Here is a 144,179-nt window from a genome sequence, read left to right as displayed (position 1 = left end):
CGTTGATTTTGTCAAAAAGATGCAATGCTTGGGTATTTTTAAGTTTGTTTTAAATATCTAGTAAAACCTATCTTCCAACTTCAGGCTGAAGAAAATTCTCTTGATAGGTTTTTAATTATGAAACTGGGAAAAGGTGAGCATAAAATGTTTTCTTTGAGCTTGGGCTAGAATAGTGTAGAAAGCTGCAGACCCTAGGCAAATTATTCTGCTTCTCTAAGTGTGTTGAGAAGCCTGCATTTAATTAAGAACTGATGGAGTGAGCAGCACTATTTTATAGCAGGGTGATTTAAAAAATATTCCTTGTGAAAACAGTACACAAAAAAATTTAGTTTTACTTCTTTTTCAAATAAGATCTTACTGGCTTTCTTTCAGAAGGGTGTGAGGAGCAGGGCAGCAGCTTCTTTGAAGAGCCTTCCAACAGTAGTGCCTTTGAAACAATATTTAAAAGATGATATGTTGACATGACTGTTAAGACTATTATGAGAAGACTGAGAGGAAGCCGCATGAAAGCAAGAATGGCAGACTTGCAGAGAGGGAAAGGCCAGGTAGGTTCTTTGTGACAAGCTCACTTTGTATTGTTCTCCACTGGTTTGTACTCATTGTTAGAATATAGTTACACTTTTGCTTTCTGTGCATTTTTGTATCAAGACTTCAGCATGCTTTAGAAATACACAAACTGCCTTTAAGAATCTTACTAGATAAATGTGCTTTGTCTCAGCTGCAGACTGCCTGGATAATGGGACATCAAAATTCAATAATTTTTTATGGACTTGTCTTTCTTCTCTCTTTGTATGGTGCAAGGATGGGCCTCTGGTTTGGGTCCATGCTAGCTAGTTACCAATGAAATGCTAATTGTCCAGCTCTTCTGAACATTCTCATGTGGGTAACTCCACGGGCTCCTCTGTGCTAAGCTTGGCCATCAGCACCTTCACTGTATGAGATGAGGGTGCTTTGTGGTTTTATTTCAGTTCTAGGCAGCCATTCCATTCAGAGGTCTGGCAATTTACAGGGTTCTTCACTGGGTAGGACCCATAAGTCTGTTTCTTATGGAAACTGCTGCCTGTTCACTCTTCTACACTCAAGGAATACGACTCTCTTCTGGAGTAAGATCAGACTTCCCCTTGACCTCAAAGCCCAACACCAACCACTACTAGGACAGTTTATTTTATTCCTACTTTAGCCTGGAACTCCACAAACTATTAACATCTCTGAGGGCAAGAGAACCCAGCATTCAGGAAAGAGAGGCCAGGCATTATTTCTGTTTGAGGAAATGACCTTTTCATTCTTTTGCCAAAGAGTTATTTAGCAGGAGGAGAAATTCATTAAGAGTTTATTTTATTTTATTGCTTTACTATTCATCAATGGTGGTAGATTATCAGAAACATAAGATAGTACTGCCAGGTATAGTTGCAGTTCTGGGTGTGGTACTTCCCTGACGCAGCAGATGAACAAGCCCCTGGCCTGGCTTAGAGCTGCTGGTCCAGGAGAGGCTTGTTGACACCTCTACCAGCTAAATGAGCCGGATGCAATTTGCTTTCAGGGAGCAGGGAGAGCAGCACACTGACTTGCCTGAGGTCTATTTCTGTCAACTCATTTCATCTCTATTACAATTTGGTTTGGAGGGAACTTACTCATCTTTATCCTCTTACAGCACATTATGCCTGTGCATTACTTTTATTAAATTATGTTAATTGGACCTCGTGAGCAGGAACTATCAAGTAGTGAATTGCCTTGCTAAGGCCCACAGGTGCCAGTGGATGAGTGAAAAGCTCTGTGAATTCAAAGATCTGTTACATAGGTGAAGTTTCCAGTCATCTTAGTCCATTTCTGGTTTGGAAATGAATTGTTTCCTAGATATTAAGTTACATTTCCCAAAAAATGTTCTGCTCAACAATTCAGTAAAATGTTAGAAGTGTTCCATGATATAGTGGCCAAAATAATTTTGTTAAATGCTGAGGTGTGTGTCTGTACTGTAGGAATTCCCCAGGCATTTAATATGTACATTATGAATTTCCAAGAGGCAGATGTACTATATATAGCCATCCAAACTGATTAGGATAGAAAATACTTCTATGGGAATCCCCTTAACATCTCAGAGAATATATATTTCCTGGAACACAGTGGGTAAACATTGACTTAAATCTTTAGTGACAGACATCTTGTGTCAGAACAATTTTATTATAAAGATTAACTTATTAATGGATTATTTTGGGTGCAGAGAAGAAAGAGTGGGTGAGTTTGTATAGGCATCTTCTGAATTTTGTTCTTTTGTGTGCCTTATTCAGTTTTGTGAGAGTCTTATTATTTCTTTCAAGTATGTGTCTACCAATTTTCCATTTCTCTTGTCAAACCATATATTACCTCTGACAGTCTGACTATTCTGGTAGAAGTGTTGAAACATTTTAAAGCCTGTTATGGATGTCTTCTGTCTGGGGCCAGACAGTTTCCAAAGGAGTCTGGGTCAGTTGTCTCAGCGCTGCCCTGCGATAGGGTGCAGTCTATTCTGCTATAATATGAGTACATCCCTAAGAAGCCTCAAAGTATAACAAAATTCAGTAATACAGATGTTTTCAATGAGAAAAAGGTACTTAGGACTAGAATGTTAGAATAGCAAGAGTAAAGTTATTTTCCTCACAGAAATTTTAACAGTAAAGTGTTTTTCAAGCTATAAGATGACTGTTATTACATGCTAAAATAAGTTGACATCAGAACTGACAGAAACAGACTTAGGAACATCCTCCTTTACCTTTCCATTGATGCAGTTAGCAGCCTCTCAGTTTCCTGTCACCTCTAGCTTTGCTCCTGTGATCCTGCTTGCAGCACCATTTACAATTAGCACAAACTCTAAACAGAAGAGCAACAACAGCAAAAAGGCATGGATAAAGAACAGGTGAGAATTGAATAGCATGACAGTTGCATAGTTCTTTGTATTTGAATCCTATTGTCATCCAGAAGTCTTTGTTGCCTTCAGTATTTTAAAAAGGCTGCCCTGAGGATGTCCAAAGTTCTCCCCAAGATTTCTGTGGATTCTCAGGGCTTCTTCTGCATCCTGGCCTCTTGTTTTCTCATGCTGTGCTCCATGATAACCCAGATGTAAAAGTTAGACCTTTTGCCAGTTTCCACTCCCTTCTTCCATACATACACATACCATATATGAAGGTTTTTAAGTTAATATTAAATATACCTCAGGTATATTTGTATATTAAGCATTTATTAAGTAGTTATCTATGGGACTTCTACTTCTGGAAGTGGCAGAATAATTAGTTTGTGTCAATCCATCCACTGAGAACAGTTAGGTTATCTAAACAAAATATTAAAAAAATAAAATGAGCAGTTTGCAAGCATTGGAGGGCTAAAATAGCAGTGAAGAGCTAAATACTGTTAGGAGATTCTTCTTCAGATGTGCTGATTGCTAGACAGGCAATTATGAAACAAAGGGCCTGGGAAGTACTTTTGGCAGCATTATAAAAGTGAGGGGACCAAATTAAATCTAGGTCTTGCTAAATGGGAAAAGGGACATTGCTAAAACTCATGTTTTTTTAATGAGACTCAAAATTTTCTCAATTGTTTTGTAATTAAGAAATTAATTTTGAAATTACTTATGTGTTAAAAAGGAATCACCAGTGAAATTAGAAACTATTTTGACTGAATAACAATGAAAAACTACTTATCAAAACTTGTGAGATGCCAAACATAAGACCTAAAATTATAAAACTCCTAGAAGACAATATAGGAGAAAAGTTTAATGACATTGGTCTTAGCAATGAAATTTTGGTTATGACACCAAAAGCACAGGCAGCAAAAGCAAAAACAGACAATAGGACTACATCAAACAAAAAATTTTCTGCATAGCAAAGGAAATAATCAACAGATGAAAGGCAACCTATGGAATGGGACAAAATATTTACAAGCCATATATTTGATGAGGGATTGATATCCAGATTATATGAAGAACTCCTACAATTCAACAACAACAACAAAATGACTGGATTAAAAATGCACGAGGATTTGATAGGCATTTCTCCAAAGATTATTTATAAATGGCCAATAAACATATGAAAATAACAAGTGCTAGGTAGGATGAAGAGAAATTAGAAGCTTTGTGTATTGATGGTGGAAATCTAAAATGGTGCAGCTGCTATGGAAAACAGTATGGATATTTCCCCAAAGTTAAAAATACAGTTGCCACATAATCCCACTCACTGTCCAACTTCTAGGTATATATCCAAAAGAATTGAAAAACATGATCTAAAAGAGATATTTCCATATTCACATTCACTGCGGCACTAATCACAATAACCAAGATGTAGAAGCAACCTAAATGTCCATCAATGGATGAATGGATAAAGAAAATGTGGTATACACATATAGCGGAATATTATGCAGCCTTAAAAAAGAAGGGAATCCTATAAAATGGATGGACCTTTAAGACATCATGTTAAATGAAATAACCCGATTACAAAAAGAAATACTATAAGATTTTACTCATATGAGGTATATCTAAAGTAATCAAACTCATAGAAACAAAGTAGAATTTGGTTACTATGTGGTAATCATTTTGCAACATATACATACATCAAATCATGTGGAACATCTTAAAATTATACAGTGTTTATGTCAATTATATCTCAATAAAACTGGGAGAAAAAAACAAACAAAAATTTACTCTTAAAAAAAGAGTATGTGGTTCAAAAAAAAGTATGGTCACCAGAGACAATAGGGGGAAAAGGGGAGTTCAACTGGTACAGAGTTTCAGTTTTGCAAGATCAAAGAGTTCTAGAGATCTGTTGCATAACAGTGTACATATAGCTAATGTTATTGTACTGTACACTTAAAAATGGTTAAGATGGTAAATTTTATGTTATGTGCTTTTACCACAGTTAATAACCTTGGCACAAAACTTAAGACACTAAAAGTTTCGCAGAGCAAATCTAAAGGGTGCTGCCAAGAAATATACTCTTTAAGAGTTAAACAGATATGTCTTGTTTGTGTAATGATATATACCAATCTTCAGATTATTGAAATAAAGCCTTTTACCAAAAAATAAAAAAATAAAAAAAATAACCTTGGGATGCAGCTAAAGCTATGGCAAGTAGAAATTTACAGCATTAAATGCTTACATTAAAAAAGAAGAAAGACTGAAATTTAATAATCTAGGCATCTAAAGATACTAGAAAAAAGACAGTGAAAACAACACATAAACAAGAAAAAAATCAAAAAGAAAGAAATGATAAGAGCAGAAATTAATGAAATTATAAAAATCACAAAGTAAATAGGAGCCACAAAGGCAAACATTTGGTAAAGACTAGTAAAATTGATAAAGCCCTGGAAAAAAGAGAGATAATATAAATTACTAAATTACCAATTATCAGGAATAAAAAAAGAGGACATTACTATAGATCTGCAAATACTAATAAGAGGGTGTTATGAACAAGTATACGTAAATAGATTGGAAAATGTGGATCAAATGCACAAACTCTTTCAAAAACACAAACACATATAAAAACAAACATAACAAAAGAGAGAAAGTCTGAATAGCTATGTAACTATTAAGGTACTGAAGCCAGGCAGTTCTGCCTGGGGTTTCTGCAGCATGTTTATCTTTTCAAGGGTGTTTGCATGGAAAACAGCTTTGGGAGCTAGGGATAGTTCCTCTTTCTTGGTCAGAGGGTATATTTACTTCCTGACCAGGAAAATAAGATAACATCTACCTGCAGAGTGAAGGTAGGTCAGGTGGCTAGCGAAGATTGGGGGTTTCCTAAACTCAGTATTCCTCAGCTGTGACACAAGACATCCTGTGCATAGTGTCACCCTCTGTATCACCCTTTTGGAACTGGGGGCAAGGGGCCCATGCTGCCTACTGTGCTGTGATAATAAACTGTCTGAATCCATCTGGGCTTGTTGTTTGCTCACCAAACAGTGATTTGCTTGCCAAACAACAGTGCATCTAAAGACGTATTGCTTAGGGACTGCTTGACTTGACAGAAACCTTCCCACAAAGCAAATGCAGGTCCAGTTGCTTTCATGGAGTGAATCTTCCAAACATTTAAGGAAGAATTAATGCTAGTATTAACCAAAATCTTCCAAAGAATACATACAGAAGAAACATTGCCCCTCTTGTTTAATGAGGATGTCTTAACTTTTATATCAAAGCCTGAAAGGACCTCATGGGAAAGGTAAATTATAGGCCAACCACACTCATAACCATAGATACACAAACCAAATGCTACAAACTAAATCCAGTAATACACACTAATGATAGTATACCACAACCCATTAGAATTTAATTCAGAAGTGCAAATTTAAAACTCAGTTACTATAATTCACCAAAATAAGGTCAAAAAGAAAAATGGTACGATCATTTTACCAGAAGTAGAAAAATCATCTGATTCAATTCAAAATCTATTTAAAATAAAAATACTTAGCAAGCTTGAAAGGCAGGTAACTTCCTTAATATGATTAAAGTTGTTTTCAAAGAGCCTATAACAAACATCAGACTATCTTTAAAGAGCATACCCTTTTAAATATAACCACAATAACATTTTCTTACCCAGAAAATGAATAATCTTTCCTTATATCATCAAATATTCTAACAGCATTCAAATTTCTCAAGTGTTTCTTGAATGATTTTCCTTACAGGGTTCAAATTAGGTCTGTCCATTTCAGTTGATGGAGCCAAAAAACTGTGCAGAGTCTGAGATGTTCCCCTAGCTGTAACCTTAAAAATTAGCTGGCCACAATTTCATACATCTGGCAGAAGACACAAGAGTCAGAGACAAAGGATTTTGTTCCTTATGGCACAGTAAGCAATATATGCTTCATTTTAGTGTTGGTTTATTTTGCCTCCTTGTCCTGCAGGGCTGAGTGGAGTGGCCATGTGGATGCTACACAGGGTGGGTTTGGGTCACAGGTGAAGAGCCCTAAGCTTAGGAAAACTCCAATCTTTAGTAATGGGCTATAAGCAAACCTGCCAGGCTGTGCCATGGATGGAGACATTGTCTTTATCACAGTAAGCAACCTGTTCTCTGCTTCGGAGGGACAGACTGTCTCTAGCTGCCAAATCAGTTCACTATAACAACATCCTTGAAAGAGTCTAGAACCAAAAAATGGTTAATGTCTCTGCTCACAAGACATGCAGAAACACAAGAGACACACGGGGAACTGTCTCTCCATAGGGAGTCTCTTGAGTATCTTGTGACTTACAAGTTCTTCTTCTCTCTCATTTGCCTCCCCACGCACTGGCCCCACTTGCGCATCTCCTTTCCCTCAATTTATTTGTTGAAGACACTGGTCCAATAGAAGGTTAACAACCTGGATTTTGCTAATTGGATCCCTGTGATGTCTTTTAATAGTCCAACGCCTCCTCCTATATTTCCTGTAAAATCCTGACCATTTCTGTTGTTTAAGGCACCCTGTCCATGTGTTCCATCACAGCAGCCCGAGGAACCTCATACGGTGGGCATGGGATGCTCTGCAGGACTGTGTGCACTCAGCTTCGAGTAAGGAGCACTCTGTATGACCGAAAGTGGCTTCAAAGTTAGTTCTGGAGACTAGTAGTTCCAGGGTTGTCTCAGGGTCTTGATGATGTTGTCAAGGACCCAGCCTCTTGATTTCTCTTAAGTTGTCTTCAGTGTGACAGTAATGGTTATGAAATGGCAGCAGTTGCTCCAAGTGTTACGTCCTCTTGTGACAGAGTGCAAAAGGAGGAAAGGAAGGCATGGAGTTCTACTTAGGGTTCGCTCAGCAGTCTTCCTTTGTTTCATTGGTCAGAACTAGGTCACGCAGCCATTCTGAGCTGCAAAGAAGGCTAGAAGAGTGAGTACAGTCTGTTCTGCCTGCAACGCCCATTTCCAGGAAATGAATTAGTGCATGCACATTGCTAAGCAGGAAAATAATGTCTGTATAATGTGGAAGTTGTGTTGCTATAGCAAGAGAGCAGTACTTAGCAACATAGCAGGAGAGAATAACCTTCAGCAAGAATGGTAAAAGCCTTTAGGTGTATAGACAGGAGCCCTTTTAACTATTTTTAAAGAAAATTAAAAATGACTGCCTCCACCAAGGGCTTTCTTTCCAGAGAGTCACCCTTATCCCCAGGTTTATTCTTCTCTAAGCTTGTGGCAGGTTTTACTTCTATGCCCATTTTATCAGCAGTCGCACTGGCTCAGCACTTCACAATGTTTTCCACATTGTTTTTTCTTTCTTTTTTTGAAGTACTTTTTTATTGAAGCATGACATATATTTAGAAATGAACCATAAGTGAATAGTCCATGTTATTTTAATACATTTTTATTATATTTTCAGTAGCTCCAGCTATGCTAATCTGCCTGCCTAGGGCTGTTCAAATTATATTCTGAAATACCATTATTATTTTTGTTAGCATTCTTGCAAAAAGTTGCATAGGATTTGAATCATCTACCTTTAACCCCATTTTTCCTCTAAGTTCTATTTACTAAAAGTAATCTTGCTGAAAACAAGTATTTCCAGCAATGATGTTACAGTAGAAACAGCTGAATCTGACATTTTCAGCCTCTGTCACAGGAATAAGGCTCTGCCAGCTGAAAGAAGGGGGAGGCAATGATTTTGAGGCTGGGGACAGGGATGTCTGTCTAGAGCACATATGAACATAATTAACTTTGCTGCCACAGGTTGAATGTTTAACATGATGCAAACAGTTTAGAAGAAAAGTAAAAATTGCCATAGCCAAATGTGGAGACTGGCAAAAGTTAATTGGTATTAGATAATCTTCTAAATGGAATTTGTATTGTGGCTAATAAATTTGTGTAAGAGACCTGTGGAGGCTTTGCAGCTCTTCCTTGGCGTCAGGTGGGCATGGCATGGGGAATGAGAGGCTGGTAGAGCAGTTAGCAAAGTTTTTTTGTCTATAGACAACAGAACTTTGAGAAGGCCCAGACTACTAAAGCTGCCTGGAAATGTGGACATGGGCATCCACTGGTTAACAGTTATGCATGCTAGGGCAATTTTTGGAGTGCAGAATAACTGCTAATACCCAGGCATGCCACAGACTTCCAGAAGTAGCTTTCCTTGCAGGAACCTAGAACATACTGACAAACTGGACCAGCCAGGGAAACATGACTCACACAACCCCCTCTGTCTGATTGCCCCATGCCCCAGAACCCACACTGCTGAGCCACAGAGAAATGATTATAAGGTGCTCACACAGTGCTTCTGCATATACAGCGTACTGCGAGGACGTAACAAAGAGGATCAATTATCTTTTAAATAGCAAAATATCTTTCACATCTCCCTCACTGGCAGTCACCTGGATTCTTAAATATCACCAGTGACAGGTAACTCACTCTATATAGAATCTATCATATGTAGTTAAGAGAATGGATTCGGGAGTCAGGCTGCCTGGGTTCAAATCTCAGTTATTTTACTCCGACAAGTCTCTGGCCTTGACCAAATTATTTAGCATCCTGTACCTCAGTCCCTTCATTTGTAAAACAGAGGTGATAGTAATATCCAGCATCAGGTTGTTGAAAGGTATATAAATAGAGAGCAGCCTAATACCTTACACGTGCTAGACTTATTTTATTATTACTACACTGCAACTATCATTATTATGACCAAAGATCACCCAAATCAGAGCACATGGTCTAACCAATTTTGCTCCACTTGTGGTGAACCTAAGAAACTATGTTGGATATCAAAATATTTGTGGGAATCATCTGTCACTTTTGCCTCCTTATCCTTTCATTCATTCACTCTTCTGGAAACTAACTACCACCTTCTGTCTGGGAACTACATCTTCTCTGCTCTCAGAACAAACACTTCAAATGCTTCACTTCCAGCTCCAGAGGAGAGCATGTGATCCAGAGCCAGCCCATCAAAGCTGCATGTACCCCGGACCATGTGGTTCGGAGTTGGGCATGAAACATCATCATAGCCAGTGGGCCAAAAGTGTTCTGTGAGGTCTACTGGGGATAGCCCAGGCATTTCCTCTGAAGGACCTGATCCTGAGGAGATGTTAATTCTGGAGTTGTTGGCAGCCATTGGCAGCATATAGGGTCTATGAAAGAAGGGTGTGGTGTATATTTTTTATTATTTTTGGCCACTCAGCATCTTGGAACAACTTTCCTATGTTGAAGCATTTCCCCAATTTATGAGACCAGCTTGCTCTATAAAACCTGGGTTCTTGCCTTCCTATTCTTTCTTGTCCTAGGATGTATGTGTTTTAGGCTCTGACAGTCAGACCCACTCTTGCCAGACTTTTAATCAGAAGTCAGTAAAGCAAGAAGGATTCCATTCTAAGAAGGCAGTGTCAGCTTTACCCCATCTCTAGAAGTACCACTAGCAATGGTTCTAACAGGAGTATTCAGTGCCTGGGATTAGAACTCTTAGGTCCAGCTGTGCTGGCAGCGGTGTCTCCCGTGGGCTGGGTCTTAATGTGATTTGGGGTTGTGTTTCTGGCTACAAGTCTCCAAATCTGGTTCTCAAGTCTCTTAGTTATGCTGTGAGCTAGCTAAAATCTTTTAATAAATTAATTTTTCTGTTAAACTAGCCAATGTTGGTTTCTGTTGTTTGGAATTGAGAACTTTGAGTAATAGAACTAAAAATGGAGAACTGCAGATTCAGGAGATGTAGAGAGGCCAGGTCTTTGTAACTTCCTATGTGTTCCTAGATCCAGCCACAATTAAAGACAGCATTCCCCTTGATTTTTCAGTTACTTGAACCAATGAATTCTCCTTTTCCTTAAGCCAGTTTGGGTTGAGTTTATGAAATTTACAACACAAATAATCCCAACTGTTACAATATTTACTCTTCTTCTCTGTTTTTATGTCCTTAATCTTTTTTTGATTTTGTGATGAAATTTAAAATGAATAATACTTTAAAAATCCCAACCCATATAATCCTCATGGAGTCTGTTCATAACTGTGATCCCAAGTTCTATTAACAAGGCCAAGTATCTCTTTGCTCTTTAATATCACATGTAGTCAGAACAGAATTTGACCGTGTTAATTTCATTTTTCTCTCCTATAAAATTCTTCATTGTTTTAGCTTTTCCTTTTTTTAAAAAACTAACAGGAAGTGAAATAAATGCATGATTTTTCTATCCGATTTCTAAGTTTTACCATTAAAAACAAGCATGATACTTATTTTTTTCTTTTTTCTTTTTTCTTTTGGTATCATTAATCTACAGTTACATGAAGGACATTATGTTTACTAGGCTCCCCCCTTCACCAAGTCACTTGTTCACTTCACCCACATACTTGTTCAGAGTCACTTCACCCACATACTTGTTCAGAGTCACTGTCCATCAACATAGTAAGATGTTGTAAAATCACTACTTGTCTTCTCTGTGTTGCACAGCCCTCCCCGTGCCCCCCCACACTATACATGTTAATCGTAATGCCCCCTTTCTTTTTTCCCACCCTTATCCCTCCTTTCCCACCCATCCTCCCCAGTCCCTTTCCCTTTGCTAACTGTTAGTCCATTCCTGGGTTCTGTGCTTCTGCTGCTGTTTTGTTCCTTCAGTTTTCTTTTTTTCTTATACTCCACATATGAGTGAAATCATTTGGTACTTGTCTTTCTCTGCCTGGCTTATTTCACTGAGCATAATACCCTCTAGCTCCATCCATGTTGTTGCAAATGGTAGGATCTGTGTTTTTCTTATAGCTGAGTAATATTCCATCATGTATATGTACCACATCTTCTTTATCCATTCATCTACTGATGGACATTTAGGTTGCTTCCATATCTTGGCTATTGTAAATAGTGCAGCGATAAACATAGGGGTGCATCTGTCTTTTTCAAACTGGAGTGCTGCATTCTTAGGGTAAATTCCCAGAAGTGGAATTCCTGGGTCAAATGGTATTTCTATTTTGAACATTTTGAGGAACCTCCATACTGCTTTCCACAATGGTTGAACTAATTTACATTCCCAGCAGCAGTGTAGGAGGGTTCCCCTTTCTCCACAACCTCGCCAACATTTGTTGTTGTTTGTCTTTTGGATGGTAGCCATCCTTACTGGTGTAAGATGATATCTCATTGTGGTTTTAATTGGCATTTCTCTGATCACAAGCGATGTGGAGCATCTTTTCATGTGTCTGTTGGCCATCTGAATTTCTTCTTTAGAGAACTGTCTATTCAGCTCCTCTGCCCATTTTTTAATTGGATTATTTGCTTTTTGTTTGTTGAGATGTGTGAGCTCTTTATATATTTTGGATGTCAACCCTTTATCGTATCTTTCATTTATGAATGTATTCTCCCATAATGTAGGATACCTTTTTGTTCTATTGATGGTGTCCTTTGCTATACGGAAGATTTTCAGCTTGATATAGTCCCATTTGTTCATTTTTGCTTTTGTTTCCCTTGCCCGGTTAGATATGTTCAAGAAGAGGTCACTCATGTTTATGTCTAATAAATTTTATCTATTTCTTCTCTGATCTTTATTATGTCCCTCCTTCTGCTGACCTTAGGCCTCATTTGTTCTTCTTTTTACAATTTCAATAATTGTGACATTAGACTATTCATTTGGGATTGTTCTTCCTTCTTTAAATATGCCTGGATTGCTATATACTTCCCTCTTTAGACTGCTTTTGCTGCGTTCCACAGAAGTTGGGGCTTTGTGTTGTTGTTGTCATTTGTTTCCATATATTGCTGGATCTCTATTTTAATTTGGTCATTGATCCATTGATTATTTTGGAGCATGTTGTTAAGCCTCCATGTGTTTGTGAGCCTTTTTGCTTTCTTTGTACAATTTATTTCCAGTTTTATGCCTTTGTGGTCTGAAAAGTTGGTTGGTACGATTTCAATCTTTTGGAATTTACTGAGGCTCTTTTTGTGGCCTAGTATGTGGTATATTCTGGAGAATGTACCATGTAGACTTGAAAATAATGTGTATCCTGTTGCTTTTGGATGTGGAGTTCTATAGATGTCTATTAGGTCCATCTGTTCTAGTGTGTTGTTCAGTGCCTCTGTGTCCTTACTTATTTTCTGTCTGGTGGATCTGTCCTTTGGAGTGAGTGGTGTGTTGAAGTCTCCCAAAATGAATGCATTGCATTCTATTTCCTCCTTTAATTCTGTTAGTATTTGTTTCACATATGTTGGTGCTCCTGTATTGGGTGCATATATATAATGGTTATATCCTCTTGTTGGACTGAGCCCTTTATCATTATGTAATGTCCTTCTTTATCTTTTGTTACTTTCTTTATTTTGAAGTCTATTTTGTCTGATACTAGTATTGCAACACCTGCTTTTTTCTCTCTGTTGTTTGCATGAAATATCTTTTTCCATCCCTTGACTTTACATCTGTGCATGTCTTTGCATTTGAGGTGAGTCTCTTGTAAGCAGCATATGGATGGGCCTTGCTTTTTTATCCATTCTATTACTCTGTGTCTTTTGATTGGTGCATTCAGTCCATTTACATTTAGGGTGATTATTGAAAGGTATGTACTTATTGCCATTGCAGGCTTTAAGTTTGTGGTTACCAAAGGTTCAAGGTTAGCTTCTTAACTATCTTACTGTCTAACTTAACTCACTTATTGAGCTATTATAAACACGGTCTGATGATTCTTTGTTTCTCTCCCTTCTTATTCCTCCTCCTCCATTCTTCATATGTTGGGTGTTTTGTTCTGTGCTCTTTTTAGGAGTGCTCCCATCTAGAGCAGTCCCTGTAAGATGCCCTGTAGAGGTGGTTTGTGGGAGGCAAATTCCCTCAACTTTTGCTTGTCTGGGAATTGTTTAATCCCTCCTTCATATTTAAATGATAATCGTGCTGGATACAGTATTCTTGGTTCAAGGCCCTTCTGTTTCATTGCGTTAAGTATATCATGCCATTCTCTTCTGGCCTGTAGGGTTTCTGTCGAGAAGTCTGATGTTAGCCTTATGGGTTTTCCTTTGTAGGTGACCTTTTCTCTCTCTCTGGCTGCCTTTAATACTCTGTCCTTGTCTTTGATTTTTGCCATTTTAATTATTGTGTGTCTTGGTGTTGCCCTCCTTGGATCCCTTGTTATGGGAGTTCTGTGTACCTCTGTTGTCTGAGAGGCCATTTCCTCCCCTAGTTTGGGGAAGTTTTCAGCAATTATTTCTTCAAAGACACTTTCTATCCCTTTTTCTCTCTCTTCTTCTTCTGGTACCCCTATAATTCGGATATTGTTCCATTTAGATTGGTCACACAGTTCTCTTAATATTCTTTCTTTCCTGGAGATCCTTTTATCTCTCTCTGCATCAGCTTCTCTGCGTTCCTGTTCTCTGTTTTCTAGTCAATTAATGGTCTCTTGCATCTCGTCCATTCTGCTTTGAAGTCATTCCAGAGATTGTTTTATTTCTGTATTCTCCCTCCTTAGTTCTTGCATATTTCTCTGCAAGTCCTTCAGCATGGTTATGACTTTTGTTTTGAATTCTTTTTCAGGAAGATTGGTTAACTCTATCTCCCCAGGTTCCTTCTCGGGGGAAGATGTAGAAGATGTTGAAGATGTCTGGGTCAGTCTTGTCTGGGTCAAATTTTTTTGCTTTTCATGTTGATAGGTGCAGTGATATGCTACTGACTCTCTGTCAGCTGGGAGAGCCAAGACTCTTTCAACTTGCTCCTGGCCTTTCTTTACTGGGACAACTGTGACCCCTAGTGGCTTGTGTTGGGCAATTGCGTGTAGACTGGGTCTCTGTATCTTGCCCGGCCTGTATGGAGGAAGCTCCCTTGCTGTGGGCGTGGCCAGCCTCAGGCTCCTGCTCTGCTATGGCGGGGCCCGGGAGGGGTAATGGATGGGGGGCTGTTTGGCTATTTACCTCCATGAGGGGTCTCAGAGCTGTTGCCCAGGGGGTTAGTGCGCCCGGAGTTCCCTGGAATTTCCAGCTGCTGGACTGTGACCCAGGATGCTTCCGTCCAGCTGTGGGGTCCCTGTCCCTTTAAGACTTTCAAAAAGCACTCGCTTTTCTTTGTCCTAGAGGCGCTGGCTGCAGGACCCGCTCACAGGTCTTACTGTCCTGCTTCCCTAGTTTCCAGCACCCCACGCATGCACTGTGTGTCTGCGCTCTGGTGCGGGTGGCTAGGGCTGGGTGTTTAGCAGTCCTGGGCTCCCTCTCCCTCCCCGCTCCGACTCCTCTCCTCCTGCCAGGAGCTGGGATGAGGGGCCTCGGGTCCCGCAGGGCTGCAGCTTGTATCTTACCCCTTTCACCAGGCGCTGGGTTCTCGCAGGTGTGGATGTAGTCTGGCTGTTGTCCTGTGTCTTCTGGTCTCTCTTTTAGGGTTAGTTGTATTTGTTGTATTTTCAAAAGTATATATGGTTTTGGGAGGAGATTCCCACTGTCCTACTCATGCCACCATCTTGGCTCTGCCCCTGATACTTACTTTTTATATTTAAACATTAAAGATCACATATTGCATATACTTTTATAATAATCTGCATACACTGCATTGCAAGAAAAGAAAATATACATCCACTCAATGATGGTCTTGTCCCAGCAGAAGTGTTCTAGAGTACAGAGTGTAATTTATTGAAATGTTTGACATTAGGTTCCTTTTTTTGTCATTATAATTTCTGGCACATACATTTTACACAAATGTTGCTCCCCACCTTCCCAAAGTTATTGCTTCTCAATGTTTGTGAAACACAATTACGCACTTAAAAAAAATGTTTTTCAAAAGAAGATCATGTGGGTCAGTGAGTTTACTCACTGGCATGTGATTTGGATATTTATCAAACCAGTCAACCAAGATGAAACCAAAATGAAAATATTAGTTTATTTGAATGTGTACAACTGTGTTATTTCAAAAAAATTTAAGAGCATGTTGGCATAACATACACAAATATAATGTTGGACTTATTTTTTTCTTTAGGTTTAAAAATGTAGTTGATTCTTATGATTACAAAAACTAAACATGTGAACATTGTTAAAAAGACTAAAAACTACATGAAAAAATTTAAAGGAAAAGAGTATCCATGTTACCATCAGATATAATTGTTATTTTGGAATTGAGTCTTTAAGTCTTTTAAGTAGACATAGGTATTTTGATATATTTTTTCCTTTTGAGATAATTATGCTGATGTGATTTTGCATAATGATTATTAATTAACTACATTATAAAATTATTTACAACATTGATTTTGTATCATCTGCAATTTTGATAAAATTAGTTCATTGCCTGACTTTGTTACTTTGCTTTAGAATATGAGAATGTACAAAATGGTGGAACTACAATCCTAATTAATAATCTTTACAGATCTAGGGTAAAGTGTTAGTTCTTTTAGTTTTATATGTTGAGTATAGTCAGATAAAAAAATTTAATCAATCTCATTTAATCCTCCAAATTAATGGTATATAAAACAAGTAGTATTGGCTTAATTGGTGCAGGTGGGGGTAGAGAAGTAGGATAGAGTACCTACTCTAGGAAGTCAGGATACCTGGCCACCCAAAACTAGTCAACTCTGATTGTGATGATTGCTTTTGTGTCAACTTAGCTAGAGTACAGTGCCCAAGTGTTTGGGCAAATACCAGTCTAGATGTTGTTGTAAAGGTATTGTTTTATTTGTGATTAACATTTACAATAAGTTGATTTTAAGCAAAGCAGATTACCCTTCATAATATGGGGGAACCTCATCCAAGCAGTTGAAAACTTTAAGAGCAAACGCTGAGGTTTCCTGAAGGAGCAAATTCTACCTCAAGACTGCAGCATAAAAATTCAAGCTGAGCTTTGAACCTTTGACTCGAACTTGCTGGCTTACCCTACAGATTTTGTACTTTCCATATATATATATATATCCTACTGGTTCTGTTTCTCTGGAGAACCCTAATACAGTATTCTGACTAAGTGACCCTGAGTTTTAATTTTTCAGCTGAAGGTTAGGAGATGGAATTAGATCAGTGTTTCTCAAAACAATAGTCTGTGGATCAGTGTTCATTTTTGACAAAGTTCTAGCTAGTCTGTGATAAAAAAGAAAACAAATTGCTAAGTTTTTCAGATAGCTAAATTTATTCAGATATATTTTGCTCTCTCTTTTGCTGCTGAAGATTATAAGCCTTCTGCTTTCTTTTGGAGTGAAAGTATCCTTTCTTTTATGAAATTATGATGATGGTAGTTGGTAATTGTTCTTTTTTTTTTTCATGTACCAGACAAAATACAAAGGTAGCAACTTTAAATAAGTTACCAAATTTGGCAACTTGTTACTGGTTAACATAATTAAAAAATTAGGGAGTCACTGCCTTAGATGATCACCTCCCACTCTAAAATTCTAAACCTCTAAAATGAGGTATTAGGGACTCAAAGAAGTAAAATAACCATCTAATTAGAGAGTCAGAAATAAAAAATTAAAAACAAAACAAAGAACCTTATGAAGACCAAAGACATTATTTGTGGATTTTTAGCCGTTTGGGATTATTAATGCCACCCAGTATTCCACAAACATGATAGAGGCCAGTGACATGGATTCATAAAATACAACTTCCTGTTCTGCTAGTGAGCCTTTCAGCTTCAATTCCTGATAGAAGTTAATATTTAACACAAATTTAGTTGAGCCTTCCAATTTCTTTCATGGTTTAATGAAAGAGATGATCGAAATCAGCTACTAATGTCAGTTATTTATTTTAATACGTTGGAATAAGGTATCCAGCAGGTCAGACCCTGTGAAAGGAGGGGACATTTCATTTTCCTTTTGAGTAGCATAATGTCTCATGTATGGACAGCACAAATAGCTGTTTTCTCTGTTCATCCTTGCAGCTCACCAAGTAGTAAAAACCAATCAGTCCTTTGATAGATGACTCTTCAGTGGGTGTAGAGGTGAAATTATAACTATAGTGACTTACTTGTAAGCAAGTAATAGGTGAGCTTAAAGAGCTGTGCATCCAGGATTCAAATCAGAGCTCATCTGTCATAACTCTTTATGGATTCTCCTCTTTCATGAAGAATTCAGATTAACTTTATTTTAGATATAATCTGAGGAGACTCGTTAAAAGCTTTGTCTCCCTACCAAACATTAAAGAAAAGATCTTTAAACCTTAAATAGATTTTAAGATATTTTCCAAACTAAATATAATTTACTTTTAACTATAGTGTTATGTTTTTGGGGTCTTCCAGATATTTCCCTCTATTGCATTTGGGCTGAATTCTTCACTTTTATTGATCTGATTCAATTTCAAATAAATGGTATAGCTTATCATTATAGATCTAGATATATCTTGATAAAATATATTCGATCTTCATTTAAAAGCTCCAAGTTTAATTTCCTCATTCATGAAGAACATCTCATCTTCTTACACTGCTTCTGGTTTTGCATATACATAGTATAAACAGGTTTTCAATTTCTACCTTCTCTCTCTCTTTAAAACTATGGGCAGCAGACGATGTGTATTTAATTCTTTCTTGTCTCCATTCCCTTACCTTGTCCAGGGTTTCCATTCATATTGTTGCTCATAAGCATTTAGGCATATCTGGTATCAGGGTATAAATGTATTCATTACTTAGCAATAGAAATAACTTTTCGCTCAACTGGGCCTGTAGAATCAATGGCTAAATGAGGTTCTTGAATCTTGCTTTTTAATGTTTACCTCAGTTACATTTCCATTAACTTAGGGTAACTTGCAGGGCACGTTCGCCCAAGGACACTCACTTATGTAGAGGTAAACAAAGTTGGTTGGAGGTTGCTGGTTGGATGTGTTATCACAGTGAGTCACATGTCTGGTGCTCCAGCTGTTGAGACATTCATGGCATAAATTCCCTGACTGGGTCAATTTTATCAGTATTTAAGAGAATAAAGAAATGTTGTAAGACTCACAGAAAATGTATTTCAATCTCCTTTGTTTATGCAAGGGGCATTCTAGAAACAGATAAGACAAGAAAATGGTGAAGCAATTAGCTATAAATAGTAGAGCCTGTGTTTGTTCAGCAATGTGTTCTGTAAAGAACTGTGAATATTTGTATTCTTGCAAAGAACTGTATCTAGTTTAACCCAAATTTGCAAGTGCAGATGGAAAAGAAAAAATAAAAATAACCAAGAGAACATAGCACATCAGACTGGTGTTTATGGAGTTCTGTTTTGTTTTGGTTCTAGTGACAGGATGGGAAATTTCCAGTTTGCCTAGATTGTCTGCTGTTGCGGGGCTGCTCCATTAACATTCATTCATGTGGGGAGCATCTGCTCTGTGCCAGAAACTGAGCATGAGGATCTGCAGGAAAGAAGCATATTTCTGCCCATAGTCTAGCAAAAAGAATGACAAGATAACTGATTTTACATATTAAAATTCAATGTGATGAGGGATTCACAGTGTGATATAGAAAGAAAGGTGAGGTCTTGGGTACCTGATTCACCCTGATCTGCTGGGCAGTTTTGATTTTAGCGCAAGAAGTCCTATGTCCTGGGAACCCCCTCAGTCCCAGCCAGACACAGACAGTTGGTCATCTTAGTGAGGTACCCAGTTGGGGGTAATTGGGGGTAGTAATGAAGAGCAATAGTATGTTATGGAATTTCCCAGAGGAGAGAAATTGTTTAAGCTGTGTCTGCAAAGGCTGAGGTATGAAAAGGTAGATGTGATAAGCTGAATAATGGCCCCAAAGATACCAGGTCCTAGTCCTTGGAACCTGCGAGAATTACCCTAAATGGCAAAAGGGATTTTGCAGATGGGATTAAGTATTTTGAGATGGAGAGAGTATTCTGGATTATCTAGGTGGTTCCAAAGTATAATCTTAAATGTCCTAAAAGGGAGGCAGAGAGAGATTTGACAACAAAAGAAATTGAAGGCTGGGAGCAAGAGGTTGGAGTAGTGCAAGGAAGGGGCCAGGAATGCACGTGATCTCCAGAAGCTGGAAAAATAAAGAAAATGAACTCTTTTCTAGACCTTCCAGAAGGAACCAGCCCTGCTAACACCTTGATTTTAGCCCACTGAGACTGAGTTCAGTTTCTGGTCTCCAGATTATAAGAGAAAAATATTGGTGGTGTTTTTAGCCACTAAGTTTGCAATAATTTATTAGAGTAGCAAGAAGAAACTAATAGCATGGGGAACACAGGGAGGAGCATTCTAGGCAAGGGAAGAGCATGACAAAGGCGGTTAGCAAGGGCTGTTCAGGATACTTAGTACAAGGTGCCAGTTTGGCAACACAGCGTACACAGGGGATAGTAGAAGATGAAGCTCCATGGGTAGGCTGGGGCTGGATCCTGAAGGACCATGTAACTCACATTAAGGAGGTTTTCCTCCATCTTGGAGTCAGTGAAAATACATTCAATGATACAAAGCGGGACTGTAATGAGATCATATTTGCATTATAGAAATGTCTTTTTCTGTGGCAGGATGGAAAATGGGTTATTGAGAGGAGGAAGAAGATCCAAATAAGCAGGGAATCTATACAGAATGATCATCTTGTCCAGGCAAGAACAGGTAAGAGTTTTAACTACCAACAGAGATGTAGAGGTCAGGAGGTTTCTAGAGAGTCTTGGAGGGTGGATTATACAGGACTTGGTGACACCTGGTAAGGCAAAAGGAAGGTTGAATATTTCACTTGGGTTCTGTTGGGGAGCAGGCCATCACAGCAAGATGGGGAATACAGGACAGTGGCATGTGGACTAGCTGTGGGTAGGAGTGGTGGGTTAACTTTTAGGTATGTTGAATTTAAGAAACCAGTGATTTATGCCAGTAAAAATTCAAGGGGAGAGTTCATTCAATAATTTAAAACAATGTATATGAAAAGGGAATCTGGGGCACGAGGGCAGGGAGGGAAGTAGAAATGGACCAAACATGAGGTCACTGGTGATGCAGACTTGCCCTCGTGCCCAGCCTTCTCTTCCCCAGGATGCCCAGTCCATTTCTTGGCCTCACTAGCCCATGCATGACTGGTTATGATTCGGAAAAAGTCACAGTTCAGTTGATCTACTCCTTGGTCTCTGCATCTCTTACTTGCTGCTCTCTAGTTCCGCCTTATGACACCATCCCTTGAGCTCTTATCAGGCTACACTTCTGTGCAGAGTTCCCCCGCAGCGTCTCTTTGTGACTTTTCTAGTTAGGCTCCAACCTGTCTTTCAGCCTGGTTACCACTCCACTCCTCCCACTCTATGTATCAACAGACAAAAAATTATTAAAATGAATTATTGTGTAAAAAGCTAACACCAAATAAAAATAATTATAAAATTTGGAAGTAGATATTTGATGTCTAAAAAACATTACAGTCTTTAAGAGTACAGTCCCTTAATTGTACTAACATTGATTGTATGTATAAAGCTCTTTCTGACTGCATTCATGAGGAAATGGGCAGACTAGTTATGTGCTACCTTCAAATAGAAGTTGTTGCTGACACCATTTCTTGTTTGATAATTTTAAAGACAGCCTTGTGAACTTTTGTATGTATGAGAATGTATGATAGTGTGTGTTTAAAGGTATTTCAGTTGATAACAAACTTGAGTTTTAGTTTCAAAGGAGGTTTTCAGGTTTGTCTTTATCCTCTTGAGTTCATTATGTTTAGATAGAAATTCTGATTCATAATTAAATAAATTTAAATACTACCATATTTACATTCTGGTTCTTGAACTAGAGTGAAAATCATCTTGTAATAGAAGCTTTGCTTTGTCTATTGTTATTTTCTTTGTCCTCTGAAGATTATGGGCGAATGAAAATGCTTTAAATATTAGTGAATCTATAAAAACAAACAAAATCAGTGCATCTCTGTTCAATTCAAAATTTTAATGCTATCTACTATCATTTGGGTACAACTCAAGACATAAAAGATTAAGATTTCAGTTAAAGAAATTGAAGTCACAGTATTATACCATAAAAGTACTATTTCAATACTTAAGAACAGCATTAATACTTAAAGCAGGTGTTTTAATCACCTTTATTCCACTTTTGATTGTTGGAAATACATTTCTATTGCAAAGTTCTACTTTACTTTCCGCTTTTCTCATCTGGAATCAATCTTTGCCACCTCTGTTTTTAAGTATGTTCTGTAATAGGTATTTTAATATTTATCTTATTTTTATTTTAAGGAAATAAACTCCTTAAAGGCAGGCCTACCTCATGTTTCCATTCTCATACTGTCTAGTATGATAGATACACATACCTTGCACTTGATAAATATTTGTTGAATTCAAGGATTTACTCTTATTCTTCCTCATAATACAGTCGGCTGCAGACTTCCCAGTGTTTCACTGTGCCTTTCTTATCATATCTAACTGCTCAATCACTTGGATATAAAGGCATAATGTCATAAGAAAAGACTATGTCATAATAAAAGAGCTATGGCACATAGCTCTGTGCCATAATAATGTTTCTTTATGAATTTTCCTTTATTGTTAGGTTCTTTTCAAAGTGATGGAAATCTCCACAATTAAAAAAAAATTGACCTAAGGATTCTTATTTACTCTCTTAAAGACTCTTCTTCATGAAAAATGGAGAAAAACTACATTTGTAGAAAAGATAACACATAGCCTTCTTTAACTTGTAGACTGACTAAAAAAATTCCTGAAAACTTTCTGCTAAAAATAAAAGTGATTTATACAGTGCAGAATGGAGTAGTTCAGTCTATTTATTTAATACAATCATCAATAAAAATTGTATCATTTTTCAGGGGGCTGTTATGGGTTGAAATGTCATGTTGAAATCCTAGCCTCCATTACTTTACAACGTGACCTTTTTTGGAGATAGGGTCTTTGTAGAGGTGATTGAGTGAAAAGGAGGACATTAGGGTAGGCCCTAATCTAAAATGACTGGTGTCCTTAGAAAAAGGGGAAATTTGGACACAGAGACAAATATTTACTGAAGAAGATGCTACATGAAGATGGAGGATTGGAATGATAAATCTCTAAGCCAGGGAATACCAAAGATTGCCAGCAAACCACCAAAATCTAGGAAGAAGCAAGGAAAAATCCTTTCCTACAGGTTTCAGAGGGAAAATGGCCTTGCCAACACCTTAATTTCTGACTCCTTGCCTTTGAACTGTAAGGTAATAAATTTCTGTTTTTCTAAGTCACCCAGTTTGTGGCAGTCCTAGGAAACTAATACAGGGGCTTATATAATATATACTGGTACCTCAGTCTACCAAATTTTTTTGACTTGAAATATTTCAGGATAAAAGTATATGTTACAGTTTCAAATTTAAAGAAAATTAGTAAAATTTATATGTTTCTGGTTTGAGCAGAAAAAGGATCAGTTTGGCTCTTAAAAGAATAAAGATTCAAAAATAAAAACTTTTGTCAGACTAAACTAGCGCAGTCATGCTAATAGTCATGCCTATAATACTGGATTACAGCTATGAGAAATTTTCTGGATGTGATTGGCATCATTAGATGCCACCTCAGAAAAGATGGGATTTTATATATAAGGTGCAGAGACTGACAATCTGAATAATCAAATAATAAAATTAAGATTACTTATGGTCATTTGTGTCAAAAATAGATTTTTCTGCTTCTGCTTTCATCAGAATATTCAGACTTCAAACTAGTTGTTTAATAGGTCTTCCCAGCAATATGAAAGTTTCCAAGAGATCAAAGCCTATATCTGACTTGTTCCTGGCTGTATCTCAGTACCAGGAAGTGTACTAGACATCCAATCATTGATGGAGGCAAGGAGGAGAATGGGAAAGACAGAAGAGAATGGCAGTTTATGTTTGACCACAATATATGGGGAGCATTTTAATTCAAATTCCTTTTAAAAGGGGGTTATGATAATGTGAGGTGACCCCTTCTTTAGCATATTAGTTATTCATGACATTAGTGTTTTTATCTTTAAAAAATCGTGTTCCATCCCTATTCTCTCTCCTACTCAACTATTTTGCAAGTGTCACCCCAAGGGAGATATGATTGAAAAATTATTATAACAAAAGTAATTGTAAACAGATCCTTCGTGGGTCAATAATAATCTTTTTGTCATATTTAAGGGACATGTTGCAGCAATCTATTTCAATTTGGGAATCAGAAAACTTATTTGCATTCTGCCTCTGTTCAGGCCTTAACACTGAATAAGGCTTTCGGCAAGGTTTTTTCTTTGGAAGCAAAAATTTTCAGTAACTATTTTTCACAGATTACTTGATAACTATTCTTAAATGTTAAAAATTCTGTTTGCAAAGTGCTATATTGCTTACATTTCTATATGAAAACTTATTCATGCAGTTGTTTCTTTTTATCATTAAAAGAATAAAGCAGGTGTTAATCCCCACTGGAGATTATGAATTTAAGATAACAAAGGACTACATATTTTGTGATTCCATGTGTAAGAAATGTCCAGATAGGGCAAGTCAAACAGCCAGAAAGCATGTAAGTGGTCGCTGGGACTGAGGGTGGGGGAAGTGGGGAATACATGCTCATAAGTGTGGGTTTCCTGCCAGGGGCGATGAAAATGTTCTGACATCAGTGGTGATGATGGTACAAGTCACAGAGCATGTATGTGAGTAAACTAAAAACCACCAAATTTTATGCTTTTAGGCAGTTTTATGGTATATGAATTGTATCTCAATAAAAATGTATTTTAAAAGGCTCCCGCCTAAAATACAGACTTTTAAAATGAGTATTTTCCTCTTCAGAATCAGTCTGCAAGGAAGATGATCCATTCATTTAAGTCAGCTTAACAGTACTTAAAACGGGGTTGAGCTTGTCTTTTCAGTTGCCCTAAGAACCACTTCCCATTGTCTGATGGCAAGTTTCCATACTTTGGAGATGAATTTGATATGGAGAAAAGTCAGTGCAGCCGAATACAGTTAATGAGGTGTAACTGCAAAATGACACTTTCTTATGTGCTCATTACACAGTTCTGAAAGTTACTTCCAAAGTTACTCAGTTATTTCACAAACAGTTGGAACAATGTTGTTGTTTTTGAATTAAATGAAAATCACCCATGGTGACCTTACAGAAATAAAACATTTACAAATAAAACATTTGATTGTACTAGTGAAAAAATAATCTTATTACTTCATAGTTCATGATAGATGATGTGACTTCCCAGGAACATAATTAGATAAATGTGCCCCATGAAAAGTGTGAAGGTGCTCCAGGTCTACTGAGTATAAGAAATTCCCTTCCTATATCCTACGAGCAGAAGAGGTCTTTTGAAATAAGCACAATTAGTCTAGAAAAGCAGGCATATGTATGCATGTGTTTTATCCCCATTGAGGTTGAGTGCGCTCATCAAAGAAGAGGGCATGGCTAGGTGCTACTGAGGCCTAGTCTCTCTAGGTCCTGCCCTGGAGCCTCCATACCTTTCAAAGCATCAAAGGCATCTGCCTGCTGTGGTCAGCAGTCTGCTCTTAGACTGGGTGATGGACAGAGTGCCCATTCCATGCCAGGCTAGCAGTGCCATTTGCATTCCCACCCTGTGAGAAAGCCTGTGTGGGCACCTGACAGCCTACTGTCAGGCCTAGTGCTACAGAGCAGCTGCCTCGGTTTCTGCCACCTTATTGAAGCTGTCACATGCAGGCTGGTCTCAGAGGGGTGTTCTGCAAGGAGCACAGTGCTCACTCACCCAAACATGCTTAAAAGGTTTTCAGTTTATTAATTGCATTCTGAAAAGCATTAAGTGCATACAATTTATGGCTTTTTTTGAATATTTCTTGGGTCCCTAATCCTTTCACATCTCACACTCTTAGACATCTCACTCTCACTTGCCAACTCTAATTCGCTGTCTCTTGCTAGGTCTCCCTTCCTCTGGCCTCGGGCTGTGTAACATTCTGTCTGTCCTCTAATTCTGCATTCCAAAAGAGTAGAAAAGAGTTTGACAGACAGACTGACTTCAAAGGAAGTGGATAGAAATTGGCCTGATAAATTAGGAGTCAGATGGCACTTTTGGAGATGGGGGGGAGAATCCGAACACTCTTTTCAATACTTTTTATCATATTTAGTTTATAATTCTAGTATTTTCCACCAGGTTCTAGGTCTGTACTGCTTTCTCTGTGTTGTTTGATATGTCTGTCCACTTCCCATAGTATTTTAGCCCATCATCCATTGTCAAAGTATTTTTGGGTTGTGGTGGTGGATAGGGTTAACACCTTTTTTGTTCTCCCTTGTCTCTGGCTTCTCTCCCTCAGTGCATTGTCTTCTTTTCTTGCATCCTGATTTAGAATGTCTCCTCAGATTCAAGTCATGTATCCTCTGCCCCTCCCCTGCATTTCCTGCATGCTAGGGCAAGGACTAACAGATAAGACAAGGACAGACCAGAGGGCAAAATAAGAAAAGAAGCACCAGTTTAGGTAGGGAAGGGTCACTATGCAAGGTGGGGCAGATGTAAGTGGCAAAGAGCAGGCAGCAGGAATAGATGGTATGCCTCTGGGGCAGATCATTGAAATGCTGTGTTGGAGGTGCCAGGAACAATTCTAAGACAAGTGTCGTAGAAATGGCTTGAAGACTGGAAGCATCATTGGATCAGTCACACATCCTTTCAAGGGGACTACTTGGAAGGTGACAAAACCATCTGAAGTTTTACATTATGCCTCATTTGAGAAGGAATCTCTTCCATGACTCCATACCTGTATCTCCTATATTCTGAGCTGCTGTCCTTGGAATCTGAAAGAAAAGGCTGACAATCATCACTAATTATGGGCTTGTGGCTGTCTTTCTTTTTTAAACATAGTGCACCTGAAAGACTAGGTAAGGGGCTAAGGCAGTAATACGTTTCCAAAATGTACTTTGGCTGGTAACTACTTATGAAACCTAAGTGCTCTGCCATTTTACTTTCTCAGAGAGCTATTTGTTGTCGTAGTGAAAAAAATATGGGGATCCTCCAGCAAGAGCCAAAAGGTTAAAATAGGCAACCAAAAAACTTTCAGAGCCAGGGTTCTCGGGAATCTGAACACGCGAGCTCTCCTCTGTTCAGCCCTGCCTCGCGCTGATTCTCTGCTGCTGCATGCCCATGTCCTGCTCTTTGCTTTCACATCTGAAGCAAATGTCTTTCAGCCTTCTTTTTTCTACCCAAAACCCTCCATTCTTTAAGGACTAGATGTAGCCCAAACTCTCCTGACTCTTTGTGCCCCAGCTCACATTAGTATTTATGTTCTCTGACCTCCTACTGAAAATTTTGATTCTTGCATTGTCCTGTAATTGTGCCACAGAAGTTTGCTTCATCTCTGTAAGCATACAACAAAGCTTTCTGAAGACTCGAATTACTATGTATCTTTTGTATTTTCTACCCATTTAAACTTATGCAACATAAAGTAAATCTTTGGCAACTATTAATTAAGTATGGTTAATCAAAAGTTCAGGATAAAAGACTGTCCCTTGGTAATAAAAAGTTGACAGAGGCCAAAGTCTTAGGAGGGCTGTTGAAGATCTGGACTAGAAAAAGTTAAGTATTTTGTAGAATTCATGTAATGTATACTTAGGTCAGGAAGTATCAATTACAGCTATTTTTAAGAAAGACTTCTTCCACACAAACTACATGATGAGAAATTGTTATACCTAATTATTGGTTAACCTACTTTTCAACAAGAAAACAAATTTGATACCTGTAGAATATTTACGTGGCTGACCTCACATAATTTGACTGAATTTTTCTTACACTAAGTGGCAAATCCTGCCTGGATTTCAGATCCAACCAGAGTTGCCACCTTTTCGTTAGCAGTTAAGACATTGCATTTGCTCATAAAAATGATCAAATGGAACATTAGTCAGCTTAATGAGTGCTGTGTGAAGTTAAATACAAAACAGGCAAAGATCGAGACTACAACAGTAACCATGGCAAGGCAAGGAGACAACAAAACTAAAGTTGAATTAACTCCAAAATTAAATAAATATATAAAGACCACATAGTTTGCATACATAAAGTGTGGAAATACTTGTTGAATCATTGGTTAAAAATGTGTCTGTGTGGCAGAGCAGGCAAAGAGGTTTGCTCCATTTTCTTGTTCTTTAAACATTAAACCCCCGGGCTGGAAGGGCAGCCTCTGGGGCGGTGTACACTTTTGTTTTGGTAGGTGGAGCTCACTAACCAAAATGACGAAACACACTCGGAAATGGCAACTTTGCTCTTTGGCATCTGTTCAAACCTCTTAAAACTAGAGATGTTTTCCTGTCTGATGTTTAAGCCACCCAAGCACAAATTAAAAGCAGATGCTCCATGGTTCTTGAAGAATATTTATAGCTCAGACACTATGCTTCCTGGTCATCTCTAGAGCAGAACATTCTGTAGTGAGGTAGTGAGCATTTTGCAATAATGAACGCCCATTCTATCCGATTCTGACTTCTCTGTTTTGAAATTAGACTACACATTTTCTTTCCTCAGTGGAAAAAAATATATTTGCAAAAGGAACTTGAAGTATTTTCCATACTACATATGTCCTAATTATATACTCACAAGGTTTGGTGTGTTAACCAAAAGTAAGGTTGATTTTAGGTCTATGTACTGAACCCCCTTCCTTGGGAAATCCATTCATTTCAGTGTAGTCTGTTCTTCAAAACAATAGGTTGAAATATGAAGCACAGTAACATTCATAAAAATAGAACGCAAAAATTAGAGTTTCCATTGAAGGACATAAATATGCTATTTGGGTTTGTAAATCTATGCTACCAATATTTATTATGTGCAATGTGCATACAGTAGATAATATGGGGATTCAACAAAGAAGCAGAATTTTTGCTCATTTGGCTTCAGTTGTTGAGAAGACAATGCCTCAGGGCATGAAAATAGAAGTTAATAATAGGAACTAATACAACAGGTGTTTTCTATGTGTGTACAGAAAATGGTAATTCAGGAGAGAGATTTTCATTTAGGTTGAAGTTGTCATTCTTTAATATTAAACACAGTAAGAGCAGTCTTTTTCAAGAATCAGTTATGGAATAATGGACAATAGAATTGGATTGATTTACTCAGAAAATGCCAATGTCCAAAAAGAGATAAAGTCCTGGAATAGGAGTAGTGAGTGCAGGAGGAATGAAATCCCTCAAAGAGGTGATTTACCCACATAAAATGTGTCCAACCCCTTTGTTTCCTGAAGCAATCTTAGAGTTCCCTTTCTGAAAAATAATAAATATCCTCTATTTCCTTGAAACTTTTATTCTAAATGACACTTTATTCCTTGAATAGGTTTCTTTTAAGTCCCCCTTTTCTTCCTTAAAGTCTACTGCCCTCTATGAAGCACTTATACTAAAGGACAGGTGGTAACAAGGCCATCTCCACCTGCAGCGATGGATTGAAATAAGCATGCCCTCAATGTGTCTTTTAAATCCCCCTTTTCTTCCTTAAATTCTACCACCCCCTATGAAGCACGTATACTAAAGGACAGGTGGTAACAAGGCCATCTCCACCCACAGCGATGTATTGAAATAAGCATGCGCTCAGTGTGCTTCACTTGCTACTCCACAAAATGATCTCGCCACTTTTCTTGAACACAGCCCAGTTTGAGGGTGTTTGGTTTGGGTGATGTTTCTGTTTAGTTGTCTTTTCCCCTTTTCTGTCTATGTTAGTGTTTCTCTCCAAGACGATCATGAGGTCTACACAGTATTTAACCCAAAATCCACTGAACAGATTAATGTCTCAGGTGACAGTTGAGGTTATGGATAAATATAGTGCCTTTAGACACTTAAAAAGAAAGTTTTACTTTAACATTTGTAGGTTGTAGCAGGGGTTATTGAGAAAGTTCCCAACCCTAAAGTAGAATACAGGTTTTTTTTTTTTTTTAATGAAACATTTCAAATGTTTTCTCTTTGCCAACTCAAACAACTCAGAATTTTTGAGTGTGTTAAATGATTCAGTAGAAGTGAAAAGTTTGGTAGAGGCACAGAGAGAGTGATGGATCCTAGAAGGATTACAAGGGCACAGATGTGACAGTAGGCCCCTAAAACTACCTACAAATTCACTAGATACTTCAGTGACCCCCAACACCTCCATTCCTCAACACTGAAATGTCCATTCTGTTTCTTTTCATCAGATAATCAGGTTTTCATGGAAGGCAGGCAAAAGTTGCTCCTGACCCTCTCCTCTGCTCTCCATGTCTTCTTGGCCAACCGTCTATACATGAGAGGTCCACAGAAAGGATAGCCCCTGAGATAACTGCCCCCCTTTTTTTTTCATTGAATATAAAACTGAGGAATTTCATATCTGAACTGATTTTTCCACTGAGTTCAATCTGTTGAATGTTACCAGTAAGAAATCCCTGCCAACTGAAAAATGGACAAGTCTGCTCTGCTTTTTTTGTTGGAATTGCATAGGCTCTGTAGTCATCTTTGTGGATTTGTATCCTATCTTTGCTTCGTCTGAGCTATTTGGGCAGAGACAACTAACTCAATTTATTCTTGCTTCAGTTACTTATCTGTGAATTAGTAATACTAAATTAAGGAATCATTAAACTCACCAAAATACTGAACTCTAGCTTCTGTTTCTTATTAACTTGTTACTTGTCTGTGGAAAGTATGGATTATTCTGGGATGCCTTGGAAGTGAGCATTAGGGAGTCATATTTTCCTGAGATGATCAAGCTCTAAAGAAGAAGTTGATAATAGGTCTCAAGACACACAAATGATGTCATTGTAAATTACCAGGCACCATCTTCTGCCCATTGCCTAATGGGCAGCTCTACTAGTTAGTGAGAAACAAGGACTCTCAAAGATGCTGTAACTCCAGGGGGAAAATAAGTTCCCAGCCCAGGACAAATAAACCTTTGAAGCCAAAATTAGTTAAAGGGGGAAATTAAGTGGGAGAAACCCGTTTATTGCTTACAAGCAGTCATCTATTTCTGCTTGCCCATGTAGCTTGTACCCGGCTGCAAAAAGACCCCACCAAACCTCTCTGGTCCAGGTGTGTGCTTGCTTTCCATCCCCTTTGCAATCACCTATTGATATTGAGATGGACTACTTTTCTCCACGGCTTGCAAACACCTATTGATACAGAGATGCAGTAAGGCCAGGTGAGAGATTCTGGAAATATTACAATTCTACCCACAGATGCCTATTTCAAATCAGGAATTCACCTTGGAAACTGGTCACTCTGTCCTGTGGGCCCCCAATACTGTTGGCATGTCTCACTGGCTGTACTCTGTTCAAACCTTAGGTATGTCTGGGCTACTATTCTGCTTATATAGAATTTTCTCTCTTGTTTGTAATCATCCTTCTCAAAAAGTACCTCTAGGTTAATCTCCCTTAGTCTTTTCCTTGTCTATCAAGACTTCAAATCCCTAAGAATGATGGTGTTCTGTTAATAAGATTAGTAATAATAGTTGTTATATAGTAACAGGAGTACTATAAGTAGCTGACACATATCATATCTCTTACTATGTGCCGGATACAGTGATTTATGTGTATTAATTCTTTGAATCCTTCTAGCAGCCCTCTGGAGGTACTATTCTAATCACCACCTTACAGATGAGGAAACTGTGGCACAGTTTGGTTAGCATGGTGCCCAAGTCTTACAGTTAGTAAGTGGCTGAGCTGGGCTTTGAACCCAGGTAATCTGGTTCCCAGATTCTTACTCTTAGCCTCTATGATGTACTGCTTTTTTTATTACTAATGGTAAATATTATTGTTTTGTGCTTCCTTTGCACCCATCACTATTTTTAAGAAATTTATAAGTAATATTTTGTTTATTCTTTACAACAATCTTTTGAGGAAAGATTTTGCTTGTTTTTCAAGTGAGAAAGCCAAGGTTTAGAAAAGCTAAAATCTTAACCAAGGTTGTATAGCTAGAAGGTGACAGAACCAGTATGCCCAAAGCGCCTAAGCTTAACCTGTGTACAAAATTGTCTGTGGTGTGTGCTTCTAGCTTCCTCCAAACTGAATGGAAAATTCTATTTATTTGTTACTTTTTATAACCTCCCCATAATGTCCTATCAGGAAGGTGTCTGTAACACAATCTGAGGCAAACAATTTTTTAAAATTCAAATATTTATTCTTAATTTATAATTGGTCAGAAAATACTTTCTGGATAGAGAAGGAATGGTATGTTCATAAACAAAAATTTGGGGAGTGTGTGGAAAACAGTGAGCTATGTGTTTTGGCTGGAGACTGTAGGAGGGTAATACATTTTGAAATTAGACAGGAAATAAGCCTGAAGAGGTAGGACTGTAGCCATGTCATGGGGGGCTTGAAAACCTGGATTGGAGTTGCAATAAACTTTATAGACAGTAAGGGATCCTCTGGGAGCTGTGCTGGGGGCGAGGGTCTGAGCTGACATAAGGAGATTCCTAGGATGGTGGTGACTGAGGTAGAGAACAGAAGTAGCAGGAGTAGGTTAAAGGCTATTGTTAGATCTCATATATCTACCAAAAGATGCACAGGAGTGTTTACAACACTGTGTTCATAATAGCAACTTTATTTATAAAGTCCATAGGGTGGAATAATACATAGCAATAAAAACGAACAAACTTGGTGCTATACACAATATCAGTGAATCTCACAGATGGAAGGCTGAGTGAAACAATATATGCTAGATTACAATGATGTGAAGTTCAAGAACAGGGAAAACAAATCTGTGGTGAGAGAAGTCTGAATAATTACCCCTGTGGAGGCAGATGGTGTTTATTGATTACAAAGGGGCATAGGTCCCCTGGGGTGCTAGAAATAATTTATCTTTTGATCTGGGTGAGAGTACATGGTTTTTTTACACACACGCAGTCACACACAAACATGTACCTATGTAGATATGTAAAAATTCATTGTCACACACTTAGATTTTTATACTTGATAGTACCTATGTAATGCCTCAATAAGATTTTTTAAATTAATCTACAGTTCAATCAATTCTACTAATAGTTGTAGAAACTTCCCAATGGAGAGTTGCTTTCACTTTTGTCTAATAATAAGACAAAGCATACTTCTTCTCCTATTTATTTTAGATTTTCTTCCTGCTTCCTTTGGTGTTCTCTCTGTGATTCACTGAATCAGTGGCAAGGGAGGTGGGGTTCTGTAAGGTGGAGAAAGGAGAGAAGGCTTCAGAGGTGATGGAGGAAATGAATCAACCTCTGTGGGTGTGGTTCTGGACAGGCTGCACCACTCAGATGAGATGCTTCTCTTCCTCTTACAGTGATTTCAACATAGCTTCCCTGTTTTTATTTCTTCCACCAATGCTGCTGTCTCTTGTGAATAAAAACAAGGCAGGTCACTGTCAATGAGCCCATTTTCACATAAAATAACCAGAGACTACTTTTTTAAACTGGGAGGGATCATTGGTAATTTGTATGTAGATCATGCAAAGGACTTGTAATAATTAGACCATACGAATGTCTACAAATGTGTAAATAGAGGATTACCTATATGGAAATTTGTGGTTCTGAAATGAGTATGGTTTTGTAGACAAGCTTACAAGCCAGACTCAGATGCTTTTTCATTTTTTACATCCAGTGAATTTGAATATTCTTTCAGATACAACAAATATTTGCTGAGCAGGCTCTATGTGTAAGACAAGGCACCACTGTTGTGGGAAATCAAGGTAAATGCAGTTCCTGTCCCCAAGGAAGATACTGCCTATCAGGGGCATTCAGACTGGTGACAAATAGCTGTCTGACAAGAAAGTACATGATAACTGCCAAGAGAAAAATTAAGTTCTTGGTTGTTCAGAGACAGACGGGTGGGATTCCAACAGAAAAACATGGAGAAGGATCTTTGGAGAGGGAATGATGGTACCAGAAGCTACTGCTTCTAAGCTGCACTGTACAAGATGCTATCACATACTTTTTCACTGAGTCCTTAGAGAAATTCTGTACAGTAGCTATTTTTCACCTTATGTTCCTGATGAGTAAACTGAAGTGTGGAAAAGTGGTGATTTTCCCAAATCAGAAGACGCAAGACCTACCCTCAGGTCCTTCTGTCTCCATGACCCTTCTTTATGAAAGCAACAATATGCCCTGAAGTTAAGAATGTGGACACTTACTCTAGACTGACTGACCTGGAATCCCAATCTCCTTACTTCCTGGTTTGGGGATTCTTTATAAGTCATTTCATTTTTGTGTGTGTCTGTTTCTTCATCTGTGAACTGGGGTTAAAAATAAAAAATGCACTTTAGTAAAATTAAATGAGTTTATGTGAAACCTTTAAGACAGCTCCTATGTGTATTAGCAGTGTGCAAATACCTCCTACTATTATTATTTTGAAAAAATGTATTATAAAATAATATATACTCTATAGAAAACTGGTAAAAGATCTAATAAGATTCCGGCACACTTGCTAGAGGCAAGACTGAAACATAAAAATCAATAATATTCCTTTATCCAGCAGTGATCTGTTTGAAAGAGTATTAGGAAAAAAGATACAATTCAAGATGGCAACAACAGTTATACAGTATTAAAAAAGAAAGCTAATAAAAGTATATAGGACACTTACAGAGAAAATGAGGAAAGTACAGAAAAAGATTGATTGGAGAAGGAAGACACTGTAGATAATGGAAATACCACAAGTAAAGATAGTGAGTGGGCATTTCAGGGAATAGTTTGGTAGAGGGTAGGATACCCAAAACAGGGAGTGAGAATAAGGAAGAAAAAATCATTCTGACTAAGGTCATGGTTGGCTTTGAATGTGACATTGAAGATTTTGCAGTTTAATAGGTGGCATGGAACCCTTGCAGAATTATGATAGGAATAGGACTAATTTTAGATCAGGAAGATACTCCAGGGGAAAATAATTTAAACCATGGCCTGGGCAATTGCCTGGGGCCTGGGGAAAGATGAAAATGTATTGATTTTAGTATGGTTAAAAGGGAAGAGGAGCTTTTTAAAAATAATTCTGAAGAGTAAATAAATCTTCTTGATTATGTTTTCTTATCTGTGAATTACTATTTTTTAGAAGTGTGTTGAATCTGAGTAAGTTGCTTTCTTGCTTTACCAGCTGAATATCTATTATGGTAGTCAGGAGATGATCAACTTGAGGGTTCACATTTATCTTGCTGTGTCTTGGGAATATGGCAATGCAGTAGATACATATTGTGGATAAAGTGAAGGTTCCTGTGGCCAAGATTCTCGCCTGGCCCTGGTCAGCTAGCTCACTACACACGTGTGGGCAATACGTTGTTATTGACTCTATACAAAGAGCTCCGCCCAGTGCTCTGGGCAGCACGGTGGCGCAGCTGCAAGACTGCAGGAGGGCTGAGATGAAACAAGTGGTGGCAGCACCGAGGACAGAGACTGAGACCGCTGCTGGGGCAGAGAGGCCCAGAGGCAGAGACTAGCTTGCTGCATGCAGACTCGCTCTGAGTGGACGGGATTCTAGTGATTGACCCACCACCGTGGGAATAAAGTTGGGGATAAACCCTTTCACCCTAAGAATGTTCCACTGTCATTTCTTTGGTCTTATTGAATCCACAGTGAACTTGCCTGGGGCTGAAACCCATTGGCAAGACACATACTGACGTGCTTTATATGATAATATGAATAGTTCTACTGAAAAAAAATTATTGGCAAAAGTTGGAGCTTCTTGGAGATAGCAGTACTAAGGAATAACATTAATTTATTTTTATTTAATGGGATGGAATGTGAAAGACAGGGTTACATAAAGGCAGAAAGGGGAGGAAAATTAAAATGTATTGATTGACTTAAGTATTCCTGGGGTTAGCTAATTTAATACTGATGACAATATTGTAGGGTAGGAAATATCCTCATTTTGCAGATGAGGAGTTGAACAGACTTGGCGTCAAATTTCCCCTTTGTTATTTATTAGCAACAATCATGGGTAAGTTACTTAATCTTTTTAAACCTCAGTTTCCTCATTGACTAAAATGGGGGAGTAGTAATGCCCAAATCCCAGGGTTATTGTCTGGTTAAATACAGTAACACGCATTAAATCCTTAGCCTGGTGCCTGGCTCATAATAGCTAACACATACCGACTTACATGCCAGGCCCCAGGGTAAAATTTAAATGCATCATCTCATTAAGTCTTCACACAGACTTTATCAGAAAATTGTTGTTTTTGTTCTACTAAGTAATAATAAGTTTCATTATTATATTTTGTAGCTCAGAGAAATTGTTACATGTCTAATATCAAAGTAACAAGTGTCTAAACTGGTATTCAAATTTAGCTTTGTCTGAGGGCTAAACCCAGACACTGGGTAAGAATATCCCGCATCAGAAAATGACAGGAGGAGTAACAAATTACCTAAATTCATTTTTTTCTCTATAGAGCTTCTGATTTGGATGAGAAAGTAAGACATTTGCTAGATACAGGATAACATTTTTGTATTTAAAAAAGTTTTTAATGGAAATGCAGTATGTGAAAATGATATAAATTGGAGGAATTTGTATGTGAAAATCAGTGTTATAATTGGAGGAGGGACTGTAATAGGAATGGCTCTTGAGTATCTGGGAGTGTGCTCACCCTTTTAGTGTGGTGTTATTATAGAGTAGTGGGTGAATATGGCCCCAGGGAAGGATCCAGGTGAATTAGATAGGAGATAAAAGTGAGGCAGGTGAAAAGACATAATTGCTTTGCTAATTGTAAATTCCCTAAGTTACAAAGCAGATCTCCCCAACCACATTCATGTGATGCAGTTGTAAATATATAGGCAGTTGTATTTACTTTTATTAGGTGTTCTGGAGATAAATTTATTTTTGGATGAAGACTTTTGACAATCTGGAGTGGAGAGATAGTGAAGAGGTCTCTGAGAGCTTGATGAAAGAGCAGTAGCTGCTGACCTAGTTACTGGGTTCATTTTAGGATTTAGGATTTCATTTTCCTCATCAGGTTTACAAGTTTTGGGACATGGCTGAACTGCTAGAGGAAATTTTGAAGGCCATCTCAGGGAAGGTTTGAGGTAAGGGAAATACCTGAACCTGGCATCTGACAAGGAATTTACAGGAAAATAGAAATGTTTAGTGGGGATTTTTATTAGGCTTTTTTGCAGGGTGATATTGTTGCTGTGCAGCTGCATCTGGTGGGGGTGTCTTTCTCTGCACACTAGGTGAAACCTCAACCCAGGCTAGGGAGGGATCTTGACTCTGATTGGGAAAGAATTCATGATCAGGTCGAAAAAGTGCCAGCCATGAAGGAATTCACTGAAACAAGAGTAGAAGCCAATGTCAGCAGCCAGGCAGTAGAGAGCAAGGCAAAGCACAGAGAAGGGAAGTTCATTGAACTCCCTTTAGTGTAGGACAAATCCCCTGACAAACCTACAGCCAGGGTCACCTGGCATCCAGTGTCCACTTGGTCTGTACCATATGGGAATTATATCCCTCCCAGCCCAGAATTTGGGGGAGCTGCACTTGGAGCACTAGGTGGAGTGAGATTATGTTCTGAGAACTTCCACTTCCCTACTGGTTTGAAATAAAACAGGGAGAGAGAAAAGGATAATGTTAAGACTAGAAAGTTGAATGAAATAGCAAAGTGACAAAGACATTTACCACTGGAGGTGGAGGGCAGCAAGGTCCTGTCTTTATTGTGAAAAAGAGTTCAGGGACAACATGCAATAAACTTAGGCCACAAGAAAGTTTATTTGCTGTAAGACAGTACACACTCAGATGGAGTGTGGACGACCTCAGAGAGGAGGTGCACTAAAGGTTTCAGGGTTTGGGGTTTTATAGGGCCTTTGGGTAGGGATCAGCAGAAGGCATGATGGGTACAGGTGATTCCTAATTCCTTTGAAGTTTTGTCTTAAGAATAGGGTTATTTAGGTGACTGTTGCTCTGGATCTCAGCATTCTTTACCACTGTAGGTTCATTCATTTACACCCCAGAGGTCTCTCTCTCATCCTGGTTACAAAGTTGTCCCGTCCAGCGGGACCTAGTTATTTGTGGGGACGAGGGGGATCCGACCTGAAAGAAAATGGGGGCGAGAGAAGAGCGAAGGCAAGACAGTATTCTGATCAAGCCCTCAAATTTTATTGTAAGACGGGGGTAGATATACACCAGTGTTCAGGGGCAGAGTGGGCCATAGGATACTTGTAAGCAGGGGATTGGCTGCATAGCAGGGATGGCGCAGCGAGTTACATTCTGATTGGTATATGATAATGGGGAAGGAGGGGGAGAAGAGTATCTCTTGGCGCGCGCGGGCTTTCTTGTTGGCGCGCGCGGGCTCGCAGCTAATCTCCAGGAAGTGAAGCAGGAACCTCATGAACTGTGGCCATCTTGTTGTCTTTGTGTGGCTCCCAACATCTCCTCCCTTTCTATTTATTTCAGAAAGGTGGGCCTTAATCGAGTGAGGGAATAGAGGCCTGGCTCCTCCAGCAGGGTAACATTTCGCAAATGCTCTCGGTATCTTTTAGGGAGGAGAGGCAGAGCTGAAAGCCAAATTGATCTTAATATATCAAGGCTTTATGTACATATGGATACCAACCTCTATGCAAGCCAGGCGTATTCTCAGGGAGGACCAGAGAGGTTCTAGGAAGAACCCTCCCTTGCGGTACTTTGTCTCGCACTCATCTCGATGCCCATACCCTCATAGTTAGGGGTATGTCTGGTTCTGGCTGACCAGCATATGGGCCACATTAAGTACGGTGCCAGAATCGATGGTACCATGGTTGAGGCGCCTGTAAAGTTGAGAACCGGAGACCGGGAGCATTGGTTGGTTCGGTGTAAGACTCTTCATCACAGGCTGTAAGTCTGTGATAATGAACAGCAACCGCTGGCTTGACGAGCTGGTCAACCTGCTCTCGAATAAAAACTGTCAGTTTTCTTAAGGCCCAAGGGCCAAGAGACACTAAAAGGAAGAATCCTGCCAAGGGTCCAAGGATGGTGGGGATCAGAGTAGTTAACCAAGGGGTGGCAGAGGTCTAGTTTTTATACCAGGCCTCATCCTTTTCTCTTTGTTTTTGCCTGGCTTCTAGGTTTTTCTTAACTTTATCAATGCTATCTTGCACTAACCCTGTTTTGTCTTTATAGAAGCAACATTCTTCTTTAAGAGCAGCGCAGAGGCCTCCTTCTTTCAGGAAAAGGAGGTCTAACCCTCGGCGATTTTGGAGCACTACCTCAGAGAGAGAGACAACAGATTCTTTCAGGCTGTCTAAACCTTCTTGCAGATTTTGTATGTCTTTATCAATAGCCTGACTAAGAGCATAATATTGTTGTTTAGAAGTAATTATGGAGGCAATGCCTGTTCCAGCCCCAGCTGCTCTTAATCTTAATATCACAGATAAGGTAATGGCGGTTACTGGCTCACGCTTAGTGCGAGTAGAGCCCGAGTAATATGGAAGGAGGTCTTCGGTGGGATGTATGGAAATCTTGGGCATGAGCATGACTAAAACACAATATTCATTGTTAGATATTAGCAAGCGCGGGTTAACAGAGGGCGTTATGCCAAAGGAGCAAGCAAAATAAGTACCGTTGGGCGCGACAAGGAATTCATAGGACAGCGGGGGTGAGAAGGAGCTGTTACAAATGGGTATTAGCTGAGGGGGTAGACGCAAGACGGGGCTATGTATACAGAGGCCTATTCCCGAAAGCTGCGTCAATGTGAGACCCGGAGAGGTCTCTGAAAAACGGGAGGGGTCTGACCAGCGAGTCTTGCTGGAGTCATTGGTAAGTATGAGGTCTGCTGAGGTGTTTACTAAAACTGCTATCCCTTCGTAAAACGGGGGAACGGGGGAGAAACATAACCAGCACTCGCTATATCCAGTGGAGTTAAGGGATTCTGCAGTCACATTAGCCAGGCCTTTAAGGATTTCGCCTGTAGAGGGTAAAACTGGGGGGAGCAAGGCCTGGAAAACAGTACTAGTAGACAGGGGAGAAGGGTTAGAAGGTCTTGGGTCTCTTGCCTTAGGGGCAATAGGGCCAAGGACAACGTGCTTGTTGGCGTTTGGAATGGATCGAATTAATTTGATTTTAAAAGTGAGCCCAGGGTCCTTTCCTGAAACATAAAGCCTTAGCCCCCATTCATGTCCCCTGAGCCATCTATCAATAGGGGCCCTTTTTCCCTTGTCAGTAAAGGCAATGGAGAGCGGTGTACATCGCCCCCTTGTGGATTGGGTGCTTTGACATTCTGGGGTAACAGTTGAGTTAGGCTTGGGATTCCAAGCCCTACTTACAGTTATATAATCCCAGGTGGAGCTAGGCTTCCAACTAGCATCTCCTGTAGTCTCACACCCCCAGGAGTCACAGAAATAGGAGTCTCTATATCCACATTTATAGTTAAGGGCTCGATCTCTATGAGCTCCCGGGCAAACATAAAATTCTGTTTCTCTGAGGTAGGTTCTCCTAGGGGTGTTGTTACACCCAGGAGAGGTGGTAGATTGTCCCTCAGGGTAGGTCTCAGGGGAGGTGGAAAAAGGAAAGTAAATGTCTGGGGTCCCCCAGGCTGCAGAAGCTCCAGCGGCCAAGTCACAGAGGTCAGGGGCAAGAACAGGCCATGGGGGGGAACTTGCTAAGGTAGAAGAACTGAAAACGACGTCTCCTGCTTCACTGGTGACTGTCCAGGTGAAATTGAAAATCTGATGGGTCCAAACGGGGCGAAAGGTCATGACGAGGGTCAATAGTGTAGAAATCTTCATTTTTGCCTCCTGAAAATAAACAGAAAGGGAAGGCTTCTCAGGGGTTAATATGCCCTGGACTGGAATTATTATTGTTTTTGCCTCTATTTGTGTCTAGGAGTTTAATGAGCCTATCTGGGAGCCATCGGGCATTTTGTGCCTTAGCATCATATATACAAGCATGTCCTTTCCCCCATATGAGCACAGGGTCAGGCCCGTGCCATGTGTTGGTCATCGGATCTCTCCACATAGCCTGTGCATAATTATCTGCCGTGGAGGGATGCCAAAGGCGATCAGCAGCGGTTTTACCCGCGGAGTCATAAGTAAGGAAATTAAGAACAAACAGTGCATGATTTAGGAGTGTCTTTGCATTACCTGTTTTCGGATAGAGTACTTCTCCCCCCGACTGAAGTTTGAATAACATGTTTTTAAGGGTTAAGTGGGCTCTTTCAACAATGCCTTGGCCTTGGGGATTATAGGGAATTCCTGTTATGTGCTTAATACCTAACTGCGCACAGAACTGTTTAAAGCTAGAGCTGGCGTATCCAGGCCCATTGTCAGTTTTTAAGATTTTAGGTGGTGGTAGATATGCCAGGCATGAGAGAACATGGGTAATAACATTTTTAGTTGCCTCTCCCGTTTGCAAGGATGCACATAGGAAACCACTACATGTGTCAATAGACACATGGATATATTTTAATTTACCAAAGGGAGGGTAATGAGTGACATCCATTTGCCATATCTCTCCTGGAACTAACCCCTGGGGGTTGATTCCGTTATGAGGCTCTGGGAGGAGAGTTAGACATCCTTGACATTGCCGAACTATTTGGCGGGCCTGTTCTCGGGTGATTGAAAATTTGAGTCTAAGAGTATGAGCATTGAGATGATGTAGTTCATGAGCCCGTTGGGCTGCAGCCAAGGGTGAGTCTGACGTGACAGAGGCTACTAATTGAGTCGCCAGATCAACTCTGTCATTGCCTTTGGCAAGCGGCCCTGGAAGGCCAGTGTGAGCGCGTATGTGCCCGATGAAAAAAGGGGCATCGCGGTTTAGAATTAATTTTTGCAATTTTGCGAATAGGGGGGAAGCATTTGTAGAGGGACGTATGTAAGGCACTGTCTCTAATAGGGGAACAGAGGTTGCTACATAGGCACTGTCAGTGTAAAGGTTAAAGGGGGCATCTATTAAAAGCTCAAAAACTTTGATTATTGCAGTTAGTTCAACAAGTTGTGCAGAAGAGAGGTCTGTCTGTATTCGAGTAACTTGCCCATTAATACTGAAAGCGGCTATACCGGAGGAGGACCCATCAGAGAACACCATTACGGCCCCAGCAATTGGCGTGGTTTTAGTCCTCTTGGGAAAGACAACTGGGGTCTTTTGAAGGAACTGGACTAATCTGTCTGCAGGGTAATGATTGTCTATTGTCCCCTGGAAGGAGGTGCAGCTAATTGCCCAATCATCATCATGTTGAATAAGCCATTGTAATTGAGATGTATTGTATGGGAGGGTTATAACTTCAGGGTCTCTCCTAAACAACTTGAGAGCTGCCTCTCGGCCTAAACGTAAGAGGGCAGCAACTAATTGAGGATAGGTAGCTAAGACTCTAGGGGGGGAGGCTGGCAAATGAACCCAAAATAGTGGATGGTTTTGCCAAAGGACTCCTGTAGGGGAGAAGGGGGTAGGGAAAATGAGCAGCCACAAACTTAGATGTGGAGAGAAGTAGCTAATGGTCTGTTCAGAAATAGCCCGCTCTACAATGGTTAATGCCCTTTGTGCTTCTGATGAAAGCGAGCGGGGGGAGGAAGGATCAGGGTCTCCACGTAGGACATCAAACAAGGGCTTTAACTCTCCGGTGGTCAGCTTTAAATAAGGCCTGAGCCAGTTGATGTCTCCTAGCAGACGCTGAAAATCATTAAGAGTGTTTAAGGAGCTTCTCTTTAACTGAATTTTTTGAGTGAGGATTTTATTAGAAAATAATTCAAAGCCTAAAAAAAGTTGGGGGGGGTGGACCTGGACTTTTTCTGGGGAAATTTGTAGTCCTCGATCTCGGAGGGCAGTGACTAGCTGTTGACTGGCCGCATAGAGCTGTTGCTGGTCAGGACCGGCAAGAAGAATATCATCTATATAATGGATAATATACAAAGTGGGGAAGAGCAACCTAAAGGGGTCTATAGTCTGGGCTACAAACTTTTGGCAAAGAGTGGGGCTGTTGGCCATTCCTTGTGGGAGAACTCTCCACTGAAACCGGGGAGAAGGCCTTACACAATTGGTAATGGGTATACTAAAGGCAAAACGTTTGCAATCATCAGGATGCAAAGGTATGGAGAAAAAGCAATCTTTTAGATCAATTACTAATTTGACATACCCTTTAGGGATGGCTATTGGAGAGGGAATTCCCGGTTGTAATGCGCCCATAGAGACCATAGTCTTATTAACCGCCCTGAGGTCTTGTAGGAGCCTCCACTTGCCTGATTTCTTTTGGATTACAAAGATTGGGGTGTTCCAAGGGGATGTAGAAGGTTCAATATGTCCAGCAGCCAGCTGTTCTTGCACTAACTCTATGGCTGCATTTAATTTTATAGTGGTAAGGGGCCATTGATCGATCCAGACAGGAACATCACTTTTCCAAGTAATCTTGTCTGCCTGGAGTGCAGGAGGAGCAACGGCCCTTACGAAAAATGTTTTTCAAACCCTAAACCTGAGCGGTCTATCTTAGGCGTGGCCAGTATCGGGTTGGGATCTCCCTGTTTTAGTTTGCCCAACCCCTGACCAGGGAGGTAACCCTGTGAAAGCATCTGCTGTGTTACAACTTCATTAGGGCTACACATGATGACCTTCATTTGAGAAAGGATATCTCTTCCCCAAAGATTTACCGGCAACCCAGGAACTACGAAGGGTTGAATGAATCCGGTATTTCCTTCTTCATCTTCCCAGTTTAATAACTGTGAGCTCTGTAAGGTGTTTCTTGACTGCCCAATTCCTTGTAGATGGGTCAAGGAAGCGTGTAAGGGCCAGCTGGAGGGCCATGAAGCCTGAGATATGACCGTAGAGTCGGCCCCCGAATCTAAAATTCCTTCAAATACTTTTCCTTGGATTTTAAGTTTAAGAGTGGGGCGTTCTTTAGTAATAGCTTGGATCCAATATAAGTCTGAAGAACCTGGGGTAGAGGAGCCTCGCTGCTTATGAATAGCAGGGTGAGATGTACTTAAAGGGAGGGGGAGCGCCTGCGCAAGGCGCTGACCTTTCATAATGCTGACAGGGCACTGGGGGGCACTAGCAAGAATTTTTATTTCTCCAGTATAGTCATTGTCAACTAAGGAAGGGTGGACAATAAGGCCGTTTATTGTGGTGGAAGCTCGCCCTAAAATTAGAAAATAAGTATCTTTGGGAGGTGGGCCATAAATTCCTGTGGAAATAATTGTAATTCCCTCTTCAGGCGTTAATATTGTTGAGGAGGAGGCACAGAGGTCAAGTCCTGCACTCCCGGGTGTGGCCCGATAGAGGGCGGGAGTGCTACAGCTAGGCTGTTCCCCGAGGCCGGCTGAAATGGAATTGGCTGGGGGGCCCGGGGCTGGCCCCTCAGCTCGTTTCCCTGAAAAGGGGGGGTGAAAGGATTTGTGGTACTGTAAAAAGGATTTGTTGGATTGTTACGGCACTCTTTGGCCCAGTGCCGCCCCTTATGGCAGCGAGGGCAAATACCGGGGACTGACCCAACTCTAGGAGGAGGAGCTGTGGTAGGGCATTGGCGAGCGAAATGGCCTGGCTGTCCACATTTAAAGCAGTTACGCATAGGCGGTGCGCCCTTGGGGAAGGAAGGAGGATAAGAAGCCGGGGGAGTTTGAACAGCGGCACCTACAGCTAAAAGGGCTTGGACTTTGGATGTAAAAGGATCGACATCTCTACACATTCTCAGCATTTCATCAAGAGTTTTGTCTCGAGTCTTACCGCGGAGGACGGCTCGACATGCCGAATTGGCGTTTTCATAGGCTAGCTGTTTTACAATCTTATCATTGGCAGCCGCGGAACCAAGGGTCCTTTCGGCGGCCTCTAACAGTCTGCTAACAAATTCGCTATAGTCTTCTTGCGAGCTTTGAGTGATCTTAGTTAGAGGAGTGTTAGCAGTCCTGGAAGCAGGGAGTGATATCCAAGCGCCCAAAGCGGCATCTTTCACTTGAGATAAAAGACCAAGGGGAAGGCGCTGCTGCCTGGTTTCAGAGATATATCTGCCCTGTCCCGTAAGCTTATCAAAAGTCTAGGACGCTGTTGGGGAATGAGGGTCTTTTACATTGGCAGCAGCGATGGTCTGACAGCGGTCAGCAAAATCTGCCTTCCAAGTTAAAAACTGACCACGGGTAAGCACAGCCTGGACTATACGCAGCCATTCACCTGGGAGTAAATGTCCTCTTCGAGACAGCGAATCAAGAACAGAAAGGGTAAAAGGGGCATTGGGGCCATAAGCTTTAACGGCCGCGTTCAGCTCTTTTAAGCTTTTGAAATGGATTTTGTGAAATTCTCTAGGGCCATCAGCAGGCTCGGCCGGCTCTGGCTCAGCCTGCTCCTCTCCCTCACTTTCTATTTCCTGAGCAGCAGGGGCGTCTTCGCCGTCGCTTTCAAGATCGCCCTCCTCCGGGCTATGTGTTGTGGAGGTGGGGCCAGAGCGGGCGGAGGCCCGGGTAAGAACAGGAAAGAGCAGTTTTTTAGGTTGTTTTTTAGGTTTTGTGGCTGTAAGCGGTTTCTTAGAGAGGCCTCTTTGCGAATATAATGCGGGACGAACTGGTTGGGAGACAACTAATTTTTGGAGATGGCAAGTTATTCTTTGTTCTACTATCTGTGCTATTAGGTCTTCAGTGCTGGTAGGGGGGCTAACAGGACCGGGAGCCGGAGGGGGTAGCGGAGGGGCCGACGGGGGCAAAAAGGCCGGGGCGCAAACATTGGGAGGCTGAATAGAGGGAGTGTAAGAGGCTCTTTTCAAAACTGGGGGTGTGTAAGAAGGGGGGTTAAGCGACGGGGCGGCAAGAGGCCAATCTGGGTTGTGATACTTGGCCGCTTCGTCTTCTAGTTCAGCCGCGTCTCTCGGATCTAAAGGTTCGCCATTTTGGCTCTTAGTCACGACTGGAAAAACCTTTTGTGTATCGACAAAGTCCGAATCTCGAGGGAGAGGCGGATAAATGCAACATTTGGGAGGGGTATCATGGAGGGCACCGAGCAAAGATGGTGTCGGGCTAGGGGAGGGGGATTTAGCCGATTTTGGGGCAGGGGGATCACTCGAAAGAGACGATTTTGAGGCCGCCCGAGATAGGGGGCGGAGGCAATATTCTGCCACTGACAAGAGTTGACGTTTATCAGGGTCAGTATTTTCAACAATATCTCTGATAAGACCCCAATAGGAAAATACTGAAACAGGAACAGAGTCAGGGCCGTTTTTGATAAGATAATCATTTAAATCTCTACCTACTTTCTGCCATTTTTTAGGATGAATTTCGGGGCCATTAATGATAAACCACGGACAGACTTCATCAACAAAAATAAAAAACTTTACCAAGTCTTTCTTTTTAACTCGAACTCCTCTCTCCCTAAGTGAACTTTTTAGGTCTCTTATGAAGACCGCTTCTTTACTTAATTTAGTTCCCATTTTCTTGTAAGGCGGCCGGTACTCACCAGGGACGACGACCTCCGTGAGCGGCGAAAGGCGTCTCCTATTGTTTCATCAAGAAGGGGTCTGGCCAGACGATATCTTACTCGGGGGTCCGCCTGCGAAGGATCCGCGCCTCGAGCCCCACGTTGGGCGCCACTTGTCCCGTCCAGCGGGACCTAGTTATTTGTGGGGACGAGGGGGATCCGACCTGAAAGAAAATGGGGGCGAGAGAAGAGCGAAGGCAAGACAGTATTCTGATCAAGCCCTCAAATTTTATTGTAAGACGGGGGTAGATATACACCAGTGTTCAGGGGCAGAGTGGGCCATAGGATACTTGTAAGCAGGGGATTGGCTGCATAGCAGGGATGGCGCAGCGAGTTACATTCTGATTGGTATATGATAATGGGGAAGGAGGGGGAGAAGAGTATCTCTTGGCGCGCGCGGGCTTTCTTGTTGGCGCGCGCGGGCTCGCAGCTAATCTCCAGGAAGTGAAGCAGGAACCTCATGAACTGTGGCCATCTTGTTGTCTTTGTGTGGCTCCCAACACAAAGTTACTTAATTGATTAAGTGGCTGGAAGAAGAGGAAGAACCGCATATAGATTAAGTTAAAGAATAAACTGGGCGTTTTTCACAGGCTAAATAGATTTTACAATGACATGACCCTTGTCCCATTTCCCTGCTCTATCTCATAAATGATAGCAGATTTGACTATCTCCCATGTAATCTTCAGTAAAATTTGCATTTTGAGGGCTTTACTTGAAAGAATCTTTTTTTGTGATTGCTTTTGTTTTTTTTTGGTGGGAGAAGAACTGGGTCCTACTTAAAGGTGAGGAGAACATAGACACCAACACTGCAATTTTTTTTAGCCTACAAAAATGATTGCCTTTAAACTTTAATTTACCTATAGCACTCTCACTTCATAATTTCTATTCCACAGACAATTATTTCTGTTTATACAACATCTTCTTATCTCAGAATATAATACAATTTCCCTGGGCTAGTTGGGGCAGGTTGGGCAAAGTGTTGGGTCAGAGTATCAAGTAACTAATAGAACAAAATGTGGTACTAATGAACTTAAATAGACCCGGCTTGGGTCTGAGGTATGTGGTCTTTTAGAGTGAATTGTCTTTGTTTAGTACACAGACTAAGAGGTTGGGAGCCCTTGTATCTCCCATAGGCCATTAACTCAGAATCTCTGTTCTGGGAACTAGGAGCAGGCTTCTTTTAGGAGAGGCATTAACTTGTAATAACAAGTCAAACATCCCAAAGCTTTCAATGGCACATATAAATTCCCTAGATTGATAGGGCAGGTTCCTTGAGGGTATTTCTTCCTCCTAACATCTATTACACTTGTCTCTAGGACTAACTTGCTTAGCAAGGAGAAGATCCCTTCCCTCTGTGCTCCTTGTATTGTCCACTGGGGTCTCTGGTGAACGCCGATTTGTCCTGTTGTCCTCTGCTTAAAAAATACGCAACTGGTGAATCTGGGATCTGTTTTTTCAACAGGATCAGGACACAGTGGTCCTTCTTTGCGGACTTGGCCCTACTTTGCTCTTGCTAACATTACAGGTCCCTTGAGTCTCTGCCATGTCATCCGTGCAGTCCTTAGTCCAGGATATATGTATATACTCCCATTCACCATGGCTGTCCTTTGGCAGTCTTTCAAACCTTCTGATCACCTGTCTCTGCTGTCCCTACTCTGGGGCACGTTGAAGTTTCTGGATTTCATTTCCATACTTGAGGGCTAGCACTGCGTTTAGGTCACTTCCAAGGGAGCACCCTTTTGGGTGTCATGTGTCTTTGTGAGTCTGTTTTCTTGGCTGTTCTCTGGAAAACCAGGCAGTTGTTGCTTCTGCTTGAAGAACTCTCTACCCCATCATGAAACTTTTCTGGGTTTTCTAGCTCTTTGGCTCTTGGACTGAAGTTCAGGAAAGCCTGGCCTGTGTATCTTACCTCCTGTGCCTGTATCCCTCTCTCCAGTCTTCCTTCTTGCCTCCTTCCTCTGTCTGTCATGTGCAGCTGCACATTTGTCCTCTCATTTAATCTCTGCTGTTCCAGCATTATTCTTGGCTTTAAAAGTATATATTGCAAAAAAAAAAAAAAAAAGTATATATTGCATGGGGGAAAGGATAGGAAATCTAGCTTACTAATAATTAGAAAAAATTTAAAATATGCTGTTTTATGTTCAAAGCACACAAGGAAACTAATGGACAAGAAGAGACAGGTTCATCATTCCCAAAGAACTTAGTATGTCTAGTAAGGAAGATACTCCCGGATAACACTCAGAAAGAAAAATGAGGGTGGTACAATAGAAATATAAACTGTTCTGGGAAAGAACTGGACAGGGAGCTGTCCATTGTGGTTGAAGGAGGGTGTGAGTGGGGAATTTCTGGGGTAAGGAAGGAGAGAACATAGCAGGAGGGACGAGGGAAAGACAGAAAGAAAGACATGACGCCAGCACGGTAGGGCAGAGGGACGGAGCACGGCAGTCTGTGATGTGCAACAGGGTGAGGTAGGAGCCTCGTCTGGCGGCCCCACCTGATCCCGAGTTCTCTGAGTTCTGTATTACAGTCTCACCAGAAGAGAGAAGGTTGGCAAATCTTTACCAACATGAGTATACTTTCTCTGCTAATCTTTTATCTCTTTCATGTAAACTCTGTTTACTTGTCTAATTAATAATTTCCACTCTAAACTCATACATCTGGATAGTTAGAACCTTTCTCTTCTGACTCATGAGGGAGTGAAAATCATACTTTGACTTTCATAGAGCTGTTTATGGGGCTGTCTGGTTTCACTGGAATAATGGCTCTTTTCTTTCTTTGTTTCTCACCAGCCGCTGTGGTTTGTGATTTAATAACCAGGCAGAGCACTGAAATTAATACTGGTAATATTTTAAGCTTGAATGAGGAAAAGGGAGGTAGGAATTCTAAATTGTTAGATTTTCTGCACAGGCAGCTTCTGCCTCCTGTGGAAAGAGTTTAGGCCAGGCAAGATCTCACCATCAGTTTAAAAGAATGAGAGTGAAAAAGGAAGTGCTTCTTCTCCTACTTTATTTTTCCTTTAACACAATTCAGTTCCTAGATGAAAAGGTAGTTTTTGCCACTCTGTATCCTTTAAAATTTATCCAAAATTACACGATGGCTTGTGGAGATTAATTTACTTTAAAAAAAAAGCTTTGAGTGTTTTTTTCAGTAAGTGATCTAGTTTTTTTTTTTCCAAAATTAAATCCATGCAAGGTAGATGCATTCTTTTTTTGTGTGTAGATGGTGTTGGGGAGCTCAGATAAAGGAATAACTATGAGAGATAAGAAAGATACCTAGGCAGGTGTGTTTGACAAAGTAAGATTCATAGCTACCTATTTTCCCCCCTTTTCTCTAAAGACTTTGAAGAGAAGCTATTTTTTTTTCCAAAAAGAGAACAATTCTTCCTCTTTGATTGGTAGAACCATGAAGAAAGTAACACTTTGCTATTCTTTATTTTGGGGAGGACCATTCTTTATTTCCTCGTATCTACTAGGAAATATTAATAGGACAAGAATACACATTTTAGAAGAATGAGGGACTGCTCTGGACAGTGTTAAAGAAAACGGAAGTTTTTCCACTATTGTTTTTGGTGATATATGGTATGTGTCATGTTAAGGGACTTGTTGCAGTCACCTCTCATCTTTAAAATCCTTAAGTTTTTTACTAGTTGCTTAGTTTTTTTTTTTCATTTTTAACTTAAAACAAAATTCTCTGTCATTTAATGTACATTACTTTATTTCATCCTGACAGCCACATAAAGTTCTGGATGATTATTCTCATTTTGCTGATGATAAAATTGATATTCAGAGAAGCTAAATAAAGGACAGAACTGGGATTTGATTCCAGGGCTTTCTAACTGAACCACATGCTCTTACTAGTATCTTCTACCCTGTTTTACCCAAGGCAGCTATATGTATGTAGTTGAGTCATTGGAAGACTATTTGGTCATTATAAAAATAATGTGGAATCTTTTAAGGTAGAAAAAAATAAGGAAGCCAACCCAAGGTGCCTTAAGGGATCTCCTGTGTGATACTCAAATGGTCCCATCAAACATGATCGTGGGAATCCAGACATTTTATTAGATGATCTTTTTCTTAGTATCTCCATTTTGACTGTTACTGGTCTCCTTGGCCATATCCCATAGATCACCTCTAACCATGTGAGAGATGTCCCAGTCTTCTCCCCTTACAGATTTTCTCCAGATGTGGAAATGAACCACTTTCTTACTTTCTCAAAGCATAACTACCACCAGGTAGTGGCATTTGGAAAAATTTCAGAAGTCTTATGAATTACAGTGGGAAATTATAGTGCAGAAAAGAAAGAAAACCATAAAAATCTATATTAGATATCAATAGATGCATACAAGTCCAAGATATTTGTAGCATTCACCAGCCTTATGCCCTTGCAGAAGGCCAGCTATCTCGACATGCCCACATGCTGCTGGTGGCAGGCCGGGTCCCATTCCAGAAGGGTGTGCCTCAGTTCTTCTGTTGCAGGTTCCCCTCTCCCAAGGGAAATTGCCCATGCACACCTTCAAGTCACATCATCTTCTTTATCATGATCAATGCTGAGTTACAGAGCCCAAACTGAAGATTGCTTTCTACCTGAAGACTTAGAGCTAGCTGTTTAGCAACTCATTCCCTCACTTCTGTCCTCCAGTGAAGCTTGTCATCACTTTTGCCTAACCAAAAGACTCCTTACATTTTGTGCCAAACCCAGTCTTTCCTTAATGACCACCTGCCTACGACAGTAGAAAAGTACTGGTACATTTAAACAATTCTCCTGCTTTCTTTAGAAGTATAGGAATATTGAGGGCCACACTTCCAGAACCTCAACACTCAAACACAATTGAAAGTCTGTTTTTCTTTATTGCTCCTTTGGGCAAGGTTAATCCCTAACTGTAATACTTTATGGAACATCTAGGTTATTTTCTTTGCTTATAAGTAAATGAGATGACTTTCTAGTATTTTTAAGAGCAAATTACAGCATGGAATATGATGTGCAGAGGGGGAGTTGTGCAAACTCTGCTGTCAGTGGCTATTTCATGGTGTCTTGGAACTCTACTGCATATGGAACACTGAAATTTTCCTACTGATACATTCATAAGTGATTGCCATTAGATCTGCCTTCAGGATTTGTCAAGAGCTGGTTCATTTGGCTTGTTTAGAACATAGTATTCTTAATACAAATGTTTGAATGATTCTTCAATAGGTAAGTGTGGATCTGTTCACTGGCCACAAATTCTCCTTTTAAAAGTTTATTATTTTTTACATTTGATAATATTGTAATTATACTTCCTGGATTAAACCAATTGTTTACTGTGTGACCTTAAGCAAGTTACTTAATCTCTTTGCATCTCAATTTTCTTGTCTGCTAATTGACTGTAATAGTAAGACCAGCCTTATAGAGTGTTGCAAGGATTAAATGGAATAATAGATGTGAGGCCTTAACCCAGTGCTTGGTACCCAAGAAATGCTCAGCCAATGTTAATCATAATTATTAGTATTAGTAGTACTAGCAGTAGTTTTACCTGATGGGGTCACTAATTGCTCACACTCCCAAAAAGAATGCAATTGCTGGGTGATCAAATGATGGCACACTTAGCAGAGTTAATATTTTGGGTCTCTGGGCTCAGAAGACCTGGCGTGAATCTTCATTCTGCCAGTTTTTGCAAGCTATGTGACTTTAGGCAAATTACCTAACCTCTGTTAGCCTCAGTTTCCTTGTCTGCAAAATGGGGATGATAATGGCACCTATCTCACAGGGTGTTGTGAGGATTACTGAGGTAATCCATGTAAAGAACTTGGCATAATGCCTGGCACAGAGTAAGCCCTCAAACATCAGTTCCTTGCCTGCTCATTTTCTTTATCTTTCTTATGTTACTACTATTGCTATCTGACTTTTACTACTGTGAATAGTGACAATATCCTGAAAGACTGCCTTCTCCCAGGTGCATTTCAAAGTGTACAAGGCTGAAAAACACCTGTAGGTCAAGAAGTCAAGAACAGGTTACCTAGTTACAATTCTCAGAAAAGTAGTTGCTTCAAGCCACAATGACAAGTTTAGGCCAGAGCAGAGTTCTTGGGGAAGGTGCTAGGGGAACACTGCTAAATGTTCACACAAATAGTCAAGGATGTGGCTTATTGCCTCAAGTGGAGGGTGGGTTTCCCTGCCCTCCTGGGCACCTGTCAGCTCTGAGTCACAGGTGTGTCACCCACTCTTCCCTGCCCAATGCCACTTCCTGAGGCTGGTGAGAATTTTCCTCAACAATAACTAAGACTGTAATGACCTTGTTATTGAATAGGAACACCTGAGGGGATGGGAGATGTGAGACAGCTCCAGGTCAGGAAACAGGATTTGGCTCTGACTTTAGCCCTGAGTTGTCAGTGACCTTGGGCAAGTCATTAACTTTTTGCCACTTCAGTTCCATTAAGTGGAAAGCGGAAAGAGTAATGTGTTCCTTTCTGAACTCATAGGATCATTTTGATGATTCCATTGCACAACATAGGAGAAGCCACTTGAAAATTTTAAATACCTTTACAGATTTAGAATATTATTGTTCTGTGTAATATGGTTTAGTGTGATGAAGAACTTAGGGGCTTGGAGAGCAAAAGACCTGAGATCTAATTTCATCTCTGATACCTGCTAATTTTGTGACCTTGGGTAAATCTTTTACTTTCTTTGATTTTCATTTTCCACAAAGGTAGAATAAATACAGTGATGGTGATCTCACAAGGTGGTGGTGAGAACTAAATGAAGTAAAGCTTCAAAACATGTTAGCTTTTCTCTGTCTCTAATATATCCAGGTTTTTAAATTTTTTTCCCTTATTATTTGGTTTACTAAAATATGTATAGGTAGAGTATTTCTTATCCCTTTTCCAGAATACACATGCACACATACACGTGCAGTTATAAAACTATTTCATTTTTCTTGGGATTTCTTAATTATGTATTTTACTTATTAATGTATCAATATATCATTTAAATGTGTATGTATATGTGATGTGTTTGTATCTACATATCTATTTGTTTATGTATCTATATATAAAAAATACATTTCACACACACACACACACACATATATATATATATACACACACATATATATATAGGGCAGGACTCATAAAACAGTTCTATAAATATATTCTTAGAATGATTCATGGATTGCCTCTGGATCCTAGCAAAATGATGACATACAGTAAGCTTTAGTAAATGTGAGCTGAAGTAATAAACTAGCATTCTATAATGATCTAATTTGTTTTTATTTAATGCAAATGTGATATTCATAATTCTCTTTCTTACATTCCTACCTCAAATTGTCCATTCCAACCTAACCAACTTCCTGTATTTACTTTAAGAAGTATCCTACTAATATAAATGTTAACTGAAGTTCTCGAACATGCTGTTAGTTATAGAAGCTAACATCAGTGAGAATATATTATTTAATCAATTAAGAATTCATGGTTATTATTTCAACTCTTTCCAAAGGAACATAGGATAAACTGGTCTTAAGAAAATTGCTGTATTTTGTATTCTATTTGATAGGGACACAAATTCCTTGAATTAAAATTCATTCATTTTTTTCTTGGTTAGTACTAACATAGAATGAACTTAGGTTTCTGATTACTAAGTCTCAAAATTGTCTTTAAATGCAGTTTCTTATGGGGTTTTTAAAGATTAAACTTTTTATGTTGAGATAATTGTAGGCTCACATGTAAATGTAAGAAATAATACAGAAAGAACTTTTTGCTCTTTATTCAGTTTCCCGCAACAACATTTTGAAGAACTATAATTCAGTATCACAACCAGAATATTGACATTGATATAGTCAAGGTACAGAACATTTCCATCCCTGTGAAGATCCCCCTGTTGTCCTTTTATAGCCACACCCTGTCCCTGCCTGATACACACTCTCCCCACCCCTGGCAACCACTAATCTATTCTCCGTTTCTATATTTTTGTCATTTCAAGAATGTTACCGAAATAAAATAATATATAATATGATATAAAGATATATATATATATTTAAAAAATAATATATAAACTTTGGGGATTGGATTTTTCACTCAGCATAATTCTCTGGAAATTATTGCATATATCAATGTCTTGTTCTTTTTATGCCGAGTAGTTTTCCATGGTTTACTATGGAGCCATGGTTTGGCTAACCATTCAGATGTTCAGCATTTGAAAGACATCTAAATTGTTTCTGCTTTTTGGTCTTCATGAATAAGACTACGATAAGTATTTACTCAGGTTTTTGTGTGAACATAAATGAACATAAATGCCCATGAGTACAATTGCTGAGTTGTATAATAGTTATGTTTAGGTAGCTACATAATAGGTCTTCACACTTTTTCAAAATTTTTTAGCTATTCTAGTTTATTTGTCTTTCCATATAATGTTATCTATATCTACACAAAATCTTGCTGGAATTTTGACAGGAATTACATTATACCTCATTATCAATTTGGGGAGATTTGACATCTTTACTATGTTGAGTCTTCTGATTCATTAATACAGGACATCTCTCCATTTTATTTAGATACTCTGATTTCTTTCATCAATATTGTGTAGTTTTAGCATACAAGTCCTGTACATTTCATTTACAGATTTATACTTAAGTATTTCATTCGTTTTAAGCAATTGAAAATGGCAATGTGTTTTTAATTTCAATGTCTATGTATTCACTGCTAGTGTATAGAAATACAATTGATTTTGTATCTTGCAACTTTGCTGAGGTTCTAGAAGTACTTTTGTAGAATTTTTCTACATAATTTCTACATAGAAAATTATGTCATCTGTGAATTAGGACAGTTTTATTTTTCCTTTTCCGATCTTTATATCTTTTATTTCTTGCCTTATTTTATTTTTCTTGCCTTGATCCCATGACTAGAATTTCCAGGACTATGTTGAGTGAGAGTGGTGACAGCGAATTTCCTCACCTCGTTTCCCATCTTAGGGAGAAATTGTTGCATTCTTTACCATTAAATATAATGTAAATTGCAAATTTTTTGTAGATGCTCTTTATCAATTGATGAAATTCACCCTCTGTTCTATTTTCTGAAAATGTTTATCCTGCATGGGCATTGAATTTTGTTAATTGCTTTTTTCTGCATCAGTTGATATGATCATGTGATTTGTATTCTTTAACCTATGAATTTAAATTATTATTTTCAAATATTGAACCCAACTTGTTTCCCTGGGATGAATCTACATTTTCATTGTGTTTACTTCATTTATCTATTGCTCAATTCTTTTTCTAATATTTTGTTAAAGAATTTTGCATCTATATTCATGACAGATTATGGTCTGTAGTTTTTTAAATGTTCTCTTCTTTTTTCTGGAAGAGATTGTGTAGAATTCGTGTTCTTTCTCACATGTTGGGTAGAATTCTTCAGAGAAACCATAATTTCTGCTTCAGTCATCAAACATCTCTTAGAAATTATGAGGGAAGCATAAATCTATTATATTTACCCATGTTTTTGCTTACTACATTCTTTCTTTCTTTCTGACATTCCAAGATTCCTTCTTTTATTGTTCTCTTTCTGTTTGGAGAACTTCCTTTAGTCATTATTTTAGGATATGTCTTCTGGCAACAAATGCTCTTAGTTTTTCTTCATCTGAGAGTATCCTGATTACCTCTTTACTTCAAAGACTCTTTTCACAGGATATAGGGACCTGGGTTGACAGTATTTTCTTTTGACACTTGAAAAATATTGTTCCACTTTCTTCTGGCCCCCTAGTTTTTGATAAGAAATTATCTGCCATTGGAGATGTTTTTCTATTTATAAAGAAAAGGTGTCTTTTCTCTCTGGCTGCTTGCCCCATTTTATCTTTGTCTTTAGTTTCTAGAAGTTTAACTATGCTGTGGCTTAGTATGGATTTCTTGAGTTTATCTTGTATCTTGAGTTTATCAGCTCATTCAGCTGCAGGTTTATGTCTTCTCCCAAATTTGGGGATTTTTCAGCTATTATTTCTTCAAGTACTTCTTAAGTTTGGCCTCTTTCACTTCTCCTTCTGGGACTCTGATTACACAAATGTTGTACCTTTTGGTGGAGTCCCACTGTTCTCGGAGGCCCATTGATTGATTTTTCTATTTTCTCTGTTGTTCAGAATGAATAATTTATACTGTTCAGTTCAATGATTCTTTTCTCTGTCTTTTCCGTCCAATTTCTGAACCCATTCACTGAGGATTTTTTAATCTGGATTACTGTATTCTTCAGATCTAAAATTTCATTTGGGCCTTTCTTATTTCATTGCTGAGGTATTCTATTTTTTTGTTGTTATTGTTTAGTTCAGTTGTGTAGGCATTTGCTCATTGAAGCATTTTTGTTATGGCTGTTTTAAAATCTTTGTCAGGAATTCTAATGTCTCTGTCACCTTGGTGTTAGTATCCATTGACTTTTTTTTTACGTTCGGTGAAACATACATTGTTTTAGTTGGCTTTTTTGGACCGTTACCTGTCTTTTTGGTTTGTTTTTTTTCAGAAGAGGGAACTTCTGCCCATTATTGCCAGGTGGAGCTAGAAGCCCAGGTTCTCCATGTGGCTTCCATTAGATATTATATATGTCTGTAAATATATGATAATTATATATATATATTAAAAAGAAGATTCTGAAATGTGCTGGGGGCTCCTCTTTACTGCTGGGCAGTTCTGGCTCCCCATGTGGTTTCCAGGGATACTGTGATTGGGTGGCATCGCTACTGCTGGGCAGTGGAAGGACTTGATTCTCCCCTAGGCTTCCTCTGGTGCCATCCTAGCAAGGAGAGAGAGACAGGCTTCATTACTGCTGGGGTGAGGGTGGAGGTCCAGATTCCCCAAGGAGCCTCCATGGGCACCCTGGGAAGGCGTGTGCAGGGGCTCTTTGCAGACCAGTGGAGATGGAAGCCCTGGCACCCTACTTGGCCTGTTCCGACACAACGGGGTGGAGGAATTAGTGTGCCTTGATATGGCCTCCTGAGGAGGGAAATGTAGACTTCCCACTCAGCCTTTGCTAGTGTGGGTAGGAATGGGGTGTTAGGTTTTCTGTGGTGGTTCATGGGAGCAGAGCAGTTACTATCTAAATGCTTTCTGTTTTGCTAGACTGCCCCTTTATTTATCCTTTGGTTTGAGAGGGAGGGCTTTTGTTGAGGCTTGTTAGTCTGTTCCCACTGGTCTTTCTGGGTTGCTGGTTTCTTCAGTTCTAAAAATGGTCTGTATGAGGCAAAAGGAAAACCCAGGGAACTCACCACCATGTTGTTTCCCCGGCCTCAAGTTCCCTGGCCAGTCTGCCTAATTCTCTCCACCTTCTAGCCTTCTCATGTTTATTTTGTATATAATGACCCAAGTTTTTAGTTGTCCTTAATGGGAAGAGTACGGAAAAGTATGACTATCTGTCTTCCCAGAGGTCAAAAGCCCAGGCATTCTTTTGTAAAATAAAAGCCCATGAAAATGTTCAAAGATATAACTTAATCATATATGCTATTCTGTTCATTTAGTTCTCCCTTAACCTAAAGTATTCCTAAAGTGACTGAGATGGAGATTCACAAATCCAAAATGAGTTCCCTTAGGATGATAATAAAACTTACAAGTAAAAGGGCAGATACGTTTAGGAAAGGAAACTGTGGTAACAGGTTTCCTTTACAGCTGATTTTCTGAGGGCTTTTCATGTGTTAGTGTTTATTCCAACTTTCCCAGGTAAGAGATTCTTTGATGGGGGAGTTGATTGATAGCTTTGTTATTTTAAAAGAGCAGGCAGGTAGTAGTATATAAAATAATATAGATAATCAAGTAAATTATAATTTAAAAAAATTTTTAATTCAGAGTGAAGCAATCTTTTCATCTCCCTCACCAACAGGCAGGAGTATATATTAAAATGCATGAAAGAAGATACTTTAAATCAGTTTGCAGGAAGATTCTTTTGTTAGGCCAGCATATACCACTCCTAGTTACATTCCCTTACCTCATCCCTATCTTTGGAATATCTTGTTAGTTTTCATAGAATTATAACACACCTTCTGGGCTCTAAGTCTAGGACTCCTCAGTGAACTCTACATGTACTAAAGGAAATGGAGAAGTTGAGGGAGTGAAATGTGACTGCATGGATATTAAAGGTACTTTTGAGGGTTACTCAATGTTGAGTTTCAATTAAAAAACAGTCAAAGAACCAGTGGAATGCTCTGGGCACTGTATTCAGCCCTCTGATAAACTAGTCAGCCTGGGCTTGGACTGCAGTAAAGACTGGATTAATCAACAAGACTGGTTAGAAATAATCCAATGTCTTATGTATTTAAAAAGGAATTCATGCAGTGATATGTTTGACTAGCTGGGCAAAGAAAATAATATGTTTTCTTTCCTTTGGCACAAGTTGAGGGGGGTGGCGAATGCATAAAGTGGAAGAGGAAAGAGGACCCTCTGAGGAAGGATGTGGTGAGATGTGTGTGTAACCGAAGAAATTTCATGTAAAGGAGATGACAAATTCTACATTGTCATTGTCCACAAGAGCATCGATTTGTCTGGGCCAAAGATTGCATGTTTGTCTTGGAGTGCTATACGAGCTCCTTTCTGAGTTCAAAATCATTCTGAAAGCTAAAGAGGACTGTTGGTTCCTTCCTTTAAATTACAGCTTTCATTTGACTTATGAACTCACTTGTAAGTATGTTTTCCATATCATCTGGCTCCTGTTCTTGTTCTTGCCTAAAATCATAGGCAAAGGGCCTGGAAGCGCATCTCCATGTGTTTAGTTAGCTTGTGGCCATCATGTGGGAGCATTCAGATTTCCTAAAACCATCCTCTTTAAATGGATCTCAGTGGTCAAAAAGGAATATTCCAAAACATCTTAATGCAAACCTTTTGTATTTTTAAATGCTTGATTGTGGAAAATTGCAAACATGGAAAGTACAGAGGGTAATACAATGGACATCCATGTACCTCTCAACCAGCTTTAACAATTAGCCACTTTCAGCCAACCTTGTTTCTTCTATACTTCAGTCTATTTCTGTTCCCTTCCGGGATATTTTGAAGCATATCCCAGGCATCATATCATTTTATTAGTAAATATTTCACTATGGATTTCTAAAAGATCTAAAAGAATAACTAGAATACTATAATCATACCTAAAAATAATAATAATGTGTTAATTTCATGAATTACAAGTCAATGTTAAATTTTCCTAATTGTCTTGCATTTTATTTTCACAGTTTGAATAGGATCCAAATACTTCCCATATGCCTCTGTGAGTCTCTTTTAATCAACAGGTTCTCTTTCTTTCTCTCTTCTTTCCTTCTATGCAGTTTCTTTTAAAAAACTGGTAATTTGTCTGATTTTGCTGATTGTACCTGTGGTATTGTCTATTATGTTTCTGTGGATTAGTAGTTAGATCTAGACTTTAAATCTTGGTCAGACTCTGACTTGACTTCTTATTCAAGACTGCTTCATAGATGGTTTTGTGTACTTTCATCAAGGAAAAGCAGTAAGAAGGCTGTCACCTTTTGCCTTTTTCTTGTTGCACTAATTGGCGCTTTTAATGAAACTTCCTTCTGTCTCAGCCACTCTTGGCATTGTGAATTTTTCCACTGGAGCAAGGAGAGAAATCAGCTGACCACTTTATTCATCAGAGTGACAGTGTTAGCTTTCCACCTTCTTAATGAAATTCTCCAGTCGCCTGTGAAAATAGCAGGAAGCCAGCTATATTTAGCAAAGGAAAGCAACAAGTTGAAGCAGTGTGCAGAGACGGGGAAAAATAGAAGCACTAAGTCTTATGATTAGCACAACCAACAGTACTGCTTACAATTTTCCATCTTTGGTAACCGGCAAAAACAGAGTGTTTTGTTTTTTGACCAAAGTAAAGCCTATAGGTTCCTGAACTATTATATATATGTAGATAAAATATTTTATTCATTCATGGAGCAGGTAATTTTAGATTTCAAAAGAGTGACAGAGTAAAGTACTTTTTGAAATAAACCAGCCAGTAAGTATAATCGTGATCATATTCAGTACTTTCTTTATGATTAAAAACATTTCAGATTTAGGAACTGGTGTAAGAAGTATTTTTCAGTCAATTTCCTATAAGGCTTCTACTCTTCATAATCCTGTATTAAGTTTTCTTCATTTCTGTGAGTTCTGGCAATTTCACTTGAGTTAAAATTTTAGATGGTGTTCACAAGACTTAGTGAGACTTGGAACATAACATTTTTTCATGCTTACAATTTCAGATCCTTAGCATCTCTAATGTAACTTCTTATCACCTCTTCAGGTATTGCCTGAGAGGCTGCATCCTTTGCTTAAACCTATAAATAGAGGTGTGGTGGAATTTACTAATTTACTAATTAGAGTTCAACCCTGATTGAAAAGCTCCTCCTTCTGTTGAGCTGAAATCTTTTTTCTAATTACTATTCACAAGGGCTTCCCTCTACATACCAATGTCTATTCCTAACATACAAACTCTTCAAATTTTTGAAGTCACTGTCACTGTTTCTATGGTATTATTATTATTATTATTATTATTATTATTTTGGCAAAGAAAGCAACCTTATTGCCTTTATTCTTCCTCATCCAAATTGGCTTTGCAGCACATGAAGGTACAAGTATAATCTGACCTCAGTATATGTTTAATGGGCCAAAATAATCCCTAGCCCTTTAATTTATGTCCCTCCTTTGGTTAATACTGAGCTTATAGTCACCTCATGTCCTAGATTTTACATTACAGGGCACAGTTGTGGTTTACTTATGTGTTCAGATAGAGGAACCTCTTTCTGATCTCTTTCTAGGGCATGTGCTTTATGAATAAAAGACCTGTTGTCCTGAGCACCTGGTGGATTCTTTCAGCGTGGACCCACAGAAGGCACACACAGTAAGTGTTTGCTGAAACCTTCAAAGGGTTGACGTTTCTTCTTCATCTGTGGTTTGACCCTGAGTCTCTAAAGTAAATAACTAAATTAAAAAAGAAAATTGAAAGGTCCTGTGTTTACTCTAAGGCCAACAAATTATTAGTTGATTAGTTTGTCTGGCTATTAACATTTTTGAGGATATTTCAGAGTAATTTTAGATACATACATATTATATTTAACTGCAAATTATCCTCCCTATCACTGGGTTTGTTATTTTTCTAAATAATTTTCTCTTTGGTGGGCTGCTATGGCTGTCAACTTCAGGAAGTCCCCCGAAAGCTTGATTGAAGGAGGATAAATTGAAAAATCAACATAATGTTTAATCATTAGTCCCATTGTCTTCATTACTCATGTCAAGCCTCCTGGTGTCACCAGGGGACAATTATTAATAGAAAAATCATCTTCCTGGATAATATAAAACACAAATTTTTCTTTAAGACATTTCTATTCTTAAAAAATTCTAACACAAAGTGAGAGCAAAGTTTGGCAGAAACAATTGGAATAAATCTTGAACTTTTCTTAGAATAGATTTAAATTATATTTGCTTACTGCTGGTAATGCTAGTGTTCATTTTAATACGTAAACCTCTTACTTCCTTTGTAACATTTTTCAGTGTTTACATAATTATAACTGGGTGTTCTGAGCTACCATCAGGAAAGACTTGTGTCATATTTTAACATGTGTCTAACCTCAAATCCTAAATACACAACTACTATATTTAAAAAGGGAGGGATTCATGTGGATTCTAAGGGGATGCCAGAGTGGCATCCATAGACTATGAAATATATAATTCCTCTCCAACTGGTAAACAGTGGAAGTCACTAGAACTTGCAAACATTTCATTGCCCTATTGTGTCCTGGTTCATAGTGAACCCAACAGACTCAGTAACCCTTTAACTAACTCTTCCCACCGGGTCTTATGCTGGCTTAGAGTGTGCTAGTCCTTTTCCACAAGCGTGGCTAGAGAGCAGTTGGTGTCAAATTTTAAACTTGAAAGCTCTCCCTCCTCATCTCCATCCTTAGCAATCTTTTCCTCTCTTGAACAGGCAGGCATGCATTCCTCTGGGCTGTCGCTCATGTTGTCTCAACATGTTATTTAACTCATTTTGCTGATGACGTGCACATGGCTTTGACTCAGATGCCCAAGCAGATGTTAACTACTTGAGCACCTTAACTCTTAATCCTCCATGGTTTTTAGTTTGGGTGTTCAGTAAAAAAGTTCTGATTTCACACTTGCTGGCCTCACTTAAACCAGCTTTATTTTACCATCTGTCTTACTATTAATGTTTGTATAAAGTGCCTTCATAAAAATGCATGTGTTGTATAATACTCTATGTATTCTTCCCTCAAAGAATAATCTTGTTAGACCCCTGAGCATGGCAATAGAGGGTTTTATAATCTTGAGAAAGTGTTTTTCACTGGTTTTGTACATCAGTTTGGAATACCAGTTTCTGACTGATGAGGGCAAAGCAAGTGAAGAGCACTTGTCTTCATAAGACAGTTTCCCTCTAAGTAGCACTTCTTGAAAACCTGATTTGGGGTTCTTATATTTATTTTAAGTTACTGTTTGAGAAAATTCCATATTATAATAATGAAAACTAAATCTGCCATTTTTGGAGATATTAATGTAAAATTGCAAATAATTTCCCCTTCCTGTACTGCTCAATCTATTTTACATTATCCTTTTCCTTTACATGTATAAAAAATCATTTGCAAAAATGTAGCTGGATGAGAACTTTAATAGTACCTGAACCCCAGCTCTGGGCTGGGTGCTACATGTAGAAGAAAAAATTCATAAGCAACCCCAGCGCAGAGAGTTATGATACAGCTGAGAAGACAGGCTTTATTAGAAGACAAGGTACATAAAATTGTTGAATGAAACAAAGGCATAAAACTACAGAACATAGTTAAGTGCACAGTGTTTAAAATGCAAATATTATACATTTGCGTAACTTCTGTCTCTAAGTTTCTCAAAGGAATTCAAAGAATCAATAGTAAGAGCTAACAATTATTAACACTTCCTATGTATCTTATGAACAGAGGGCTTTGGGTGCATTATTTATAAATTCCCACAGCGCTCTCCCTAGGTAAGTACTAGTGCTGCCTTTATCTTAAGGGAGAGAACTCTAAAGCCTACAGAGGCCAAAGCACTTTGTCAACATCACCTGGCTCAGGGTGCAAAGTGCTTGCATTTGGACATGCATTTCTGGCTGACTCAAAAACTGCAGGTCTGCTCAACCTCTACCCTGTGTCCTTTAACCTGCAGGTCACAGACCACTCCTGGGTCATGGCATGATTTAGTGGGTCACAACTATGAATTTAAGAAATAGAGTACAGTAGAAATGACAGGGTGCCTTCCCACATGATATTGTTTTGTGAAATTTATGTGTGTGCGCGACTGTGTGTGTAAGTGAACTGGGTTGTGATGTGAAATGTAATGGTTACTATGTGTTGGAGGCAAAAAAGTTTGAAAAGTACAGTCACACTGTGCTGCCTTGTACAGAAATCTTAATCAGGTCTATGGAGAAGATAGAAGCAGAGATTTATTTTTATCGTTGATGAATAAAGAGGTTGAAGACCAGAAGTAAGGCAGGACTACTTCTTAAAATGGGAACTGTGAGGAACTGGGAATCCAGTTTGGCTTCACTGAGTGACAGCAATATGTAACGCACCTCTGCACAATACTGGAGGCTGCGGTGAGAGTAAAGATGTTAATGATGCGCTCTCTCCCTGCAAGCTCCTGTCTAGGAGAGTTGGTGATATTAGTGGGGAGAGAGACAGTTGGGGAGAGCGACCATCCTAAATATTATGAAGAGGCAGAATAAGAGTCACCTGAGAGATTGATTCTTTTATGATTTTAGAGATGTTTGGAGAATGTTTTTATTCTGGATCTTTTATCCCTGCCTTTCTATGGTGCCTGAACTACTAGCAAAACTTAATTCCTGTGAGGAAGACAGTGTCCTTTTTGAGAGAGGTGCTCTTTTCAAATGCAAGTGATTTTGGAGGAGTAATACAGAACTTTGTAGGATTAGTCTTTAACGTTCAAGAATTATCCCAGATCAGTGTGTTTTATTTGAGAGCTAGGTGGTGAGATCCCAAACGCCTGGGAGCTTATTGGGGTGCAGGAGGAAGAATGATTTTCGAATGAAGTGTTTCAGGGTCCTAGTGATCCAAGGGGAGAGAGGAGGAGAAGACAGGAGCTAGGAAGGGAGGCCAGACTGTATAGTTGTGCTTAGGACTGGCACTGGCTCGAGTAGTGTTCCCATGTTCCTAAAAAAGTAGGCAGAAAGGGAATTGAATGAAACTCTCCCAGGAGGACTTACAGTTGTCTGGCCCTTCTTGCCCACCAGTTCCTGCTCCCTCCGGCTGTCTGCCTGTGCTGTAGACCATGGGAGAGAACTTTAATAGTACCTGAACTATTAAAGTACTCAGCCAAACCAGGATTGTCCCCAAGGGGGGTATTGATTTTTGGGGGGTGAAAAAAAATCATACTCTTTTCTATGTATGAAGCATATATAAACAAGTATATGGTATATTTGTGGCTTTAAAATTCCATGGGAGGGAATTAGGAAAAAAAATGCCTAAAACACCTTCCTGGGAGAGGCAAGAATTAGAAAACTGAGAAACACTGAGGTAGACCAAGGTAATTGTGAAGGCAAAAATCTTAGAAGATATGGGTGGGGAGAGGTTATAAATTAAAAAGTCAGATTTACTATGTAGAAAATAATGAGGAGAGAGAGAAAGAAAGGAGCTAGTAAGTCAGTAGGTTTTCAGGGAAAACATTCAGAGGAGTGTGGTAAGAAAGACCTGGGAGAGCTTTGGGGAAAGAGACAGGAATGCAAGAGAAATGGGGAAAGGGAAGTTAAGAAATATTAATGTGGATTGTGAATAGAATTCTCCCTTTGATGCTGGTCTAAAGAAGCATTGGAATTACACTTACTTAATTTTGACTTTTGAACTTCAGTGGTGGTATTAAGAAAGTCAGTTCTTTGAGATGAATAATCTGTGCTTTTTCAGTCTCATGTGAAATGCTGCAAAAATACCCTATCATAGATTTTCTAGCACCCCTCCAATAATAGTGCCCACTATGGCTAGTATTAAGTGCAGTTGAGTTCTTCCTTCCTTTTAAACAAAATTGTCGTTAAGAACATTTAACTGAGATCTACCCTTTCACAAATTTGTAAGTGTACAGTACAGTGCTGACAACTACAGGTACAGTATTGTACAGCAGAACTCACTCATCTGCATACCTGAGACTTTATACCCATCAAAGAGCAATTACCTCTCCCTCTGGCCCCTGGCAACTACTATCCTACTCTGCTTCTGTAAGTTTTTTGAGGCTATATTAGATACTTTATTCAAGTGGACTTCTTACTACCCTTTAGTTGGCATGTGAGTGTTGATAAAGGAGTGAGAGATGTGAGAGAGACAAAGGAGCAACATAATGGTAAAGCACATGCAGGCACTTCCCAGATGTAGTTTGGAAATAATCCAAGTTGTGAAGTTAAAAATAATGTTTTCTGTAAATTTCTTTTTCCCAGTTGTGAGTTGTCTGATGCGAACATGACTTGTCAGCAAATTCTATTTTCATTGTGACTGGAAAATCTTTTACCTCATGCTCACTTTGGGGAAATTTTGGTCCTTACTGTTCTAATTTCTTCCTTCACTAATTTGCCCTCTCCTCTGTCTGAGAAACTTCATGGAAAGTTCAACTCATTTATCTAAGAATGTCTTCCTTAGGGTCCTTTAAAATTTCATTGTATCGTATAAAAATCATTTTAGCAGCTGCTATTTCCCCTGCAATATATATTATTCTCTGTTGCTTAAACCTAAGTTGTGAGGTCAGAGAGCTGGTACCACCTCAGTTCAGACGGTATCACTGTGACTCCAGGAGTGACAAGAAGAATTCTGTGAAGGAGGAGAGAATGCCTGATGTTTCTGAATGAATTTTATAATATCTCCTCTTGATCCTATTAGTATTCAGTAGTTAATACCAATGAAAATAAAGTTTTGTCTTGATACTCTTTCAAGAATTTCAAAAGTATCACAAAATGATTTAAGGAAATCTGTAATGTACCACACATGGGCCTGGAAATTAATGATCAGAAATATATAACCTCACTCCCATACTATCACCATTGGCATATGCCAGATTTCAGGAACACTTATCCTATACTATAGCAGTTAGGAAAATGCATCCAAGTTAAGATTTACACTGAAAATTGTATTTACTTTAAAATCACATTATAATTTTAGGGAGGGAAAGGAGACTTTTAAATATAGTCTATATATTCTTCTACAGTTATGACATATAGCTAAGCTCTATTCAAAATATAATTAGTGCCAAAATTAGTGCTATAATGAAGAATATATGACATACAAAAGAACTAAGTGGTTTTCTGCCAGGGAGAAAAGTATCAGTGAAAAGATAAGAGAGCCCTCACATGAAATTACATCAGGGAAATAAGAAACTCATTTTCAGAGTTAGTATACTCCTTTAAGCCACACATGTGGATTTTAGCAAAAATCTAGAACATGATGAGAATATAAATTGACCTTAGGTCATTTAATAGTGAGTATTTTTGTGACTGTCCATTGAATTAGGCATGGCAGCCACAGGAAGCATAGGAAATGAGGTGGGGCAGACAGAGTGGGTAGGGGTGATGCTGGTTTTGTCCCACTGTGTTTCCATGTTTTGTATAAAGTAGCCTCTAGGATGTTTGCTGAAACCCACCTACAGAGGAAATGTTGAACTTGAGGTAAAAGCTGCCATGTGTCAGACTGCCTGACCTGCTCCAGTAAGCCAGTCAGGAAGGTGCTCTCTTCAGGCACTGCCCTGCCCTCAGCCAACTCTCAGGGCTGCTTTTGTTGCCCTAACTAGTACACCTCTCCTTGGCAGCCTGAATCTTCTTTTATCTACAAGTAAACAAAATAAAAAAACTAAGAGGTTTTTATAGCAAAGAGAAGCTGGTAAAGACAGTCTGAAACTGTTCAATGCAGCAGTAGAAACTGGTTGTATTTGAACAACAGTGATATTTGTAGGGCCGGCTCCATGGGTGAGCAGCCTGTGCTGTCACACCAGCCCCATACTCAGAAGTGACCCACAGATGGTTTAACACTCTGTCATTGCCATCTTGAAATTCTTTTTTTTTTTTTTAAAGATATTATGTTTAGTAGGCTCCCCCCTTCACCAAGTCCCCCCCACATACCCCTTCACAGTCACTGTCCATCAACGTAGTAAGATGCTGTAAAATCACTACTTGTCTTCTCTGTATTGCACAGCCCTACCCGTGCCCACCCACACACCATCTTGAAATTCTTAATGACTACATTTGAACTTGTGTTTTGTAAGTGAAGTCTGATGGGACAATGGAGCATGCACTTGTGCAGGTGAGATGTGCAGAAGGAAGGACCTTTATAATTCAGTACCTTTAACAGGACTCCTCACCTCCGCAGACAGCCATCTTCCTGTAATTTCACAGGACTGAAGGGGCAAGCAAGCTCTCTAGGGTCTCATTTATAAAGGCACTAAATCCCATTCATGAGGGCTCTGTCCCCATGACTTAATCACCTCCCAAAGATGCCACCTCCAAATACCATCATACTGGAGATAAAGTTTCAACATATGAATTTGGGGGCACACATTTAGTTTATGGCAATCTTGAAATGGTATTAACTGTTATCAGTATTAGTAATGTTAAAATCAAGACAACTTCAAAGAATAGAGATGTGCCATTCCAATGTAGTTGCCACGGATGCTGGAAGTATTTCAAAAAGATTTTCAGAAATGTAACATACAGCTTCCTAAAATGACTATTTCAAAGAGGTTTCACTTGGATGCATAAATACTGATAATAAAGAAAATTGTTTTCCTTAGTATAATTATTAGTCATAATTGCAAAAAAATTATGTGTAGAACTGAAGAAAACCTGAAAGTTTGCTCTATCTGATCTGAGTTTACATCTCAAGGAGAATCAGATTTTCTATAGAACTGTCTTGGGTTAATGATCTAGCTCAAAATGTGAAACCCCCCACAAATATTACATTATCAACTTAAGCTCAACTCCAGTAAAAAAGATCCATATTCAGTTAATGCAAGATTGTACATATGTAACACCTTTTGTTTAGGTACCCTTAGGGTTTGCTTTGCTTAGGTAGTGGGATCAGCTTTTGAGATATCAACTATACATGCTGAACTATGATGTTGGGCATTTTTTTCTGTTGTGGACTTACCAAGAAAGAATAAAAGCCTGTCTGTGCTGTGCTACCTATGCAACCTACCCTCACCCCCAACAAGAAAGGGTAGAAGACAGGAGTTTCTAAGGGTCAGCATTTTCTTGAACCTAATGTTTAAGGAATATCTGAGAGGCCTTTAAAACCTCAAACTTCATGCATGAACCCACAGAAATCCTGGTCCTTTTGATCTGCAGTGGGATCCAGGAATCAATACTTCTAATTTCTGGAAATGCTTTCTTCATTTGCCTTGAGTTTCCCATGATGCCCCTGGCTGGTTTTGGCAATTTTTTTGCTGGCTCCTCCTTGATTCTCTGACTCCTAAACTTCAGTGTGACCAAGGATTCCAACTCACTCTTAGGCTGCTCTTTTCTGTTATCACTCACACCCTTAATGATCTCATTCACTCTCATGACTCCCAACTCTCTGATGACTGATGACTCTCAGATATATATTTGAGCCTGATTTTCCCATAAATCTCAGAGAGTGAGTGTCCATCTGCTTCCATGACTTTGCCATTTGGTATTGTCTTAGTTTCAGTTGTACCAGAAACAGACTGAAAAAGGACTCAAGTACTAATAGTTTTGTTGTTGTTATTATGTTTTATTTTGGAGAAGAGGAAATGAAGGTAAGGAAATGGGGAAGTGAGACATGGGCTCCATTGATACCAAAGAGCCAGCTCCTTAGAGGCTGGCTGGAGCTGTGAAAAGTCTCGGCTATGAAAGTCAGCTCCTTTCCTAGGCTTCTGTGGCACCATCCAAGTGGGGGTGGGGATGGGGACAGAGTACCTGGTTATAGCCACTCAAAGGGTGAAAGTCTAGGGTCCCCACTCAGCCTTACCTTGAGTGGTGGGAGTGAGGCCACAGATTTTTCTGTAGTGTTTGGCAGAAGTACAGCCGTTATTGTCTTGCTTTTACTGCCCTAGCTAGTATACCTCTCCTTGGCAGCCTGAATCGTCTTTTATCTACAAGTAACTAGAAGGGCACACATTTAGGTCATGGCAATCATGAAATGGTATTAACTAGAATGTTTGGTCTTACTAGGCTGCCCCATTCCTGCTCCTGTGACCAGAGAGTGCAGACTTCTGTTGGGGCTTTTTTTTTTTGGTCTTTTCCAGTTGTCATTTTTGGGTGCCAATATTTTCAGCTCCAGAACTGAGATATATGAGGCACAAGGAAAACCCAGAATGCTTAACACCTTGTCGTTCCTTGAGTCCCATGGTCCCCAGGCAGTCTGCTTAATTTTTTCAGACTTTTCTTTGGATTGTTTTACGCAGATGTCCAGGGATTTTGTACTTATTGAGAGAATAGGGAAAAGTACCTCCTCTCCATCTTCCCAGAAATGAAAATCATCTGTTATTATTAGTCTTTAAAACATTTTTAAAAGAGCAGTTTTAGGTTCACAACAAAACTGAGAGGGAAATACAGAGATTCTCCATACGCCCCCTAATACCACACATCTATAGCCTCCCCTATTATATATGTGTGGGGTACATCTGCCAGAATAATTTGTTACCTATATCTGAAACTACACTGATACATCATAATCACTCAAAAAAAATAGCCCATAGTGTACCCTTAGGGTTCACCCTTGGTGGTGTACATTTTATGGGTTTGGACAAATGTATAATGACATGTATGAATAATTAAAACATCATAAGGAGTATTTTCACTGCCCTCAAAATTTTCTTTGCTCTGCTTATTTACCCCCTGACCCCCACTGACCATTTTAGTGTTTCTGTAGTTTTGCCTTTTCTAGAATGTAATATAGTTGGGATCATATAGTATATAGCCTTTTCAGATGGGCTTCTTTCACTAAGTAATATGAATTTATCTTTCCTCCATATCGTTTCATAGCTCGATAGCTCACTTCTTTTTAGTGCTGAATAAATGCTCCATTATATGAATGATTCACCATTTATTTATCCATTCACTTACTGAAGAGTATCTTGGTTGCTTCCAAGTTTTGGCAATTATGAATACAGCTTTTATAAAAATCACTGTGCAGGTTTTCATGTGGACATTATTTTCAACTCCTTGGGTTAATACCAAGGAGACCGATTGTTGGATCATATAATAAGTATGTTTAGTTTTGTAAGATACTGCCAAAGTATCTTCCAGAGTGGCTGCACCATTTTGCATTTTCACCAGAAATATTAGTGTCTCTGTTGTTCCATCTTGAGCAGCATTTGATATTATCAGTACACCGGATTTTGGCCATTCTAGTAAGTGTGTAATGGTATCTTGTTTTAATGTACATTTCCTGATAATGTATGGTGTTGAGCATCTTTTCATACATGTATTTGTTATTTGTATATCTTCTTTGGAGAGGTGCCTGTTAAGGTCTTTGACGTATTTTTTAATTAGGTTGCCTGTTTTCTTATGCTGAATTTTAAGAGTTCTTTGTATGTTTTGGATAACAGTTCTTTATCAGATGTCTTTTGCAAATATTTTCTCTCAGGCTGTGTCTTGTCTTTTAATCCTCTTCACAGTGTCTTTTCCAGAGCAGATGTTTTTAATTTTAATGAGGTCCAGCTAATCAATTATTTCTTTCATGGGTTGTGTCTTTGGTGTTGTATCTAAAAAATCATTGCCACAGCCAAGGTCATGTGTTTTCTTCTTTGTTATCTTCTAGGAGTTTTAGAGTTTTGTATTTTGCATTTATGCCTATGATCCATTTTGAGTTAATGTTTTGTGAAGGGTGTAAGGTCTGTGTGTAGATTCAGTTTTTTTGCACCTGTGTCCAATTGTTCCAGACCATTTGTTGAAGAGAGTATCTTTGCTCTATTGTATTATCTTTGTTCCTTTGTCAAAGATCAGTTGACTATATGGTTCTATTTCTGGGCTCTCTATTCTATTTCATTGATCTACTTGTCTGTTCTTTCTCTAATACCACACTGTCTTGATTCTTCTCCTTTAATATTATGTTCACTATTCTGGGCCTTTTGCCTCTTCATATAAACTTTAGATCAGTTTATTGATATCCATAAAGTCACTTGCTGGGATTTGGATTGGAACTGCATAGAGTTTGTAGATCAAGTTGGGAAGAACTGACATCCTGACAAAGTTGAGTCTTCCTATCCATGAATATGGGCTATCTTTCCACTTATTTAGTTCTTTGATTTCATTCATCAGAGTTTTGTAATTTCCTCATGTAAAATTTATACATATTTTGTTATGTTTGTACCTAAGTACTTAATTTGGGGGTTTACTAATATAAATGGTATTGTGCTTTTAATTTCAAATTCTAGTTGTTTTTTTGTTGGTATACAGGAAAGTGATTGATATCTGTATATTAATTTATATCCTGCAAACTTGCTATCATCACTTTTTAGTTCCAAGAGGTTTTTTGTTGATTCTTTTAGGTTTTCTATATAGACAACATCATTTGTGAACAAAAGCAGTTTTATGTCTTCCTTCCAATATGTATCCCATTTTTTATTTTTGCCTTAATGCTTTTGTAAGGACTTATGGTATGATGTAGTAAGATAGTGGTGAGAAGAGATATGATTTTTTTAGGTCCACATTATCACAATTTTCTATGTAATTTTTTCACTGTTCTGACTTCACTATTCTAATTTTAATAGTATTACTGGTCTTGTAGACTTAGGAAATGCTAAAGAGCTAAGGGGAGCCAACATCAGCATGCAGCAGGGCATGCTGTCCTAGCCTCTGCCCTGTTTAAAATTCTTAAAAATAGCTGAGATGAATGCCTAAAAGGTAACGGTATATTTGCATCTCAGGAAATGGGAGTGATAGTTTATAGGATCATAAATCAAGATTCAAAAAACCTTGATAAGATAATATGTAAGATTTTATATTATGCATTTTGGTTCAGAAAATAAATTACATGGTATATAGGGCAAAGCTGTTCTAATATTGGTTCCTTTGGAGCAAGCAACAAGCAAACAAAAAACAGAAAGGGGGTGGTACATACAATTAGAAATTAAATAAGAAGCAAAAAAATCCTATATTAATTCAGCTTCTATTTTGGGCCAAGCACAGGCACAGGCATTTTGTAAATGCCAAGAAATTTAACAATCCTAGACTATACTAACCAAGTAAGTGGCCAGAATAAGGGAGGTAGCTGTCATACTGTGGATGATCTGTGGACATTGTGCCTAATTAATTGAAGGTGACAAGCATGGTGACAAGTCACATGTAATGTCATTGAAATATGTTTAATTTGGTGAGGAGAAGGGTAGTGACCAGGAAAGATGTCATGTGGAAAAAAAATGACTCATTCTGCCTAGAACCAGCAGTGTAAGGTAGTGAGTTCCCTGTTATCAAAAGCATTTAAGCAGTGGTAAAATGACCAGCTATTAGGAATAAAAGAAAGTGATTCTGCTATAGGTGAACACTGAACTAGATGAACACTAAGGTTCCTTCTAAGAATCTATGCCTTTTTATAGGCCAAGTTAGAAGAAAAATGGCACAGGGTTTAGTCTCACAAAACTGAGTATATCTGGGTTTTGGCTTTAATGAGATCCAGACATTAGTAAGAAAGAAAAGAGATATTTTTGGTTAAGATAAATTCCAGCTATTATCTTAGGAAACAGGAAATTCAGGGTTTTATAGGGGAGATGTGTGCAAACAAAAGCTGGATTAAAAATTTTCAGGAGGACTATTATTCAGATAAAAGAGCCCTTGTTTTTGATTATAGAGTTCAGAAGTAATGGGATATGGGAATTATAAAAGAGGGCTGGGCTACCTGATTGTATATATATATATATATATTTTTTGTAGATAATTATTTTTTATTGAAGGGTAGTTGACGCACAGTATTACATTACATTAGTTTCAGGTGTACAACACAGTGATAAAACATTTATATACATGACAATTCTAGGTACCAGCTATCACCCTACCAAGCTGTTACAATATCTTGACTATATTCCTTATGCTATCTATAAATTACATCCCGGCTACATATTTATTTTACCATTGGAAGTCTGTACTTTTTTTTTTTTTTTGTGAGGGCATCTCTCATATTTATTGATCAAATGGTTGTTAACAACAATAAAATTCTGTATAGGGGAGTCAATGCTCAATGCACAATCATTAATCCACCCCAAGCCTAATTTTCATCAGTCTCCAATCTTCTGAGGCATAACAAACAAGTTCTTACATGGAGAACAAATTCTTACATAATGAATAAGTTACATAGTGAACAGTATAAGGGCAGTCATCACAGAAACTTTTGGTTTTGCTCATGCATTATGAACTATAAACAGTCAGTTCAAATATGAATACTCATTTGGTTTTTATACTTGATTTATATGTGGATACCACATTTCTCTCTTTATTATTATTATTTTTAATAAAATGCTGAAGTGGTAGGTAGATACAAGATAAAGGTAGAAAACATAGTTTAGTGTTGTAAGAGAGCACATGTAGATGATCAGGTGTGTGCCTGTAGACTATGTGTTAATCCAAGCTAGACCAGGGCAATAAAACATCCACGTATGCAGAAGATTTCTCTCAGAACAGGGGGGGTGAGGTTCTAAGCCTCACCTCTGTTGATCCCCAATTTCTCACCTGATGACCCCCCTGCGACTGTGCCTGTCTTAGGTTGTTCCTCCCTTGAGGAATCTTACCCGTCTCTGGCTAACCAGTCATCTTCCGGGGCCATACAGGGAAATGTAAAGTTGGTAAGTGAGAGAGAAGCCTTATTGTTTGAAATGGTTAGCTTTTTATTTCTTTGCATATTTATGCCCTGTAGCTTCTATGCCCAGCATTTGTCTTGAGGTATCTTTACCACTTGGAAGAATTATGATACTCGGTAAATTTGATATGAGGCATGAATTCTATTTAAGGGTTGTAATTAGGAAGGAAGAAGAAAAGCTTTAGAAGTAGCAGGCAGCAGAAAACATGGGAAGATTGATTATTTCTTTGACATATCTTCTTGTAGAGTAACTTCAGCATGTATAGGTTTTAAGCTACTACTTAAATTGCGCACACACATTAACATAATAGGAGTATAGTTACATAACCAAAGCATATCTGTAATTACCAGCCATCTCCAGTGAAACCAAGAAAACCAGTTAGGCACGTTAGGCATTTGTGAAAACTTATCTATGATATGGTAGATATTGTCCAACTGAACTTGAACAGTCTGAGAGAAATCAGACAAATTAAAACAACCCATTCCTGGGGAATGTTCACATCCCTTATGTTCTTTTAACAGTAAATAGTCTGTAGTTGTAAGATTTTGGAGCACTACAATTTGCACTTCTCCTAATTCTTGATTGAGTTCCAACAGCATAGATCCAGTCAAATTTGTTGTTTTACTGTATGCACAGGCCAGCTTAGATATCTCCTTCCTCATTCCCATGGCAAGTCCAGGAACTGGTGGGATGAGTGCATCTACAGCTGTAGCAGTGCGTGGATCTTTGTTGGGGATTTTTGATGATCATCTTCTGGCATGAGTCTTCCAGAGAGTGCTGATGTTGGAAGTTCTTTTTCATATCGTATCTTAGTTCATTTTCGGGGTAGCCCAATTAGGCTTTGATCCTCTGTATAAACACAAACAGACCCTTTGCCTACACTTTTATATGCCCTTTATACCCTTGTGTAGAACTCGTTGGAGGTTACCACACAGGAACTGCCCTTTTTCTTTTTTTTTTTTTTTTGCTTTGTTTTTGGTATCACTAATCTACACTTACATGACGAATATTATGTTTACTAGGCTCTCCCCTATACCAGGTCTCCCCTATAAACCCCTTTACAGTCAATGTCCATCAGCATAGCAAAATTTTGTAGAATCACTACTTGCCTTCTCTGTGTTGTACAGCCCTCCCTTTTCTCCTACCCCCCCATGCATGTTAATCTTAACACCTCCCTACTTCTCCCCCCCTTATCCCTCCCTACCCACCCATCCTCCCCAGTCCCTTTCCCTTTGGTACCTGTTAGTCCATTCTTGAGTTCTGTGATTCTGCTGCTGTTTTTTTCCGTCAGTTTTTCCTTTGTTCTTATATTCCACAGAGAAGTGAAATCATTTGGTATTTCTCTTTCTCTGCTTGGCTTGTTTCACTGAGCATAATACCCTCCAGCTCCATCCATGTTGCTGCAAATGATTGGATTTGCCCTTTTCTTATGGCTGAGTAGTATTCCATTGTGTATATGTACCACATCTTCTTTATCCATTCATCTATCGATGGACATTTAGGTTGCTTCCAATTCTTGGCTATTGTAAATAGTGCTGCAATAAACATAGGGGTGCATCTGTCTTTCTCAAACTTGATTGCTGCGTTCTTAGGGTAAATTCCTAGGAGTGGAATTCCTGGGTCAAATGGTAAGTCTGTTTTGAGCATTTTGATGTACCTCCATACTGCTTTCCACAATGGTTGAACTAACTTACATTCCCACCAGCAGTGTAGGAGGGTTCCCCTTTCTCCACAACCTCGCCAACATTTGTTGTTGTTTGTCTTTTGGATGGCAGCCATCCTTACTGGTGTGAGGTGATACCTCATTGTAGTTTTAATTTGCATTTCTCTGATAATTAGCGATGTGGAGCATCTTTTCATGTGTCTGTTGGCCATCTGTATTTCTTTTTTGGAGAACTCTCTGTTCAGTTCCTCTGCCCATTTTTTAATTGGGTTATTTGTTTTTTCTTTGTTGAGGCGTGTGAGCTCCTTATATATTCTGGACGTCAAGCCTTTATCGGATGTGTCATTTTCAAATATATTCTCCCATACTGTAGGGATCCTTCTTGTTCTATTGATGGTGTCTTTTGCTGTACAGAAGTTTTTCAGCTTAATATAGTCCCACTTACTCATTTTTGCTGTTGTTTTCCTTGCCCGGGGAGATATGTTCAAGAAGAGGTCACTCATGTTTATGTCTAAGAGGTTTTTGCCTATGTTTTCTTCCAAGAGTTTAATGGTTTCATGGCTTACATTCAGGTCTTTGATCCATTTTGAGTTTACTTTTGTATATGGGGTTAGACAATGGTCCAGTTTCATTCTCCTACATGTAGCTGTCCAGTTTTGCCAGCACCACCTGTTGAAGAGACTGTCATTTCGCCATTGTATGTCCATGGCTCCTTTATCAAATATTAATTGACCATATATGTCTGAGTTAATGTCTGGATTCTCTAGTCTGTTCCATTGGTCTGTGGCTCTGCTCTTTTGCCAGTACCAAATTGTCTTGATTAGTATGGATTTATAGTAGAGCTTGAAGTTGGGGAGTGAGATCACCCCTACTTTATTCTTCTTTCTCAGGATTGCTTTGGCTATTTGGGGTCTTTGGTGTTTCCATATGAATTTTTGAATTATTTGTTCCATTAAAGAATGTTGCTGGTAGTTTCATAGGGATCGCATCAAATCTGTATATTGCTTTGGGCAGGATGGCCATTTTGACGATATTAATTCTTCCTAGCCACGAGCATGGGATGAGTTTCCATCTGTTAGTGTCCCCTTTAATTTCTCTTAAATTGTAGTTTTCAGAGTATAAGTCTTTCACTTCTTTGGTTAGGTTCATTCCTAGGTATTTTATTTTTTTGGATGCAATTGTGAATGGAGTTGTTTTCCTGATTTCTCTTTCTTTTGGTTCATTGTTAGTGTATAGGAAAGCCACAGATTTCTGTGTGTTGATTTTGTATCCTGCAACTTTGCTGTATTCCGATATCAGTTCTAGTAGTTTTGGGGTGGAGTCTTTAGGGTTTTTTATGTACAGTATCATGTCATCTGCAAATAGTGACAGTTTAACTTCTTCTTTATCAATCTGGATTCCTTGTATTTCTTTGTTTTCTCTGATTGCCGTGGCTAGGACCTCCAGTACTATGTTAAATAACAGTGGGGAGAGTGGGCATCCCTGTCTAGTTCCCGATTTCAAAGGAAATGCTTTCAACTTCTCGCTGTTCAATATAATGTTGGCTGTGGGTTTATCATAGATGGCCTTTATTATGTTGAGGTACTTGCCCTCTATTCCCATTTTGCTGAGAGTTTTTATCATGAATGGATGTTGAACTTTGTCAAATGCTTTTTCAGCATCTATGGAGATGATCATGTGGTTTTTGTCTTTCTTTTTGTTGATGTGGTGGATGATGTTGATGGACTTTTGAATGTTGTACCATCCTTGCATCCCTGGGATGAATCCCACTTGGTCATGGTGTATGATCCTTTTGATGTATTTTTGAATTCGGTTTGCTAAGATTTTGTTGAGTATTTTTGCATCTACGTTCATCAGGGATATTGGTCTGTAGTTTTCTTTTTTGGTGGGGTCTTTGCCTGGTTTTGGTATTAGGGTGATGTTAGCTTCATAGAATGAGTTTGGGAGTATCCCCTCCTCCTCTATTTTTTGGAAAACTTTAAGGAGAGTGGGTATTATGTCTTCCCTGTATGTGTGATAAAATTCCGAGGTAAATCCATCTGGCCCGGGGGTTTTGTTCTTTGGTAGTTTTTTGATTGGTGCTTCAATTTCGTTGCTGGTTATTGGTCTGTTTAGATTTTCTGTTTCTTCCTGGGTCAATCTTGGAAGGTTATATTTTTCTAGGAAGTTGTCCATTTCTCCTAGGTTTCCCAGCTTGTTAGCATATAGGTTTTCATAGTATTCTCCAATAATTCTTTGCATTTCCGTGGGGTCCGTCGTGATTTTTCCTTTCTCGTTTCTGATACTGTTGATTTGTGTTGACTCTCTTTTCTTCTTAATAAGTCTGGCTAGAGGCTTATCTATTTTGTTTATTTTCTCGAAGAACCAGCTCTTGGTTTCATTGATTTTTGCTATTGTTTTATTCTTCTCAATTTTATTTATTTCTTCTCTGATCTTTATTATGTCCCTCCTTCTGCTGACCTTAGGCGTCATCTGTTCTTCTTTTTCCAATTTCGATAATTGTGACATCCAGACCATTCATTTGGGATATTTCTTCCTTTTTTAAATATGCTTGGATTGCTATATACTTTCCTCTTAAGACTGCTTTTGCTGTGTCCCACAGAAGTTGGGGCTTAGTGTTGTTGTTGTCATTTGTTTCCATATATTGCTGGATCTCCATTTTGATTTGGTCATTGATCCATTGATTATTTAGGAGTGTGTTGTTAAACCTCCATGTGTTTGTGAGCCTCTTTGCTTTCTTTGTACAGTTTATTTCTAGTTTTATGCCTTTGTGGTCTGAAAAGTTGGTTGGTAGGATTTCAATCTTTTGGAATTTTCTGAGGCTCTTTTTGTGGCCTAGTATGTGGTCTATTCTGGAGAATGTTCCATGTGCACTTGAGAAGAATGTGTATCCTGTTGCTTTTGGATGTAGAGTTCTATAGATGTCTATTAGGTCCATCTGCTCTACTGTGTTGTTCAGTGCTTCCGTGTCCTTACTTATTTTCTGCCCGGTGGATCTATCCTTTGGGGTGAGTGATGTGTTGAAGTCTCCTAGAATGAATGCATTGCAGTCTATATCCCCTTTAGTTCTGTTAGTATTTGTTTCACATATGCTGGTGCTCCTGTGTTGGGTGCATATATATTTAGAATGGTTATATCCTCTTGTTGGACTGAGCCCTTTATCATTATGTAGTGTCCTTCTTTATCTCTCATTACTTTTTTTGTTTTGAAGTCTATTTTGTCTGATATTAGTACTGCAACCCCTGCTTTCTTCTCGCTGTTGTTTGCTTGAAATATGTTTTTCCATCCCTTGACTTTTAGTCTGTACATGTCTTTGGGTTTGAGGTGAGTTTCTTGTAAGCAGCATATAGATGGGTCTTGCTTTTTTATCCATTCTATTACTCTGTGTGTTTTGATTGGTGCATTCAGCCCATTAACATTTAGTGTGACTATTGAAAGATATGTACTTATTTTCATTGTAGGCTTTAAATTCGTGGTTACCAAAGGTTCAAGGTTAGCCTCTTTAGTATCTTACTGCCTAACTTAGCTCGCTTATTGAGCTGTTATATACACTGTCTGGAGATTCTTTTTTCTTCTCTCCCTTCTTATTCCTCCTCCTCAATTCTTCATATGTTGGGTGTTTTCTGCTGTGCTCTTTCTAGGAGTGCTCCCATCTAGAGCAGTCCCTGTAAGATGTTCTGTAGAGGTGGTTTGTGGAAAGCAAATTCCCTCAGCTTTTGTTTGTCTGGGAATTGTTTAATTCCACCGTCATATTTGAATGATAGTCGTTCTGGATACAGTATCCTTGGTTCAAGGCCCTTCTGTTTCATTGTATTAAATATATCAGCCATTCTCTTCTGGCCTGTAGGGTTTCTGTCGAGAAATCTGATGTTAGCCTGATGGGTTTTCCTTTATAGGTGACCTTTTTCTGTCTAGCTGCCTTTAAAACTCTTTCTTTGTCCTTGATCTTTGCCGTTTTAATTATTATGTGTCTTGGTGTTGTCCTCCTTGGATCCTTTCTGTTGGGGGTTCTGTGTATTTCCGTGGTCTGTTCGATTATTTCCTCCCCCAGTTTGGGGAAGTTTTCAGCAATTATTTCTTCTAAGATACTTTCCATCTCTTTTCCCCTCTCTTCTTCTTCTGGGACCCCTATGATACGGATATTGTTCCTTTTGGATTGGTCACACAGTTCTCTTAATATTGTTTCATTCCTGGAGATCCTTTTATCTCTCTCTATGTCAGCTTCTATGCGTTCCTGTTCTCTGATTTCAATTCCATCAATGGCCTCTTGCATCCTATCCATTCTGCTTATAAACCCTTCCAGAGTTTGTTTCATTTCTGTGATCTCCTTTCTGGCATCTGTGATCTCCCTCTGGACTTCATACCATTTCTCTTGCGTATTTCTCTGCATCTCTGTCAGCATGTTTATGATTCTTATTTTGAATTCTTTTTCAGGAAGACTGGTTAGGTCTGTCTCCTTCTCTGGTGTCTCTGTGATCTTTGTCTGCCTGTAGCTTTGCCTTTTCATGGTGATACGAATAGTTTGCAGAGCTGGGACGAGTGACGGCTGGAAGAACTTCCTTTCTTGTTGGTTTTTGTCCCTCCTCTCCTGGGAGAACAGCGACCTCTAGTGGCTTGTGCTGTGCAGCTGCACGCAGACAGGGTTTCTGCTTCCTGCCCGGCTGCTATGGAGTTTATCTCCGCTGTTGCTGTGGGCGTGGACTGGCTCGGGCAGCTACTCCGAAGTGGTGGAGTCGCGTTGGAGCGGGAGCGGCTGGGAGGCTATTTATCTCCACAAGGGGCCTCCCTGCTCCCTGCAGCCCAGGGTTTAGGGTGCCCAGAGATCCCCGGATTCCCTACCTCTGGATTAAGTGTCCCGCCCTGCCCCTTTAAGACTTCCAAAAAGCACCCGCCAAAACAAAACAAGGACCACCAAAAAAAAAAAAAAGAGGAAAACTTTAAAAAAAAAAAAAAAAAAAAAGGTGGCTGCTCGTATTTCTTTATTCTCCGGCGCCAGCCTCAGGCCTCTGCTCACTGGTCTTGCTGCCCTGTTTCCCTAGTATTGGGGTCCCTATCCCTTTAAGACTTCCAAAAAGCCCTAGCCAAAACAAAGCAGCAAAATAAATAAATAAATAAATGAATAAATAAATAAATAAATAAATAAAATTGGTCGCACGCTTTTCTTATGTCCTCCGGCTCCCGGCCTCCGGTGCCCGCTCACTGTTCTTGCTGTTCTGTTTTCCTAGTATCCAGGGCCCCCTGGGCACGTACTGTGTCTGCACTCTGGCCCGGATGGCTGGGGCTGGGTGTTCGGCAGTCCTGTGCTCCTTCTCCCTCCCGCTCTGCCTATTCTTCTCCCGCCGGGAGTTGGGGTGATGGGCACTCGGCTCCCGCCGGGCCGGGACTTGTATCTTACCCCCTTCACCAGGCGCTGGGTTCTCTCAGGTGCGGATGTGGTCTGGATATTGTCCTGTGTCCTCTGGTCTTTATTCTAGGAAGGGTTGTCTTTGTTATATTTTCATAGATATATGTGGTTTTGGGAGGAGATTTCCTCTGCTCTACTCACGCCGCCATCTTCCGCCCCCCCCAATTGTATATTTAAAAAAATAACTTCCTATAGGGAACTATTGTTTCCAAATTTAATCATGAATGAGAATAAAAAAAGACTCTCCATGCTCTGCTTAATTTTATTTCAGGGCTAAAAAAAATCAAGTGAGTGAGGTTGCCATCTAGTGACCATTTCCTGGTGTTCAACCTTAGAGTCACTAAAACAGGTTTCTATGGCAGTGATTCTCAGACCTGACTGTGCATTAGTATCACCTGGAAGTTTTCCTAAGCTCTGGAGATAGGACTCCATAGGTTCTGCTTTATTTAAAAAATCTTTAGATGACTCTACTCTGGACCTAGACCACCATCAGTGTTTGGAATTAGCTGTCCTGGGGGCATATTGTATCCAATGAAGTGTCACAGAGGCAAAAACTTATGTAAAGTGCAATATTTGCCCGCTTATTCTTAAGAACCTGGATTCAGGCATATGTAACTTGATGTTGCATCTTTGTATCTCTAATACTTAAAATAGGCTTGGCACTGCTAGAATTTTCCCAACTGCTATTCTCAAAGATACACAATCAAAGATGTTTATTGTAACACTGAGTTTAATAATGATTAACTGAAAACGACTTAAATATTCATCAGTAGCTGGCTAAAAACAGTAAATCCAAGCAATGCAATTCTATGCAACCATGTAAAAACAATGAGGAAGGTCGCTATATGCTGCTAGCCCCAGATATATTGTGTGAGGAAAACAGCTGTATTTTTGGCAAAGAGGTGATACTGATGACTTTGATCTGAACCTGATCTCAGAAACACTGCATTAGTGAATAAGTAGGGTAATGTTTGTGATAGAAGAAGAGGAATGGGGCCCAGGCATTTTCATTTTTAATAGGTTCTCCAAGTGATTTTAGTAGAAAGGAAAGTTTGAAATCATGGGCATCTTCCTAGTGACCCGCAAATCAGTTTCCCAGGCCTCCTCTAGGTCTACAGCCAGTCAGATCTTCCTCTGTATCCACCTGCCACTCTGGAAATGCTTTCAGTCTATGCTGAAGAGAGAACATGTCCTTGTGGATTATCTGTCAACAAATAATGGAAATATGATTTGAGGTAAACTTAAAAGACACCCTTCAAACATGGACCTTTAGACAGGCTCTTGCAAAACAACTTGTTCCCAGCACGTAGGCATGGCTTTTTCAGTTCATGACCACATGAAAAAAATCTGGTGACTGTAGAGCTGTGGTGAGCCGTGAGGTCACGTACAAATTGGTCATTCTAACAGGATATGACTACAACCCATCTCCATAAACAACAGAACAGAAGATGTGACAAGAAAACAAAATTCACATTCATGATTAAATTTGGAAATGATAGCTCCCTATAGGAAGTTATTTTTTTTAATATACAATCAGGTGACCCTTTTTTATAATTCCCATACCCCATTACTTTTGAACTCTGTAATAAAAAACAAGGGCTGTTTTATCTGAATAATAGTCCCCCTGGAAATTTTCGATCTAGAGGAGCAAAAGTTCAAAGTGTGAAAGGCAGAAAATCAAATGGGCTTATGTGAGGTGTGTTTGCTGTTTCCCAAAGGCTTGGGTTCAGGGAGACTGTCCCCTGTTTATAGGATCTGGATTAGTAGAATCTGTGAGCAATAATCTGTGAGTTGTAGTGTTCACCTATACAGTTGGCCTTTGTGACCTGTTCAGTGCTAGAGTTCCCTCATGCTGAGACCCAGATTGCTGAAAGGAATGAGCCCCTTTTAGGAAAGCCCCTTTGGTGAGCCATGTTTATAAGAAGGGGACGAGAGATTGGAAGGATCAATAAAGATGGAGAAAGTGGTGTGCCCTCTGACCTCTCCAAGCCTCCCGGTACTCAGTGGAAATGAGGGTCAACTCTGATTCTCCAACAAATGATTCTTCTGCTCAAATGTCACCTCAGTGAAGCCTTCCCTGATCATCCTATTGAAAATGGCAATCCCCATCATCCTTCTCTGCTCTATTTTTTTCTACAACATTTATCATCATCTAACAAACACTATCTTTTCATTCATTTACTGCCTGCCTTTCTTCTACTAGAATATAAGCTCCACAAGGGCATCCTCAGCATCTATGACAGTATCTGCATGTAGCAGAAAGTCAACTGAATTCAGTGAGCCCAGCTCAACTCACATGTTTGTTGAATGAATGGCATTGCCTTTTTTGTTTGGTTTTGATGGAAGTGGATGATGTGACTAGATTTCATACTATTAAACTGCTTCCATACTTTTGAGATAAGCTTTTTTTGGTCATACAAAATGAACCTTTAAAAGCACTTTTGCAATTAAGTTTTCTTGGATTTTTCCAATCTATGTACATAAGTGATATTTATCTTATGGTTTCCTTATTTTGTTCTATTTTTTTAAAAGTTTGATATCAAGATCATCTTAGCTTCATAAAATGAAGTGCTTTTTATGAAGCTTTCCATCTTTTCCACTAATTCCAAAACAGACAAAGTCCATATATCATGCTTATCTATTTGTTGAAAGAATTAACGAACACACCAGTAAACCATTTGGCCCTGAGGATTTTTTGAGAGCTAATTCTTTGATAACATTTTCCAATTTATTTCATGGTTAATGATACATTCAGATTTTAAGATTTTCTAGTATTTATGTTTCCATATAGAAATGTTCTAATTTATAATCATAAAATTGTTTTTGTTCTTATCTTACATACTGAATGTTTATCTGGTGTTATATTCTTATTTTCATTAGCTATTTTCTTTAAATTTTTTATCTTTTATTTTTCTCTAAGATTTTCCAGAGGCTTCTCTTACTGTTTTAAATAAATGGTTTAAATTCTATTACAAATCTATTAACCTAACAATTGTTACAATCTACTTAAAATTCAAATACAGCAATAACCGTATTTCTAAATGAGCATATATGCTCTTCTGAGGTATCACTGTGAGTTTATAAATTATTGTTTATTTAATAAAACTGTCCATTTGCAGCTCTTCTACAGCCTAAACCATATGTATTCATTTAGATTTTCTCACAGATACTGTGTAAATCCACTTATCATTTTTGCTTTTTTCTCCTCTGGGTTTTTGTCCTTGAGATTGTATTGGAGTTTTGTTCTCCTTTTTTTCTAGACTTTGTCATTGAGTTTTTTCTCAGCCTTTATCCCACCCCCCCCACACCCTATTCCCCTTTCCATGCTTTCATCCACACCTGTCTGCTTATTCTCCTCTTCCTTGGGGCCATCTAATACTAGATTTTAAAGCCTGTGATTCTAGATATCAGTATCATGACTAGCAGAGTTTGCCTTATTAGAAATTGTTTTTGAAACGTGGACATCTGAAAGCACCATAGGATCTTTGAAACTAATGCCATCTTGAGCAGGTCCTAAAGACTGAGTGAGGAGGCATTGTGAGGTTTCTTCTAGATTATAGCAAGAGTCCTTTGGGTATCCTTTCTGCTAGTCTTCTGCCTTCCAACTACCCCTACCCCGTCTCACTGCCACTTCCCTGGTTGGAGTGATCTTTCTTAAGCTTTAATGGTACATGTAGCATCATTTAAGGCCACTGACTGTCAAGCCTCATTTGCCTGGTGGGGCCTGTCATCTGCAGTCCCTCCGCATGTGCAGCGCCTTCAGGCAAAAGGATTTTGCTGTCTTTGCTCTTACCCGCAGGTGGAGTCCATCTCTTTCCCTCAGAACCCCTACAATGTCTGCATTTATATTTCTCTTATTGAACTTACTGCAGGCTGCCTTGTATTTCTTGTATGCCTTTCTCCTTAATTGAATTATAGTCTTGCTAAGGACCAGGAACATCTCTTCTTTTGATCCTCATGTAATTTTGCAAAATTAAGTAAATTAAGGTGGTCATTAAAAAAATGTGTTTGAACTGAGCTGAATGTTATGCCAAACAGAATCAGATATCTTGCTGGGACTGGCTGGAGTTGATATATTATGGCTGCAAAATCAAGGTAGAGTTTGATTTTGCAGAGAAATCTAGGCAGGTGAGGTGGGAGGGAGTTAGCGTGCAGAAGTGCCAGAGCTCAGAGAGTCCTTTTTGGGCACAAGGTGGCAGACTATGCCCATACAAGGCAGCTTTGTGAGGCTGAAATTTTCTGCCCTATTTTGGAAATTTGTGTTTGTATATATTATGTATATATGAAGCTGGTGCAGCTTGATTGTTGAAACCTGGGTTTGTGTAAGACACAGACCTACTCTCCTGACTGCAGGTTGTGCATTCATATCTCTGGTTCTTCCGTTTTAAACTCGCTCCTCAATGTCTGCGTCTCATAGCAATGCGTGGTGGATGTTGAAAGATTCTGAGTTTTCTGTAAATGGATGAAGAAAATCTGAACATTGTTAGTGTTTTGAATAAATACGCATGTGAACACTCAAAACTTGTAAGACAGGAAAAAAATCTGATCAGAGAACTGTAACATAGTTTCTCCACTAGAAGGCAGACTAGGACAGATGAACTTTGGAAGGTGTCTAATTACGCCAAAAATTTTTGTTTTCTCTGTCAGTTCCTTTTTTTCTTTTAATGTCAAGGGTTTTTCATGTGATCAGACTATTCACATGTAAGTCTGAAACAATCTGGGATATAAGTAGCAGGTTGATTTCAGTATATTTATCTGCAATTTAAATTCTTGTAGTTTTTCTTCAGTAATTTCTTCCAGTTGTGTGTGTGTGTGCCAAAATTGTCTTTTATAAAAAAAAAAGCAAAGTACTAGAAATGGTTTATTCTGGAATTCTGATGGTAGCTAATTTATTAGATGACATGTTAAGTCTTTCCACTGATACTGATTTCTTTTTACCTAGAAGATGGAGAATGAGAGAAAAAGATATTTCTTGTTTTCAAGTTCCACTTGGCATTTATTTCATGTTCTCTTTCTCTCTTGCTATATATGTGTATATACACACATATTTATGTATGTGCATGAATATATACATACTCTCTCCATGTATATGTGTCTCCATATACATTCATGTATGGAATTTATATTATGTATTATGTATATCTATATATGTGGTTTATACAGTGCTTAAGAGCAAAGAGTCTAGGGACTGACTGCCTGGATATAAACCCAGCTTACTAGTTGGAACACTTACTAACAGTTCTTTGCCTCAGTTTCCTCATCTGTAAAATGGTTACCTATATAATAAGGTAGCTATGCAGATTAAAGGAATTTTAACAAGAATGTCATGTTATCCATTATTATTTATTGTATGTGGAGAATCTGATATATCCTATAGCTTATATTACAACTTTTATTTATTAAAAAAATCACCTTCTATCCACCCACTATGGGAGTTTAGATTTTTTGAAGGCACTATAATGTTGTATTGACATTGACTTGTATTCCTTTGTGTTATGTAGTCTATTCAACTCAGTAGTCTATGTGCCAGTCATGATTTCTGCTGTTTGGAACTTCCTCTAAAGTGCAAGAGAAATAATGTGTACCTTTCTTAATCTTCACTCTCTTTCTTCTCTTGGCCCTTCTCATTTAGAGGAATGTCAGGAACTGAGAAGCATATCAGTTAGAAATAAATTCAGCTATCAAAAACCAAAAAAGAACAGTTGCTTAACAAATAGAGAATTATTTTGCTCACACTACAAGTACCCTGGAGGCAGAAGGTTGAGGGAGCTGGTTTAGTGGCATCTCTATTGATAGTTATATATATTGATATATATAATCAGATAGAACAATCACATCTGATTGTTGTGTCCTTTCTGTGTTAGAACACATACCCCTCTGTCCTTGCTCACCCTGCTGTCATACTTATGATGCTTCTGACACCAGACGTGTGGGTTTTTTCCCACACCAACCACCTCTGCAACACCAGATGGTGTCCCACAATTTAGCTCAGCTCTGACACTATCTACTCAGAGATAACAGGTAAAGGACTCAGTCCCACAAGACTGCCCCCTGCCCCCAATTCAGATGCCAGTCGAAGTCCAGGATGTCATCTGTGCTTCTGATGCATTGGCTGTAAATCAGAGGTTGCCATGACTCCCTCCTTTGGTTTGATTAATTTGCTAAAGTTGCGAACAGAACTCAGGAGAACATTTTACTCACCGTTCACCAGTTTATTGTGAAAGGGTAAAGGATACTAATGAATATCTGGATGGTGTTTGCCAACCTGTAAGCCCTTCGAACTCCACATTCTGGGATTTTTAAGGAGACTTCATCACATAGGCACAATCAACTGTTAACTTCATTTCCAGCCCCTCTCCCCACTCTGGGGAATGGAAGGTAATGCTGAAAAATTGAAGCTTCTAATCTAGTCTTTCTGGTGACCAGCCCCTACCCAGAAGCCCACCGAGAGTCACCTCATTAGAACAAAAGAGACTGCAATCACCCAAGAAATTCCAAGGATTTAGGAACTCTGTCAGGAATTGAGGTCAGAGACCAAATATTTGAACCAAAGATGCTCCTCATGCTCTTATCACTTAGGAAATTGCAAGGGTTTTAGGAGTTCTGTGTCGGGAGCTGGGGGAAGAGACAAATATATGTATTTTCTATTACCTTACACCTTTCCTTCACAATCATAAAATGGTGTCTGCACTCCAAGCATATGCTAATGTCAAGCAAAGACTAGGGTACCAAAGGAGAAAGGGTGGTACAACTATAAACTCTCCTTATCAGAATGAGCAAAAACCTTCCAGAACTCCACTCCCCTCCCTTGCCAGGAAGCTTAGGTCTAATTTCCAGAAGAGTGTCACTAGACTGTTAGCTGGAAAAGCAAGTATACTAAAGGATAGGAAGAAGAAATGGGCTGGAAATGATTTGGGATCAGTCAATGAATAGGACCTACCAAGTAAGTTTTTGTCTTGGCTTTGCAGTTGTGTCTCCCCTTCTCAAATTCTCCCTGCTCCCCGTCCTCCATCCCATTCCCTCTTTCTCTGAAAGGGGGTAGAATTAAGAAAAATAACATGGAGATTCATTTCAGGAAATAAAAAATGCCTTATAGAAAGTTATAAATATGCAACATAGGAAGGAGCGTAGGAAGATGTGAAGTGGGTATCTTCATTGGAGCAGAGGGAAGTCAGAGGAAAAAGAAAGGCTGGCTTAACCGGGGCGGGATGAGGGAATGCTTTCCGGCTTCATTCCCCGACTCATTCCAGAGCGCCGCCCTTGCCAGAGGCAAGACTGACCTTGTTGCCTCTGAAATGCAGTACCACAGACAACAGACTTTCTTACAGACCGATTTAATGACAGATTATCATAGGAGAGATACTGTTTATTTTCATGTCTACAGAGCAAACAATAAAGGAAGACTTTTGTGACATTCACAAACTATTTTAAATGACAGCTATTCAAATATTATCTCTTTCATAAGTCCTTAATGAACTTTTTTCCATAAAAAAAGCATCATAACTGAATAGAATTTCATACTATACCCATAAAAATAGCAACAATTCTCGCCAAGAGGCCAGGTCTCTTGGCTTGCTCAGTTGCTGCTCCGCCCTTCCATCTGCTGCCTCCTGTCCATGGCTTGCCTTCACCATCACGTCGCCGGTGACCAGGCGTTCAAACCTGTGTCCTGCTGGGATTTTCTAGTGAACTAGTCGCCGTCACTCTCACTCGAACTGCCACTGTTAGATGATTCGCTACTGTCATACTTTTTAGGGGCGCTAAACCTCCTCCTGTAATGGGGTTTTCTGTAACCCCAGAAGCGTTTCCTTTGTGGCATGCCCTTATTCCGTGTAGAATTATTTTGTCTGTGGGGTGTATAATCATGGGGACCTATTTCATTTCTAATTTCATTATCGAGACCATAAGAAGGAATGAGCCGGCCCTGACTTTTGCCCTTATGAGGCAGCCTTTGCTTCTCACTCACTACAGAATGTTCTGTACCTTTTCTACTACTACCTTTGCCATGTTTTGGAATTTCATTATGATCAGTGCTCTCAGCTACCTCACTACTGCCTTCTTTTCTCTTCTCTTTTGAAGGTGCAGGAGGATAATGAAACTCTACTTTCCCTTGGTGAGCATTTTGGCTGCTGACATCCACTCTGTTTCCTTCCTTTCCAGGGAGTTCCTTAAAATCAGTGCTTCCTGTGATGTCATTGCTGCCTCCCACTAGGCTGACGTCAGCTCCATCTGCCTCTTTCGCTGTTTCATCCCTGGTTCCAATTGTATCTCTGCCATTTTCCTCTTCCTCTGGGATCTCATTATAACCTGGTCCTCTTGCATCAGGATTCACAGTCTCAGCTTCACTTGGGCTGGAAAACTCTATTTGAATGTCTGCACCTTCTGTGTCAGGACCAATAGCTTCTCCTTTATCAGATATGTCCTTAAAAGGTTGGCCGTCTCCACTGAAAGGAACAATGTCATTGTCCCCCCTCTTTTGAAGATCTGGGTAACCACTGCCTTCCCAAGTACTGGGGATTTTTTTGACTTTTGGAAGCCGTTTTGAATAGACAGTGTTGAATGGGATATGGTGGGTGCTTTTGCTTTTTACTGGAATATTCTGGGCTTGGAGATCTCTTTGATGATTCTTCTCATCTTTTGAGGGGGCTTTAGCATAGTTCACACCTGCTGGAATTGTGTTCAGGACATTCCTGGGTTTGTTCTCTCTGTTTTCCTTCCCTGAGAGTTCAAGCAAACTCCATGGCTCCATCATATGTCGCATATTTCTGATGACAGCGGCACCATATTCTTCTTGGCCATGTAGCTGGCTGATGGCATCATCTCTGTCCTCAGTGGATTCATGATAAATGGACATCTTCAGATCACTGTGGGTATTTTGTTTGTTACTGATACTATAGTCTTCATTCATTGTCTGTCTTTTTTCTAAAAGATTTTGGGATTTACTACTTAGGCTATTGTCATTGGCTTCAAGAAGAGACAAGTTTTTTCCTCTTTCCGGGACCATATTTTCTTTAGGTGCCGTCTTTTGATTTCGTCTCTTGCCAGAATGGTGAGAAGCAATATTGTCTTTGTTTTTTTCATCGTGCTGAAGTGTAATTTTCAACATAAATTATTATTTTATGTTAAATGTAAACAATCTAATAATTCCTAGGCAATATAAAAATAAAATAAAATAAAATAAAATAAAAAAGGGTCTATTAACAGAGTTTTGTTAGTAGACATAATTCCATAGTAGCCAAAGCAGGATTCATGGAGAGAGAAGAATGAAAAAGGCTTGAAGGATGGGTAGGATTCAGATACATGGAAGGGAAGTGGTGAGAATATTTTAGAAGTAAGTGGCATATTCAAATGTTTGGAAACAAGAAACATTTGTAAGATGATATGAATTAAATGATGTAGTTAAAGTAGAGAGATCCTAAATAATAGAATAAGAAATAAATTAGGAAATGTCGATTAGGGTCGATTTTGAAGGAGAATCTGAATTTAAGGACCACATGATTTAAGAATATGGTCTTCTTTAAACACAGAGACATAATTCATATAATCAAAGACATTGAAATCGTGGTTAAATCTCAATGACTAGTTTAACATTGATTGGCGTTGAGACAAAGAGAAATATTTGGATTAAAAATGCAAAGTTCACTGTTAAAATTTTTGTGAGTCCACACCAAACAACAAGATGTTTAAATGCAAATTGATAATAGTGGCATTTTTAGAAGAAAAAAAGAGTGTGGCCTTCATTTTGTAACTAGTGAGTCATTGCCCATGAAATGGAGTACATGTTTTTAAAAATAGTTATTCCCTTTCTCTCTCTCTGCTTTTGTCCTGGTCTTCAGAGGTACTTATCTACCTAGAGGAGGATTTTCTTTTCCTTTTTATTTCTTCTTTTTCTTATTTTTACAGAAACATACATATAGAGGACTCTAGGTAATACTCAGCTTCTGACTTCCAAGGATTTTGCAGCAATTTTCCAGCCACTGTCTGAAAAAAGTGTAATTAATTTCCTTTTCTTCCCCTTTGTCATATAATAGACCAAGTCTGATTGTCTAGATCAATAGTTCTCAAATGTAGCACATATTGGGAGTATTTGGAAGGCTTGCTAACACAGAGTGCTGGACCCAGTGGTGAGGGTTTCTGACTCGGCAGGTCTGCGTACAGCTCTGGAATTTGCATTTATAACATGCTCCCAGCTGATGCTGATGCTGTAGATCACACTTTGAGAACTACTATTCTAGATTATAAGTGTGTAATGGAGGTGCAGACAAGCCAAGTCCCTGGGAGATAACAGGGTAGAAGGGCAGAGTGGGGAAGTGAGGGCAGTGTTATGCATGGTTGTCCCTCTGGGGCAGATGGTGGGTGAGAGGCCACGTCACAGGCTGCACCTGACAACCCGGGCTGCAGTCAGGTTGCAGTCGCTCCACAGAACAGTGTGGGCCTTAGCAAGACGGGCTGATATTGGCTTTGCCCGTGCTGCTCTGCTGTTCCTCTGTGACATTGCCCAGATCTGAAAGTGTCTGAGAGTCTGGTCAAGAGCTTTCCAGAGTGTTACAGTGCAAGAAGTGAGATGACTAAAAGGAGCAATGTAGGTGGAGCAGATACACTAGGGACAAGTGTGACTCATACTCAGAGATGAGGCTGAATTGTTGATGAGAATCAAGGGAGGCTGAATCCCCACTGGACCCCAGCCACGACTGTACTGTTTGGATCCTAAGCTATGGTAGTGAGAGACTTAATCTTAGGGTACAGCAGGATAAGTAGCACACAAGTGGTCAATCTGCACTGCCCCATCCAAGTGCAAGGATCCCATGTCTTCCTCTCCACTCTGATGTAAGCCATGTTTGTACATTTGGGGTATGGTATGTAGTGGACAGTACTCCCTCATATGCCTGCATGCCATCTTAGAGGGAAGAGGAGGGGGAGTGAGGGTCTGAGTGCTTTTATCCAAAAGAGACTGAAAGATTTACTCAAAGAATGATTTTGATGATTAGATAACCTTAAGTTTAAACAGGTTGAATTTAATTTCTGTATGCTCCCTCCACACTGCACTAACCCATGGGTGGAAGCTCTTGAGTAACAGAACAATTATAGAATAAACACCATGCTTTCTTTCCACCTCAAAATTGTAGGGTGAGCTAAAATTTATGACATCATTACATAGGCCTTTGAACGAGTGATTAATACAAAAATAAAAATAAGATATTTATTGAGGGACTGGGATATGTAAGCAATTGGGCTGAGTGCTACATGTTCTAAGCAATATCCAAGGACTTATTGAAGGGCAGAGGCAAGAGTACTGCAGAGTTATGGAGGATGGGGCCAGGGAGCAGAGACCTCATATCTAACTGCTCTCACAAACATACGAAGTGCCAGAGATCTGTAAAACCTGGGATACTAGGGTAAAGAGTTCAGTTTATTTTGCATGGGATAAAGAAATAGTGAAGGTTTATTAGCAAGAGATTAACAAAATAAAAGTCAAGAGTTTAGAAAGACTTATGGTAAAATTTCTTTAATAAGAAATTAGGAGTTAGGAGGATGCTACACTGTCCAGGAATGAGATGTAACTCACTTGGATTTGGATTATGCCAAAGAAAAACACCTTCTCTTGGTGCCCAAATAGAAGAAGGGTTAATAACTAAAATGGACTGGAATGTTGACATGCAAAAATGAAGATAAGAGAAAAAGATAATCACTATAATATTAGACATATTGATGTTGAGAGCATATAGAACCTGAGCTCAAAAAGCAATATCCAGTTAGAGGTAGAGTTGGGTATCACAGCCCATCTTGTTCACCCAATACAAGTCTTTCCCAGTATCCATGGCCACGACCAGCTCTTCCCTCCTTGAACACTTTATGGGCTGTTACTTTTCATGTCAGGTCTTTTTATTTACGGATATTCTAATTTTTTCAAGTCTTTTTTTTTTTAACCCACAACAAGCAACTAATATCCTTTCTTTCCTGCTGCAACAATTATTAAGGTTATTTCTCTTGAATGTACAAGTCTTCCAATATTTGGAAAAGTAAGTATTTACTCCAGACTCACTGGATGCTTTCTCTTCTCTAAGTTGACACTTGGCATTTCTCTTACTATGTTACTGTGTTCAGACCCATCACCTGTCTATGGATCTCCTTGAGCTGGTGGGGTCCCAAACCACACCAGACTCCGATGGCCTTATTAGCCCTGACCAGGCATGCCTTGCCCTCATCAGAGTCCTGTTTTTACTAATACAGCTTAATTTTTTCTGTATATTTGGACATCACTTTAATCTGCTGGCTTTTGTTGAGCATGTGGACATCTTCTTGGATGTATTAATTAAGTACATAATATATGAGAGCTCCCAGATGGAAGAAAAACATTTATTCATCTGGAAGCTTGCACTTACGTGACAAGTGTGTAGGGAAGATAGCAAAGGAGATAGCCTGCATTTGGGGAAGCTGAACTCCTGGGGAATCACATTTAGTGGAATAGTAGACAGCAGGTGCCAAAGGGTCCCCCCTGAACCCTCAGGCAAGTGTTCACTGAAAGTAGGTGTGCTCTGGAAAGAGCATGGGTATTGGAAGCAATTGCCCAGCTCTGTTGTTTATGAGCTGTGTTGCTCTTGGGAGCCTTATTTTACTTTTCTGATGCTCAGCTTTCTTAGCTGTAAAATAAGAAAAATTATACCTACTTTTCAGGATTGCTGGGAGAATTCAATGATTCCATTAAATGATACAGTACATATATATGAAACATCTGACATAGTGTCTATGGGGTATAAATGATGGCAACTATCATTTTACACAGACGTGTATATAGCCCTTTACCAGATAGCAGGGTACCTCCCTACACACTGTGAATGACAGCCATTTGATTATGAGAGACATGCATGTTCTCCCAGTCTCGGTACTTCTTTCACATGGCAGTGGCAGTGGCCTAGTTCTGGAGCCCTCTGTCCACATACTACCTGAATGTGACCCTCTGGCTGCAGGTGTTGTAAGCTTGTGGTCCCTGCTGCTGTGTTATCCAGAATGGATGTAATTGCTCTCTCTCTGTCCCCAAACAAGAGTACTATTCTACTTGGGGGACTGCTTGCTTCTACATGTATCTTATTAACTGTTCAAAGCAGTGGGGAAATTTTTGAATCATCTCACACTTGAATTTCAAGATAAAAATAGCTTATGGCTACTCTTAGGAAACTGGCTAAGATCCAGTACACAAAATTTCCAACTTGCAGTGTTTTTAAGATATAATTTGAAATTATTTCTTTTGGGGAGTTATGACATCATTATTCACTCATCTTTTATATTGGCAGAAACATTTTGAAGATAAGTAAGACTTTGCAATGAGGAAAAAATATAATAGAAACAAACTTTATAGTAAATTATTTCTGAATTAAAGTATATTAAACATTTTACTTATTTTGTGTCATTCATTCTTGGAAAGTTTTATATGGATATTTATATTTTCCCTTGCAATCAAGTTCATTTTGCTCATTGCTAATATATCCTTTTGAGTTAAATAGGTACCTTAGAAAATCAGTAGATTATAGTAATACCTTCTAATTTTTTTTCTCATCCTTTTCTGAAGTTTGTGCTTCTACTGCTTTAAAAAGGATAGCATGTGCAGTAATGACCTGTGTGTTTCATTAAAAACTGAATGGAGCTCTTTTATAAATGAAAACATGAAAAAACTTTTAAACTGTGGTATGCGATAGTCAATCATTTTTGCATGTGCTTAATCTTAAATGATTTCTGGTTATGTTGCTTTTTTTTTTGTGATGGTCCATGCATCAGTCAGCTGGTCTGATTTCCTGTGCTCTGCTTTTCTATCTCCATGCCTTGGTTCATGCTATTCTTTTCATAAAGAATAGAAGTGGGCCTCTCTTACCCACTTGTTTGCTCAAATTCTACTAATATTCCAAGGCCTGGATCAGTTATTTCCATTATGTTGCTTTTTCTGAACACCAGACTAGGAAGAAACCTTTTTCTATTGTAATCCTCTAAAACACAACTTTTTAGGTGCTACTCACATAGCGCTTTGCACATTCTGTCTTGGGTTATAATGATTTTTATAAGTGCTTTTTGTTTCTTTTCTACTTCTAAGACAGAAGACAAAGAATTGTTTACTCAATCATTTTATCTTACACACTATGTTGCACAATAGGAGAAGCCTAATACATATTCATTACAACAAATAAATTTTAACTTATTCGGTGAACAAGTGAATTAATCTCAGAGATGGTATCTAAAGAATATTGAGCAGAACCAAATAACATTCTGAAGGGAAACAACTACTTTCATGGGAAATGAAGCCGGATTTGGAAAAAGTAAATAGCCCTTTTGCTGATGGCATTTTAAGCTGTTTCCAGCCCCTTGGCCCATGAATCTGCAAGAAGGGACTGAGTGAAAGGAGTTATTGTCCTTTTCCAGGGACAAGGCCCTTATTCTTTCTCTTCTGAGCATCCTTACACAGATGGAATCATCAGTGGAATGAATTTTTTTTTTTTTTTAGTGGAATGAATTTTTAAGGGGCACTAAAACACGTCACTCTTCAGACCAAAATGATTTCTGCTGTTAGCCTTCTAATCCTCACCATTAGAGCATATGATTGTAGCCTAGGTGATCCTCGGAAACCTAGCCAAAGTGAAGCCATTTTGTTTAAAGATACGATTTTAGAACAAGCAGCTGGTCTGCACTCCTGGTCTGCAGTTCCAGGAGGAGAAGGAACCCCTACCTGTTCCCCTAACTCCAGGGCCTGGCACAAAGATAGCAGAACTGCCTTGCATCTGAGGAGAAACACAGAGAGAAGGAGAACTCCATGAGGGCCTGATGTTCTGCACACCATGATTTGCCCTCCTCCAGGGAATGCCTTTTCCCGTTCCCTGATCAAAGTAGCCTAATGGCAGGATAGGTGGCAACTTTGTAGAGCAGCTGCCTGGATGCCGCCACCACTTAATAAAATTCATTGACTCACCAGGCTGGACTTGTGTAAGTTGTTCTTTGGCCAGACAACATCCCTCACAATTCAGGGGATGGCATTTCTTTTATATTTTCATTCATCCCTCCAGGAAATTCTTGTAGCAATAATAGAATATGTTCAGAAACCCTCCTTATAAAAGACCAAATGCTACCTAGAAACAATAATGAGAAAAATGCATGGGCATCTGGAGTCAGCCAGTGCCACACCTGCAGGGCCAGTTCCTGAAGCAGGGCAGGGTTTGGGCCAGGGCACCAGAGGGCTCACCTGCGTGAGGAAGGCTCTGGAACACAGAGTTCCACAGTAGGCTTTGTCCAGACTGGGGCTCATCATTAGGATGATCACTCAGGGGTTCCGCTTACCTTTATGTCAGTTTGATTTTTCCTCCCAGATGATGTGTGAATGTACTTATACATATAATACCCTTGTCTCTCATGGTGGCCTTTGTACGTTATCTACAAAAACACAATGTTATATTAAGATGAGTTTATCTCTTACTAAGAAGGTTTCTGACTCTCTTTTTGATAGTACAAGATGCCTTTGAACTTGGGTGGTCTAATGCTGCCTCTAACAAATGGTGGTCTTCTTATAAATGCAAGAGGGTGTGTATCAGTTCACTCCTGAAGATAGCAACTCATTCCTTTCTTACCTGTTTATCTCTACATCCATGTTCCCTAGGGATGACTCTCAACCACTCTCTAGCAGGGTGTATCAATTTTATTACCAAATTTCAATGTGAAGGGAGCATCTGGAAATACATTCAGGTGGAAGCGGGTGGGAGAATTAGGAGAAAAGCAGGTTTTACAGTATTCATGTCTGATGTCAAATTAGCAAAACTCACAGCATGAACTTTCAGGCTATTACGTTTGCAGTTTTTGCCTTTGTAATTTTCAGCTGAGATAAAGAACAGACGATTGTTAGTTCTTTGAAGAGAATTTTCTGAGACTGCCAGGAGGAAAACCATGCTAGGCAGAAGTAAGCTGCAATTTGGTGACATGAAAGCTGAGGGTACTTGTTTAACTTTCTGGATGCAGATGGGAAACTCACTCCACATTATCCTAAGTCCCCGCTAGGACCTGTTAACTCCCTTCCCTGTGTTTTCTCCTCAGTTTATTGCTTTGTTTTTACGTACATGTGTGGGAAAATAGTTTGCTAATAACACCACAGAAGTTTTCCTCATTTACCCCTCTGGAGGAAGCAATCATACTAAAGAGAAACAAATCTCCATTCAGAATGCATTTCCCTTTTCTATCAACCATTATGAGATTTAAGTGCCAAAATTATGTTGTGTAATTTTTTATTTCTAAGTATACAAGACTATTTTGACAGTTAAATTTTTCCTCTTACTGCCTTTTTCTTTACAGAGTTGAAATAGATTTATTTGAGAAAAATAATTCTGTTTACCTTCTGTTCTTCCACACAGTCTTGCTTAGTTTTCTCAGTCTGTGGTTGAGAAGCCTGAAAGGAAACAAGAAATAAACTTCACCAAACATTCATTCCGTTGTTCATTTTTCAAACTGTAAATGTTTCATTTATTTTTCTCTCACTGGGTTGTGTTATTTAATGTGGAAAATCATTTTGGAAAAAAGAAGACAGACACATGACATAGATTTGTTTCAGTTTTACAAAAGAGGGTGCCAGTTCCCCTCTTGGGCTCCCTCCTTAGGAGGGAGGCAGTGCCATCTCCATTACAGAGCCACATTCAAGCGGAGGAGAACAGCCAAGCTGGGAGGGGTGGCACTCCAGGAGAGGAAGTTCCGATGTCACTGATATCCACTGGAAAAGAAGTTGTTCAGTATCCATGAACCAGAATCAGAGTTCAGTGATGCAGATTATATGTATGCCTTGATAGTATAAATTCGTATTTGCCTCATGAGTTAAGATATGATGTTGCTGATGGTCCAGCAGGAATAAAACCATAGCCCTGCATGTAAGGGGTAGGACTGCTCCCAGTGACGGGGCTTTGTTGTTGACAGTCACCTGACAGGTTCTTCTTTCAGGGAAAGGAAAACGGCATGGTCTGCAGATTGGGACAAATACTTTCTCTTGGTCGGACACAAAAGTGTCAAAATATCTTGAAGCAAGCTGTGGGGAGGGTGGTGCGAGGTAGGTACTGAGATAGAGAAAGGCCAGAAACAGAGCAAGAATAGCCCCCGGTGGCTTGGTGCCAGTCTTCCGGGCTAAAGTTTAGGTACCACGGGAGTGCATGCCAAAGAGGACCTGAGAATCTAGGAGCAGGCTTGCTATGGAGGGAACAAACACAATCATTCTTTTTTTCTCAGTATTTTTATTTCCCCATTTATCTTTGAAACTCCTAGGTCATCTCAGATGTGGCAGGAGGAACCGTGGATGGCACTGGTTTGTGTTTGAATGAGGATGCTGCAGGGGAAGCAGGCATTGAGGCAGTAGCAACTGCGTAAGATAGAGAAACCCTCAAGGGAAAGATTGAACAAAAAGTTCCTATCCGCCTTGTCTTCCTGAATAAACCTCAATTTTCTGTTTCCTTTGCTGTAAGAGATGGGCATCTATCTTGCTCGCTTTCAGCTTCTGCACCTCTGCTCTCTCTGGGATGGATGGTCCCTATAAACTTCTTTTTTTGAGCTCCTTTGCCCTCTGGCTTCAGTCTGGGTTTGGCAGATGGGAGGCCTGGCCTGAGACTGGAAGGAAGAAGCAGGGAGAAGCCAAGGTGTGCTCTTGCCTGTTCTCTCTGGATGCATCTCTTTGGTGGTCCTACTTCTGGTGGGGCCCCTTCCCCCAACCAGTGCACTGGGAGCACCACCTTTTTCCTTGGTCCTCTGGCCCAAGGGGTGGTAGTTACTTCAGTCTTCGGACTGCCTCCCCATCCTTGATTTGCCCTTTCTGATCATCCTATATTTTATAACTATTCTCTGAATACAATCCCTCTAATGAACTCCCTATCATGGATTTCATTTTCCTAACTGGACCCTGACTGGTAAAATCATCTTAGAAATAAATTTAAAACTTTAGTAAAAGTACTCTATTGACTGGGCTCCAAGGCAGATCTGCCTAAGATTCCATTCCATTCTAGAAACAAAAATAGTCTGTCAATAACACCTTGTATTTACATAGCACTTTACAGTTTGTACCTGCTTTCATGTACATAATCTCATCTGATTCCCATAATAACCCCAGTGAGATAGGCAGTAAAAGAAACAAAACTGCCTACACGTAAGTAGCTTGTAGTCATAGAAGAAAGGAGATCTTTTAACCTTAATCCTCTGTCTCAAAGTCCCAGGGCTAACATAATACATTTTTAAATGACCTGGTATATGAAAAAATATATTTAATAGTAAAATGAAATATTCCTTCAAGTACCTTGAAGCATATTTTATAACTTGTCTTTATTATGTTGGTTCTTATATGACCTTGTACATAAATACTTAGATCACTGGGTCATTCCTCAAAAATATCAAAGCAGTGAAAATCATTCTGGAAATGGGGCTATAGGAAAGAGGAAACATAAAAATGAGATGGGTAGATATTAAGCAAAAGAAAGAAAAGACTATTTGAAGCAGCTTCTTCCAGAACATACATGCATATATTAAAAACATACTTGAAAGTATACAGTACCTTAACATAGTTCACAGTAATGAACCATGAACTTACAAGGTGACTGATAACAAAGTCTTTATAGTTTAATTGCATATTGATGAATATTCATTGAATCATATGGCCCAATAGTCATCTTTTTTTCCATGTAAAAATTTTGTTTTTCTAAGGAAGTAAGAATGTCAGCCCCAAATATGCCTCTTTGACATAAAAATTATTTTGAGCTGAAGGCAGTTAAGAAGTCATAAAAGCAGAAAAAGTTCCCCTTTTCTGCCAAAAGGCAGGAAATAAATTCTTTCACTGGAGACAGACTCCTATCAGTCTAGAGATGGCACCAGAGACATCTGCCAAGGAATCTTAATGAATTAACCCTGATCTTCCTAGTTAAGGAAGGTAAGGACTACCTAGTCCACGATGGCCTACCACGGCCCAAACCCTGTCTTACCCATTCTTCACCAATGTGTTGTTTCTTTGTCTAAAATGTGTAAGCGCTTCCTGCTCTGGTCACTTCTCTGGGACCTCATTCTCTGGTGAGGGTTTCTGTGTACATGTAAAATTTGATAAAATCTACATGCTTTTTTCCTGTTAATTGGTCTTTGTCAGGTTAATTTTCAGACCCAGTTAGAGACATGAAGAGGGCTGAGGAAAACTTTTTCCTCCCCTACAGTTTGAATTCGGGTTATAATTACAGAACATATGTAAGTAACTCAATATATAAGAGTTTCTGACATCACCAATCTATTATTAAATAATTTAGGTAGCTCAAACAGAATCTATATATCTGGGGGAAAACATCACATTTAGCTACTGATAATCCAAATTTGTTGCTATGTCTTGCCCAGACTCTTTCATCTGAAATATGCACCCACCCTTCCCCCCACAACACCCACTCAGCAGTTGTCCCAGGCTGCAGCATGGCCTTGTAATGGAGATGGCATTGTCTTCCTCTGGGGAGGAAGGCTGGTGCCCTCTCTTGACCAGTGGTCACTGGATTGATGCTGACATAACACACTTACTGGAAAACGATCGGACACTGCCATTCCAGCTGTTCCTTGGATCATGTTGCTCAAAATAGATGCATCCTCAGCTGCTGGAATGAGCTGCATCAGCAAGGCCCACTCAACCCCTGTCATGCTTAAGCACGGGCCTCTATGGCCCTGACGGAGTACAGTCGTGTGGACTGGGCCTGGCAGATGCCTATTTTAAGCAGCATGGCCCCCACAGAACTGTAATAGGATGTACTCCAGAGGGGACGTGCCTTCCTCAACTTCCACTGTCCTCACCAGAGGGCAAGGGCCATGCTCCTCAGCATGTTACCCAGAAAGTCACCTGCTCATCCAGGACCTATATTTAAGTACTTCTCACAACAGAACAACCACTTGTTTCCATGGTTCTCCAACTGAAAAGGTTACTCTGAGAAGTTAGGATGCTTTCCAGACACTGTCTAATTAGCACTGTGTCTGCACTGCAGAAAATATCTGCAACACAGCGTTTAACAAGACAGTGTAGTCAGAGCCTGAGGACTCATCTGGGTGCCTCAGAGAGAAGAAAGATCCAGAAGGAAACCGGAGCTCCGTGTGGGTTAAGCTCAGGGGAACTTCTTCCCATCTTTAGCCTCGCTGATGAAGACGACACCATTAGCAGGATACCAGTGTTGGGGTGTTGCAAGGATTACAGAAAAATTCTGGTCCGTTTGTATTGCCATGTATTTACAAGATCTACTTGGTTAGCCTTAAAGTATTCAAGTCAAAGTCTTTCCATTTTTAGTAAATATGGATAAATTTTTTTGGCAGGTTATAACTTGGGTCTCTGAGCATTTCCTCATAAGCATTAGCTGATTTGAAATACCATGGCTGGCTATTGGTTTTCTCAAAAATACTCTTTTTGGTGTTTTTGTTAAAAGGCAACATGATGGCACCTTGTAATTTAGCACATTTACTGAGGCCTCCTTGGTGAAAGACATTGTGTCAAATGCTGGATTCTTTCTTTTTGCTTGTTACTTTATCGTAACAGAACTAGGTAAGTATTACTACTTTAAAAAGACATTGCTTAAAGTAAAACTAGATGAAGAGAGCAAGAGATCATATGACGCATAACTGAGTTTGTAAATGCTTACCGGTGCTGCCCAGGTCAGACTGAAAAGGAGCAGTCCCAAACAGACAATTTGCATCTTTGAGAATACCTGTAAAAAGACAGTAAGATTTTACCCTAAGGAATTGCTAATTATGAACTGCAGCCATGGAATAAATAAAACACAAAAATATATACAGATATCCTTTCCCCTAGCCATCCTTTTGTTTAAAAAAAGATACTATGTATAATTTATATTCAACTGCAGCTACTTTAAGAGCTTTCATATGCCTAATTATTCCAATGTGAAAATAAAAATTGTCCAATATTATTAAAACAATGAAGTCAGTTGATAGAAATGGATTTTATAGACATATTTATTTGCTGTACTGTCAGTCTGAATTTTTTCCTTCTGTTTTTAGAGATCATTTAATTTAATTGTTTATGTAACTCATAATAACATTAAGTTAGTATAGCAACTCATAGTAGGCTTTTTAAGTGAGCCAGCCAGGGAGAAGACTCCACTGAGTGCAATGAAATCTTGTCCACTACCGGGCTGGGGCCCTAATATATGTCTTTATATTTATTAGCTGTGTATCTGAGCTAATAGCCATCTGTGGGCTGAAAGTGAAACAATTTATGTAATACTTGTATGAAGAGCTAATGTTTATTGAATACTAAAATGAGCCAGGCACTCTTCTAAAATTTTACACATATTCAATTAATTGAGCTTCACAACAACCCTATGAGTTAGGTGGCATTACTATTCCTATTTTATATATTAGGAAATAGATATGGAAAGTCAAATTACTTGTCCCAGAATAAGGGGCAGAATTAGGATTAGTATCTGAGCAATGTAGCCATGGAGCCAGTGTTCTTGCCATGCCAACTAGAGTAAGTTTCTATTCTCTTATCTTATTACAGAAAAATCTACATGTAGTTAATCATATTTTTTATTGTGTTCAACAAAATTACATTTAAAACATTAACATTTAGCTATGAATAAAGGTACATGTTTACACTTTGGTAAATATACTAAGAGGATCTAGTGAGCTCATTAAAATCAAGTACCCACTAGACTGAAATGAAAATCAATATGATCATCTTTTAGTTTTGATGAATGTTAAGTATTTTACTATAAGACATATAGCAACCAGTATGAGAATAAAAAAATATATGCCTTTCTTTGAGATTACTTAGGGAAAAGCACTTTTAAGGAGAAAAATAATTAAACACTGTTATAATCTTTATTTCAAGGTAAAAACTTTTATTTAGATAAATTAACAGAACTACTAAATATATTCTAAAATTTTAGGCTATTTTCTAAATTTTTACAATTTTAAAGGCTTAATTCTAGAGATCAGGACAATACAAGTCGTTTATCAAATGACTCAATGCTGATTAGTACAAACAGCTGCACAGATGAATTTTGAAAGTATGAATATGATCATATTATCCTTATTCTGGTTTGTAAGTAAAGGCATAGAGTAAAATTATAGTCTTTGAGTTGCCATTGTTCTTGATAATGCTAAGAGTTCAATCAAAAAGAAAGTTGCTGTGAAGCATTCAACTTTAGCTGATAATTTCTAGAGCTGATGACTTCTCTATTTTAAAAAACAAAGCACTAAATATTACACAGTTGTTGTCAGTAGAGAATACTTTCAATATGCATTTGTTTTCAAAAGCAATCTCCCTACCTGGATGGCATGTATCCTGAAAATATAAACTCTATTATAAAGCTATTTACTATCAAGAAATCAACAAAGCCAAATTACCTGGTAGCTTTTAACTTCGGAATACCTGGCTGCTTCTGCAGGATCAACAATCTCTGGGCATTTTGCTCAAATTTAAAGTTTGTTAGAGTTCCCAATGGCCAATCAGCATTGTTCACTTCACACTAACAAACAATTTGTTACCGGTGCCCACAGATAACCATAGGGGGCAAAGTAATTTTAATCTAAAAATGTTTTTGTGGTGGAAAGCTGCTATCAAATGTTCCAGAAAGTGGGATAAACAGAAAATATAAATACCCCAGTTTGGTATATCATATTGTCAAATCATTAAAACTGATTTCAAAACTATTAATTAGGACTCTGAGTAGCTAACAAGTTTATAAATGAAAGTTATTTTAGCTATCTTTTTGTGTGCAAAGTTTATAATTTCAGTTTTGTCTGAATTAAATATAGCCACATTTAACAAAAATGTACTGAGTGCCTATTATGTGACGGGCACTGGCAAGATGGCAGCAGACAAAGCAGACAGAAAAAAATCCCTGTCCTCATGGAGCTTATGATCTGGTGGGGAGACAGGCAATAAACAAGATAAATAAGTAAGACACATTAGACAGTGACACAGACTAAGTCTAAGAAGGAAAAATATTGTGGGGAATGGGGCTAACCAGCACCAGGGGTGGGATACTGGGCTGAAACCAGGTAGGGCATCCTGGGAAAGCCTCAGTGAGAAGGTGACTGTTGAGTAAAGACCTGTAGACATGCAACTAGGGAAGAACATTCTAGGCAGAAGGAAGAAGAAGAGGAGAGTCCAGAGACAAGAGCATGCTGGCTCATTCCAGAAAGTGAGACAAGGTCAGTTACAGTGGAGGGACTAAACAGGGGAACAGCAAGAAATAAGGTCAGAAAGGTAGTTATGGCAGATGATATGGGACCTATAGGTCACCGCAAGGCTCTTAACTTTATCCTGAGTGAGAAGGAAGCCCATGGAGGTTTGGGGCAGAGGAGTAACTGAAGGTGCTCTGGAGTAGGAAACAGCAGAGACCAGCTAGGTAGCTCTTAGGGTAATCTGAGCACAACATAATAAGGATTTGAACCAGAGTGGTGTGATAGAAGGGACGGGGAGAAGTGGTCATGTTCTGAATATGTTTTGACAGTAAAGCTAATAGGATTTGCTGATGTACCAGAAGTGAGTTGCAAGAGAAAATCAAGAACCAAGGATGACACCAAGTTTGTTTGCTTTGAGCAACTGGAAGAATGAAGCTGACTTTTATTGATGTAGGGGGAACTGCAGAAGTGGCTTTGTGGGAAACACTGAGAGTTTGGGTTTGGATCTGAATGTTATAAAATGGTCAAGTGAGGACATTGGCTTTCTCAAGGAAGCACATAGCACACCCACACTGGACTAAGCCTTTCCAGGGCAACTGCTTGCTCTGCTGTTTTGCCCAGTTTGGCTCCCAAATTCATGACTGCAATAGTTGAGGAGGTTCCATTCAGTCTAAAAATATTATAATACCTGAAGGGCTAATTTACAGTAGAACTATATGTGAAACATCAGTAAAAGATAACATAAGGGTTATTTAACTCATCCCAAGTGATACAGACTATAGTTAAACACAATTTTAGCAGACTATAAATAATAATGAGATTTAAGTGTAAACTCCCAGTTTTTCCTAGCTTCCAAAACAGACAAAAAAACAAAATAAAGCAAACAAAACAGCCCTTGGACAGCTTTAGCTGAGAGATGGTGTCTTTCCTAGTTTGGGTTGAATCCCTATTTTTTTGCTGTATCTAAATTCTGCAGAATCACCTTCTGAGTGTCTGGAGCTGGTTTTTAAAACACTTGCCAGTGGGAATGTGTGAGGATAATTGGCCAAAGTCTGAATTACATAAGACACACACACACACAGAATTAAACATGTTTAAAAACCAAAAAAAAAACACTTGCCAGGACTAGAATTTGAGCTAATGGGCTGGGGCCACTGTTGATTCACAGCCATTCAACCATGGATCTTACATTATTTGAACATTGTTGTTGACAGTGGAGACATTTAACTCATAATAGCTTTGGAGTCAAACAGTTCTGAGTTCAAATATTGATTCTACCACTTGTTTGCTATTGTCAGTTGCTTAAACAATTAAATTGAACTTCAAATTGAACCTCAATTTCTCCATCTGAAAATGGGAAACAGTAATAAGCTAAACTTTCTTTGGGTGATTACTGTGATCCAAGCATTATTCTAATGTACATTAACTCAATCTTTACAACAACTCTGTGATATGGGTACTGTTATTACCCTGATTTTAATGATGAGACATGAAGCAGTTAAATGAGTTGCTTAGGGTCACATATCTAGCAAAAATAAAAAGCCAGAATTTATAGTTAGGCAATCTCACTCCAAAGTGACGTTTGAAAACCACTGCACTACACTGTCTCATAAGGTCAGCATAAACATTAAATTAACAAATGTCTGAAAGGGGCTTATTTTTTTTAGCCCAGTACCTAATTCTAAATTAAATGATAAATGCATAATAGCTACCCATCCCATTCATTCTTCCCATCATTAAATAATAATCTGGTATTCAGATGATATCCTCCTATTCCTCCTTTTGTTTACTGTTTATTTTCCTGCCATGTCATCTTCCATGACTTATTTGATGAGGGGAAAAAGCAATGAAATAGTGAAAGAAATAATAGAGTTGAAGCCTGAAAGCCTATGGTAGGCTCTTTCTCTGGACAGCACAAGTATTGATAACTAAAATTTCAGCAGTGTGCAAAGGATTTTGGTGATAACAGAGAGAGGCTAAAAAGAAAAGGCAAGCAAAGGGAAGGGGATGACAGGCAAGTGTGTACAGGCAGCTAAAAACTGAACAGAAATACAAAGCTCACTCCTGTAAGCAGGAGACAGATGTGAATGCCACAAAAAATGCTCATTTTAATATTCTGTTAAAGCAATGAATAATTCAGGAATCTCTATAATAGTTAGCAAGTTCCTGGTGTTTTAAAGTTCTACACAGTTCCACAATATTAACTTTATACTTTTGAATGATCTAGGTAGAAGAGTATATGCCTCGTATATGGAGCAGTTTTAGAAATGATTTATCTTTCCATTGATATTATTTTGCAGTTCAGATATTTCTCACATGTACTTTTTCCTTGTTTCTCCTTTTCTCCAAGAATTTTAGTGTAAGAGATTTCCCATTCATTTAAGTGATGGCAAGTTTTAATTGTATCTAGACAAACCTGTGTTCTTTGAGAGGAATCCTAGACTTTTAAGAGAAAAAATTGACTTAGCTACTCGTTGTACCAAGGAGTAAACTGGCAGTGGCTAAATATATATGCCCCCAAAGCTAAAATGAATTCAGAACTCAAAAAAAATTTTAACTTGAGACTTAAATTTAGAACCTACAATTGACAAAAGCAAAAAAAAAAAAAAAAAGGAGAGAGAAAGAGAATCTATTCTAGCTGAAAGGTTGAAGAGAAGAAAAGAAACTAGGGGAAAAACCTGAGAATGATTATTGTTAAAGTTTTATGAAGTGGAGGTATTACTTCTCCTCTCTTGAAACTTGCCTTTAGGGTTGAGCCTAAACTTCAGAAATTCAATATAGGTGTCCTAATGTTTTTGTGTAATAAACAGTGTTTCCATAACACTTCGTAGGAACCAGTAACTAAAACTAAAGAGCAGGGTTCCGTAAAATAAGGTTTTCTATCCTCACACTATCTCTATTTGACTGGAAAACAAAACAAATAAAACAAAACTAGGAAGCAATAGGAAGGACACTTGGGCTTTCTTACCGTTCTTGGTTGATGGGTCGTAAATGGGCACCTCCACCAATCTGCACCAAGCCCAACTTTCCTGGGCCAGGCTGACATATAAAGTTGCTCCTCAAAGAGATTTTAACATGAAAGTACTTCACTGAACATGTTTCATGTTGTGATAGTTTTTTCATTTCTTACCCTTCACTTGAGTGAGAATAATCATATAAAACGTTAGCTAACTAGAGACCTATACTATTAGTTACAGCTATTGGACCCTCAGACAGGAGTAAGGTGTTGCTTTTGCTTTGTTTTCCCATCTGTTTCTGGAATATCCCACCCATCTTCTCTGTACTTGCACTTTAGGCCCAGTTGCTTTGGTGTGTGTGTGTGTGTGTGTATGTGTGTGTGTATTTTACATTAAAATATATATAATTTATATATAAAACATTTATAAATCTATATATATTTATAAAATACATATATGTATATAAATTTATATAAATAAATATTAGTTTATTTATTTTAAAAACAGATTTATAGGAAATATTTTTATCTTATAGAATCTTGGTCCCCAACTTATTCTTAACACTATTATGTACCATATTTCTCTGTATCATCTTAGGCAGTTAGTGGTAAACATATACTATATATATTATATAACTAATAACTCTCTATTTCTGTGCTGAAAATGTATAGCATTTCCCTTCTGAAATCAGTAGATGAAAATAATTTTGTGAGACAAAAAGAGAGGGCCTTGTTGAGTTATCTCCTCTTTGGCATATGACCCTTACAGAGTCGTTAAGGATTTAGGCTTTCCATAGAAGTATTTATTTCCCATTGATCTCCAGAATAGAATCCAAAATGAGTGTGCTGGGAGTCTTGCATCTGTTTTTAGCAGAAGAAAATGTTTCTGTTTTAAATATGTTCATTCATGAGTATCAATATTCACCCTAAGTTTAAAAAAGGTCACTTTTCTAAAATGTCACTTGCAACCAACTTTCTCATCTACCCCAAAATTATCTTTATTTTTAGTTTTTATTATTTTTTTATCTCAGTATTTGGGAATTTCAACAGAAATACATAAAAATTTCAGCCAGATACAGAACCACGGAGGGTCACAGAACAGTATGAATCTAGCTGTGTTCATTTCTCTAGGCTATTTGTTTACTCATTCAGCTATTACTAGCAAAGAGAAGACATGTCAATATAATTTGCTTTTATTTTTATATTAGAAAGATGTCTTATTACACCTTAAATGTAACTCAGAGGATGTAGTTAAAATGTAATTATAATGATACCAGCCCTTCCCTTAAGGACATAGTGACATTGCTGGAAGTGGCTGCAAAACTTTGCTGTGTGTCCTCAAGGGTGAATATATCTCTCATTCTAAAAATGGTCCTTTTCAGAGGTCTTTTAGTTTTTTAGAACCAAGACTCTTCATAAGATACAGAACTTGACAACATTTACAGTTATTCACTGTATGGAGCATATACTACTATGCCCAAATGGGGGCATTTCTAGTCCTCTCAGCTTTTAGTTTTTAACTTTATGTCAGTTGTGTTGCTTTGTTTTAGCTCTTCTCTCATGACTTTCTTAATTCACATGGACCCCAATTTTTCCTATGCTTACCAGATCCTGTTCCAGTTATCTACTGCTGTGTAACCAACTACCTCAAACTTAAAGTTTAAAACACCAATTTATGATTTTCTCTCAAGGTTCTGTGGGTTGGCTTGGCTCCGCTGTGGGCTCCTCACTTGGGATCCCTCATTTGGGGCATTTGCAGAGGGGCAACTGCAGGAGTTATCCGAAGATTTGACTGGGCTACACACCCAAGACAGGGCCTTGGTGCTTTTCCATCTGGCCTCTCTCCAACAGAACAGGCTGTGTTTCCTACACAGTGGCTCAGGATTTAAAATACACAGTGGGTCAAATACTCATTAATTGGATTTGTTGGTCTAAGAGTAAAAGTTCCCATGCAAATTATGTTGTTATAGTCTGTTCTTTCTCAGGAGGCCTCCCCACTCCTGATACCCTCCAGGTTCTTAAGAAATTACCTGGCCCTTTTTTGCCTCAGAAAGCAGAAGTTGGTAGGTTAGTTTCGTGAACTAAGCCTGGGACTGTTATAGAATCATTGCCATTAAATTAGTCAAAGCAGTCAGATTCAAAGGAGTGCAAAAATATGTTCCACACCATGGTGGAGAAGTTGCAGAGTTACATTGCAGAAGAGCTTGTGAAATGGGACTTGGGTTGGAGCCATCTTTGGAGAATATGACATGCCTAAATTGGTCCCTAATAGCAATGCAGGTGTTGGGCACTGAAAATTACTCTCAAAGTGTTTAGTATACTCGTATTAGTTAGGATTCTCCAAAGAAACAGAACCAATAGGATATATGAATATATATCCATGTACATATATGTTGTGGGTCGAATTTGTTCTCGGTTCTTGTCTCTGCCAAAACAAAGAACTGAAAGGCAGAGACGCAAAACATAATGAAAGTTTTATTTGAATATATTCCAAGGGAGGAGCGGGCCAGAGTCAAGGTAGACAAACGCCTCAATTTTCTAGGGGAGGGCCTATTTACCATGTCCTCCCTGGAAGCACCTCTTTGATTGACAGTGAGGTCATTTGATTGACAGTTCTAATTATACATCCATTCCTCTTGGTGAGCATGTTCTTTCCCAAAATGCACACAGAAAAGCCCACAGTGGGGAGGTGGGGGGCTGCTGGGAGAGCAACACTACAATTTTATTTTAGTGAGGTTATGATGAGGTGTGGTTTGGGGTGGTTCTTAGTCTTGTTCAGTTCCACCTGCAATGGAACCTGGTTGGGACCAGTTTGGCCTGGTCCCAATAGGTGAGGACATTATCTTCCTGAAAAGTCTTTGTTATCTTCATGTGGGACCCCCAAAGTGGGCAATTTTTCTTTGAACCTTATCTTCCCCCTCCCCAGCTGCTCATGTCTATCTTTCTACCTAACATAGGGATATTTGTTTATTTATTTGCATATTTATTTATTTATTTGTTTGTTTATTATGAGGAACTGGCTCAAATGATTGTGGAGGCTGAGAAGTCCTACAATCGGCTCTCTGTAAGCTAGAGACCCTGGAAAGCCAGTGGTGTAAATCCAATCTGAGTCCAAAGGCCGGAGAACCAGGGAAGCAGATGGGGTAAGTCCCAGTCCACGGGCAGGAGAAGACACATGTCCCTGTTCAAATAGGCAGGCAAGAAACTGTAAGGTTGAAGGCACTGGGGGGAGGGGTGAGCACGTCAGACACTGATGAAAAGTCCCTGGCTGCTGCCCCCTCCCAACCTGAAAAATGTGCCTTAGGCTAGCCAATCCTCCCACCGCTGTAAATCTAAGCTCTGCCTCCCGCTACCTTCTTTAAAAACTCGCTGCCTGTCTACTTTCGCGTGACTTCCCTGGCCTGTGACAGGAAGGCCATGGAACCTCGCCCGGGGGTATTCAAATAAATTACCTGGCACTTTGTTGCCTCTCTTCGCCTGCTTCTTTCGGCTGGAATTTATCTTACAGAAACAAAAGGGGCAAATTCCTCCTTTCTCTGCCTTTTCTTCTGTTCAGGCCCACAATGGATTTGGTGATAGCCACCCACAGTGAGGAAGGCAATCTACTTTACTGAGCCCAACCATTCAAATTTAAATCTCAACCAGAAATACCCTCACAGACACATCTAGAAATAATGTTTAATTTGGGCACTCCTTGACCCAGTCACACTGACTCATGAATTAACCATCAGACTACTGGATTTGATGACATGAGCAGCTGGGGAAGGGGAAGATAAGGTTCAAGGAAAAACTGCCCAGTTTGGGGGTCCCACTTGAAAGACAGCAAAGGCTTTTCAGGAAAATAGCATCCTTACCTATTTGGACCTGGCCTTTTTGGACCTGGCCCTTCTACACAGCATAAATAATAGTTTATGTTGTGCCATTGATTTTACATTGGCTATTCTACATCTAGAATCAAGCTTTGCATCATCTCGCTAAAGGGTGAGATATACCTGATAATCTCTGTCTCAAAATTTCAGAAGATAGTGTACTGAAAAATTATCTTTGAATATTATTTATCAAAGATAAAACTTCCTGAGGTGTTTAGGTCCAGTAACTGTCAGAAGCGCCTAGTAAGTGGTGGCAGAAAGGATACAAATCACAGACTGCTGCTTCCAATACCATAAATGTTAATTAATTTTTAAAATAAAGTTTGAAATAAAGGACCAAGCTTCAAGTTGGAAAAAAAAGAAAAGGTGGTGAGCTCACTGATAGTTTGTTTATGTCCTAAGTGATTACCAATAGCTAAAGTTTAAAATTAATCAGTTCTTTATGGTTATGACTTTATACAGTCATCTAAAATAGGAGTCAGGAAACTATGGCCTATGGACCAAATATTCCCCATCATCTGTTTTTGTAAATAAAGTTTTATTGGAACACAATCATGTTCATTTACATATTGTCTGTGGCTGCTATTTCTACAATGACAGACTGACTAGTTGTGATAAAAAGCATATGGCTACAAAGTCAAAAATATTTACTATCTGTATTGATCACACCATTCCCAAGACCTTAACCTAATCAACTGACTTTGGCATTAAAGATGCATTAAGACAAAAAAAAATTATGAATTCCCAAAAGACAGATTTTATGGCCAGGCAATTCTGTTACAATTGAATACACCTAAATGTTAGGAGAGACAGGAAGGGGAGTGGAGAGGAGGGAGGTGACAATCCTGAGTACTTCATAACATGTTGGATCCTGAACAGAAACCCAGTAAGTACACTCCAGATGTAGGAGATAGGCAATGAAGACTAGGAAAAGATAGTGATTTATTTTTGATAGCCATTATTCAAGCCCATCTAACTCCAGAGCTCATGGACTTTGCACAGTACTGAACTGCCTGTATAAAAAGATATACCAAAAATAGGAGAAGATCGCCTTTCCTTGGAAATATTCTTTAGGGCTCAAGTCATAAAACATGTCGGAGTCTAAGAAAATTGTGATCTAATAAGACAAGGCTCATTTATCAGCAGTGTTCTCATCATTTGAGATTTCCTGCTCACATTATGGTTCAACATCCGTTACTGATGAATATACACTAATGAATATAGCATACTGGTAGAGCAAAGATTCTAAAGCCAGTCTGCCTTTGTTTTAACTCCAGCTTGCCCACTTGTGACCCTGTGCAAGCTGCATAGCTTCTTTGAGCTTCAATCATCAGTAAAATGGGGGATAATAAAAATACCCACCTGATAAGAATTTTGTGAGGCATAAATGAGTTAGTAATAAATGACATTATTGGAATAAGTGGGAAAATTTGAATATGGACTGTACTTTAGAAAGTTACATCAGTGTTAAATTTCTTAAGAATGACAGTGTGACTGTGTAGGAGAATTCCTTTTCTTATACTAAATGCTGAAGTATTTAGGAGTCAAGCATCATGATGTCACACTTCCCACAACCACTCTTCAGGATGTTTGCCAAACACATTTGCAAAAATATATATATATATGAAGAAAGGCAGAGGCACACAGAAATAGATAGAAGATAACATCAATATGGCAAAACGTTAACCATTGGTGAATCTAGGTGAAACATATAATAAGGGTGCTCATGTGCTAATCTTTGAACTTTTCTGAAGGCTTAGTATTTTTCAAAATAAAAAGATAGTAGACGATTAGTTGATGCATGTGATGCCTTACAACCATTAGTTATCAGACAAAAATCACTCAGAGGACAGGGTTCTTCATTTTCATATGTCCAATGTCTAAACATTACCCAGCTCCACAGCAGATGCCCAGAACATCTTCTTAATGAATATATAGAAAGATGAATGAATGTTTGTCTTCTTACTCTTACTCACTGTCTCCTTCCTTCACTATTCCCATTTGAAATTTGCTTTCAGGTTTATATCAAGGCATAAATTGCAATTAAGGCTTTTCATATCAGCTCTCTTTGGTTGTGTGTGTGTTTGTGTGTATGTATGCGCATATAGACATCTAAGAGTTTTCTACCCCATCCCTCTCCCTACCCTACCTAAAGTCAAGTCAAGTAGGAAAAGGGTATGGCACAGGGCATTCCATTAAATTTGAATCAGATAAATAATGAATCATCTATTTAGTAAAAGTATGTCCCAAATACTTCACAGAGGCCCAATATTGCAAGGAACACACTTACACTAAATTTTTTTTCATTGTTTATCTGAAATTCGAATTTAACTAGGCATCCTATATTTTTACTTGTTAAATCTGGCAACTCTAATAAAAAACATTTATTACCCTGGTGTATATGTCTGACTATTCCCACATGCATGTCAAAATCTTAGCTATGTTGATTTATCCACAAGAAAATGTTCTATAGTTTTTCTGAGTTTTGAACCACAGAGGAAATAAACTTTTATCCATTGATTGAATTGTACCCCACTGGTCCTACCTTTTTCAATTCTGAATCTCTCATTTTTCTTCTTAATTATAACACATTTGAAGTATTGCATTTTTATTTGTGGTAAAACCCATACATAGAATATACATATAGGTCACATAAAAATACTTGAGGATAATAATTAAACCTAATATACAGTATTAAGTAGTGTGATTAAAGAACTAAGCATTTATTGTATACAGTGTCATTAATGTCAATCTCATCTTAGAAGTACTTCTTGCACAAAGAATATATTTTAGCAGGTTGTAATAATGCAGGCACGTTAAAAATACTATTTATACAACTACAACCTCAAAAAATTCAATTCAACCTTGATCTCATGGATTGGTTAACTTGATAAATGGCCCTTATTTATAATGGCCTTTCAATAACATACCAGGGAAAAGCAACAGGAGGCCCATTACTTGCAGAAGCAATTATAGAAATCACTTTGGAATAGGAGCTCCATTCCACATTATAATAAGCACATTTGTTATATTGTAACCTTCCTGAGTTGCACTTTGAAAATGGTAGCCACACGAAATGCCAGAATGGATGACTTCATCCCAGGCGGCCTTCATTGGTGGTAGTAGTAATCATGACCATCATAACCATCGTAGCTGCGCCCTTTATAGTAGCTGTACTCATCCTCGTAGGCTCGGTAATTGTCCCCACGGGGCTCCCCGTTCCCATTTTCGTAGACTTCATACCCACTGTCGTATTCACTGGTGCCCGTGTGTTCATACTCCCCACCGGAGCTGGTGGTGCTGAGCTCGCCCGCTATGGGGGTGGCCCCGCGGAACTCTGGTGGTGGCGTTGTAGGCTGAAACCCACCGTTTGGAGTTGTTTCCATAGGGCTGCCATTACCCTGCTTGCCAGCCTCTGTGGTTCCTTCTGCATTGGCTTCAGTGGCACTTTCTTCACCCCCATCATCCCCACCACTGCTGCCGTTGCCGTTGTCCACATCTGTGCTGTTGGTCCCGTTGACGCTTTGCTCGTTTCCATCCACTTCCGCTTCAGTTTCTTCCTCTTCCTCCTCCTCTTCCTCTTCCTCTTCGTCACTTTCCTCCTTTTTCTTGGCCTTGTTTCTTACAGCCCCAGCCTGTAAGGAAAAGTTTGAAAGAATCTAAATCTAGACAGGCAAATGTTAAACTTAAGGCCATTACTTTATCTAACCAGGCTGCACAGGAAGTCTTGTTTTAAATGTCATTTTGAATTGCAGCCAATTTAACTCACAGAAGAATTGGTGGAGGTTTAAAAATAATTCAGAATGACATTTTTGTCACTGGTTTTTAATGTAGAATGTGCCTGATAGGTAAGCTTCCACCATGGCAGATGCTTCCTAGAGCTTTGCTACTCACTTTCTCTGCCCTGGAAACCTCTTTCCTGAAAGGCGATGGCATCTCTCAGGACATTTTATCCATTGCTAAGATGCTTGCCCTCCGTCTGTGAAAGTCAGTGTAACAACACGGGGAGAGAAGTCGCCTGGGGAAAGATCTTTCCTTATTGTAAACAGGGAAATTGAATCTGCATTCACTTTTTCAGCTTTTTCAAAGTAAGTTTCACAGTTAGATAATATAAAATACTTGTGTATAGTGTCAGGATAACCTTAGACTTCAGTAAAGAAATGAAATCTGATGTAACATTTTAGAGGAATTATTACCTTCTTGGGAAGCTGCATGGCGGCTAGACCTGTATTCCCCATACCAGGTGTGGTCTCCTCTCCGTAGCCAGGTGTTGTAGCAGAAAGTGTAGTGTTCTCAGCTTCAGATTCTTCGTCTTCATTCTCATCAGAATTTTGATTCTCTTCATTGTTTTCTTCTTCATTCGAAGTCTCCTGGTGAAAACATTAAGAGAAAGAAAATTTATTTTTACTCGAAGATAATTCAAGATTTGTTGTAGTTGTGAACCACTGCTGGGAAAATCTCAGCCAGCTCATTGCCCGAGGTTGGCAAATCATCTTGTGACATTTTCGCTTCTCACTTCTCAGAACTCAACTCAAAGTTCTCTCGCCTATTTACCACACTATAGTTTGTTTTAGATATTTCTGTATTCTATTTAATCAATTCAAAGATATTCATATAATAATCTCAGCACATCTGACAATAAAGCTTCATACCATACATGATTTAGGCTCTTAAAGTTTTATTAACAACTACTAAGGCATGGTAGTAAATTAATTCTTATACTTGCTGTCAAATAAGCTGAGAACTAATGCCTTTTTAAAAATTATTCCTTATAGCAGCCCTGTAAGGTAGAATTACTGCTCTCATTCTTTTGAAAAAGAAAAGTGAGCTCAGGAAAGCTAAATAACTTGCTTAAGGTCTCATAGTGGTGATGAGGCTACATCTTTCTAACTCAAAGAGCTGAGCCCTTTCTAATGTACCATGATGTTTTTGCTGATGATTAGGATTTATATGAATTGTCTGTACTACACCAAGGATATTTTTTCAGAAAGAAATTTTTTATAGAAACACCTGTCTTCAAATTGATTGCATGTCTTATTTACTACTCAACAGAATGAATATGTTTCATTTGCTTTCAAGTCTATTTAAAGAAAAAAAGATATATTTAATTCAAAATTCTTTTCCCAGTATATAAACCAGTTCTATGCTGTATGCTGTATTCAGAAGATTTCATGCACTTGACACACAACCAAATGTTATGTACAGTGAAGAAACTAAATGCTCCAAGAAGTCCTTAGTTGTATATCATGTTATTGCATGAAGATGCTTTTAAAAATTAATACTCTTCAAATGAATGCTTGTTATAATACTATTAGTCATAGTATAATTTTATTTAACACTGTATTCTCTTGCCTTAACCCCATGTTGTTAGGCAATGGTTTGTTAATTGAGTTAATCTCCTCATAGTTAATATTAAAAGTCAGAAATTCATACTTAAATGAGTACTGGAAAACTGAATTCATTTCAGTGTATTTTTTAAAAGAGATTATGATGTTAAGATAACTTTAACTAGGCAACCTATGTTTTAAAGACTTCAAACAAAACCCAGATTTAGCCTGCCTTATTACTAAAACAAAGTGACTAAAGGAGAATATATTTGTTGTGTCAAATCTATAAATTCCACTGTTTCAGTGAAATCTTGGGACCGCTGGAATCCACCCCAAAACAGTCTCCAAGCTAATTGTGTTGAATATCCCACTAACACCATACTGTTTATTTTTTCATGTTTAGCTTTATTGTAACACACTAAACCATTCCAGAGAGATGGAGGAAAGATCTTTAGAGTAAGAGAATATACTAGTCAGGTCCTGTACTCTCATTTCAGAGGTTGAAAAACCTGAGGTTCAATGGGATAAATGACTCACATGAGTTCAAGTAGATGGCCGGTCATTAGTGGCAAGGTCATGACTAAAAGTCCCAACTCATAGACTTACATGTTTTTTCCTACAAGACGCTTTCTTTTCCTAGATACTTTATTTATGGATGTCCTGCTGCAATGACTTAAAAAGGAAAGTAGGTCAGTCTGTTGATGGGTACTAGGCCCCAAATATCTTTTGGAATATAACAACTAGCAGTAACTTGTGCTTAAAAAGTATTACTAACTCATTAGAATGGTTAAAATGACTGAAAGAAATAAGTGTTGGTGAGAATGTGGAGCAACTAGAACCCTCATATTCTGATAGTGTGAGTTTCACATTAGTACATCGCTTGGGTTGCAGCTGCTCAGGTTGAACATACACATACCTTTTGACTTAAAAATTTCACTTCTGTATGAAATGGCCTCCAGAAGTGAATTCATATGCTCAGCAGAAGGAGTAGTAGAATGTTCTTGGCAGCACCCTCTGTTATAGCCCAAACTTGGAAACTACCCACCTGCTCAACAACAGAATAATACATTGTGGTCCATTCACATAATGAAACACTGACAATGAGAATGGATGATTAGAACTACAGAACACTATGGAGGTGTTGAGAGTGGAAGAGCCCACACACAAGAGACTATATGCTGCATGATTCCATCTGTATAATATACAAAAAGAAGCAAAAGCAATCTCTCTGTTAGGAGTCAGAGCAGCAGTTGCTTTGGAGGGGCTTGTTAATGGATGGATGGAGCACAAAGCATGTGCTGCTTTTTGATATGGGTGCTGGTTACACTTCTGTGCCCAATATCTGAAAATTCAATGACTTATATACTTAGAATAATTGTGTTCTGTACATGATATTTCGACAAAAATTTTTTGAAAATGAGACTGAATAGTTTAGGAAAAGTCTATGATCACCAAATAGAAAATATGCCCAAGTACCTTCTCATGTGAGTACAGCTCCTGGAGAGATTCTGTGTATTTAACTTGAATTGCCAATGAAATTTTAGGGAAGCAATGGGAATTAAAGAGGTTTTAGAATCTCTTTAGGATGAAGACCTCAAAGTTTATTCATCTACTTTTAATGGATGATCTTTGGAGCATTTATTCCTCTGAAGTTTTTGAAACTAAACCACCAAATATTTACTGGGCACCATATATGTGTAAGAAACTGTGCTAGGCAGTGAGGAGATACAAAACAGGGTACACCACTGTTTCCCCACAAAGCGGAGATGAAATTTATGTTCTCTATTCCCTGGGTCATGGGAAGTTTGTAGACAGGTTCTAGGAGGATTATAAATGTTCAGAGATTGTTGGCAGAAAATTTTAAGTGTCTGTGATTTCATCAGGGTCCTAAAGGACTCCTACCAATCTTCCTCCATCCCCATCGACCAAGTGAAGAACCATTGCCATAAGATACATATAATCTAATTGAGAAATCTAGCTGGCAAGGCAATTTTACAATCACGGTATAGCACAGCTGTAGTTAAGTGGATTACCCTAGCTTAGTTCTTGTGTAAAATTACTATGTGGAATTACAGGCAAAATTTTGTGGGATTTAGTAGGTGGCACTTTTCCTGGTACTGGCTTGACATTCTTATAAGTCCTTCCTCTAAGCTATTAGGGTAAATTATGTACTGGAAATGTTGCTTTTATGGTTAAAAAAAATCAAATTAACTTTCTTTTTTAAAGTTTTCACACAGTTTTGTTTCCATGATAGCAGACGTGTATCCATGATCCACTTTTGACTGTCATTGTCCATTCATAAATAGCACCTAAGAATACCTGAGTTTAGAAGGTTCCCAAACCAATGGATAGCTATAATTGACTATCCAGGAACATGTACCTAATTAGTATGTTTCCTGTGCAGAAGTGTAAATTATAAACATATTAGCACAATTTCCAAGATATAGAGATGAATTTTAACCATGAACCACACTCATTTGCAGTACTATATAGGAAGATATTTATTATTCGAGATACATCTTGAGTATTTGCATTTCTGTAAGATCATGAATTTTATTATTAGACAAAAATACATGAAATTCCTGTGAAAAAGAACAACGCTACTTTGTGGGTCAAGAAAGGCAGATGAATTACAGTCACACTGTAGAGCATATGATTAGTTTTCATGCACTATCAACTTAGTAAGTTGAGTTTTTAACATCTGTTCTTAAAACAAGTATTGCACTGAATGTAGGATTACTATGTATTTGTCTTATGTTCTAGCCACTTAAGTATAAATAATACTTTTTCCTTTTTATCAGAATGTATACTTTCTTCCACTTAAAATGGGAACATTTTTGTTTTTGTGTACCACTTGTAGGTAACTTTGACCCCAAACTGCAATAGTGTTTTAAACAGGTCATTTTAGCTGATTCTTAAAAATTTAAATAACATTCCACTTGTCCAAAATAGAACACTGTGGGCAATGGCTATTTGCTGAGCCCAGACTACAGTGGACTAGTTTCCTGTTTGTTTTTTGTGCTGCCTAGTTTGTTATGAAAAATCCTGAAGAAATTCCTTACCTCTTCTTCCTCCTCCTCTTCTGAGCTATCACCATATCCATTTTCTTCAGATGAATCACTACTGCTCTAGAAAATATATACATATGAATATGAATATACATATGAACTCATACACACACACAAATGTATGAATATACTCATGTATTCAACACCAAAGAAAATTTCCTTCTTGTTGAAATAAGATAAAATATACACAAATATTTACTCAAACTAATTAGTATTACCATCCTGATTGATTTATTTACTTAAATCTCATGTGAATGTAAGAAAAGTACGATTAGATTGATCATATACAAAATGAGATCAGAGAAAAAGTTGCATTTTACAATGATGAAGATATGAAATGAGATACTTCAGTTTTGACCCCAAAAGCATAAGCAATAGGTTAAACATTTTGTATGTAAAAACTAGAACAATGAATCATAGAAGTTTCTTAACTCTGAGAAAACAAGAGGGTTATCTGGTCCAATTTATTTTGTAGAGAAGGAATCTAAAGTCCAGAACACTTGTGACTTCTCTACCCAGTTCCAGACAAATCTCAGGCAGACAGAGATCACATTGTTTATATTCTTTATAAAATGTAAATGAAATGATGATTAGGCTTATTATAGAATATAAGTTTTTACTGGATGATTCTCTTAAATAATGAGCTCTCCTGGTGAATTTAAATTAGAATTTGACTTGAAATTAAATTTGCATATAATTTTTAGTTTTACAGCTATACATGAAATATGTCATTTTGAATGTAGTTAAAATTAATCTTATAAAAGCCTTGTAATGACCATTACAACAATATTTGAATTTAAAAAATCTATTTAAGGATCTGTGAACTTTGAGTCTATCAATAATTTATTATGTAGACTTGATAGTTTTACAGCTATACATGAAATATGTCAATAATTTATTATGTAGACTTGATAGTTTTACAGCTATGCATGAAATATGTCATTTTGAATGTAGTTAAAATTAACCTGTAAATATATGTATGCATATATACATAAATGATGTTATATATAAATGAGGTAAAAGTTATGTAAGAGAAAAATTAATTCACTTACTCATTTAGGAGATTTATAAAGTACCATCCCTCTGAAGAGCTCAATATTTAATGAGAATAATTTAACCAAGGAGTCTGTATATAAAGATCTAATTATAAGTTAATGAGCTTTACTACTTTTTAAAAGGAAATAGAAATCTCAACATCTGTTATCAAAGCCTTTAAGACAATAGAGGAGATTCTTTATCTTTCTTCCAGTGCTAACCCCAAATTGAATATTACTTTTTTCTGCCTTGTATTGACAATGAGGTTCATAGCAAGAGATGAAGTTGGAAATATAATTAGTTTCCCTGTGTCAATAACTGTGATAGCTGAGATGACTCTGATAAAAGAAATATAAGATAAAATTCCTACCCACCAAGAGTTTACACACTAGTCAAATATCATTGAAATCATAAAAAGGCCATTTCCTCATTTAAAAATGCTTAGGGTGTTAAGCTGATTTGTACTTCCATTTCTGTAGCCCAGCAGATAGACCAGTAATGTAAATTTGATAGTTTTACAGATAAGTTATGTAGACTTGATAGTTTTACAGCTATACATGAAATATGTCATATTTCACACAAGTTGGTATTTGAGAAATGATTATACATAAACAGAGGTTTGTTTGAATAAAATATGAATTCCAAAAGCAATACAGCTAAATGCATTTTTGGGTGATGATCTGGGCACCAAATACCCAGTAGACTTAAGAGAATGAATAATAAAGAGCTGTGGAAAATACACAAGTAGACATGTAAGGGAAAAATTCTAGAAATCAAATGTTGTAAAGTAGGAGAATAGATCATAAATACTAGATTAGACTTTGGATTGGGAACTATATTTTATTGGATTCTTTTTAAAGATAACTATCTTATAAATTCTACATTCTTAAGATGGACCCATATCCATATAATTTGTGGAAAATTTATATGTTAAGATCTATTTACAATCTGTCAGCATAGGGTGATGTTAGAACTGTTGTTGATACTCTCTATGCTCTACTTTCATTCCTGTGACTGATTATACATGATTTAGATTTGAGAATTTATATATTATGATTGAGATTTTGAGATAGGAACTACACTATAGGGGTGAGCATTTAGTAATGTAGATCAAATCACTACATTGTATACTTGAAGTATTGTATTTCAGTACAAATAATATTGTATGCCAACTATACTTGAATTTTTTTTTAACTGTAAAGGGTTGTTTTTATTATGTAACATAGGCAACATAAGTACATAAGTCAATAAATTTTTTAAGAACAGTATGGTGTGATTCCTTCCACTGCCAATCACCTTTGCTTCTCCAAAGTGAGGATGGCCATCAATAAAAATAGTCCCAGGTAGTGGAAATAAATCACAGAAGGGTTAATAACATGTTCCCAGTAGGCTGAATGCTAACAAGGTGGCAGAAAGAAAACATAGTGGGAAATTTTTTTTTATGGTCATGTCCACAGCAAATGAGAAACTGCATAATAAAAGCCTTGTAATGACCATTACAACTATATATTTGAATTTAAAAAATCTATTTAAGAATCTGTGAACTTTGAGTCTATCAATAATGAAACATATAACCACTCCTAATATTTTTTCACTATGAAGATTTTGATTGGACCACACATGTATATCTATAAAAAATTCTAGGTAGGGGATATCTCTGAGTACTTGATATTTTAGAAAAGTTGAGAGACTAGTCAGAAATTTTAATTTATTACCACTTCCATTTAGTTTAAGAGCAAAACAGAGCAAACTTTCAAATGAGCACTGTTTACACATGGGCCTGAGGTGAACCAAAGAATAGAAGACAGATCTGAAAACCCACAACTCTTATATCATGTGTGCTCATATTTCTGTGGTCACAACATTCCCCATAATTATTATGGTGCTAGAAATACTTTAAGATTATCATTTGCTATCATTGTATGAGTTAGAGATGGCTTAGCCCAACATGTGGTAGAATGTTATGCCAAGCCACTGTGCTGAGGTGTTGTTTTCAGCATCCCCTGACTGCTCTCAGTGTCTCAGGAGTCCTGGGCCAAAGGGTGCATAATTGGTGCCCTGAACCCAAACTGTATAGTAACCAAAATAGCACAATTCTAGTTTGTCATATGTTTAAAATCAACACCACACCCTCCAGTTTTCAAAGGCCCTCTTTTCAGGTAACCCAGTAAAAACAGAAACTCTTATTTTTAGTGTTTGTTTACAAATTTTAAGAATGTTTTGTTTCCTCACAAGCTTTTTAGTTCAGTTAATGAATTTCTCTCTTTCCTCTGCAGCTTTTGAGCCACACCTCCAGTAGTTCAGCTCCAGTGTATGACATACTGCCCCAGTGACTTACACAGGTCTGAGGTCCAGAAAATCTTCAACAATTACTATTAATTATCAGGAATGTTTTTTAAAATGGTCTCTGCTATTTATTAAGTCAGTTTTTCCCCTACCAATTAAAGGACTCTAAGTCACTGGATGTAAAACAGCTGTCCTGAATCAGCTACAATGTGATAGTTAGCAGCCCCATCACTAATTTGATTGTCAGGGACTGATAAAATTGTCTGCTTTCAAAATGCTAGAACCAAATGTGCCAAGGTGTCTGCTTTTATTGTATCCTTCTAGACGGGGCACAAATAATTTTACTCCATGTGTGGGGATCTCTGCTCTCAAAGAGAACTCAGGAGTAAATGTTATTATATTAAAAATAATCTTTTTATAGTAGGTAGTCTTTCTGGCTGAGTATCAGTGAGAGTTGAATTTAGGTGTTTTGTAGTTAAGTTTCATTCCCTTTAAATTGTAATGGGTGGAACCCTCCTACACCTAAACTCCTAAACCCTTGGTGGGAATGTAAATTGATGCAGCCACTGTGGAAAGCAGCATGGAGTTTCCTCAAAAAACTAAAAATAGAAATACCATACAATCCAGTAATTCCACATCTAGGAATTTACCCAAGGAAAATAAAATCCCTGATTCAAAACAATATATGCACCTCTATGTTTATTGTCACATTATTTACAATAACCAAGTTACAGAAGCAATCTAAGTGCCCATCAGTACATGAATGGATGAAGAAGATTTGGTACGTACACACAGTGAAATATTATTCAGTCATAAAAAAGAAAAATCCTGCCATTTGCAACAACATGGATGGACCTAGAGGGTATTATGCTCAGTGAAATAAGCCAGGTGGAGAAAGACAAATAACATATGATTTCACTTATTTGTGGAATATAAAAACAAAACAAATGAACAAAAGAGCAGTAGACTCAAGGACAGACAAGTGACTCATGGTTACCATGGGGGAGGGGATAGAGTGGGTGGGTAGAGAGGGTGAGGGAGATAAAGGGGCACAAAAATTCTTGATCACAATATAAGTTGGTCACAGGGATGGTAGCACAGCATAGAGAACATAGCCAAGGTTTCTGTAACATGTTCCTGTGTTTACAGATAGTAACTACACTAGTGGGAGTGAGGATTTAATAATATGGGTAATTGTTGAACCATTGTGTTGTTTATTTGAAACAAATATGATTGTATATCAAAAATACTTCAATAAAAAATTGGATGATTTTAAAACAATTGTAATGGCTGAGAAAGAAAATGAATTTTTATACTTACCTGAACTGGAAATCGTTTCAGAGGAGGATAAAAGTAGGCATGCTTGTAAAGATAATATCGTGGCCTATATTTAAAGACCTGCATAAACAAAATAAATGATATATTCATGTTTAATGTGCATTAAATCTAGAGTGAGTGTAGTCAGGCCAAGGAAGCATGCTAAAATTAATTACCCCATTTTCTTCAGAATCCTCTAATTTGGCTCTTCGATGCAAATTTTTCATCTGTTTAGAAGAACATTTAATTATTACATATTCTCCCTTTACATAAAAAGACAAAAGTGGAAATAACTATAGGTTCTTAATAAAGAACTTACTGAGGAGGCACAGGCCATTCCCAAAATGCTGAGCAAAATTAAAGCGGTCTTCATTTTGGTGATTGCTTCTGGAATTAATAAAGCAGTCAAGTTAACAAATATTAAAGCTAAGAGTGTAACATTTTTACTCTTTTAACTTTTTTGAAGTATTTAATTTGTTTTCATTTCTGTCCAATTTTAGTTTTGGCTAATTAAGACCAAATTTGTTTTTTTGTCTTAAAATCATTCCTTCTATTTAGGTGGCAGAAAACTGACTTCACCATCTGTTTAAATAACCCTGAGTTCCATATTTGGTTTGTGATCTGCTGCGATCTGTCAGTGGAAGACTGTTTCATCTCTGCTAAGGGCTTGAATGCTTAGTGTACCTCACATTGAGCCAAGGAGGCCTCCTAATGTTATTGGCCCAGGAATACCAGCTAAGCAAATTGAACTGTTAGGTAGTTATGTGACCCATTTGTTTTGTTTATAACTAAAAACTAAGCAAAACTTGAATACATTTAAATGATTGCTTTTCCACCATTGTTCCTACAGCTTCTATGTAGGTATATATAGGTTCTGAACTGAAAGTTCATTTATAAAGTGGAGCCTAGGAACCATTTTTCTATAAATTTCTTAGAATACTTGGTATTTTTTTTAATGTATGTGAAATGATCCATAATATGTGAAATACTATTCTCATACCAAGTAGCACCAAACAGCCAAGTCTAAGGATGATTCTATAAGAATTCATTAGAATTCCACCTTGGGATATCAGGGGCAAATTTCTTCAAGTAAGGGCATTCTCCAGCACCATTTAAGCTTTCCATTGCTAGTGTGGGAGACTGTCATGGGATGGATTAGGGGCTCTCCAGGGTCAGGGCATAGGCATCATGGAGACCTTCACCTCTCTGGAAGAATTGAAGATGCAACTCTCCGAATAGGAGTAGTTCCCAAACAGTCCTGGGGTGTGCAGCCGTGCAAAGATCTCAGTTCCACACAGATCCCTCATAAGAAAATGAAGAGAATGAAATCCTATCCTATTTTAATTTTATTCTATTTGATAAAATCCTATTTTAACAGAAGTTAAATGATCTTAACTGAAAGCTTACCTAACACCCACCCAACTTGCACTGTCATACATGTTTAACTGAGTGTTTTCTCGTACAGAGTGGCAGGTTTGGCAATATTTTAGAAGCAATATGTAATGGTGATAAAAAAATTCCCCATAAGTACACTTGGAAAAGTAATATTTAACATGTATGAAACCCATATCATATACTGTACCCTAAAGGTTGATTTTACATTTAGTCATCATGAGCCCAGATTTACTGCATCCTTACTGAGTATCTGATGCTGAAATAAACAGTCCACAGAGTAAAGTTCAAGGCCTGGAAAAGCTGTCTTGGGCCCTGTCACACTTGCTTTGTGGCAGACTGGGTCTTTGGATTTTGTTGCCTGTACACTTACTCACAATCTTCTCCATTTTGGGAACTAAAGTTCTTGATTGTCTCATGGGGATAAAGAGGCTTTGCCCCTAAAGGGGGCCCATCTGTTTCAGAAGCTTTCATTGTTATTGGGTGCTCTAAGTAATACTTTGAAATTTGCCATCCATGGTCAAACCCACCAGCAAACAAGAAGATTATTGCTCTGCAGCTTTTTGAAAAGAGTTGGAATATCTACAATATCTAAAAGAGCTAAAAACTTAAATATGCAGAACTGTAGAAAGAGGTTTTATTACATGAATTTATCATAACAAACCTTAAAAACAATTAGATGATATAAACATAGCAGGGAAAATATAAAAACAAACAAACAAGTAATTCATTTAGGCAGCAATTGGCTATCTATATAAATCCCATTTTATTTACTTTCTGATTCATCAAAAGCAAACACCTCCATAATGACCACTACTAACACAGACAACAATTCAAACATTCTGAAAGGATAGTTTTGGGAATCTAAGTACAAGCTTTTTATTGGTAAGAGTATGATAAACCAACATTATTTATTTCTTTAGTAATACGTATTTTTCCATAGTTAATTTAGAGGTATAGGATATTAACACTTTGAAACTGAATGTATATGTATGTATAACATATGGAAAAAAGTATTGTATATGATTGTACTTTTTGGCATAATTTATGGAGAAATCTGCATACACTGAGGCAGATTTGCAACTGCAAAATAATATTTCAGTCAACTTATTTTGAATGCATCAGAATGAGGAAACAAACAGCTATCTATAAGGTACAGAGATAGAAGTAGGAAGCATAATTTTTTAGTTTATTTGCATAATACTAAGAACTTATTTACATGCATAGGTTAATAAGCTTAGCAATTTAGAAAGAACCTAATATCTGAGGTGCTAGTGTAATGATAAACAAGTGTTAAATTACATAGCCTTTCTATACAGTGCAATAATATCATTATTTAAATAAAAAATTTAAAGTCAAATCCAGAGATGAAAAAGGTGGAGTGTTTGATTTTAAGATAATGAAGTTGTCATATTAATTCTTACCTGTTTGTAGTCCTGGAGCTGGAAGACAGGCTCACAGGAGTGAGTAACACAGATTGAGGATTTCCTCTGTTCTCTCACCCACTCATTCACTTGCTCTTGCTGCCTATAAACTCTTCTTTGCCTTTCCAGCAGCCAATCACTGTTATGGCCAAGGTGATGTCAGAATATGTACTCTCACCAGAAAACCTCCAAACTTCAACACTTTTTCAAGACAACAGTCTCAGCTGAATAAATATGAAATGTGGCTCTAGTGCCAAGAGGTTTGCATTGTGGAATTTAATTGAAGGTTTAGATGTAGATGAATAGTTTGAGTTATGAATATATATAATAATATACTGTGCTTGAATTAAAATAAGTAGAAAAGATTTAACCATTTAAAAATTTCAGTTATACAAGTTTTCACTAGGTTGAAAGGAAAACTCACTTTGATAGACAGAATCCTGTATTATCAGTTTAGTAAAAAAAAAAAAGGAATAATAGAAGTTGAAGAATTAGTATTTTAATATTACTTTGTGTTTCTCTGAAATATGTTTCAGTAACTCATGAATTAAAATTGATATAATTATATGGTTTCAGTTCAACACCATGAATTTAGTTCCGTTTACCAGACCTTAAATTACTGAGTTTCCACAGAACCAGGACAATGGAGAGCCAGTGTTGCTGGACCCAAAGAGCCAAATTAAGAAAGATCTGGTCCCTGGATTCAGCAAAATCCAGAATGTGGGAGACTTTATATGGCCTTATCTGGCTTAATTTTATTAGCAAGAAAAATAAAAAGAAGGAAGGGGAAATTATAGTTTAAAAAGACCTCAGAGACATTATCTAGAGAAATTATGAAACAGTTGGGGAAAAGTTGAATGATGAGCAGATATTTTATGACAGTAAAAAATTGTTCATTTTTTAGGTATGATATTACATTTTATAAAAGAATTCCTATCTTTTAGAGATTTATACTAAAATATTTATGGTTGAAACAGTTATCTGGGGGTAGAGATAAAGATGAAACAAAATTGGTTATAAATAGATGTTCACTGAATTGGTGACAGGTCAATGGGGATTCACGATACTTCACTTTTCTGTATGTTTGAAGTGGTCTATAAACAGGTTTTTTTTAAAAAGTGGAAATGATTGATCCAAGGGATCTCTAAGATGTTACAATTTCTAATATTCTGTTATCTCTGATTTTCAATGTTATATAAGCCACATATATCCTTTTCAATCGCCCTTTAGTCTAAGTGCATAACACTAAGTCTCTACCTCTTAATTGACTAGATTTATTCATGCAAGCTCACTGCAGCATTCTTTCTAAGGAGTAGTGCTACAGGGAAAGAAACCACAGATCCTTAGTAATTCCTCCTTTTCTATAGTCAGGGCTGTCCCAACCACACTTGTTGCAATCTCATCATAACAGTCTTTATTTAAATAGGTTGTTATGAATTGATCTCTTAGATAGCATATGAACACACATTTATTTCATTGGCGTGCCACAACTAGTTGTACTCTTTGATGAGTCATTTGGGGGAAAACCCCACATTCATTGTGATGTATCCCTCTTTCTTGCCTAATATATATACTTAGTTGTCAAATCCTAGTACCACTATTTCCACAATTTCTTTAGAATCCAAACTTCTCCCTCTTTTCTCATCTCTGTCTTTGTTCAAGTCCTCATTACTTCTTGCTGGGTTATAGCAGTAACATTCTAATTGTGGGAATGTTGCCTATTTCCCCTTCCAAAAAAGTTTGGATTTAGACCACAGGATTTAGAATCAAAGACTGAGGTGAAGTCTTGGTGCTGTCTCTTGCTAGCTTCTGATGTTGGATAAAACTCTCTAAGCCTAAAAAGTATGACCCCAACTTTCCTTTCCAGTATCACTTATTACTTCCTGCCTGCTAGAATAATTTCAAGATGCTCTATATAATACTTATGACTTATTTTCATGTGAAATCTCTTTGCAGCTCTTAGCTGAAATCTTAAATACCTAGGATTTTCTAGAATAAATGACAAAATTTCCTCCCCTCCATCAGAAAAATGCTAAAATCTTGGCCATGCCAAAATTCTATTTATTACTAAACCCTTTTACTATTTCTAACATTTATTCCACCACTCTTTCTCTCTGAAACCAAAAGGTAGTATGTAGTGTGGGCACCAACCCTCACCTTTACAGTATCTCTGGAGCTGTCTTGCCATCTTCCTGATTGCTTTGACACTCCATCACCGTTTCCTGGCCAGTCTATAGTTTCATACCCCATTAATCCTTTGATTTTCAGTATGCATTCTGTCTTCCATCCAGGCTTATCTGTTCAACCTTTGCCTAGTTTTTTCATCAATAAGTCTCTGGATCCAGGACTTTATATAATCAGTCAACTACTAATATAGTTCTTGTAAGCCTGTGTTGGGGATTTAAGAGAGAGAGGTTTTTTTTTTTCCCTCAGACTTTATAGTCTAGTCAAGCTCTCTCTTCCCTCTTCCTTCCCAGGCCTCCTGTTTGTACGAAAGTCAAGTAATGCTTCTCCTAACCCTAACCAGTTTCCCAGCAAAACTTCCATATATGCCATAGCCAAAAGTAACAAATGTCAAACTTGTACATAATATAAATTCCTATTTAAAAACCATCATGTTCTTTTACTATAATATTGTCTCATCCTGTGGCAGTGGTGGTGGTGAATGTGTGTATCCATGTCATCTGTTTTTTACTGTGAGCTTCTGGAGGGCAAGCACTGTTAATCTATTTCAATTGCTGTATAGGTAGTCAGCATGAGACTGGACATTCTCATAGAATCAGACATCCGCTGAAATCAGTGAGATGTGTCAATTCCTTACCCTTTCCAAAACATAAGGCAAAGGTTAACACACAGTGGTAGATCTAAGGGCAGAGTACTTACAGACTGTTTTCTTGATGTGGTGTCTTATCTTCAAGGGAAAGCTCCTGAATTTGTTTCTTTCCTTCTAGATCTTTATTCTAGTCGGGAGGAGTGAGGGACAGTTAAATAGTATTGGATCTTTCTGTCGCCTCCCCAGGTACCTTTCTTCCTCTAGTTTGTCATCTACTTCTTTCTCTTGACTTTCTTTCATTGGCATTAAATTTTCAAGTCTCCCTCATAAGACAAAGAAACAAAAACCTCCTTTATCTACATACTCTCTTCCTCTTCAGAGCCAAGTTTCTTGAGAGCTGTCAACTTTTAATGACCCAATTTCTTCACCTTCAGTTCATTTCAGCCTACTGCAATGTGGTCTTTGCCCCCACAACTCTGTGGAAATGTGCTTCTTAAAGGTTGCCAGTGACGTCACTCTGGCAAACCAAATGAGTTCTTGCTTGTTATCTAGCATGAGCGCTTCTCAGGCACTTTGGTGGTAGGCCTAGAACTTGATGTCACTGATTGTCTCCTCTTTTTTCGAAAGCTCTACCTCCCTGCCCCATGAATGTTCTTCATTCTCTGGTTTTCTCTTCCCTCCCTGCCTTCTATTTCTCAACTGCTCTTCTGTGCTACTCTTTCTCTAGATGCCTCTTAGATGTTTATGCTTTCAGGGCATAAACTTGTCCATTTCCTTTTTTCATTCTCCAGAGTCTTTCTGGGTGATCTCTTTCATTCCCATGGCTTCACTTACCCGTCTGTTTTCTAATATGGCCTTTCCTCCTATGCTGCAGGTTGAATAGCAAACTTATAATGGAAATCTCTATCTGGAAGTTCCAAAATGACCTCAAATTTCCAACTGCCCTTCTTTGTGTTCCCCGCCCCACCAATTACTCAAACTATAAACTTGGTTGTTGTTCTTATCACCTATCCATCCCTTACCTGTCTCACCTCGATGTAGTCCTATCAATTCCATAACCCTCAAATCTTACTTGCATCCATCAAATCCTTCATGGCTCTAATACCTTCAAGATAAAAATTTGAACTTCTCAGAGTTGCATAGAAGGCCCTTTAGGATCTAACTCTTACATGACTCCAGCCTTACTGCTTACACTTTCTTTCCTCACACTAAAGGATTTCATTTCCTTCCCTTTACCCCATGTCTTTTCCTCAGAACTTTTGTGCATGTTCTCTTTGTCTGTCTAATTCTGAGCTATCATTCACGACTCAGTTCTGAAGTCATATTTTTCAAGAAGCCAGTCCTAGCTCCTTTCCCTACCTTGGCTGGGTTCAATACCCCTTCTGTGTTTCCAAAGCACTCCTGTGATGCACTGACCCCTCTCTACTGTGGCTGGTTGCTTTTCTCTCTTGCCATCTGGATAGATTAGGAGTTGTTGAATATAGGGACTGGGGCTGATCTACCATATATCTCCAATCACTCATCACAGTGCCTGATGTAGGGCATTTATTCACTGAATGTTCTTGAAATACTGGCTGCATAACTAAGGATGAATGAATGAAAGACCATCTGTCACAGTGCTTCTCAACCTTTTTTTTCTTCATCATCACCAAAGTAAATTTTGTTGTTGTTGTTGTTATCATTCATCTACAATTATATGAAGAACATTATGTTTACTAGGCTCCCCCTTCCCCCTAGACCCCCCACAAATCCCATTACAGTCACTGCCCATCAGCTTAGTGAGATGCTGTAGAATCACTACTTGTCTTCTCTGTGTTGCACAGTCCTCCCCATGCCCCACCCCCACATTATACATTCTAACCGTAATGCCCCCTCTCCTTTTCCCCACCTTTATCCCTCCGTTCGCACCCATCCTCCCCAGTTCCTTTCCCTTTGGTAACTGTTAGTCCATTCTTGGGTTCTGTGATTCTGCTGATGTTTTGTTCCTTCAGTTTTTTTTTGTTCTTATACTCTACATATAAGTGAAATCATTTGGTACTTGTCTTTCTCCACCTGGCTTATTTCACTGAGCATAATACCCTCTAGCTCCATCCATGTTATTGCAAATGGTAGGATTTGTTTTCTTCTCATGGCTGAATAATATTCCATTGTGTATATGTACCACATCTTCTTTATCCATTCATCTACTGATGGACACTTAGGTTGCTTCCAATTCTTGGCTATTTTAAATAGTGCTGCGATAAACATAGGGGTGCATATCTCTTTTTCAAAATGGGCTGCTGCATTCTTAGGATAAATTCCTAGAAGTGGAATTTCTGGGTCAAATGGTATTTCTATTTTGAGCATTTTGAGGAACCTCCATACTGCTTTCCACAGTGGTTGAACTAATTTACATTCCCACCAGCAGTGTAGGAGGGTTCCCCTTTCTCCACAACCTCACCAACATTTGTTGTTTGTCTTTTGGATGGTAGCCATCCTTACTGGTGTGAGGTGATATCTCATTGTGGTTTTAATTTGCATTTCTCTGATAATTAGTGATGTGGAGCGTCTTTTCATGTGTCTGTTGGCCATCTGAATTTCTTCTTTAGAGAACTGTCTGTTCAGCTCCTCTGCCCATTTTTTAATTGGATTATTTGCTTTTTGTTTGTTGAGGTGCGTGAGCTCTTTATATATTTTGGATGTCAACCCTTTATCGGATCTGTCATTTATGAATATATTCTTCCATACTGTAGGATGCCTTTTTGTTCTATTTGTGGTGTCCTTTGCTGTACAGAAACTTTTCAGCTTGATATAGTCCCACTTGTTCATTTTTGCTTTTGTTTCCCTTCCCCCGGGAGATATGTGCATGAAGAAGTTGCTTATGTTTATGTCCAAGAGATTTTTGCCTATGTTTTTTTCTAAGAGTTTAATGGTTTCATGACTTACATTCAGGTGTTTGATCCATTTCCAATTTACTTTTGTGTATGGGGTTAGACAGTGATCCAGTTTCATTCTATTACATGTAGTTGTCCAGTTTTGCCAACACCAGCTGTTGAAGGGACTGTCATTTACCCCATTGTATGTCCATGGCTCCTTTATCGTGTATTAATTGACCATATATGTTTGGGTTAATATCTGGAGTCTCTATTCTGTTCCACTGGTCTGTGGCTCTGTTCTTGTGCCAGTACCAAATTGTCTTGATTACTGTGGCTTTGTAGTAGAGCTTGAAGTTGGGGAGTGAGATTCCCTCCACTTTATTCTTTCTTCTCAGGATTGCTTTGGCTATTCAGGGTCTTTGGTGTTTCCATATGAATTTTTGAACTATTTGTTCCAGTTCGTTGAAGAATGTTGTTGATAATTTGATAGAGATTGCATCGAATCTGTATATTGCTTTGGGAAGGATGGCCATTTTGACGGTATTAATTCTTCCTAGCCATGAGCATGGGATGTTTCCATTTTTTAGTGTCCTCTTTAATTTCTCTTAAGAGTGTCTTGTAGTTTTCAGGGTATAGATCTTTCACTTCCTTGGTTAGGTTTATTCCTAGGTATTTTATTTTTTTGATGCAATTGTGAATGGAATTGTTTTCCTGATTTCTCTTTCTATTAGTTCATTGTTAGTGTATAGGAAAGCCACAGATTTCTGTGTGTTGATTTTGTATCCTGCAACTTTGCTGTATTCCGATATCAGTTCTAGTAGTTTTGGAGTGGAGTCTTTTAGGGTTTTTTATGTACAGTATCATGTCATCTGCAAATAGTGACAGTTTAACTTCTTCTTTACCAATATTGATTCCTTGTATTTCTTTGTTTTGTCTGATTGCCATGGCTAGGACCTCCAGTATTATGCTGAATAACAGTGTGGAGAGTGGGCATCCCTGTCTTGTTCCCAATCTCAGAGGAAAAGCTTTCATCTTCTCGCTGTCCAGTATGATGTTGGCTGTGGGTTTATCATATATGGCCTTTATTATGTTGAGGTACTTGCCCTCTATACCCATTTTGCTGAGAGTTTTTATCATGAATGGATGTTGAATTTTGTCGAGTGCTTTTTCAGCATCTATGGAGATGATCATGTGGTTTTTGTCCTTCTTTTTGTTGATGTAGTGGATGATGTTGATGGATTTTTGAATGTTGTACCATCCTTGCATCTCTGGGATTAATCCCACTTGGTCATGGTGTATGATCCTTTTGATGTATTTTTGAATTCGGTTTGCTAATATTTTGTTGAGTATTTTTGCATCTACATTCATCAGGGATATTGGTCTGTAATTTTCTTTTTTGGAGGGTTCTTTGCCTGGTTTTGGTAATAAGGTGATGTTGTCTTCATATAATGCGTTTGGGAATATTCCCTCCTCTTCTATTTTTTGGAAAACTTTAAGGAGAATGGGTGTTATGTCTTCTCTGTATGTCTGATAAAATTCCAAGGTAAATCCATCTGGCCTGGGGATTTTTTTCTTGGGTAGTTTTTTGATTACTGCTTCAATTTCTTTGCTGGTAATTGGTTTGTTTAGATTTTGTGTTTCTTCCTTGGTCTGTCTTGGAAGGTTGTATTTTTCTAAGACATTGTCCATTTTTTCTTCTAGGTTTTCCAGCTTGTTAGCATATAGGTTTTCATAGTAGTCTCTAATAATTCTTTATATTTCTGTGGGGTCCATCGTGATGTTTCCTTTCTCATTTCTGATTCTGTTGATGTGTGTTGATTCTCTTTTTCTCTTAATAAGTCTGGCTAGAGGCTTATCTATTTTGTTTATTTTCTCAAAGAACTGCTCTTGGTTTCATTGATTTTTTCCTATTGTTTTATTATGTCCCTCCTTCTGCTGACCTTAGGCCTCATTTGTTCTTCTTTTTCCAATTTAGATAATTGTGACATTAGACCATTCATTTGGGATTTATCCCATCCTTCTTTAAATATGCCTGGATTGCTATATACTTTCCTCTTAAGACTGCTTTTGCTGTATCCCACAGTAGTTGGGGGCTTTGTGTTGTTGTTGTCGTTTGTTTCCATATATTGCTGGATCTCCATTTTGATTTGGTCATTGATCCATTGATTATTTAGGAGCATGTTGTTAAGCCTCCATGTGTTTGTGAGCCTTTTTGCTTTCTTTGTACAATTTATTTCTAGTTTTATACCTTTGTGGTCTGAAAAGTTGGTTGGTAGGATTTCAATGTTTTTGAATTTACTGAGGCTCTTTTAGTGGCCTAGTATGTGGTCTATTCTGGAGAATGTTCCATGTGCACTTGAGAAGAATGTGTATCCTGTTGCTTTTGGATGTAGAGTTCTATAGATGTCTATTAGGTCCATCTGTTCTAGTGTGTTGTTCAGTGCCTCTGTGTCCTTACTTATTTTCTCTCGTGGATCTATCCTTTGGAGTGAGTGGTGTGTTGAAGTCTCCTAAAATGAATGCATTGCATTCTATTTCCTCCTTTAGTTCTATTAGTATTTTTTTCACATATGCTGGTGCTCCTGTGTTGGGTGCATATATATTTATAATGGTTATATCCTCTTGTTGGACTGAGCCCTTTGTCATTATGTAATGTCCTTCTTTATCTCTTGTTACTTTCTTTGTTTTGAACTCTATTTTGTCTTATACTAGTACTGCAACACCTGCTTTTTTCTCCCTGTTGTTTGCATGAAATATCTTTTTCCATCCCTTGACTTTTAGTTTGTGCACGTCTTTGGGTTTGAGATGAGTCTCTTGTAAGCAGCATATAGATGGGTCTTACTTTTTTATCCATTCTATTACTCTGTGTCTTTTGATTGGTGCATTCAGTCCATTTACATTTAGGGTGACTATTGAAAGATATGTACTTATTGCCATTGCAGTCTTTAGATTCATGGTTACCAAAGGTTCCAGGTTACTTTCCTTACTATCTAAGAGTCTAACTTAACTCACTTATTGAGCTTTTATAAACACTGTCTGGTGATTCTTTATTTCTCTCATTTCTTATTCCTCATCCTCCATTCTTTATATGTTGGGTGTTTTATTCTGTACTCTTTTTTGTTTCCTTTAACTGCTTTTATGGGTTGTTGATTTTATTTTTTGCCTTTAGTTAGTATTTGGTTGGTCTGTTTTCTTTGCTGTGATTTTATTTTCTCTGGTGACATCTGTTTAGCCTTAGGAGTGCTCCTCTAGAGTAGTCCCTCTAAAATACCCTGTAGAGGTGGTTTGTGGGAGGCAAATTCCCTCAACTTTTGCTTGTCTTGGAATTGTTTAATCCCTCCTTTTTATTTAAATGATAATCGTGCTGGATACAGTATCCTTGGTTCAAGGCCCTTCTGTTTCATTGTATTAAATATATCATGCCATTCTCTTCTGGCCTGTAAGGTTTCTGCTGAGAAGTCTCATGATAGCCTGATGGGTTTTCCTTTGTAGGTGACCTTTTATCTCTCTCTTGCTACCTTGAAAACTCTGTCCTTGTCGATCTTTTCCATTTTGATTGTTATGTGTCTTGGTGTTGTCGTCGTTGGGTCCCTTCTGTTGGGAGTTCTGTGAACTTCCGTGGTCTGAGTGATTATTTCTTTAAAGACACTTTCTATCCCTTTTTCTCTCTCTTCTACTTCTGGTACCCCTATAATGTGGATATTGTTCATTTTGGATTTGGATTGGTCACACAGTTCTCTTAATACTGTTTCATTCCTGGAGATCCTTTTATCTCTCTCTGCATCAGCTTCTATGCGTTCCTGTTCTCTGGTTTCTATTCCATCAATGGCCTCTTGCATCTCATCCATTTGGCTTTTAAATCCTTCCAGAGTTTGTTTTATTTCTGTAGTCTCCCTCCCTACTTTGTCCATTAGCTCTTTCATTTTTCTCTGCAGCTCCATCAGCATGGTTATGACCTTTATTTTGAATTCTTTTTCAGGAAGATTGGTTAGGTCTATCTCTCCCAGCTCCTTCTCAGAGGTTGTCTCTATGTTTTTGGTCTGGATCAAATTCTTCTGCCTTTTCATGGTGATAGAGGTAGTTGTGGGGAGCTGGCACATGTGTTGGCTGGCAGAACATCCCTTTCTGCTAGTTTGTGGCCTTCCTCTCCTGGGAGAACAGCGACCCCCAGTGGCTTGTGCTGGGCAGCTGCATGCAGACGAGGTCTCTGATTCTTGCCCAGCCGCTGTGAATGAAGCTCTGCCCTGCTTCTGTGGGCGTGGCTGGCCTCAGGCTGCTGCTCAGCTATGGTGGAGCCATGCCAGAGGGGGAACGGGCAGGAGGCTGTTTATCTCTGTGAGAGGCCTCTGAGCTGTGCATCCACCCAGGGGGTTAGAGTGCCTGGAGTCCCCCAGGATTCCAAGCTGCTGGGCTGAGTGTGCTGGGGTGCTCCGTGCAGCTGTGGGGTCCCTGTCCCTTTAAGACTTTCAAAAAGCACTTGCTTTTCTTTTGTCCCAGGGGCGCCAGCTGCGGGGACCAGCACGTCGGTTTTGCTGTCCCGTTTCCCTAATATCCAGCACACCACACACTGTGTGTCTGTGCTCTGGTGTGGATGACTAGGGCTGGGTATTTAGCAGTCCTGGGCTCCCTCTCCCTCCCCGCTCCAACTCCTCTCCTCCCGCCGGGAGCTGGGGTGAGAGGTGCTCGGGTCCCGCCAGGGCCACAGCTTGTATCTTTTAGGAATAGTTACATTTTTTGTATTTTCAAAAATATGTATGGTTTTGGGAGGAGATTTCTGCTGCTCTACTCATGCTGACATCTTGGCTCCTCCTTTCTCCACCAAAGTAAATTTAATTCAATGTTTCCCTAAGGAGAGAAGTTGAGTACTAAGGAATAAGACTTTCTTGGACAGAGTTGATCTTTGAAGGGCCACAAACTGTTGTAATATCTAAGAATGGGGAAGCGAATCTATAATGATTTCTAGAAGGCAGTCATGTACATCAATACCAGCCACAGTTAAGGAAAGAACCAACAAAAACTCTTTCCTACTTATGGACAGATTGAGGGATAATTTTAGTCTTGCTCTTTAATAATTTTCTTTAACCTTCTTTGTGTTTGCAGCTAGAAACACATTTTTACTTACCAGAGTACAGTAAAGAGAACCTTCTTCTTCATGCTATTACCGAATTATTCAGCTACTTTGTGAATAACCTGAATGTTCTATGAATGGTCACTCTGTGGTGGTAAAGGCCTATTTTTTAAATACAAAGTTAGCACATTCTTTATGAGAATGAGAAATGTATTCTCAGAAATCATTTCAGGGATTCCACAATTGACAAATATAGTCTTTTAGTTACTAGCTGGGGTTATATTTTTGGTGTTCCGTAGGTTTTCCATGCCTCAAACCTTTTGCAATGATCTGCAATAATAACAGTTTGTGATTCCACAAAAAACAAATCACTGCCAGTCTTTAGTCGTGGTCTTGTTATAATTTTATATGATATGGCTCATTCCATTGCATCCACCATAAAGGTTACAACACTCCTTGGACCTCCAAGGCCATCTGGTCACTTAGTGGACATTTATTGGGATTTATTTGTTATCTTCTATTGAATGTGTCCAGTGTGGATTCTTAGAGATGCTGGCCTACTGCATTCCAAGCAAATTTCTCCTTTTTGGGAAATAGTCTTTATACATACGTCTCATTTTCTTACAGCTGATATTTTCCCCCCTGCCTGGGTTTTCACCTAAATCTTCTGTCCTACAAATTTCTAGTTTCAGAGCTTTTTCCTTTTCTTTTGATATTTTCTAGTTAATTCATTGCTTTTCTCTATTACCAAATGACTTTCTGTATTGCTGTCATGGTCCTGCACATAAAGAACTTATTAAATATTGGGTGACCAACAGAACAACTGATTTTCTTGTATATGACCATTGTTATTGAGGAATGAAGTCTTCCTACTATACCAGAATTTGACGTAGTGACATGAGGTCTTTCTTCCTTCTAATCCTATCCACACCCAAAAAGAATAAGATAACAGTTATTTTTTTATTCAAAATTTTAAATGCCTAAGAAATGCATTTCTTAGAGGGATTTTTAAATTCAAGATGGATATATATATATATATGTGTGTGTGTGTGTGTGTGTATATATGTATATATATATATATCCATATCTTCTTTGTGGTCTCCAGGCAGAGCCATGCTCAGAGGCAAAGGATGAGATGACATGTCTCTCCTCAATTTCTAAAATCTAAGCAGATTTAAAACAGTTTATAATAAAATCAGATGGAATAAAAAGCTGAGTTAAGTGACAGGCCAAGTCAGAAATAAAATACACCAGATTAAACAAGAAATACAACAACTCTGGAAAACATGATCTTTTATTACTATCATCAGTATCCCCATAAAAACTGTTGAAATGCCTATTTTCATTTGTTGCTGGCAAAGTCTCCCTTTGGGAAGAACAATCTCTATATGTAAAAAAAATGTGCTTTTTTTCATTTTAGTCAGAAACATCTAAAAACCTAGAACTGGTCATTCCTTGATAGAAATATAAAATTCAAAAGTAGCCAAAATAGGCCAGATTCAGATTTTCCTAGTGTAAGCAAAAGAGTAAGTACAGTTAGGGGACGGTGGACTAGAGAGATGTTAAAATTCAAGTTTTGTGATTTAATTCTACAGTGTTGGAAAAATCTTTTACAACACATGAAATTTCTTATTTTTCTTTACGTCTATTGAGCTGGCATCAGGAGACGATGTTCTCCCAGGGTCCTGTGGCTCTACCTCCAGGGTGTGGGTCAAGGGGTTTGCTTACAATTCCAGGCAGATTCAAAACCAGAACCAAGTCGTCCTCCTTGTAATTATGTTTTCCTATAATAGCTCAAAAGCTCCTGCTCCACATTCAAGTTCATACTTAGTTAAGGTAGATGGGCAGAGTCTCTGCTTCTTGGTGCTACTGTGTCAAACAGGAAGAACTCACCACCCATGAGAGACTGAACTGGCCTTTGTGGTCGAAGGAGTGTTGGCCACCACGTGAGACCGAAGGTCCTTCTGGATTTAGATGTTTTAAATTTGGTAGTAGATTCTATTCAGAGAGGGTTAAAAAAGGTTATAAAAGCAGGTTATTTTAGAACAATCAGATGTAAAGGTTTAGGAGCAAGGCAGCAAAGTTTTATCAAAGGAGGCAATGGATTAAAGGGGTAGTACTGTCCAGCTTGAGGGACTGTGGAGTGGGGAGAGGGGGCAAAGTTGGTGACAGAAAAATATGGACCTAAAGGAAAAGCTGAATACTTTACTGTGTCTATTGATAAGAAAAGCCCCAGAAATTCAGAGCTTGACAAAACTCTCATATGACACTGGTGGGAGAAAATATTTTTGCCTCATTTCTTTCCTAAAATAAAATTCATATTTCAAGAGAGCTTCTGGTTAACACAATCTAGCTATTTGTCCTAAAATTTGAAGGACTACAGTTTTCTAAAATGCATTCTTGCTAAGAAATAATAATATTCCATTACTGCCTCTTCATAACTGTATGTGCCCTTTTACATACACTTGGTATAATCTAATTTATTTGTAACTGGATTTAATGTTTGCTAATTTGTCAATTGTCATTCACTTTACAATAAATGCAAAAGACATTTTAAACATTCATGAAGTAATCTCTATATGTCAATAACTGTAATTTACTCTTTATAAAAACCATGCCATAAACAGTATGTTTTAATGGATGCCCTTGATAATGCTGTAAAAACTTTGCATTATACAACCTTCATCCTACAGATCCACTCAAATGGTGAAGGAATCAACCTCAAATTGATAAGGTAGTGCATTACTCATTCACAAGACTGTTAATCTCTCTTAACAGAATAATGAAGGAAATTGAAATTAATGTAAATCATACCTCTAAATTTCAGAGCAATATAGTTTTTAATAACATATCTGAGAAAAAATGAGAGATGCCATTTCCTGGAGCAGAATGAGTGATGTTGTTCTTTGACCAAGGCAGAACAATGAGTTACATTTTGTGGTTAACACTCTATTTTGTATTTCTTTGAAATTTCTTTTCTTCCATTATTCTGATTTTTATCCCACAGATTAGTTTTGCCTTCTGTTGAACGTCATAGAAATTGCAGTATTCAGTAATCTTTTGTGCCTGACTTCTTTTGCTGAGTATAATACTTTTTATTCCCATCTATTTTGATGCATGTCCATTGTCTTTATTGATGAGTAGTCGTCTGTCATATACATGTACTTGGACATGGACATGGACATGGACCACAGTTTGGTTATTCATACTCCTGTTAGTGGACCTTTGGTTTATTTCCAGATTTTTTCTATTATAAAAAGAGCAGCAGTGAACAGTGATGTACCCATCTTTTGATGGACATATGACATGTTGAATTTTAAATTAAGCTATAATGACATTGGATCTTTGATACTTCAACTTGAATTGAGTGGCTGCCTTAAGTAGAACCAGAGTATAAAAGAGATGAACAAGGGCCAGTGCAAAGCATTGAATAGGGTCTATAACCAGGGAAAGCAGACCACACTAAGGGCTCCATGCAGCAGTGTTCTCACATCAGCTCCACGCACTCCAGCCCAGCTACACTGGGAACTTCCCTGGAGGTAAGCAGACAACAGTCAGAGTTGTGCTGTGCAAAGACACACCTCGGCTTAGCTCTGATTTAGTGACTTAAGATGATTGGCACTCTGGGTCTTAGTCTTCTCACCTATAAAATAAAGTTATTCCCACATTGGTAGGTAAAATAATTAAATGGATTTTGCTAGTTAAGATCATAGCAAATTTAATTTGTATAAAATGAATGGGAGATACCATAATTTATATATCATAATTAGGCAAAATATATTGAGGCTGTAGTTTGAGTACTTGATCATTTTTATAAATCGTGGGATGATTTAAATTTAAAAGTCTTTTTGCATTATTTTAAGTAGGTGATTCTATGGTTGAATTTATACAAGACAAATTGATGCAATGAATTAAACATACTCTGATGGATTAAGCTCCCTAATGTTAGTGGTTTAATAAATAAAATTCCAGTCTGGATCTTTCTGGCTGGTGGTGGGATCGGGAGCTCTATTCCATACCATCCTATAGGCCCAGGCAGATGGAGGCTCTGACATCGATATGTGAGCTTCCAAGTTATGCTGGCCATGAGCATACAATTAGCAGATGGGGGCAAAAGAGAGGGCTATACAGTGAGAGGTTTTATCCAGAGGAGACCAGACCAGAAGTGCATTGTTTCTACTCTGTTTCCATCAGCTATAATTTGGTTGCTTGTCAACACCAGACTGAAAATATGTGAAGAAGAGGAAACAGGTTTCCCCAATAGCTAATCATATGGCACTCATAGCCCTTTTTCTCAAGAACTGTCTGAAATCCCAGACAGTTCAACTGCTTGAAACCCCAGGATATAGCCTAAAAATGCATCAAACTTTTTATGTGGTAAAGAAAAGTGCTAACAAAAATCAATAACTCCTACCTTGTTTATAACCCAGATTAAGAAAAGCTGCTCAATTTAGCTCCGTAGTTTAGCCAAAGCTACAATCATGAAGAAAATACAGTGAAGGAAGAGCAAAGCAATGAAGTCTGTAATAGAACTCCTGAAAAGACTAAGGTGACCCTCATATGAAATTAAATTTTAAAAAAATTACAAAATAAATGTAAGATAGTTCAACAAACTGATTTTTCTATGTAGTTTTCATAAACTATCACCCCTGACAGCTGAGGAAATGAGTGCCTCAGTCTTGGAGGAGGAAGGGCAATTAGCCCAGAGGGAAGCATGAAAATACAGGAAGTAATAAAGAGCAATGGAAAGGATAAATATGTGAGTAAACCTTAATTAATATAGACTATAAATAAGAACAGTAATACGTATGTCTTACAGAGTTCAGAATATTTATAAAATAAAAGTGCATGATGACAATTATAAAAAAGATTGACAGGGAATAAATGAATTTAAAGCACTCCAAGATCTTGATACGTCTGAAAGGAGTAAAAGATGAAAGTTTGGTAAGCCAAGGAGACACATTTTAATTGGATGAACACTTAGTAAATATTAAAAGATATATAACTAATAAATTAAAAAAAATTTTTAAGGATAAACTTAATACATCAGTAATTACATTAGTTATTAATGAACCAAATACTTTAATTGAAGAACAAAGACTTCAGACTGGATAAGAAATGATCTCTTAATCACCAAAACAATTTCCATTAAGTCTTTTTCTTCTGAAATTAAAATTATACTCCTTTCCTTAGATGTTGTAAAATATTCAATGTTAGTGTTCTCTATCATTAAAATTGATTGTAAAGGTGCATTTGTTAATGAAATGAGATTTTATATATTTCATCTTTGAAAATGTATTTCTCACAAGTCAGTCCTGCCAATTACTGATATCAGTCTATAAGAATGTGATTTTAATTGAACATATTCATTTCTTGCAAGGCAATTATAGAATTCTATTAGATTAATCTCTTGATATTTACCTTTCATCCTGTCATTATACTGTAGATTAATCACTTTCAGTTGAAGTTTATTTGGAAGCTCCTCAACTGCTTCATTAAAATAAAATTAAATGAACTTTTTGTTGTTATTAAATGAAAGTTGAAATATGAAAAATTTCTATATACTTGCACCAAGATCTGAAAAGCACAGTTGGAATTGCAGTTTGAACTTAAAAAATATATCTGCTGCAAATTTATGTGGGAATGAAGATCTCAATTCTTGTTTTAACTCTGACAGGATGGGAAATGTATAAAGTATTTCAATTGTAACCAAGAATGATTGGTCCCTAATTACTTATATTTTCATTTATTTAGGTGGCCAGTTCTTAAAGAGAGTATCTGTTAATTGGAATCTTGTATTAAATGTAGTAAAACACAATATTATTCTCAAATTAAGTAACTTTTATATTTAATTGTTTTTATTTACAACACAATTTACTGAATGACAATATAAAAATTATCTCTCACACATTATTTGTCATAGTTATTTTTTATAGTTCTGTAGCCCTTTGGAAAACATTTCATTTTCTTTGTTCTGACTCCAGGGCCTTTCTTTCACCTTCCATCAACTCCTGGCTTGGGAATTTCTATCAATGATTTTTTTAAAGAAAAACTTACTACGGAGCATTAGTCTTACCATTCAAAATATCGTCTCAATAATTTTCACTAAATTGTCACCTTTAAAAAATCTTGTAAGAGCAAATAGTGAATAGAAATTGTTGACATAACTACTCATACGTCTTTTATTAGAATTAAACATCATTTTAGCTTCTCTGAGCTTGTTTCAATTTTTTGGTAGGTTTTTTTTTTCATTGAAGTTTAGTTGATATGCAATATTATACTGGTTTCAGGAGTACAACAAAGTGATTGACAGTTATATGCTTTATGAAGTGTTCATCACAGTAAGTGTATTTACCATCTGCCACCACAAAAAGTTATTACAGTATTATTGACTATATTCCCTAAATTGTACTTTTCATTCCTGTGACTTATTTTATAACTGTATTTTTGTACCTCTCTCTCTCCTTCACCTATTTTGCCAATCTCCACACTTTCATTCCTGCTGGCAACCACCAGTTTGTTGTCAGTATTTACGAGTCTGTTTCTGTTTTGTTTCTCCATTTTTTTAGATTCCACATATAAGTGAAATCATATAGTACTGGTCTTTGCTGACTTTTTTCACATAGCATAATACCCTCTAGGTCCATTCATTTTGTCAAAATGTCAGTTTTCACTCTTTTTTATGACTAATATCCCATTGTATATGTGCTCCACATGTTTTTTATACATTCATCTACAGATGGAGGTTTAAGTTGTTTCCATATCTCGGCTACTGTAAAGAATGCTTCAATAAACAGAGGCATGCATATATATTTTTGAATTATACCAGTACTGGAATTACTAGGTTGTATAGTATTTCTATTTTTAATTTTTTGAGGAAACTCCATACTGTTTTCCACAGTGACTGCACCAATCTACAACCCTACTAACAAT

At 38.3% G+C, this 144,179-nt stretch overlaps 2 protein-coding genes and 1 non-coding gene across 3 annotated transcripts; all 3 read right to left on the bottom strand.

The window, feature by feature from the left end:
• Positions 1-87,534: 87,534 nt before the first annotated feature.
• MEPE (matrix extracellular phosphoglycoprotein) lies at positions 87,535-102,532 on the bottom strand. Its single transcript, XM_036895802.2, has 4 exons — positions 101,365-102,532; positions 97,083-97,136; positions 96,041-96,133; positions 87,535-89,807 (listed from the first exon to the last, which is right to left on the bottom strand). The coding sequence occupies exons 1-4, from the start codon at positions 101,416-101,418 to the stop codon at positions 88,413-88,415; spliced, it is 1,596 nt and encodes a 531-aa protein (XP_036751697.2). The 5' UTR covers positions 101,419-102,532; the 3' UTR covers positions 87,535-88,412.
• A 9,817-nt stretch (positions 102,533-112,349) lies between these two features.
• Positions 112,350-124,107, bottom strand: IBSP (integrin binding sialoprotein). The gene is made up of 6 exons (XM_036895807.2): positions 124,054-124,107; positions 123,911-123,961; positions 123,738-123,815; positions 119,091-119,156; positions 114,898-115,071; positions 112,350-114,336 (listed from the first exon to the last, which is right to left on the bottom strand). Exons 1-6 carry the CDS (start codon positions 124,105-124,107, stop codon positions 113,812-113,814), a joined length of 948 nt encoding a protein of 315 aa, XP_036751702.2. The 3' UTR covers positions 112,350-113,811.
• LOC118917915 (small nucleolar RNA SNORA32) lies at positions 121,506-121,627 on the bottom strand. The gene has a single exon (XR_005026929.2). It is a non-coding gene; the product is annotated as a small nucleolar RNA SNORA32 (small nucleolar RNA).
• Positions 124,108-144,179: the final 20,072 nt, after the last annotated feature.

This window comes from Manis pentadactyla, chromosome 5 (genome assembly GCF_030020395.1).
Source record: "Manis pentadactyla isolate mManPen7 chromosome 5, mManPen7.hap1, whole genome shotgun sequence".
Lineage (NCBI taxonomy): Eukaryota > Metazoa > Chordata > Mammalia > Pholidota > Manidae > Manis > Manis pentadactyla.
The sequence above is the reverse complement of the archived record's forward strand: the minus strand, read 5'-3'. Positions and strand labels throughout refer to the sequence as shown.

What these genes read in the sequence shown, in the direction of transcription:
- IBSP (XM_036895807.2), bottom strand. Translation starts at nt 124,107, where the DNA reads ATGAAGACCGCTTTAATTTTGCTCAGCATTTTGGGAATGGCCTGTGCC. An exon ending in TGAAACGATTTCCAGTTCAG is followed by an intron (nt 119,157 to 123,737) that starts GTAAGTATAAAA and finishes TATATTTTCTAG; the next exon opens with AGCAGTAGTGATTCATCTGA. An exon ending in CCATGCAGCTTCCCAAGAAG is followed by an intron (nt 114,337 to 114,897) that starts GTAATAATTCCT and finishes TTTTCCTTACAG; the next exon opens with GCTGGGGCTGTAAGAAACAA.
- MEPE (XM_036895802.2), bottom strand. Translation starts at nt 101,418, where the DNA reads ATGCAAATTGTCTGTTTGGGACTGCTCCTTTTCAGTCTGACCTGGGCA. An exon ending in GTCTGACCTGGGCAGCACCG is followed by an intron (nt 97,137 to 101,364) that starts GTAAGCATTTAC and finishes GTTTCCTTTCAG; the next exon opens with GCTTCTCAACCACAGACTGA. An exon ending in AAAATCAAACTGACATAAAG is followed by an intron (nt 89,808 to 96,040) that starts GTAAGCGGAACC and finishes ATTACACTTCAG; the next exon opens with CACGATGAAAAAAACAAAGA.